At 40.4% G+C, this 144,179-nt stretch overlaps 3 protein-coding genes across 4 annotated transcripts; 2 read left to right on the forward strand and 1 right to left on the reverse strand.

Moving 5' to 3' along the window:
* The first annotated feature begins 20,581 nt into the window (after positions 1 to 20,581).
* GZMA (granzyme A) lies at positions 20,582 to 30,768 on the forward strand. The gene is made up of 5 exons (XM_036769477.1): positions 20,582 to 20,698; positions 23,387 to 23,531; positions 25,747 to 25,885; positions 27,919 to 28,191; positions 30,317 to 30,768. Exons 1-5 carry the CDS (start codon positions 20,629 to 20,631, stop codon positions 30,476 to 30,478), a joined length of 789 nt encoding a protein of 262 aa, XP_036625372.1. The 5' UTR covers positions 20,582 to 20,628; the 3' UTR covers positions 30,479 to 30,768.
* An 11,319-nt stretch (positions 30,769 to 42,087) lies between these two features.
* CDC20B (cell division cycle 20B) lies at positions 42,088 to 77,472 on the reverse strand. Its single transcript, XM_036746733.1, has 10 exons — positions 77,226 to 77,472; positions 65,471 to 65,604; positions 59,661 to 59,748; positions 56,123 to 56,242; positions 53,136 to 53,332; positions 52,502 to 52,596; positions 50,306 to 50,528; positions 46,593 to 46,718; positions 46,005 to 46,122; positions 42,088 to 42,188 (listed from the first exon to the last, which is right to left on the reverse strand). Exons 1-10 carry the CDS (start codon positions 77,470 to 77,472, stop codon positions 42,088 to 42,090), a joined length of 1,449 nt encoding a protein of 482 aa, XP_036602628.1.
* Positions 77,473 to 88,827: 11,355 nt separating this feature from the next.
* On the forward strand, positions 88,828 to 95,048 carry GPX8 (glutathione peroxidase 8 (putative)). Of its 2 annotated transcripts, XM_036735299.1 has the most exons (3): positions 88,828 to 89,246; positions 89,909 to 90,170; positions 94,375 to 95,048. In XM_036735299.1, the coding sequence occupies exons 1-3, from the start codon at positions 89,043 to 89,045 to the stop codon at positions 94,536 to 94,538; spliced, it is 630 nt and encodes a 209-aa protein (XP_036591194.1). In that variant the 5' UTR covers positions 88,828 to 89,042; the 3' UTR covers positions 94,539 to 95,048. The 2 variants fall into 2 exon arrangements, with proteins under 2 accessions (XP_036591194.1, XP_036591203.1); XM_036735308.1 differs by lacking the exon at positions 89,909 to 90,170 and having other exon boundaries at positions 94,375 to 94,443.
* The last annotated feature ends 49,131 nt before the right edge of the window (positions 95,049 to 144,179 follow it).

Here is a 144,179-nt window from a genome sequence, read left to right on the forward strand (position 1 = left end):
GTGATTTTTTTAAGGAAGGAAAATGGAGAGATGCTAACAAGAACAACATGCTAACAATCAAAAGGGTAATGCTGGTCTCCAGAGCTTCCTGCTGTACTACAGTCCCCACTAACAGAAATGCCCAAGGAAAGCTGGGTTATACAATAGCCTCCAAGAGCTTTCCTATGGACCGTGAAATTGAAGCACCACTCTACAAGGTCTCTCTCAGAAGTAAATAAGCCTACTTTTTCCCCAGATAGCAGTGGGGCAGATCCTGGTGATTGATGGGTATGGCCATCTCCCGAGCCATCATCCACACAAAGCAAATACTCCTTGGTAGGAAGGTGGTAGTTGTCTGCTGTAAAGGAACCGACATCTCAAGAAACTTCTGCAGAAACTATCTGCCCTTTCTTTGACAGTACATGAACACAAACCCCTTATGGAGACAGAGTGACAGAGGTCACTTCTTCAGAGCCCTAAGACACATTAGGCAAAATCCAGCCCACTGTCTTTGTATAGTATTCTGGGAGTTAAGAATGGATTTTACATTTTTATATATGATTAAACCAGCCATGAGAATAAAAAAGAGAGATAAAAGGTCTTGTTTAGGAATATAAAAGCACCTTACAATAAGAACGAAGATGATGTAAGTGAAAGAAAACAGGAACCAAGAAAGGTGGAGTCTAGCTTCATTATATTCCAGTGAAGAACAACCTTTTGAAGAATTCTTATAATTTTGTAACCTTTCCTCTTTGCTTTGGTACTTTATTAACCCTTGTAAATTTCCTTGTAACTACCTAGTAGCAAAAGCCTTTTGATTTTTAATAGTATTTTATTTTTTCCAATTACACATAATGACAATTTTTAACATTGATTTTTAAAATTTAAATTTAAATTTTTCTCCCTCCCTCCTTCACCCTCTCCCTCCTTCTCTCCCCCTCTCCTTAAAACAGTAAGCATTTGTTTTGTATGTGCAATCATGTAAAACATATTTCCACATTAGTCATATCGTGAAAGAAGAAATAGACCAAAAAAACACACAAAAAATAAAGTAAAAATAGTATACTTTGGGCTGCAATCAAGAGTCCATCAGTTTTTTCTCTGGATGTGGATAGCATTTTCCATTATGAGTCCTTTGTACTAGTCTTAGATCGCTGTGTTACTGAGAAGAGCGAAGTCATTCATAGTTGATCATTACACAATGTTGCTATTACTGTGTACAATGTTCTCCTGGTTCTGCTCATCTCATTTTGCATCAGTTCATATAAGTCTTTCCAGGCTTTTCTGAACTCTGCCTAGCCTAAAAAGTGTGGTGAGTTTATGTTAGATGCATCAGGGTAGAGAGAGCAGAGCCGTAAGAGAAATTAGAGGTCATCTAATTTTCTTGTTTTACGGATCAGAGAATTAAGGCCTACTGAGATTAAATGACTCATCTAAGGTCACACCATAGTAACGGCAGCAGATCAAAGATTCAAATCCCAGGGCTGTTTCCTCTCTTCCATGTGCCTATTACACAGGAAACCTGGGGGTAGAAGAAACTCTCTAGTAGAAAAAGTAATGGTAATGCCAAGCCCTTCAGTTCTCAAAGAAAGTAATCGAGCAATAAACAACAATATTTTTTAAGTGCTCTCAGGGGTTCCTAAAATGGGCAATACCACCCCCTGTGGGGAGGGGGTGCTGGAATAAGCCAGGGGGCAGTAGTAGCCTCGGATGCAATTGGAGGGCATTGAATAAAAATAAGGGGGTGGTGGAAGAACAAGGAAAGAAGAGAAGAAAATTTTGAAAAACCATTCATACATGTTTCATCTGTTGTGTAAAAGAGTTAAAGTTGTAGCGATTACATTATTTTCCAAAAAAAACCACACAAAATGCAAGTTATAACTGATAATTGGTCAAGTCCGCCAACAGGTCTTAAGAAGCAAGTGTTGGCAGGTAAGTGTGTTGTACATTGTCAGGAAGTCCAGCTGGCTTAGGCAGGAATATGGGCATATAATGACTTGTTTACAGTATGATGCTATACAGTTACATGATGCAATGCTGTGTCATCAAAATTTCAATGCAGGAAAAAAACCCATAAATTTACAATAAATTATTAAATTTAAGATATTTTTTAATGATGTAAATTTCAAAAAAAAAAAACATTTAAAGGGTTAAAGAAAGTAGATTTCCAGTACTCAGTAATTTTTTTTGAAAAGGGAGTGATAGGCCAAATAAGTTTGGAACCTCTGCTCCAAATCATTAGTAAGAAGAAAAAAACAACAAGTTAAAACAAAGCTAAGTTCTATCTCCCACCATCAGATCATCAAAGATAAATGCTTTGAAGACGTTTATTTCTTCATGCATTCTGAAGTTCCCTATATTAATGAAAAAATGGAGTTCATCCCTTATCCTAAATGTGTGTGTACATATATATATATATATATATATACACATATATATGTATATATATATACACTTAAGTATATATACACATATCTCATACATATATATATAACTGCATATAGCAAAAGTTCACAATTTCTTCTATAATCCACTTCCCTATTCTTCATATCTTGAAATGTTTGTGTCCGTCGACAATTAAGTTCATAATAAATAAAACATTTTTTTAAAAGTGAGTGGAGAGGAAGTAAAGGAAATGAAGTAAGTGGAATTTTCCAAATGTTTGCCTGTGAAAGAGACAAAAGATATAAGAGATCTTGAAGGGATGACAGGGTCAAATGAAGGTTGTTTACTTGTTTGGTTTTTGTTTTTTAAGGAAGAAGGGCACATGTTTGTAGGTAAGAGAGGAAGCCTCTGGATAAAGAGAGATTAAATATTATAGGGGGTGGGGGATGTTGTGGAAGAAGACAAGAGATCTGCAATCTGGAGAAGGCCCTTGGAGGATGGGAGGTGGATTCTTTTCCAAAGGGGTCCAGGCCTAAAGACCTTGGGCAGGATTGATGCAAAGGAGGCAGGTTGTCAGAGTTTTGTCCTCAGGAAGGCAAGGAGTGAGAGGGGAGCCAGGTAATAGGCACCAATGGCTTTTCATTCCATCCCACCCATCACCATGAAAGAAATAAATCGAATTTACCTTTAGAGATTCCCTCTGGAGTAGAATAATTGCAGGAGATTCCTAGTCCTGAGAAGATTTCTCCTCAATTACTTTTTCCTGAAATTCATTTAACACTAGACATAAAAGGTTTAAAAAGCAAATGACTTATTGACTAAAAACTCACCAAAGCTGAATCTTAAAAGTATAAAAAGTCAAACAAACTTCAAGATTAAATGTAAGAGGGCAGGGAGGAAGGCAGAGAGTGTGAGAGTTAAATGAGGGGATGGCCACTGGGCATCTGAAGAGAGGGACCATTTGTACCTCTTACTATGGAACAGTCTGCAACTCTACTTAACCAGGCTTTAGATGAGATTTTTTAAAAATCAGACTGACTTTGTTATAAAGTAGTTTTATTCCCAGAGGCTTTGGTAAATGAAATAGGGTTATATGAATTGAGAAACTACTTCCCTAAATATTGCCTTAGGCTCTAGGACAGGGGTGGGGAACCTGCTGTTTCAAGGCCACACGTGGCCCTCTATATCCTCAAGTGGGCCCCTTGGCTGAGTCAAAGGCTGAAGGTTCCCCACCCCTGCTCTAGGACAAATACAAAATAGAATATGACATACTCTCTGCTCTTTTGATCAGAAGAAAATACCTTCACACCTGAAACAAACAGAACAACCTAAGAGCATATAATCAAACACAGTAATATCCAACTAGGTTGTATCCAACTAAATGACACTTATGTAATCCAGCTATGAAATTTCCATGCTCATGAAATTAGAGTTCCTTAAAATGTATCGAAAAGAGAGGAGGGAGCAATGAGTAATTTTCCCAGTAGCTGGAATTAGTAAAGAGACTAATTGTATAACTGTATTATATAACTGGACTAGCTAGCTAGCTGGCTCAGTAGATAGAGTGCTGGGCCTGGAATCAGGAAGGCTCATCTTGCTGAGTTCAAATCTTGCCTCAGACACTTACCATCTGCGTGACCCTGGGCAAGTCACTTACCCCTGTTTGCCTCAGTTTTCTCATCTGTAAAATGAGCTGGAGAAGGAAATGGAAAACCACTCCAGTATCTTCACCAAGAAAACCCCGAATGGGGTCATAAAGAGTCAGACGCGACTGAAAAAGAACTGAACAGCACCAAATTATATACCTAATTGTACAAATGTATAGACTGGAGTTATCAGTGAAGTTTGGATCAATGAGGTGGATCCTGAGTGGGAAGGGTGTCTAGGATAAGAACAGGCAAAGAGGAGAGAGAAGGGCATTTCAGATAGGAATATAACAAGAGCAAAACAACAGGGGCAGAAATGAGTATTTGTTGAAGAAAGGAGATGAAGACCAGCCTCCTCCCTAACTATGCCAGAGTAAAGGGTAGCTTGTGTGCAGACCCACTGGAGCTGTCGTGAGCTCTCAAACATTGAGATATGTACATTTATTCAGAGATACTTTGTACATTGGGTATTAGAAGAGACTAAAAGATGTGACACCTTGGGGAGCGGGGTGGGGAGGAGGTAGGAAAGTGGTTCCCACATTAAGCTCATCTGACCTTTCATTGCTGAGAAACCAAACCACAGAGAGACATCTAACCTGGACTGTGTCTAACTGAACAGATGATGCCCCACTCTCCCATCCCCAACCCCAACAGAAAACATTGATGTGACCCTCACAAGTTCTCATAATTCAAAGTTCCCTCACTCCAGAGTCTAGTGGATAAGCATGAAGCCAATAACTTGGTATAATGAGAAAAGCAGCTAACCTTGAAATCAGAAGCCAAGTTCAAGGTCAAACTCTGTCACTTACTGGCTTACCAGCGATCTTTCCTGTTACCAAGGTTAAACAAGTAAGACCACCGTATTAACCTCTAGCATTTATAAAACACTTTAAGGTTTGCAAAATGCTTTACCTATGTTATTTTACTGGATCCTCACAACTCAGTGAGATAAAGGCTATTGTTTCCCCCACTTTATAGATGAGGGAATTGAAGCTGATAGAGGATAGGTGACTTGCCCAAGGTGACACAACTAGTATCTGAGGCCACATTTGAACCCAGGTCCTCCTGACTCCAGGGCAGGTGCTTTGACCACTGTGCTGCCCCCAGGGAGTGGCTTCTTGCAGAAAGTAAGACTAGCTGAGTGTTGGAGGAAGCCAAGGAAACCAGGAGGCAAAGATGAGGAGGAAGAGTGTTCCAGGCTTGGGACAGCCAGTGAAAATGCCTAGAGTTGAGAGGAGGCAAAAGTCACTGGATAACAGAACACTTCAGCTGTAGAGATAGGCCTACTGTGTAAAATGACTGGAAAGTAGGAAGGGTCTAGGTTACGGAAGAGGGTTTTAAGAGCCAAAAAGAGAATTTTTGAAACAAAAGACAGCCACTGGAGTTAACTGAATGGGAGCAGATTAGACCTGCTCATTAGAAACATCATTTTGGCAGCTGAGAGGAAGATGGCCTGGAGTGAGGAGAGGCATGTGGCAGGCAGACCCACCATCAGGCTATTGCATTGGTTTAGACATAAGGTGAGGAGAGCTTGTATCAGGGTGGTTGCAGGGTCAGAGGACAGAAGTTATATGAGAGATGTTACTAAGACAGAAACAACAAGATTTGCGACTGACCAGACATAGGGGAGTAGGTGGGGAGTGACAGAGGAGAGCGAGTGAGGAGTCAAGAAAGAAACCTAGGTTATGAGCCTGGTGACTGGGAGGATGGTGGTACCCTCCACAGTAATAGGGAAATTAGGAAGAGGAGAAAGTTTTGGGGACACAATAATAAGTCCAGTTTTGAGGATGTTGAGTTTAAGATGACTACAGGACGTTCAGTTCAAAATGTCCAATAGGAAGTTAGAGATGGAAGACAGATGGTCAGGAAACAAGTCAGGGCTGGACAGATCTGAGAATTATGTGCACAGAAATGATAGTTAAGTCTGTAGAAGCTGAAGAGATTGCTAAGTGAAACAGTATAGAGGGAGAAGAAAAGAGGACCTAGGACAAAGCCTTGGGGGACTGTCATGGTTAAGGGGTGTGACTTGGACCAAGATTCAGCAGAGGAGACAGAGAAGGAAAGATAAAACAGGAAAACTAGAGTAGTTATACCACAAAAACCTCAGAGGGAAGAGAGGTCATTAGATTTGAACTTTTAGATAGCCAATTACCACAATTACCAATTAGAGGTCATTGGAAATTATTGAGAGAGCACTTTCAGTTAAAGGATGGGGACAGAAGACAGACTGAAGACAGGAGTGAGAGGAAAGGAAGTGGAGGCATAGCCTTCTTAAGGGGTTTAGCCCCAAAGTGCATAAAGAGGTATGGGATGATAATGAACAAGGATGGATGGATCAAGTAAGGGTCTTTTGAGGATGGGGAGACATGGGCATGTTTGTAAGCAACAGGGAAGTAGCCAGCAGACAGGAAGACATTGAAAATAAGTGAGAGTGGGGACTGTGGAGTGGACAGTCTGTTGGAGGAGACAGAATGGAATGGAATCATCTACAAATGCAAAATGTTTGTCCAAGAAGGGCCACCTCTTCATGTGATACAAGTGAAGGAGAAGAAAGTGGCAGAAGACAGTGATGTGGGGTGAGGAGGAGAAGAGAAGATGGAGTGCTCAGCAAATGACCTCAATTTTTTTTTTCAGTTTAATATGAGGCAAGATTCTTAGCTGAGAAGGAAAAGGAACCATGGGGGGTTTGAAGAGGAATGAAAAGATTTATAAAAAGCCACTATGTTGAGTGGGAATGAGAGTCAGTTGGGAAGGTGTAACAGGATTGCCTTGCTGCAGTGAGAGCCCAATTGAGATTGTTTGACAAGATTTGTAGTAGGCCCAGTCAGCATGGGCTCATGATCTCTTCCAGCTTTTTCTCCAAAAGCCTGGTGGCCCCCAGCTCTAAACAGCTCATCATATTGGTGGTGGATTTAATGTAGACTCTTGATTAACTTACCCTATTATATTCCCAAGCTCCCAAGCTCAAGAGATCCACCAGCCTCGGTCTCCCACTAGCAGGTTTTGTAGGTGTGCACCATCATTCCCAGTTCCCCAACCCTCTATGTTCAATGGCATACATTCTAGCAATAGAGAAATCAGAGTGATAATGGGGTTGGGCCTTTATTGAATGTGCATATAACCTGCTGCAGGGCTAGCCCCCACCCCTGGAAGTCAAGACAGATAAACAGTAGCTTTAATCATTTAATGTGGATTTCACATATCATTCCACAATACAAGCAGATTCTTCTATGTAACAAAATCATCAAAATGAAAAAAAAACAACTACATCTAGATACCAGTGCTGATTCCAATGATACCTTCCCAAACACTAAGCAGGGTCATAGATTCAGATCTATAAAAGGACCTTAGCAGTCATCTAACCTAATGGTGTCAAACTCAAATAAAAATAAAAATGGATCCTCAAAGTAGCATATTGACTTAAAAACCCACAAATTAACATTAGGTGGAACAACAGATAGAGTGCCTGGCCTGGAGTCGGGAAGACTCATCTTCCTGAGTTCAAATCTGGTCTCAGACACTTCCTAGCTGTGTGACCCTTGGCAAGTCACTTAACCTTCTTTGCCTCCATTTCCTCACCTGTAAAATGAGCTGGAGAAGGAAATGGCAAAACCACTCCAGTATCTTTGCCAAGAAAACCCCAAGTGGGGTCACAAAGAGTTGGACATAACTGAAAAAAATGACTGAACAACAATAACAAAAGTTGTATTTTTATTTATTTTGTTAAACATTTCCCCATTACAATTGAATCTGTTTGGGGAAGCATTTGGGAGCTGGGAATTTTGCTAGCCACCTGCTCTCTGATGGCATGTTTGACACCTCAGAGCCATTCCAACTCACTCATCTTACATACAAGGTACTGTCCCTTTTGTGCATGGATATTTTATCTGCTGAAAGAAGCAAGCCAAATGATCTGCTCATGTCTGTTTTCTTGTAGGAATGCCATAAAGGCCTCCCTTTTATTTAATATACATCTTTTTTTCCATCAATGATTGGTCTCAGGTTTACTGGTTATGTCATTTTGGGTTACATCTTGCGATTCTTTGCTTTTTAGATTATATTATTCCATTCCTTTCTTTGGTTTCTGGTGGGTGTAGAATATTATTGGGTTATTTGAATTTAATTTCCTTTATATTTAAATCTCTTTCTCTTGGTCACTTGCAGGATTTCTTGTTTGTCATTGGAATTGTTCGATTTACACACTATATATACTGGAATTTGAAGCTTAGGGCTTTTTCCTGGATTCCTCTGTTGCTGTTTGTTTTCTTTTTCAAATGTACTCCTCTTTAAAAGAAACTTGAAGAAGAAGTCCCTATTTACAGGAACATGCTAGGAAACAGTTCAGCAGAAATTAGGTTTAGATCAACATCTTATACAATATACCACACATACACACATCAATTTACTGAAGAAATACGTAAAACTCAACCAGGAAACAAGTAGGGTGACTAATAGGACTAATAGGAAGGATAACAAGTGAGAGAGAAGTCACACAAGCAAAACAAACTTCCTAATCCTGAGGGGGGGGGGGCGTTAAAATGAGGGAGAAAGAAAAAAGAACTAACTGAAATGTGTAAGGCTTTATCTGATTGTCTCTTAGACAACTAGAGAATGGTTGAAAATGCTGTGAGATGTGAATGTGATGGATTATTATTCATATGCCAAAAGTGACAATTTCAGAGCATCGTGGGTGGAATGAACTGAGGCAGAGTGAAATGAGCAGAACTACAACAATTGATACAAGGACAACATTGTAAAGAAAAACAACTTTGCAAGACTTAATTCTGATCAAAATAATGACCAATATGTCTCCAGAGGACATTTGATGAAACATATTACCCACCTTCTGATAGAGAGGTGGCAGCAAATGGCCTGCAGAGAAAAACATTTTAGGATGTGACCAATATGTGGATTTGTTTGCTTAGCTATACTTATTTGTTCCATTTTTTTTCTTTTTCTTTGGGTTAAAAAGAAAAGAAGGGGAGAGGGAAGGGGAGTCAGCACAAATGATGAAAAAAAGAGAGGTATAGTTCCATTTTTTTAATTCACAGAAGAGAATGGAAAGAAATTCAGAAGGAAACACAGACAAGAATGACAGCTTTGAAAATGAGTAGAATCTATTCTATACTTTTTTAAAAAATCAAATAGTTTGAAATGGAGATCCATGGCTTCATACTGAATCCCCTTTTTTGTGTATTTCAGATATCTTCTGTCATTATAGAAATGCTTTCTTTTTCTTTGGCAACTAAGTTCAGAATGAAAAATGAATTTATGTATTTATTTTAATCATGAATAAATGAATATTTTATCATGATATAATAATTTTATTATGATTTAGTAATATTTATTATTAATAAATGAATCTGAATGTTATTATGAATAAAGGAAAATAAATAAAGGAATTAACTTCTTTTTTAAAATAATTTTTAAAGTAAAATATAAACATATTTATTTTATTTTTTATTCTAAATTTTAATGCCAACAAAAAAGAAAGCATTTCAATAATAAATCATATATATTATTGTATGTGTGTATATATATACACATATATACACATGCATATATATGTAATAAAACATGATATCACTAGACTGTTCTGGAAAGCAATTTAGAGTTAGGCTAAGAAAGTGACTAAACCAAGCAAGTCAAACATAGAATGAAAAAAAAAAAGATCATGAAGTCATTTGACGAGCTTCTATTAGGCATTTGCTATATGCTAACCACTGTGCTACTGTGCTTGAGCTACTAAGAAAGGCCAAAATATTGTCCCTTCCCTTAAAGAGTTCACATTCTGATGGTGAAACAACAGGAAAGTAAATAGGCATGTATAAGATACATAGAAAGTAGTTGGAAAGCAGTCTCAGAGGGTATAGCACTAGTAGCAGCATGGATCTCTGGTCAGTGGCAGAAGGTGAATTTTGACTTAAACCTTTAAGGAAGCCAGGGAACCTAAGAGGTAAAGCGTTCCAGGCCTGGGAGAAAATCGGTACTTCCCTTCATCTTCAGTCTTTTCCCCTCCCACTCCTTCCATCTTCTAGCTCTTACTGTAACCTGGCTTCCCCCAATGGCACAGCCTCCCTGGCCACCCTTGCCAGTACTGGCTGCACCTTCACTGGCTCTCCTCAGTTCACTGGTCGAGGCCAGGGAGTCAGAACACCCCTTGCTTTCCGTTGCCACTTCCAAGTTCTTCCTCTTCCTCATTCACTCGGGAACCTCTCCTCCTTTGAGGTTCATGCTATTCATACCTACAACTCAAAGTCCTGGTGACTGTTCTCTAGAGGTCATTCTCCTTCCTTCCTCAATGAGTTCAATGCCTGGCTTACAATTTTTCTCTCCTCCTCAACTCCTGCCCACGTACTAGGGACATCAGCATATATATTGATTCTCCCTCAGGTACCCTAACCACTGAGCTACTCCTCTTCCACCCCTGCATTCCTCACTGTCTCTCACCCCTCATAACAAAGTGCCAAGGCCTGCTGATTTCACCTTCGCATCATCTCCAATAAGACCCCCTCTCTCCTCTGATACTGCCACCACTCTGGTGCAGGCCCTCATTACCTCCCTCCTGGATTATTGCAACGGGCTGATGTTGGGACTGCCTGCTTCAATTCTCTCCCCACTCCAATCTATCCTCCATTGTGACACCAGAGCGATTTTCCTAAAATGAAGGTCTGATCATGTCCCACCCCTACTCAATAAACTGCAATGGCTTCCTTTTCCTCTAGGAGCAAATACCAAATGTTCTGTTTGGCATTCAAAGCCCTTCATAACCTAGCTTCCTCCTACCTTTGCGGTCTTCTTACACCTTCCTCCGAGACATGTACTCTTCACTCCAGTGGCACTGGCCTCCTGGCTCTTCCATGAACAAGACTGTCTCTTAGCTCCAGGAACGTTTCTCTGACTGTCCCCATACCTGGAACAGCCTTCCTCCTCTATTAGAAACCTGGCTTCCTTTAAATCCCAACTCAAATCCTACCTTCTAAAGGAAACCTTCCCCAACCCCTCTTAATTCCAATGCTTTCCCTCTTTTAATTATTTTCTTTTTATCCTGTATGTGAGAAATAATCATCTTACCAAAAACTCCACCTGGCCATTAATGAATTTAGGAAAAATGATTTTTATTCTAAGTTATTTCAGATGGGTGACCTGGCCAACACCCTCTTGTGGTAAAGGGTAGCCTAACAGGTGCAGGCACATTCTTTAAGACAATTACAAAGCTTTTTATTTCTTATCTGATTCGTATTTCCCTCCCCTGCTTCCCATTGGCTGGGTATTTTAGGGTTCACAGCCTATCCAAAAACACCTAGCCCCCTCCCCCACGTGGGTCTCCACCCCTAATTATATATCACTTTTCAGGCCCCCCCCCATTTTATTTATACTTTATTTAGTAATGGAATGACAAGCCATAAATACTTTTGAGTGTGCATCACTCAGATTTTATAATCTGCATATCATGAGAAAGGAATTTTCTCAATTGCTAAGAGAGTTAACAAAAGTGTGAATTGAAGATTCAACCCAGAATATCCATAAGAAAATTCCTGCCACCTAAGATAGCATCTGGGTTAATGGGCCTCATCCTTAGTGAGCTTCACCTGGCCTGGCAGTTTCTTTGGCACATGAAAAAAGCTTTTTCAGAGAACAAAGAGAATGGATTCTAAGCTATATCCCTCACCACACTTTTTATTTCCTGAAGTAACTAATGAGTAGAAGATCTTCTGACAAGTATGACTCCTTAGGTTTTGCAAATTTTGTATTATATGATTTCTGTGGAAACCAAATTCAATCATCCCTTACACTATATATAGCTTGCATTGTATGTATTTGTTTACATGTAGTTTCCTCATTAGATTGTAAACTCCTTGAGGGCAGGGACTGTCTTTTGCCTCTTTTTTTGTATCCGCTGTAATTAGTACAGTGCCTGGCACATAGTAGGTGCATAATAAATGTTTACTGAATTGAATTAAAAATCATGGAATCAGGAGATCGAATGCCACATGTGAGGAACAGCGAAGTGGACCAGTATAACTAAATTATACAGCATGTGAGAGAGGATAAGTATAAGAAAACCGTAAAGATGGGAAGGAGCCAGGTTGTAAAAGATTTTAAATGTCAAAGAGAAAACTTCATATTTCATCCTGGAGGCAATAGGGAGCCACCGCCGCTGAGTGGATAATGGAGCTGGGTGGAGAGACTGGAGGCAGGCTGTTGCAGCAGCCCACGTGTGAGGAGACGGGGGCCTGTGGTAGGGCAGTTGTTCTGTGGGTGTAAAAAGGGGGCCATATACCAGAGGTGTTGTGGAGCTAGAAGCAATAATATCTTCATAGCAACATTTTTTTCCAGTAGCAAAAAAAATGGAAACAAGATAGATACTCATCACTTGGAAAATGGCTAAGTAAACTGTGGTACATGAATGTGAGGGAATATCATTATAGCCCCATAAGAAACAATGAAGATAAAGAATTCAGAGAAATATGGGAAACTTATTAAACCAGTAGAGAGTGAAGTGAGCAGAACCAGGAAAACAATATACACAAGGTCTACACCAAGGTAAATGGAAAGAACAAAAAAAAATTATAATGTAATGATAACAGTTAAGATTAGCCTCAAAGAAGAGAAAAGGTACTTCCCTCCTTTCTTTGCAGAGGGCAGCACTGAGGAGGAACACAGCATGTATTGTCAGACTGAGTTTGTATCCCGGTTAGTTTTGCTGGACTCTTTTCTGTAGTCTTTTTCTCTTTTACTTTTTATTACAAGGGATAGCTCTCCGGAAAGGCACTGGGAAAGTGATATACTTGGAAATGAAAGAACCGAGAGCAAAAGACATGAAACATTTTAAATTTTAAGAAGTATTGAACATAAAAAGATAGATAATATAAAAGTGTTCTGTAACATTGATTTCAGGTTTTTTTTTCCTTTTCCCATACATTTTTCATATTCTCAGCATCTGCATACATAACATTTGGGCATTAGGAAATGGTAACCTAAAAGGATGTGACAATCACCTGAAAAGAAATTTTAAAAACCACTCTATTCTAGCTAAAATTGGGGGAGATGAGTGTCCAGTAATCAGTCAAAATCTTTACAAGAACAAAGAAAAGACCACATCCTTTGTGGCAGGAGGGAGGAGGAGTACAGTAAATTCAGTACTCAGGTAGCTACTTAAATCTACCATGATAAGTAAATAACCAAAAACAATAGAAATTTCCTCTTTATCCCTCTTCTTATCAGAATTTTTCCACTGCTAGTTTCAGGAGATAAGAAATATTTACTTGTGTATTCATTTCACCTCATGGAAGTAGGACATCCTAAATGTTTTACATTTAAAATTTTTATGTATATAATATATACGTGTGTATACATATACACATACAAATACACCCACACCACACACACACATTCTAATCATATTTTTTCACTTGTGTCCAACTCTTTGTGACCTCATTTGGGGTTTTCTTGGCAAAGATACTGGAGTGGTCTGTTGTTTCCTTCTGCAGCTCATTTGACAGATGAGGAAACTGAGGCAAACAGGATTAAGTGACTTGCCCAGGGTCACACAACTACTAAGTGTCTGAGGTAGGATTTAAATTCCTGACTCCAGCCCCTGTACTCTATATACTGCACCACCTCATTCTCCCACATACATACTCACACATACACATATCCATCGATTACAAGATCCCTTCGTTATTCATAGCTTTCTTGCCATTTAATTCATTGTCACTGTTCAGCTTCTTTATGGCTCTTTGTCTTCTTTCACCACTTAGTATCATAGGATCGTAACTCTCAATATGTGATCTAGAACCAAGCTCGCCCCACCCCCACTCTACCCCCACACACATACTTTCCAGTCTTCTTACACCTCATACCACACGCTCTTCAATCCAGTGACATTGGCCTCCCGCTGTTCCATGAATAAGATGCTCCATCTCTCCACTCTGAGCATTTTCTCTGGTTGTCCCCCACACCTATGACTCTCCCTCCTCTTCTCTACCTACTGCCTTCCCTGGCTTTTTATAAATCCCAACTAAAATACCATCTTCTACAGCAAGTCTTTCCCACCCTTCTTAATTCTGGGGCCTTCCCTCTTCTAATTACTTCCTACTCATCCCGTATATAGCTTGTTTGTACATAGTTGCTTACAGGTTGTCACCCCATTAGATTGTGAGCTCCTTGAGGACAGGGCCTATCTTTTGCCTCTTTTTGTATCAGCACTTGGCACAGTAGTAGTCACTTAGTAAATGTATATTGCCTGATGGGTGGAGCTCGAATAGACCTCAGTGGCTATCTAGTCCAACTGCCTCATTTTACAGGTAAGGAAACTGAGACCCGGAGAGGCTAAGTGACTTATGCCAGGCCACACAAATGGTAAGCATCAGAGGCAGGATACAAACCCAAGTCCTCTGACCCCAGTGCCATACTGTCATGACAGTGATTTAACAAAGGGCAGACTGAGGCAGTTCTCCAAGCAAGATATCTTTTATTAGCAAGGGCATGCAGCCTGGTAACACTGGGGTCTTATAGCATGCCTCCATTTGTGCCAAAGACCCAGAGCGAGTCTTGACACCACCTTTTAACTCTACGTGCAGCTTTCTTCTGATTGACCTGACAGTACATCATTTGGGACTTGCCTGGAAAACGTAAAACAACCCTGATTGGTGGACATTTTAATGAGGAGGTGGGCTAAGAGTAGGAAGAGCCAAGCCATAAGAATCATCCCTGGGGAGAGCCTTACTGGCTGGTAAGTAGATGCCTTGGGGGCTAGGAATAATCACCTTAATTACACCTTTCAGAAACCACTAGATCTTCAGATGTAGGGTCTGTCAAAATGAAGGAAAGGATTGATCACATAGAAATATTGGCTATTAAGTGAGATGATCCAATATTAATTCTCCTCAATACCCTTTCCTCTGTAGCACACAGGCACTGCTACTACTTTTCTCTTCTTTTAAAAGATTTAATAGCCATCTGCTAACCAGCCTAGGCAGGGTCCTTTACTTCTTTTTACCCAATAAGTAGAAGCCAATTTAAACCCCGGGGTGTCATTATACTATTCCCCACCCCCCACTCTCATCCCCTTATTCTCATCCTCCTCAATCCTACCCTCCCTCAATACCCCACTCCGATCTATCCACCCTTCCATTGTGTTCTCTGGAATGCCTGTTTTATAGTTAACAAACTTTTTTCACCTAAAATCTTTTCCTTTCCCATTCCTTCCATCTTCTGGCACTCACTGATACCTGGTTTTCTCCTGTTGGCATCATATGCCTGGCCACTCTCTCCAGGACTGGTTGTTCTTTCACTCAAAGGTGTGAGAGTCAGAATATTCTCTGCTCCCCATTGCCACCTCTCCTCCTTGGTTCATTCAATCCAGATTTATCACCCGTTCGATATTCTGCTAGCTGTTGTCAACTAACTCAGGGCACTCTTCTTCCTTCCTGAATAAGTTCAGTCCTTGGTTCAGAGTCTTTTGCTCCACCCTTGTAGAGGGCCAGCTCTGAGAAAGTCCATTCTGGGATAAGATACAGGCCAGAGGCCTGTTCTTGCCCCTGGGCTGATAACTCGACAATCGGGCTCTCCATCCCTCCCTCGGCATACACATGCTGCTCAAGTTGAAGGCTCTTCAAGCCTCCTGGATACACACCTGCTCTCTCCAAAACCCCCATGCTACACATGTGCTAAATACCACCTTGAGCTATTAAAACAATATTGTTTACGGCAAAAGGGGAACTAAGCAGGAGGAAGTCATGCATCATGCAAATGCTTCCCATGTGGATTTGTTGATTCTGCTTGCCTAAAAAGGTATATAAGTCCTGTTCTTCTGCATAATAAATGGAGCTGTTCTTTACTCTTCCGCCTGGCCCATGTTATGTGTTTTTCTTTTCGCTCTCCATGGCATTTGGCCATCTCCAGCCATTTCAACACCACAGTCACTGGCGGCACACCCTAACCACTGCTTTCACACTAAGGGACTTCAGTATCCATGTTAATATTCCTTCAAACAACCTCTTAGAAGTTCTTCAGGCTACTCAGTTCCCATCTCATTTCAGTAGCCCGTGGAGATCATCATGCCCTTGATCTTCCAGAGGTGTGCTGATGAATGTTTAAGAACTGGCTCTTTCTGGGGGGTGGGGGGGAGTACATTTAACACACATATAAATGTAATCTGCATTTTTAATATTTTTCCATCACTTTCTTAAGTCTAAACAATCAACAGAACAATAAATCATTCCCTGATTTGTAGCATGTGCCAATTTCCAAGGTAAAAATGCTCAGACTGAAAATTTCAGTTCTCAATAGGACCTGGTTCCAGAAAATTCAGTCAGGCAACATTTTTTTTCTATGAGACTTTAAGGAAGTGAGTACAAAACTGCCTCAAAGAATAAGTCCCAGTGAAAGTATTTACAAGCTTTTCAAATTCCCACCATGGTAGAATGGTTTGGTCAAAATAGAGAGGAAGCAAATATTGCCTTGAGAACACAAGAATGCCTTTCATATGTACCAGGGGCCATCCCATGGAGCAGCCCTTCCTGGTTCCAGTCAACCTTGTAGAAACTCTGGGGCCAGGGCAGCTAGGTGGCACAGTGAGTAGAGCACTGGCCCTGGAGTCAGGAGGACCTGAGTTCAAATTTAACCTCAGACACTTGACACACTTACTAGCTGTGTGACCTTGGGCAAGTCACTTAACCCCAACTGCCCTGCCTTCCTCCCTAAAAGAAAACAAAGAGAGAGGAAACTCTGGGGCCTGCTTCCAGCCATGAGGTAGCCCAGTTAGGAGCTGTTGGCATTTTGGTATAATGTGTCAAGCCCTCAGTGATTCCTTGGTCCTTGTCCTGCTCCCTTGATAGCAGCCCTGGAATGGGCCTCTATGTCAGTTATTAGAGAGGGCTTCCAGTTCAGCCTCTTGGGTTCTTCGTGGCTGGTGATGTGCCTCAATCTCTAGACTCTCTGAAAGAGGATAGAGGAAGGGGCAATATTCTTTCTTCCCACCCTGCAACCACTCCTACCTTCTTTCCAATGGAAAATGAACTCAATTAGGTAAGCTTTCACCTGGAACCCTGACCGTCTTTTCTGCCTTGCATTTCCTTGCCCATGTGATCAAATAGTATTTGGGGGATAGATATGTGTAGGCTTGGGGGCAGCTAGGTGGTACAATGCAAAGGCCTGCAATCAGGAAGACTTGAATTCCGGCCTCAGACACTAATTGTGTGACTGGGCAAATCACTTAACCCTGTTTGCCTCAGTTTTCTTATCTGTCAAATGAGCTGCAGAAGGAGATGGCAAACCACTCCAGCTCTTTGCCAAGAAAATCCAAAATGGGGTCATGACACAACTGGAAATGACTAAAACAACAAAATGTGTAGGCTTGAAGGTGACCTTGTGAGTTGAGAGGTCTCCACGTCCTGGGGTACAAGTGAGTCTGAGCTGGCTAGTGGGAGGGGAAGCTTCTACGTTGGAGAGGCCTGCCCCTGACAAGAGTTGCTCTCCAGCCTCCACCTCTTTCTGGAACTAAAAATCACACCCATAAACCCTGGCCTCTAATTGGTGAGCACTGCCCAGTCTCAGGCCACCATGACACTTCCCAGACATCTCTACCCAGTATTGCTGCTTGCATTCCCCACCCCACCCTGCTTACTCTAACTAGAACAGTACTCAAATCAACACTACCATTCCTGGCCAGGATATCTTTATCAATTGCCTTATAACTCCAATGGCCATTCTCTCTGACTTCCCTCTCCAAAATACACCACCAATCCCTCTATGTGTTGTCTCACCCTATTAAATTATAAGATCCTTAAGGGTAGGGACTATCTTGTTTACTTTTATTTGTATGTCCAGTGTTTAACACAATGCCTGGCAAATAATAAATGCTTAAATAAATGGTTTTTATTCATTCACTCAAGCTTGACCATTTTGCCTACAGTCATGTGCCAGGAAGAGTTAACTAACTGGACCACCTTCACTAAGGTGAAATGTAAATGCCTAATGAAAAATCCCCAAATCCACTTCTATATTCTGATGAGGTTTAAGTGCCATCTTTCTATCAGTTGTTATAAGCGAAATTATTGAATTGTTTTAAATTTGTTCCTTTCAAATTCACACTTATGAGTGTCCTATGTAACAGAACCTAGCCCCCCCTCATTAAAGGATGGGCTCTCTAAAACTGAAGCCTGTCCAAACCACATGTCTGGGTACAGAGCACAGTAACTCAGTCCTTGTAGGACCAGCAGCAGTTTCATTTTTTAAAAATTTGTCATAAAATCAGCCATGGCAGCCACAGTAATAGTAAGAGAAGCAAAAGAGTCAACGCTTCCTTTGAGGGTTTTTCAGTCATCATGTGTTAACCAGTCTTGTTTTTTGTTGTTTCAGTCTACATTAAAAATTACCCACTGGGCTCCCCACCAAAACCATTTCTAAAACCTATGACGTATCTCTTAAGTGGTGGGAAAAGCAGAAAGGACGATCTCACACTAGTCACACTTGAAGGTTTCGATCATGATTTATAAGAAATAGATATTAAGTTTGAAGTCGGCAGCCTATTAATGGTGGGCCTTGTGGATTCATCACCAAACAGCTTAAAGAGTCATAAAAGTATCTGTTTAATATTCTAGCACGTACCACCTCCCTATCTGTCAGGTATAAGAAATAAATTTGTTTCTAAGAGACTAGAAGCTAACTGATGTTTCCTCAAAAGCTGAAGCTAGTAATTCTTAGAAAAACATTTTTGTCAATTTGGACAGACATGGCAAAATCTGGCTTCCTCTTCCAGTTCAACATTCCTTCCTTAGCACATGTATTCTTTTAAAAAAAATTCCCTGAGATACTTAAATTTTGCAACAGTCTGAGGACTTTTTGAAACCTCAGAAACATTAAACTCTCTTTAAAGCACAAACTCAAAGATGTTCAAGAATCTATGTTGTCCAGGGGCTCTTAATCTAAGAACTTTCTGAACTTTTTTGATATTTTAATAACTATACATTGATATAATTTGTTTCCTTAATAATCCTATGTATTTTATTTTATGCACTTAAAAACATGATTCTGATGCAGAGTGTACGTGTAAGATGTGTTTATGTATAAGGATTGTCTAAATACAGTTTGCAGGAAGTTTTACACAGAGATATAGACGATATAGATATAGATGTAGGTCTATAGATATGAAATCTTGCCCACTCCTCTCCAAAGGAAGCTTTGATTCCTGCCTGGGTGGAAGCAAGGGAAGGGATCATGAGGCTGGCTGTTCTGTTCACCTCTGAGAGGCGAGATACTGGAAAAAAATAATATCTGTCTCCCCTTCCTCTAAATATTGCTGGTTTAAAGGCATGATTTAAAAAATATCCAAGCCACTTTTCTGGTCATTATCCTTTTAAGAGATTACTTAGCTAATTTTATATCCTTAGACTTAATTCCTTCCCGTAAAATATTAGTTGCATGAAAGATCCTCACTAACAGTGAAAAACTAGTAAACTCATTTATGCAACTTGATAGAAAACAGAACTGAGATGTTGTATAGACTAGAACATATCAGAAAATGTACAGAATGAATGAACTAGATACCTCAGCCAAGAGGTGGGCCCCAATATCACCCAAGGGGAAATTCCCCAAAATCTCTCTGGAGGTAATCTGGAAATCAAGGACATGTTGAGACACAGCCTCTTTTATACATCTGCCACTTCCCAAAGTCTTTTTTTTTCCTCCTGCTCTCCCAAACAGAGTCTGGAGCCATGTATATTTTTTCTTGACTCGGGACGAGACGAACACCTCTCCCTTCCAAAGCTCTCCCCATCAGGCAGCACTGAGTTATCCTTCCTTCCACCAACCAGAATCCTGCATAAGCAGCAACACACAAAATGCCTCAGACTTGAAGCCTAGGTTACACTGAGTAGGGGTCAAAGGCTTCACCAGAATGCCAAAGAGGTCAATAACAACGACCAAAAAAAACCAGGTTAAGAACCTCTGATCTACTTCATCTGTTCTTCCCCAACACCTCCAGACAAGAATACAGATAACTCATTCTCCAAAAAGGGGAAAGCAACAAAGAGACCAGAGGGTGTCAGCCTGGAGATGGGTGGGAGTATTCTTCCACTCAGAGCTGACAAATCCATTCATCTTTACATTTCTTAGAGATGGCCAATAAAAGATCTGGTTGATAATTGACTGTTTATATCGTTTTTTCCAGACTAAATTTACTGGATCTCAAAATATCTTCTTTTCCCAATTAAAATCGCACTCCTTGAAATATCATCTGAGACACTCTGTATCTTTTTACCTTTAAAAAAAATGAGTCACATCAGCAATACTAACAAACAACTTCAGTAGTATTCTGACTCAAAGGGGGTCCTCTCCCTCCCCCCATCCTAAGTCTATGTGTTATCCGTCTTTACTTGTAAAATTTATGCAAGGCTGGAGAAACATTTGATGGCTGCTAAGATCGATCATCTGCTGTTGTCATTTGGTGGTCACCTATGCTTTGTTTCCTAACACCAATCTTCGAGAGGGGAAAAAGTAAGTAGAGGAAGAGGTGTGAAAGAAAACCACATCCTCCTTTTATTTTTTCAGTATATATTAGAGAGCATCAGTGCTCAAAAAGACTCCCAGGAGTAGGTGGGTGCAAGCAAAAATGGACGTGCCTTCGACTTCCCTCGTCTCTTTGCTCTCTGGTGTCACATTCCTACTGCTAATTCCTGGAGGTAAGACTGTTTCTGCCCCTTTCTGTTCCAGTCCTTAAATGTGCAGGAGGAGACCTTGATAGTGTCTCTGCCAGAAACAAAGCTGAAGTTATCATAGCTTGCAGAACTTTTACATTTTTAGCACTCTTTCTTGACAACTAAAATGCATGCTTCTATTTTAGAAAGAAAATTTTTTCATCATTCTACCTGGAAAAAAAAAAGCTACTGAAGCCACTGGCATTATCTACTCAGATAAGCAAGAGAAATATAAAGGGGCATCATTGCCAGCTTTAAGCTTTAAATTTGCCAATAAGAACAATGCTGAAAACTAGTCAAGCCACAATCTCTAAGTGCTCTAGGCAATGTTCTGAGACTATTAAGTTGTAGAGAAGATGGCCGTTTGCAGTGGTAAAGGGAGATCCCTATATCCATCCATTCATTCATCAGCCCAGTCCCTGGCTCTATGTTACATGGGCCATATCGTATGACCAATAAAATGCATTGCACTTTATTTGGGGGATAGGGGAGGTATAATTTATTAACTGTAAAACTCTCATAAAGCTTATCCAGTAGGCATGAAGAGATATGTTGGAGAGCTGGCAATAGGCTTCTGATAGTCTGAAATTGAACAACCAAAGGTACAGGGTTAATTACATGTACCTGTAAAGAGAGCTGTGTATACAGAGGTTGTGCTGGTCAATGTTTGACAATCTCTCCAAAAAAAAAATAAAATGGATCCGCAGCATACTTTTAGGTTTAGTCTGAATTTTTAACATTTTCTCCATTGCTTATTAAGTCTAAACAATCAACCAAAAAAACCTAAATCGAGCCTTGATTGATAGACCTTGCAGATTTCCAGGGTATAAATTCTCACTGGAAATTTAACAAGCTGCCTTATCAATTGGTTCAAGCTGATTCTAATGGACCCTTACCTGTATGTATCACCTTCTCCATACTCATGGGCAAGTATCTTCAAACAATTCCAGATTATCATCCAAAAATGGTATTTTACAAGAGCAAGACTACCTGTGTAGCATTGCATCTCCTCTCCTAAGAGGTGAAAGCCGTGGTCCGGTGCCATGGCTGAATCAAGGCTTTCCCACTCTGGACTAGAATTGAAAAATCCAAACCTAATCCTATGTCCTTCCTAGCATGACTACAACTGGAAGGGCAAATCAGAAAGAGCATTATGATGGAAAGAGGAAGACAGCAGTCATTGCTAATAGCCCTCAGGAGCACAGGAGTCTTTCACTTCCACTCTAAGGCTGCTTAGAAAGGTGATCAAAATAGGAAGAGCCAAACCTCTGGGGTGGTTTTTATTTTAAGTTGGAATATTACAGTGCAATTGCAGAGGTATTTTTCTTGGAAAGATCTAGGCAAGATCTCATCACAGCACAGCAACTGAGCTACAGGGATGTGAAGGTCTTGGGGGGGCTCTCCTGACTTGACTGCTTTCAACTCTGTTTTGCACACCCTTGGGAAAACACTCTTGTGTTTTGGGAGTTTGGGAAGAGGGTTTAAGTAATGATTTCTCTGGGGCAGTTAGGTGGTGCAGTAGATAGAGTGCCAGGCCTAGAGGCAGAAAGACTCATCTTCCTGAGTTCAAATCTGGCCTCAGACACTTAACTAGCTGTGTGACCCTAGGTGAGTCACTTAACCCTGTTTGCCTCAGTTTCCTCAACTATAAAATGAGCTAGAGAAGGAAACGGCAAACCGCTCCAATGTCTTTGCCAAGAAAACCCGAACGGGGTCACAAAAAAAGTTGGACACAACTGAAACAGCTGAACAACAACAGTTTCTCTGTACTATGTAAATTTGTACAGGTATAAAATCAAGATTGTAGGCTCCTTAAGAATAGGCATTGTTTCATTCCATGTATTTATAACCCTGGCACCTAGCACGGTTGTGGCACACAAACTTTTGTTGAGTGCTTAGTACGATGGATAGAATACTGGACTTAGAGTCGGGAAACCCTGGGGTTCATATCCCACATCAGACATACTAGTTGTTTGACCCTGGGCAAGTCACTTAACTTCTGATTGCCTGACAAAATGGATCCACTATGTCCACTGGAGAAGGAAATGGCAAACCACTCCAGTATCTTTGCCAAGAAAACCCCAAGTGGGGTCACAAAGAGTGGGATACAACTGAAACAACTGAACAACAACAATGAAAAATTACAAGATGCAAAACATTATAGCCAAAGGAAATCACACGACAGGCCAAAGACTTGGAGGCAAAGTTGTGGCCAAAGGGCCGCTTGTGTTCATTGCATTAAGGGACCTTGCCAGGGCCTGTGGGCAGTTAGGAGCTCTGTTCCTCAACACTAGCCTGTACTCTAGGATCATACTCAGGGATCCTCTGAGGGCCAAAACGCTCCCTATAAATACCATTCATGCTCCTCAAAGAACTACAGACTTGTTTTGGCCCTGTCTTATCTATTTGCCCTCCAGTTCTCCAGTACTCTCCAGTAGAAGCCTAGTGATTTGTCAGCTTCAACCTGAATCCTATTCTGTTATACCATTCCCTTCCACAAAGACCATCAAAATCAACATGGTCTTTGCGGGTGACATGGAGGTGGGCCCTCCCTTACAGAGAGAAATGCTTACAAGTAGCATTTCCAAGAAGAATGAAAAAACAGTTCTTTTCCATGCAGCCCCTCCAGGAAACATTGGTTACTAATTGAATTACTCCTTTTTTTTCAAACAGACTCCTGTGTAGATATAATTGGAGGCAATGAAGTACATCCTCATTCAAGACCCTACATGGCCTTACTCCTTGAGGGAAAACATTTATGTGGAGGAGTTCTGATCAAAGAAGACTGGGTGATAACTGCAGCTCATTGTGTTACGACGTAAGTCAGCATTTTGCCTCCTTCAAAAAATTTTTTAATTAATTTTGCTGAGCCACCCCAATTCTCCACGCAGATTAATGGGGACATAAAGCAATGGAGTAGAAAGAGCAGAGAGACAGGTTTTGACTCATAGAAGGATAAGCTTACTAACAAGTGAACCCAGTATTGAATAAGTTGCTATCATAGCTCTTGCTAATAGGTTCAGAATGTGAACTGGGACTTTTGAGAAGATAGTATTATGTAAAATAATGTGTGTCTTTAGAATGTTGCAATTTGTAAATTTGAATAATTGAGTGTTTTTTTTCCTTGGGGGGTAGGATTGAAGGGAGAGGGTGAGAGAGCCTAGTTCTCCAAAGAAAATAAAGAATCCCAGGTTTTTTAAAAAAAAACTTTTAATATAAAATCTCTTTTTTTGGTTGTTTTAAGTCCTACAAGCTCATTGCCTAACTTCCATGTACAAGAATACCCAGTCTGGTTTCCTCTAACCCCCGATGTTTTCCACATACCTATCCACTGTATCTACTTGGTTTTTCTGGGGAAGTCCAAACCTGGGGCCTTGAATTTCCCAATTAGATCTGTTTCCTTTGCTGTCAGGAACCCAGAACAACCTGTGAATGGACAAGCCTGCCTTACCCAAGGACAAAAAATAGCAGGCCTCCCTGGTCCATATGGGAATAGAACCCTCTCCTCCAAGCCCATTTGCTGAACACTCCTCTGATGGAGACTGGTAACCTCAATGCCCCACACCTGCATAACAGGTGAAATTAGCAAGAGCTTGAGAGAAGAGAGACCCTGGTCTTCTGCCTTCCAGTTCAACGAAAGAAGAGACATGTTCCAGACTCTATTCAAGTCCTTGAACACAACTGAGGTGCTGGGCTCCTCTGCACCTCAGCTGCTTCTCAGTCTTTCTTTCCCTTTAGGGAACTGAAGAATGTCTGGAATGGGAAATCATCAGGCTCTCTCTTCTCCCAAGCTCTTATCAGCTGTCTTCCCTATCCTCCATGAAGGCATGGAGCACTGAAGTAATTAATCTCCACCAAAGAGGAGTCCTATTCAAATGGGCTTGGAAGCCAGGGTTATAGTCTCTGCAAAATCTGACCTAAATTAGTAAGGAGCAGAGAATGCTACACAGCTCAATAGCAGGGTAACCATTCATTCTTTTCTCTTAGGGCAGCTAGGTGCTGCGGTGATTAGAGATCTGGGGTCAGGAAGACCTGAGTTCAAATCCAGCCTCAGATACTTCCTAGCTGTGTGACCCAGGGCGAGTCACTTAACCCTGTTTGCCTCAGTTTCCTCATCTGTAAAATGAGATGGAGAAGGAAATGACAAACCACTCCTTTAAAATAGAGCACTGAAGGTTTTCAAAGCACACGTATTGCCTCATTTGATTCTCACAAAAATCCTGTGAGGTAGGTGCTATTATTACCCATTTTATAGACGAGGAAACAGACAGAGAAGTGACTTGCCCAGGGTCATACAGATAAGCGTGAGAATGTCTCCTCTTCCTGATTCACAGTGCAGCAGCTATCCACTGTACCACCTAGCTGCCTCTCCTTGTAGAGAGAGTCGTTGTGTTGTGTCTGACTCGTCATGACCCCATTTGGAGTTTCCTTGGCAAAGATAGTGGAATAGTTTGCCATTTCCTTCTCCAGCTCATTTTATAGGTGAGGAAACTGAGGCAAACAGGGTTAAGTGACTTGCCCAGGGTTACACAGCTAGTAAGTGTCTGAGGCTGGATTTCAACTCAGGAAGATGAGTCTTCATGACTCCAGACTGACATTCTATCCACTTTGCCACCTAGCTACCCTTAATATATTGTATTAGTACTAGGTAGATACATACTACTATAACTACTACCAAGAAGATGAACTTGTATACCAATACCTTATTCAATTACCAAAAAAACCCAGTTCTTTTAGTCACTTGTGCAATGTCCAGAGAACGTTAATTAAATATTGCTTATCTTAGGACCATTTCTATCTGAACTCTATCCCCCCAAAAAAAGATGAAAATGAGATGAAAAACCATAATGCCTTAGATATATAGAGCATTTTAGAGTTTTCCCAAGTATTTCCATATCCTTATGATCTACAGCAGATATAATATTTCAGGAATATCCATCTTTACACACAGATGACATAGCTAGGTACATAAAGTGGCATAGGCAGCAACTATTTGGAATTACCTGATACTAACGGCATCTTATCTGGTTCAGAAAAAGAACCAAGGTCATTCTTGGAGCTCACTCAAAAAGCAAGAAAGAGGCAGAACAACAGATTATGACTATTAAGAAAGAGTTTCCCTATCCATGCTATGACCGAATCACACATGAAGGTGATCTGAAACTTCTTCAGGTACGCAATTTCCAATTTCTTCTTCTTTTACATATAGAACTGCTATGAATTAGTCAACATATAAGGTGTTGGCCTTATAACTGTAGGGAGTTGATCAAAGGTGTTTCCTGATCAGCATGATGAATTTATAAGGTGATGCACCTTTGGAAAGGATTTTTGAAATATCTCCTGATTCAAGGAACCCCCAAGGGATCATTGGATAGATTCCACAGCGTCTGTGAACTTGGATAGGGAAAATATAGATCTTTGCTTCTATATAATTGGTTTTCTTTGTAACCCTATTTTATTTTGTGCATTGAAGAACATGAAACAGAAAAGAGTTGCATAAGCTTTATCAGACTTCCAAAGAGATACACAACACAAAAAAAAAGTTAAGAACGCCTGCCATAAAGTACCCATTGATGCTATCTTGAGAGGACAAGATTCTCCTACTTATATCTCAGTGAGTGGGGCTGTCCCCAACATGAATTGGTTGGTTTGGAGCTACCCTTTGGCACATTTTGGTCCACAGATTTCATGGACAGGGGCTGCCCCAAGATGAACCGATTGACTCCCAGAGTTATAGGACAAACTTTTCAGAAGCTCCATAGCATTAGAGGGGAGATAATATATACAGTCTGTTAAAAGGAGCTTTCATCAAGAACTTGGGCCCTTTTCCTTTTTCTACTAGAGACATCCTAGGAATGCAGAAGGTGTAAGGGATGAGGAAAGTGGGGAGGAGGGACAATCCTTCCTCAGGAGCATAAAAATAGTTGCCTTGGGGCAAAAGCACAGGTCATAAGCAGACATGCCCACAGAGGTAGCTAGGTGGCCAGTGGATAGAATGCTGGGTCTGGAGCCAGGAAAACCTGAGTTCAAGTATGGCCTCCGACACTAGCTATATGACCCTGGGCAAGTCGCTTAGCCTCAGTCTGTTTCAGTTTCCTCATGTGTAAAATGGGGATAATAATAGGCCCTACCTCCCAGGGTTGTTTTGAGGATCCAATGAAATAGTATTGGTAAAAGTGTTTAGCACAGTGCCTGGCACGTATTGTGTACTTAATAAATGCTTATTTTTCCTTCCTTCCAGTGGGGGGAATGGTAATTAAAAGATTTCCTTGATGAATTCCCTGGATATCAGAGGGTCACATATTTAAAGCCAGAAGAGACTTTGGAGATTCATAGAGTTACAATAGGGAAGGACCTTGGACATCCGACTCCCTTATTCTACAGATGAGGAGGTGGTCACTCAGAGGTTAATTGGCATGTAGCTTACAAGTGTCAGAAGCGGGTTTGGAACCCAGATCTTCCTGACTTCAAACCCAGAGCCCTATTTACTATGCCATGCCCCCTCACACTGCCTTTCACTGGTTTCATGGATTTTCATTAAAGCCAGCAGATCTACCAACTCCATAAACTGCCTTAGGGTTTTCATGTATCTTTTTTTTTTTGCAAGACAACTTTTGATTTTCAGGGGCCCATTATAATTAAATTGCTCCTCCTACTTTCTACCTTGGACCTATAACAACCCCTAAGGGTTAGGACTTGGTAAATACACCATCAGAACTCTTGACCTTGGGAGGCTACAATAATGTAGTGCAAAAGCCAAATTTTGCTTCCCCCACTTCAGGACTCAGGCCTCTCCCATTCTCCCAGCCCCAGGCCTCAAGTACTTGATCCTTGGTCCTGGAATTTTTGATATTATTCCAGAAGTCTGGTGTTTGAGAACACTTCCCATTCCCCTCACCCACCCCCAACATTGGCCAGGTTGCTCCTCTCTCTTTGGCTAACACCTCTCCGACCACAGGCTTCTGCCGTTGCTTTCCGTGACTGCCGCAGCTGGAGTGGAAGGGGATATGGGGGTGTGGGGGTGTGGGGCACAGTGTTGGGAAGGATGTGAAAAGCGAGGTTTCGTACACATAGAGATGCATTCCTGGCTGTCTGATCTCTGCTGTGCGCTCAGCTCTCTCTGGATCTCTCCACTTTGCATATATTTTATTAGCAACAAAGACGGGCATCATTTCACCATTCTGTTTACATTTGTTATCCAACAGCTGAATGGGAAAGCAAAGATTACAAAGGCTGTAAAGTTACTGAATCTGCCCAAAAGTGGAAAAGACGTCAAACACGGTACCACGTGCCAAGTTGCAGGATGGGGAAAAACAGTCAACAGAGCCGACAAGCTTCCAGACACTCTGAGAGAAGTCAACATCACTGTTATCGACAGAAAAATCTGCAACGATAAAGATCATTACAACCTTAAGCCTTTTATTGGACCGAACATGATTTGTGCTGGAAATATAAACGGTGGGAAAGACTCGTGCGATGTAAGTAAAAGAACAAGTTGGAGTCGGCAGTTCCTGTTAGGTAAACAGAGTCAGGGATAGAATGAATGATTATCTTTCTAAATGAAGGAGATTCTCGTGGGTGAGGCCTGGAAGAGTCTGAGGAGGGGAAATAGAAGCGGGGAGATCAATGTGGGTGTCTGGCCACTAGAGACGGCTGTAGTCCATGAACTGGCCAGCACCGTGCAGCTTCCTTTTCTCAAATCCCACCCATATCCTTTAACATTCTATTCCTCATGCGTCCAAGTCACAAAGTGGCACTTTGAGGGGGCAGGACCTCACCCCCTATTCCCCAACACCTCTTCAACTCTCTCTGCCAACTTGGCAAAACATATGTCCTCTGTCCTAACTCTTAAAGCCGACTCTTCTCAGAAACACATACCAACAAGCACATAGAATCATAGATCCGGGAGGGAGCCCACGAGCCATCCAGCCCAGCCCCATCATTTTACTGATAAGGAAGCTAAAGATCGGGGAGGGTGTGAGATGCCCACGGTCACAGATAGCTCTTCCCACTATTCCATGCTGCCTCCACCCTTAATGGATAAAACCTATTGCGGTGAATTTTTGGTGCCATGACAAGGCTGCCAAGGAGATGTGTGTGATGGGCAGTTTCCCTACTCCTTGCTAGCCCTGCTTAACTATGCCTGAAAGTGGACGGATGGTTTGCATAAATGGTAACTTACTTCTGTTAGAGTGCTCAGCTAGGCCTTCAAGGATCCTGCCCATCGACCACCAGATTCCTCCGCAGGCAGTCATATTTTATCTCTAGTTCAGACCGATAATAATAGCTAGCATTTATATACAGCCTACTATGTGCCAGGTGCTAAAATAATAATAATAAATAGTATACATACATATGTGTGTGTATATATATATATATATAAAAATAATTTCTACTATGTGCCAGGTGCTAAAATAATAATAATAAATAGTATACATACATATGTGTGTGTATATATATATATATATAAATAACTTCTACTATGTGCCAGGTGCTATAATAATAATAATATTATATATACATATATATGTATGTATGTGTATACATATAAATATATATATAAATATAACTTATACTATGTGCCAGGTACTGTGCTAAGTGCTTTACAAATATTATCACATTTGATCCTCACAACCCTAGAAGGTAGGTGTTATCTCCATTTTACAGTTGAGGAAACTGAGGCAAGCGGAGGGTGACTTGGGCAAGGTCACATAGGTAATACCAGAGATGAGATTTGAACTGAGGCCCTCTGACTCCAGAGCACATCTTAGCGTGTCATTAGTTGCTAAGAATTTTCTAATCCAAATGAAAGCTAAGAGGAGATATCTGTTCTGAGATTTTTATTTGACCATTATTGGGTTTTGGGTTGGATTCCTGGTTTGGTTTAGCTTTGGATTTTTGTTTTTGTTTGTTTTGTGGGGGCAGTAATCCATGAAGAGGGGCAGTGAGGTGGCATATTGGATAGAGCTCCGGGCTTGGAGTAAGGAGGATAAGAGTTTAAATCCAGCTTCAGACACTAGGTGTGTGACCTTGGACAAGTCACTTAACCCTGTTTGCCTCAGTTTCTTCATCTGTAAAACAAGCTGGAGAAGGAAATGGCAAACCACTCCAGTATCTTTACCAAGAGAATCTCAAATGGAGTCACTAAGAGTCAGACTCAACTGAAATGGCAATCCAAAAAGAACTTAAACCAAGGTATCTTTTCTTGGACTTTGGTCCCAATGTCTCAAATATATTTGACTAATTTGCCCTTTGATGTAAAAACATTGTTCTTATTAAATTCACCATTTCCAGAAATTTTCTCTTTTCAAAAAGAAAAGATTCTGATTAATTTCAGATGATGAGAAAAAAAAAAACAGAAAAAAAAGATTTAGCTGCTGCTGTTAGCTAGGATTTTAGCTAATGCTTTCACTGATTCTGAAACTAAATAAAATTTGGGATTTTTCAAATATTATCTAACACAATAGTATTTAGTAAGCATTAATTCTCATTTGACCTAAGTATAAACTGAAGACAATCTTTTTTTAGTCTCTTAAACCTTTTTCCTATTTCAACTAACATTTATTGTTGATTTTCCTCCCACCCCACATCTTTTTTCCCCAGGGGGATTCCGGTGGCCCTTTGATATGCAAAGGCAGTTTTACAGGAGTCACTTCCTTTGGTCTTCCTGGAAAATGTGGTGTTCCCCAAGGACCTGGTGTCTACACTCTTCTTTCAGTAAAATATCTCAACTGGATAAAGAATACCATCAAGGGAGTGGCTTAGCCCACTTTGATTTTCCCTGTGATTCTCAATGCTATACTCAACATATATACCCCATATATATCTCAACAACATAATCCCTATGTTATACTCAACAATTGGGACCTAAGAAAAACAGTCATTTCTTTTCTAGAAACATAAGTAAATGTAAGCCAAGTCTCCACTGGCAAAGTAAAGCTAAAAATTGATAGTAATTTAGATAATTCAAATAAAAAAACTCAAAGGTTAAGTGAAAAGTGGGATTTTGCATGATTTATTCAGTTAACTGCCTTAATAACCTGACCGAAGATGATCTGCCCCCCATGTGAGAAATAGGTGAGGCATGGATGGCTCTGAAATCCTGTCTGCACAGCATTAGAACAACTCACATTTCCTTAGGTACAGCTCACAAAGCACTTTTTTCACAACCCTATGAGGAAGGTAGCATTTGCTTACACAGGACAATTTTGGGGTATCATTTAAACTAAAAGATTGGTTGTTCACAGGAAGTCTGATTGTCAGACTATTTATATTTACTTTGGCAAAGCTGTACCCCAACCCCAAATTCATCATCCTGATTCACCATAGCTTTTCTAGACAGAGGTTAGAGAAGGGAATAAGCATTTATATAGCACTGTGACAGGCAACATTTTAAGAATATTATCTCACTTGATCCTCGTGATACCATTGAAAAGGTAGGTGTTGTTATTATCAACATTTTACAGTTGAGGAAACAGAGATTAAGTGACTTGCCCAGGGTCACAAAGGCAGTAAGAGTCAAAGACCAGATTTGAACTAGGGTCCTCCTGATTCCAGGCCCAGTGCTCTATCCACTGCACCATCTAGCTCCCTTACTACCTTGCAACTACAGAACTTAGATTTAGAAGCACCAGTGACAGCATCTTTGTGGCATTAAACTAATATCTATTAAACTGAGAGGCCCATACATCATATTTCTCAGTCTAATTCACCTGATTCTGGTGCTAAACTTTAATATCAACCTTGTTTGTCTCAAAACCAGACTGGAATACACAATATATGGCCTCGGCAAGAGGAAGCATGGTGTAATGGAAACAGTGTTGGGTTTAGCCTCCTGGTCACCTAAAACAACCAGGCTGTTGGCACCCAACCTCCTGAGCCTCCCTCAGGTTTCTGAATACAGACTACCAGTATGACCAGCACCAGCTCAAGAATGTGCTGATATCAACTAGCTCTCCAGGAAGGAAAAATGTATGTCAGACTCTCTTTCAAATTTAATCTACAGTATTAACATATTCACCTCTTTCTCAAGACTAGACAATCAAGCCTCAATGTGCAGTTTGCATATTTCCAAGGTGTAAATAATTGTTCATGGCTCTCCTGAGCTGGCTCCACTGGCTTTGTCCTTAAGGAATGGGCTTTCCCTCCTCTGAATACCCTTTCTTTGCCATGGTTAACTAAGTAAACTCCTTTTGCTAACTATTAAAAGGACTGCAAGTGTCTCATTCCATTCCAGTTTTGACCAGGAGATATTTACTAGCCTGGTCGATTACATTTTATTTTACAAAAATTCATAATTTATGATGGGTACGTAAGCCATTTTATCGCCATTACATGGTATCTTCCTCCTGTTCATGTCATATTTAAAATTTCATAAACATACAACTACAACAATTTTTTTTTTACAAATCATCTAGACTTTGATTTTCAATTCACTAAATGCTTTCTTAAATGCCTATCACATACAAGACACTGGGAAAACAATGACCAAAATGAAACAGTCCTTACCCTCAACAATTTCACATTCTACTGGGAAGATAAAATATGAACACAACTAATACAGAAACAAACAAAACTGAGGAGGAAGAGCTGGGGGATTAGGAACTGCTTCACAGAGGAGATTGCACCTGATCTGAGCCTTGGAAAATGAAAGGGTGGGGATGATGAGGGGCCGGAACGAAGGTAAGGATGTGGGAGATGGAGTCCTAAATTTGGGGAACTTGGCTTAAGCATACTATGTCAAGGGGGATAGGATGAAAAGTGAAAGTTAGGTGGGAGCCAGACTGTGGAGGGCCTTAAAATGCTAAGCTGAGGAGGTTGTATAGTTCATCCCAGAATCAATAAAGAGACACTAAAGCTTTTGAGGAAGGGAGTAACCGGCATCAAATCTTTGCCTAAGAAAGATTTGGATGTTGGGAATGAGTTCTAATTTTTGGAAGCCAGACTGGAATGAGAGAGCTCAGAAGCAAAAGACTTAATTGGAGGGTCAGAGGGTATTGTAGAAGTGTAGGGTAGTGGTCTTCAAAGTGAGGTGCCCTAAACCCAAAGGTGCACAAAATGATCCACTGGGTTATGGAGAAAGAAATTAGAACTTCTAGCTATATTATTATACACAAAAATTTATAGGGGTGGAGCCAAGGTGGCTGCTTGAAAACAGGAACTCATTTAAGCTCTCCCCCAAACCCCTCCTGACACCTGTAAAAATGGCTCTAAACAAATTCTAGAGCTACAGAACCCACAAAATAACAGAGGGAAACAAGTCTCCAGCCCAAGACAGCCTGGATGGTTGTTAGGAAGGGTCCTGAATCACTGAACTGTGGCAGGTATCGGACTCGTTAACCCACAAACACCAAAGACAACAGAGCAGGTCAGTGAGAAAACTGCTGGATCTGGGTGAGAGAAGTGTGCAGTCAGGTCCCAGCCCAGTGGGTGGTATAGGTGGTGTGGCTGCAGAAGCAGGAAGCTTCAGTGACTGTTTCCAGAGCTCCAGCATCAGCTGCTTCCTGATCCCCTGGCTCAGGTGGGAGGAATCAAGCAGCTGATCAGAGCAGGAGTGCAGGGAGTGCTTTGCTGGCAAAAAGGCAGGATTCTCTTGCTTTGCCCTGCTTGGATCTGAGGCATGGTCCTGGTTAGCAGTTCTTGAGGAAGGAGCGCTGGTGTGGCAGAGCTTGCAGTGACTATGGAGAGGGAATCCCCCTGGTAGTTACACAGCAGAAACGAGTGCTTGTACTCACAGACCAGAGCACAGCCCAGGAGAAGGGCATCATACCACCTCATAACACAAGTAGCTCTGAAAACAGCAGCATAAAACCCCTGAAGCTTGGGAGAAAGCACTCTCCACTCCAAAAGCAGAAAGCTCAAAAGTCAAATAATTGGCTGGGAAAATGAGCAAGCAGTGTAAAAGGACTCAGACTCAGACTACAGAATCTTTTTTGGAGACAAAGAAGATCAAAACATACAGCCAGAAGAAGTCAACAAAGTCAAAGATCTTACATCAAAAGCCTCCAAGAAAAATATGAATTGGTCCCAATCCATGGAAGAACTCAAAAAGGATCAAGACAAGTAGATGAAAAATTGGGAAGAGAAATGAGAGTGATGCAAGAAAACCATGAAAAACAAGTCAATGACTTCCTAAAGGAGACCCCAAAAAATGAAGAAAATAACACCTTAAAAAATATACTAACTCAAATGGCAAAAGAGCTCCAAAAAGCCAATGAGGAGGAGAATGCCTTAAAAGGCAGAGTTAGCCAAACAGAAAAGGAGGTCCAAAAGACCACTTAAGAAAATACCACTTTAAAAATTAGATTGGAACAAGTGGAAGCTGGTGACTATATAAGAAATCAAGAAATTATAAAACAGAACCCAAAAAATGAAAAAATGGAAGACAATGTAAAACATGTCACTGGAAAAGACACTGACCTGGAGAATAGATCCAGGAGAGATAATTTAAAAATTGTTGGACTACCTGAAAGCCATGATCAGAAGAAGAGCCTAGACATCGTCTTTCAAGAAATTATCGAGGAAAACTTCCCTGATATTCTAGAACCAGAGGGTAAAACAGAAACTGGAAGAATCCACTGATCACCTCTTGAAAAATATTCCAAAAAGAAAATTCCTAGGAATATTGTAGCCAAATTCCAGAGTTCCCAGATCAAGGGGAAAATATCACAAGCAGTCAGAAAGAAACAATTCGAGTATTGTGGAAACACAATCATGATAACACAAGACCTAGCAGCTTCTACATTAAGAGATCAAAGGGCTTGGAATATGATACTCCAGAGGTCAAAGGAGCTAGGATTAAAACCAAGAATCACCTACCCAGCAAAACTGAGTATAACGCTCCAGGGCAAAATATGGATTTTCAATAAAATAGAGGGCTTTCAAGCATTCTCGAAGAAAAGACTAGAGATGAATAGAAAATCTGACTTTCAAATACAAGAATCAAGAGAAGCATGAAAAGGTAAACAGGAAAGGGAAACCATGAGGAACTTACTCAAGCTGAACCATTTTGTTTACATTCCTACATGGAAAGATGATATTTGTAACTCATGAGACCTTTCTCAGTATTAGGGTAATTGAAGGGAATATACATATATATAGAGAGAGGGCAGAAGATGAGTTGAATATGAAGGGATGATATCTAAAAAAATAAAATAAAATTGGCTCAGATTCAATCTAGCTCAGTAGATAGAATCTGGCCCACTTGTGAAAACAGGCATCACAAAGGGTGGGATTTCTTAAGACAACCCATTATGGCAAACCCTTAATAAACTGTATTTTCCCTTGGCTGAGGCGGCTTGAGTCAAATTCTTTCCGCAGGACCTGGAGTATCAGTACTTTGGGGTGTCGAGCACCCCTCAACCCCAAAACCTCTTCATTTGGTTCCCTGACTGCTAATACTGCTAATCTCAAGTTCTTCTCCAGCCAAGACTGAAGGTATCTAACCCTCCCCCTCTCCCAATCCCCTTCCCGCTCTCCAAGCATTTTGGAGGTGCTTTTTGGGCCTGACCTCAGCAGATCCCAGTAGGTCAGACAGCTACGAGGCTGTCTTGCTGTACTCAGCCTGACACTCTCAGGTGGTTCTCAGTCCAGTGGCTATATTGGAGGCCATGGACCTAGGCACGGCTTCTGAAGCATGGAGGACATGGACAGATGCCCCATCCAGAAGCGTATGCCAGATTCTTTCAATTCTCTTCGCACTAGGGAATTGGGAAACTCCAGCAGGCTTGAGTCGAATTCCTTTGGCGGGACCCAGCATGTTGGTATTTTGGGGTGTCGAGCACCCCTCAACCCCAAAACCTCTTCAATCCAAATTGTTCATTCTCTAGTAGATGCTGCATTTTGGCAAGGGGCAAGGGAGAAGACACTAGCAACCAGCCTTCAGCTCTACCTTTTCCATATCAAGTTCTAAATGGAGGTCTCAAGTTCTTCACTTTCCTTGGAATGCATTGACTTAATCTCATCAGTTGTCAGAGAGAATCATGAAACTTTTGAACTGAAAAGGACCTCTGCCAGAAAGGCATATTTACGAATAACATATCTGAAAAATGGGAAACCAGTCTTTTCCTTGAAGACCTCCAAGAATAGGGAACTCTCAAGACAGCCCATTGAATAATTCTAATTACTCAGAAGATTTTTTCTTCAAAATATCAAGTTTAAATTTACTCCTTTGACATCTGTACCCATTGCTCCTTGCTCTGTCCTCTAAGCACAAAATATATGAGTCCAATCTCTCCTCTATTTAACAGCTCTTCAAAAACTTGAATATAACAATCATATCCATCCTGAGTCTTCTCTGGGCTAAGTATCCCTAAAACATATGGCAAGACTCAAGACCCTTTAGTATCCCACTTACCATCCTCTGGCTTTTTCCAGCATATCAACAGCTTTTTGAAGCTATAGTTCTCAGAACCAAATATAACATGCTAAATACAGTCTTAACAGGAAAGCACAGGGAGAGCTTAACTTTTTTTTCCTGGTGCCCATGTCTTTCTCACTGCAGCCTAATATCTCTTTAAATTTTTGGAAGGCCACTTCATACTGTTGATTCCTAATAAATTTGAATTCAGTAAATCTACCAGATCTTTCCCCTAAATTGTTGACTAACCATACTTCTTTCATCTGATAGACATGTAAAATTGTAACTTGTTTTTAAATTTCAAGTGCAAGACAATATGGATCCCTATTAAATTTCACCTTCTTGGTCTAAGCTCAAAAAAAATAAAATAAAATAAAATTAAGGGATGAGAGAGGAATATATGGGGAGGAGAAAGAGAGATAGAATGGGGTAAATTATCTCACACAAAAGTGGCAAGAAAAAGCAATTATAATGGAAGGGAAGGGGGGGCAGGTGAAAGGAAAGAGTGAATCTTGCTCTCATTGGATTTGACTTAAGGAGGGAATAACATATACACTCAATTGGGTATCTTACCCTACAGGAAAGTAGGGGGGAAGAGGATAAGAGGGGGGGATGATAGAAGGGAGGGCAGATTGGGGGAGGAAATAGTCAAAAGCAAACACTTTTGAAAAGGGACAGAGTCAAGGGAGAAAACAGAATAAAGGGGGACAGGATAGGATGAAGGGAAATACAGGTAGTCTTTCACAACATGACAATTATGGAAGTGTTTCACATAACAATACATGTGTGGCCTATGTTGAATTGCTTGCCTTCTGAAGGAGGGTGGGTGGGGAGGGAAGAAGGGAGAGAATTTGGAACTCAAAGTTCTAAAAACAAATGTTCAAAAAAAAAGCTGTTTTACATGCAACTGGGAAATAAAGCAATGGGGTATAAAAATCTATCTTGCACTATGAGAAAGAGCAAAGGGGATAAGGTTGGGGGGGAGGTGGGGTGACAGAAAGGAGGGCTAACTGGGGAAAGGGGCAATCAGAATATATGCCATCTTGGGGTGGAAAGCAGGGTACAAATGGGGAGAAAATTTGTAACTCAAAATCTTGTGGAAATCAATGAAAATATTAAATAATAAAAAATAAATTTCTAAAATGTATATATAGATAAAACATTACTTATACAGAAATACTACTTACATATAAACTTAGAATTAAGCTGTGTAAATATTTAATAGATACATTAGCACATTCACTTGGTGTGTATGTCAGACAGTCTCATTGTCATACACCACCTGCTTCCTAAGGGAAGAGCAGGAGTTCTAAATAATGGAAAGGTTGACAGTGGTACCCTCCCTTGTTTTTTGCTATTAGCACATTGCAACATATTGCAGTCTACATGTACCAGGTTAAGTGGATTTAGGGACTACATTACCTAGCTTTAACTAATTCTCACAAAGTGAACAAGTGGCTTTGGAAAAATTCCTGCAAACAAACCACAGGGTAAAGATGAAACACTTTCGCAAGCACAATCAAACAATAAAATGACAGACATTTCTACTCCTAGTAGGAATTTTCTATCAGCCATATTTTGTGGATATAAAGACAATGTTTATCTAATCAGATCTGCCAAAAAAATTAACAAAAAAATTCAAAATCATCAAGAATTTTATTTTGAATACAGATTTACATCTACCATCATTAATGATGACCCCTACCTTCACTACATTGTCCCATTTGGTATCAGCCATCAAAATTAGGAAGAATTTTTAAAAACTAAACTTACGTTAGCAAAAAAGATCTGCCACCTATAAAAGCTTTCATAGCTACATACTTAAATTTGGAAACAAAATTTTCTAAACTGTATCAAATTCAAATGAAGACTTTCATTGGGTTTTGAACTCATTTTTTTAAGTATAAAAAAGTAACACCATCTGATTGGTTTGCAAGAACCACCGATTAGCATAAAAAGAGAAATTTGCTATAAAAATTTCAACAAAAACCTCTGCCTAATTAGTGAACTGGAGTTGAAAGATAAACATCAAGAGCTAGGATATACATCTAATGACGTACTTCTTTCACTTGGATCCATGTAATTTTTCCAAGACATCTTTTTTAGCTATGACAACTATAAAAACCAAGAATGGAAACAAACTAAACTTAAAAATAGACATACAAATCATTTGGTTTAACAAAGTGTTAAGCCAAGATTTTCAAAAACATGGACGCACATTCAATCATATCCCATTGAAATATCATTATTAATAATTCATTAAAAATTAGATTAGAGCAAAAAAGTTTTATATTACTAGTAACACTTTTAAATTGTTTTTAATATTATTTCACCTTTATTTCACATTTTTTGCATTCCTGTTTTTGCCCATGTGAATATAGCATGTCCCAAAACTCTTAGAACAGTTTTGCATTCTAATAGCTGACATTATATGTATATAATTAATTAAAAAGTGATTAAAAATAAAAGGACAAACGTTCAAAATGTTTGGGTCTTTCTCTTTGTCTTTGGGATTATTGATTTTTTTGCTTATGGGGTGTGATCGGAAAACTTTATAGGCCACTGTTCTAGGGAGAGGGGGCTAAATGAGGGTGGTGGTCAAGTAACTGGAAGAAAAGGGAAGTGACATTGGGCAACTGATTGGATATATGGATGGCAGATGAATGGCAGAGATGGGAAAGCCATTGAGGACTCAGCAGTCACAATCTGGGCAAGTGGAAGAATGGTAGGTAATCCACTCAACAGAAATAGAGAAGTGTGGAGGAGGGGCAGGTATAGTGAGAGAAGGAAAAGAGCCCCATTTGGGGCAGCACTGAGTTTGAAGTGCTTATAAGACTTGCAGGAGGAAATGTCCAGCAAGGAGTCAACATTGTATGAAGACAGCATCAGGGATGTTATTAGGGCTGGATTTATGGATTTGGGAGTCATTGATGTAGATGGGTTTTTTCCTTTGCCTCAGGCTTCTCTCTCACACACACACACACACACACACACACACACACACACACACCAGCAGAGGAGTATGTATATGATTTTGTAAGTATCAATCCTTGGTTATAAGTTATTGGTTCAAGTTACGTGTGTCATGTGAGAAAAGTATAAAATCATGCTCTCAGTAGAACCACATTATGTCATGTGATTTCTAAGAAGCTTGTAAACCATGTAGTCATGAGAAGGTGGTTTTGGGGTTGATAGATTCATTCTAGCTTCTATAATGTTATCAGTTCAATAATCATTCACAGCTCACTTCATCCATCTGAGATGAAATCAACCAACTACCATTTATTAAGCACCTACTAAGTTCCAGGAACAGTACTAGGAGCTGGGGACTCCAAGACAATGCATGCAACAATCCCTATTCCCAAGGATCTTATACTCTAATATATAGAAAACAACTATAAAAAGGGATAAATACAAATTGTCATTAAATAAAGGTAGTTTAGGAGGAAGGGTACTGGCAACTGGGGAGATCAGGAAAGCCTCCTTGTAGAAGATAGTGCTGAAGCTGCACCCTGAAGGAAGAAGAGGATGCTAGAAAGTAGAAGGAAGTGGAGATGAGGAGGGAGTGTACTCCAGAGAAGAGGGACAGCTGGTGAAGAGGCACAGAGATAGGAGATGGGACACTGAGTACGAGGAATACCAAGGGGGCCATTACAGCTAGATTACAAAATATGTCATTCTGGAGATATAAGAAAGGGACAATTTTTGAAGAGCTTTAAATGCCCAATGAAGGTATTTATAGTATTTCATAAAGATAATAGGGAGTGGATAGTAGGCACAATTCAGGGTGGGGAGGTCAGTAAAGCATGAATCATGACGGACAAGCAAACAAGAGATATGAGTGAAACAGTGTAGAGTTGAACTGGGTCACTAAGGGGTTCAGACTGGGAAGGAAGAACAGGGTCAGAGCAAGGGCAACAACATGGAAAAGTACTGTAGGGCAGATGGACTGGCGATCCATCCACTGTAAGTACAAAGAATAAGGTAAAGATGAAATAATAGGAAGTTGTGATCAGATGAAGAAATTTCAGAATTCTTAATTATGAAAGTGGTATAGGTGGTGCAGTGGATAGAAAGCCACGCCTGAAGTCAGGAAGACTTGAGTTCAAATCTAGCTTCAGACGCTAACTAGCTGTGTGACCCTGGGCAAGTCACTTGACCCTGTTTGCCTCAGCCTCCTCATCTGTAAAACGAGCTGGAGAAGGAAATGGTAAACCGCTCCAGTATGTCACAAAGGGTCAGACACAACTGAAGAGCAACAGGGTGACAGATTCAACGCAGGAAATGACAGAGAGAGAGAAATAAAAAATGACTCCAAGATGTCAAGTTTTGGCAACTAGCCAAATGATGATACCATGGGCAGAAATGAGAAGGCTGGAATCCAGAGAAGATTTCAGGTTGGGAAAGGTCATGCCATCCGTTTCAGACGTGCTACATTTGAGATGGCTGAACAAGAAAGTGTTCAGTTCATAAAAAAGAAAAGCCGGGCAGAGCACGGGGGGAAGTAAGGCTGAGTACCAAACGGAGGGGATCACTGAAGCCATGAGAAGGGAAATCCCTGCACATCTCGCCACTCTGCTCCGAAGCTCACGGAGCTCGTTCTGCCTGCACAAAACCACGCGCTGTACAGAGGAATGGGACAAAAGGAGTGTGACACCCATACAAACACTTACTAATTACAGAAGAAATGTACTCTGCTTCATTAAGACCCTGCAGCACTGGCCTCACCAAACTGTGAGATGAGAGGAGCCAATGTGAATACTGAATGAACACTGGACTTCCTTCCAAGGCCATCCGCGCTGATCTCTATGTTTTACATCTTAGCAGATACTGTTCACGAGTTGTTGTAGCTAAAAAAATCATTTGGTAGCCAGTCTCAATGTGAATATTAAATAAGCCAATATTTTTCACAATATGAATAGATGAATGAGTGAAGGAGAAAAAGGTTTTATTGAGCTCTACGTGCCTATGTCTATGCTAACTGTTAGGAACACAAATCTAAAAGCGAGACAGTCCCTACCCTCGAGGTGTTTACCATACGAGTGGCATATGAGGGGAGTGGGATCCCAAGAAGGAAATCTGGAGAGTCACAGGAATGGTGAGTGGGGCCATCGGTTAGTTGGTTGACATGGTACTGTGTCCGGAGAAGGAAGTGGAAAGTGAAAGCCTGGGTGGACAGCTGGATGTGGTATGAAGAATGATCTGGTCTGAGACCAGTTAAATATGAGGGCTATGGGGAGTTTTTACTCACACACACACCAATAGATACAGCTCACACCCAGGTCAGAAGTTCTAAATCCAAATGGATTAACTGCCAAGGTACTAGAGATGCCATTGCTAGTCCACAGCAGGGCACATGGCGAGATGTCAGCTATCGTTTTTGTCGCTGAAGAAGCGTGAAGAGGAAAAAACAGGGCTGAGGACTGAACTTTAGGGATCATGAGCATCCAGGGGACAAGGAGAAGAAGAAGAGCCGAAGAGAGAAAGATCTGCCTGTAACGGACCAGAGCACTGCTGGGCTATGCAGAGGATAGCACCCAAAGCTAACCGTCTGACTTTCTGAAAATGTGCTCCTGCACACAGAGTTCTCCCACAAGCCTCTCAGCTACTAGCCCACAGCCGGTTCTCAGTCATCGCTGCTTAGCGGGGAGTATACCAGGCAGTTCAGGACGTGCCCTGTGGAGTCAGAGCTACTTGCAGGCCACATGACGGAGGACTCGGGTGCAGAAGGCTGGACTGAAGTGGCTACATCATTTGGAGGGACACGGGTACAGTTTCAAGTGATTTCAAAAAGAAGAGGGAGACGACCTATGGAAATGTTTAGGTATCTAAGGAAGTAGAGGGAGGTTTCCCTTCACATGTCTTCTTTCGGGAGAGGTGAGAGAAAACTGGGGCACCAGTAAAGGCAGCACGTCTGTGACATAAAGCACGCTCCCAGGCTGGGCTGTTGCTGCTCCTCTGAATCCAAAAGAATTGAGGCCTATCTGCCCCAGGCAGCGGCTCCATCAAACCCAGATTAACAGCATTTCCAGACATAGGCTGTTTTATCAGCCGCAACTGAAAAAATCTTGCTTTGATCTGGACTCAAGGCCAGGTGCAATACTCTGCCTCTGTGGCCTGTAGAAGAAAAGACACAAATTCATGTTGTAAATACCAGGAGATAAAAATAAGATCCAAAAGCAAGGTGACACATGGGCTAGTCATCCAGTTATATTAATCTTGACCCAATATAATGCACACTAATGGCCTCATCCCTAACCCAGACCTCAACCTCCAGCTGAGCCTTTGTGCAGACTCTGCTAATACATGGAACTAGGGCTAGTAATAGACAAAATTAAGAGGTAGGTGAAGTTTGTGTCCCTCAGCACCCTTCCCTGGGGCCTATCCCAGATAGTCCATTGTCTTTAGGTCTCATACCCCCCCTGAGACCCTGAGATTATCATTGCCAGGATGTTTTCCATTCCCATAGAAATTCATCTTTTCTATATCACATTTCCTCAAGACCCAATACCATTAAGTAAATAATTAATTAGTAAATGACTCCTAATTACAGAAGAAGAAAGAAAACAGGTGCATTTTAACCGATACCTCTTAAGCCATACCCCTATTCTTTATTGTCTAACCCATTAATGGCTAATAGGTGAGAATTTCAAATCATGTAGAAAGGGAAGATGGCACTATGGAAGGCTGGTGGGAAAAGGGAGGCCAGCTAAGGAGACTGAGACCCTGTGGCAGCAGCAATGTCCACCAGGGTCCCGGCCATGTAGACCAGGTTAGCTTTTCCTAAAATCCCTCTAAACTTAATTGATACAGGAGTCAAAGGCTTGAACCAAGGCTTTGAACCAAGTGCAAAAATCCATCACGTAAGAATTCAGGAGCCATTCCCTTGACACTGATGTGCCACTATGACAAACACAGTAGCAGGAAAGCTGTGCCCAAGTGAATCAAAGCTGTATCCTTGTCGAACAGCCTTTCATTTCCTTTAGATAATTGCTGAGTAATCTGAGTATCTCCTTTCGTCCTCATCATGAACCAGATTTAACACCACGCTGGCCTGATTCAAGACTGTCCAGAGAAGAGGAACGATGTGGATAAAGTCACATGGCTAGTCAGTGGCCTATCTACCACTAGAATCAAGGCCTCCTCATTCCTGGTGCAGCGCCCTCTCCACGCTGACACATTAATCAGAGATGGAGGAATCTAGGTGGCGCCATAATGCACAGAGTGCTAGGCCTGGAGTCAGGAAGACGTGAGTTCAAATGCAGCCTTAGACACTTATTAACTGTGTGACTCTGGGCAAGTCACTTAATCTCTATCTACCTCAATTCCTCAACTGTAAAACGGGAATAATAACAGCATCTACTTCTCCAGCTCATTGTGAAGATCAAATAAAATAAGCTGTGAAGTACTAAGCGCAGTTCTTGGCATACAGTAGGTGTTTAATAAATACTTGTTTCCTCCCCCTCCATACACACCTTACTTTTAAGGGACACTGCCTCCTCGGAGGGTAAAGGAAGGGTTGGATATGACCAAAAGAAGATTCTCTACACTTCCTTTAGAGCTCGGTAATAAAACAACCTTTAAGAAATAGTTTTCGGTTTCTTCTTTGTGGTTCATTTTGGCTGTGAGGTGGATCCCTTTCAACTGAAGCTCCCCAGGCTTGTGGTTACAAATATAAATATTCCACTCCTTTGAAATAAAAAAAGACAGCAACACTAACAGAAGCTGAGAAAAGACCAGCCGCTATTGCAGAAAGCTTAACTGCAGCTGGTGGGTGCGGTAGGGTGTGGGTGCCATCCTTGAACGCGTGCAGAGGCGTCCAGACGTCATTCTTGGAGCCACATTGGAAACCCATGGAAACTACATATGTATGCAACCCTGAGCGACACAACAGTCTCAAAGAATTCAAACTGTGCAATCACCCGTGGGGCAGTGGAGAGGCACATGGTGGGCATGAGCAGACTGCAAAACATTAAAAACAAAAAAGTTCAGAGAGTATAAGATAAATGTATGAATGATAAAGAAAGTAGGCTGGCAAGACGAGAGGGATAACTGATGGACAGCCCGTGGGCACCACTGGTTTCCCCACATCACAAGAACTTAAGCGAGATCCCCTAGAAAATTGGCGAAGGCCTCCAGTGGTGAACTAACTTATTGGAAGATGGAGAGAAGAGTCTCGCAGGATGTGCAGGCATGGATGGGTTGTCGGCTGCTTCACTGTAAGGAATACCTATATCCTGCAGTGTGTAATGTTTAAGAACCGGCTTTGGGGAGGGAGGAGGAAGGTGTAAAGCGCACACTTTTAGCATTCTGCATTATTAACAATTTTTTCTATCACTTTCTTAAATCTAAGTTATTGACAAAATAGTAAATCAAGCCTCTATATGCAGCATGTGCCAATTTCTGAGGTGAAAACGCTCACACAGAAAATTTAACAGCCGTCTCCACTAGTTTGCTTCAAGGCAGTGCACCCCTGCTGATGGGATCACAGATCCATTTGAGTATTCTGAACAGGTCACCCTATGTTTGGAGGATCATAGGGCTAACACTAAGGTTCTGTGTGTCTAACACAACTGCAGTTAGCAAGACTTCTGCAAACACAGCAATTTTTAGGACAAGGAACGTGTTGATATTCTCTGGAGTGCCACTTCATGCTGGGAGAACAAAAGAGATAATCTGCACTAACCTCATATATGGAAGTGAATATAATGACTAAATACTATGAATACTGATTCAGCAGACCATGGGATCATAGCTTTAGAACTCTGCAAATGAGAAAACTGAGGCCCAGAAGTGAACGGACATGCCCAAAGTTACACAGCTGATACATATCTGCAGCAGAATTTGAACCCAGGTCTTCCTGACTTTAAATCCAGCACCTTATCCATTATACCACACTGCCTTGATAGATAACACCAGAGAATTAAAAAGAAAAAAAGACCCCATGGATCTTTTACAAATTTGTTTATTTTTGGTGAGCAATCATAAAGCACCTACTCTGTGCCCACATGCACATTTAACGTTGATGACGTCTAATTCACAGATCATAGATTCTGAGCTGAAAAGGATCTTAAGGATCACCTAGTCCCATTCCTTCATGCCGCAGATAAGGAAAGTGAAGGTCAGAGAGACAAAGGTCACGGTGTAGGAGAGCAGAGCTAGGCTTCTGACTCCAGATGTGCTCCTGCCATTACACCAGGCAGCCTCCTTGTTCCATTCATCTGGCCTCCCCAGCTCCCAGGGGCCTTCTCAGGGCCGGCCTGTGCTTCTTATTCTTCCAATTAAGACAAAGAACCTCCTCTGACATGTTCTGATTGCAACTGTCAGTAAACAAGGAGCTGTCAGAAGACAGGACCTGAGCAAACGGGAAGCATGAGGGTTTTGAGTGACCACATCAACATCTAGCATCGATGAACCACCAAAGTTTCACACGTAGAAATTTCACCCTTTCATGGTGCCTGTCTCCCACCCTTCCAGGAAGCATTTTTTTGCATTTGATGTGAGGTGAGGTGGGTTAAGACACAAGGTACTGAGGGGATTCAGAATTGCAGTTCAGTTTCCTAGTATCGTCCATATATCACCCACAACTAGATGCCAAGAGAAAGAAGCCCAAAGATTTAAAATAACAACCAACCAACCTCAGTCAAACTTCAGTGAAGTTATTCCCTCTCCACTCTAGTTTTCACATCAATTAAAGAACAGTATTTGTTTCACCTTGTCCCCCTTCTCACCCCTCACCACTGCTTTTCAGCTTCCTTTTATCTATTATCTTCCCTCAATAAATTCCAAGTTCTTTGAGGGCGGGAACTATCTTTCTTCTTTGCATTTGTATCTCCAGAGCTTAGCACATAGTAGCGCACATCTGGCACATACTAAGTGCTTAATAAATATTTATCGACTGTATAGGACCACACATTTGATTCACCCACTTACCGAAAAATCCACCAGACTGGGTCAGGAGAGGATAGCTCCATAGAGTAACGTCATGTTTAGGAATACCATGGCCAGTTGCAATCTCTTTTGTGTTAGGTAACCAGATCAGGGAACAAATCTATTGAAGATGTAAAGAAATTATAGAATTGTGGCCATTTTTGTTTCAGTCATAAACGAGTCTGAAACACAGTCTAAATAACAGTCTAGAAATGGTAATTTCTATAGGGAAGAAAGTCTGTTCTGGTTCTACTCATTCAAACCGCTGTAGAACAAGGATGCCACCTATACCCTTGAGTAGGGTGTGAGAGGCACTGAGCTGGAACTGGCCTTTTGTCCAATTTCCCTGGCAAAGCAATGGTGAGACTGAGGAGGAGACGAGTGAAAAGAGACAAGTTAAATGATGAAGATAGCATTACTAGATGAAAGAACTATACAGGAAAGCAATTTGGGCAAATTGACATTTTTGCATAGTCAGTAAGGAAAGGTGTGATTCGGACCCTACACCTCACCACAAAATGTTATTTAAAATACTGGAAGAACCAAAATGAACTGAATTCAGAAGAATTCAAATCTATTTCATGAGTGTACCTGTGATTTGGTACATGGAGTCTGGATGCTGCTCTCGGTGTTTATATCCCAGACGTGTAAATGTCCGTCTTTCATGCCTCCTCTGACAGCAAGGATTTCAGACTGCCAAGGACACCAGTTCATAGCCTTAAAGTGTAGATAAGTTTTCATTTTTTAAGTTCAAAAATTCTGCACAGTTAATAAAGAAATCCTTCCCCTTTCCAAGAACTGAGGACCCTATGAAACGGCATATGTATCAATTAGGCCAGCAGGTCAGTCTTAATTAGGCTAGTGTCTAAAGACAAATCTCCATTCAAGCTAATTACCAATCAACCAACAAATATTTTTGAGCAACTACCATGTTCCAGACATCAAGCTATGCATTGTGGATGTAAAGAAAAGCAAAAACATGGTCCTCACCCTCCAGAAGCTTCTGTAGGCAGCGTAAATGCTGGGGGGAATTTCAGAGAGGAGGAGCTAGAAATGGGGAGAACATTACATACTGACCTCCACACACACACCCCACAACTGCATGACAGTTCTTCTGTCACTCTCTGACTCCAAATTCCCCACAGCTGCCATTCCGGCCCCCAGCTCCGTCCCCATCACCTTTTCTCATCACAATCTTATCTGCTACTTTCCTGAGAAGACCAAAGTCATCCATCATGAGCTTCCTCATCTCTTCCCTTCTTCTACTCCTCCTTTCTTCCTTTCCTTTGGCCTCTGTAACAGCAATCATGCTGGCATACCCAGGATAACTGCTAGCACAGGTTGTTAGATCTGCTTTACTAGGAAAGCAATTTTAAAGGGGTCAATGATCTTTAATTACATAAAATACAAATGGAGAAAATAGAGAGAAGAGAAATAAAGCGCAACATACAGATCTCTACTGCATGAATCAAAACAATACTGCTATATATACTTTACATTCACCACTGGATGGAGAGAGTCGTTACCTCTGAGGAGTCGAGAAGCTCTGAACATATGACCACTCAAGAGTCTGGACCAGGAAATCACAATGCCCTTCTCATAAGCGAGCCCCCAAAGCAAAAATCTCACCTCTCAGAATATACACTCTTTCAGCTAATAGGCTCAGAGCCAGAAGGCATCACAACTGTATTGGTAATTAAGGTGGGGCTTTTTTTTTCCACTGCTTTCTCTTTCAGAATGCTAAACTAATCAAATGCCTTTGATTAAGTCTTACTAAGGTGCTAAGCCCCAGGCTCACACCCTTTTGCTGATTAGGTGTGAATCCTTTCGACTCTGAACAGGGCATAAAAACCCAAAGGTTAGCATTTTGTCTGGGGGCTCTCACTCATTGGAAGAGTGTCTGTGTAGAGACTCTGGGTAGCTGTTAAGGAGCCCCCTGGCTTTGCAGAAACCCAGATGTTTGGTTTGGGAGCACACTCATGGAAGGAGTGTTGAGACTATGGGCAAGCCATAACTGTCCCCCCGGCTCTGTAACCCAGATAGATGTTGGTGATTCTCTGGTAACTATAAACTGTGATTTGAATCAGACAAGGTCTGTATGTTGATGTCTGTAATTTGCTCTGAAGTTCAGGGTGCTGGCTTTTCCTCCCGAACTAAGTGAGTTATATATGTATTTGTGATTAAAATGAGATTGTTAAACTCTTAAAGTTACTTTCCTTAGTAAAGCAGATCAAAGAACCTGTGCTCGCAGCTCTTGTTGCTGGTCTTGTTGGGTCTTACACCGCAATAGCAGCTGCTAGCCACATTGTTGTTACAAAATACACAGCACCCCTATTTGTTCCAGGGATCCATGGCTTTTTAGATTATGTAAAGCCAAGTATCCTGGAACAAGGGGTGGAATATATTGGTAATTAAGGTGTGACTTTTTTTTACTGTTTTAGAATGCTAAATTAAGTGTCTTTGATTGAGTCTTACTAGGTGCAAAATCCCAGGCTGGTTAGCAAACTAGTTTGCTAGTTTGAGAGAGATGGGAAGGCCCCAGGGCCCTAAGGGGAGCTGCTAAGACCAGAGCCAACAGTAGACACCTAAGTTCTGGTCGCTCAGATGACATTTGATGATGTCTAAAGACTGTATAAAAAGAGAGAACAGAGTTGTTTGCTTGAGGCTCTCACTCCTGGAGGAGTGTTGATGTGGAGACTCTGGGCAGCTGCTCTAAGAGCCTCCTGGCTCATCACCCCAGACGTTGATGCTTTTCAGGTAACTATGAATTATAATTTGGTCTGTTTATATTGTGTATGTCTGTAATTTGTCTGTATTTGCTCTGAAGTTCAGGTTGCTGGCTTGTTTTCCTCCTGAACTAAGTGAATGATATTTGTATGTTAGATTGAAATAAGATTGTTAACCCTCTAACGTTACTTTCCTTAGTAAAGCAGATCAAAAGAACCTGTATTAGCAGCCTTCTGTGTGTTGGTTGTTGTTGGTTTTACACACCCCACAACTGCTGCTAGCCGAATTGTTGCTACAACAACCCTCCTGATTCAGTGCCTAATCAGAAATTAACAAAAAGTGTGTAAGCCTTCCTACAAGCAAGCAAGCTTCCCTTAATGGGTTCCACATGAAGCCTATTGATGGGTGGGGGAAATCTAATTCCCCATTAACCTTACAGCCTCAGAGAACAAGGTGGTCTGCCTCCTTATCAAAGCTAATGTCACTAGACTCTGATGACTCTGGAGGAGAGAGTGAGGCTGGTGATTTTGCACAACTCTCCCTCACTTAACTCCAATTCATTTGCAAGTCACAGCATCACTTTCCTAATGTCATGGTCCTCTTAGAGAACAAGAGACCACCACCACCAACAACCCATGGCCAGGTGTGGCCCAATACTCCTCCATGCTACAACACTGCCCAGTGTGAACCAGATTAAAATGAAATGGAAAAGCAGTTAAAATAAACAGTTATCTAATATTTGGGTTTTTAACTCAATATTCACTGGCAGGGATCTGTATACATAGTTTACACCCCCAACATGCCTCTTTGAGTTTGAAACTACTGTCTTTCCCCATCACTTGCTAAAGTACTATACTCTGGGGAAATATGACATAGTATAATGGAAAAACTTCTAGACTTGAAGTCAAGAGAGATGGGGGTTCTAGTCACACTTTTGCCACTTATTGGCTGTGTGACCATAGGCGAGTCATGTAACTGCCCTGAGCTTATACGTCCTCATTTATAACATAGGCCTAATAATGCCTGCAGCACTGACCTCACAGGGCTGTTGGGAGACAAGTGAGTTAAAGTATGTAAAACACCTGGCCAGCCTGGAATAGCTATACAAATGTGCACTATTATTATTTAGAATGGGGGGGTGGGGTAGTGAGAATAAGCTCCTTAAGGGCCAGGGCTGTTTGTTTTCTCTTTTTGTCACCTATTTTTGTACCCTCAGGGACTAATACCTTATAAGTACTTAATAAACATTAATCAAATTGTATTTTTTGAGGTTGTTTAGTCCTTTTTCAGTTGTGTCTGACTCTTCAGGACCTCTTTGGGGGGTTTTCTTGGCAAAGATACTGGACTGGAATGTTTTGCCATTTCCTTCTCCATCTCATTTTACAGAAAAGGAAATTGAGACAAACAGGGTTAAGTGACTTGCCCAGGGTCACTAGTAAGTGCCTGAGGCCAGATTCAAACCCACAAAGATGAGTCTTCCTGACTCCAGGCCTGGCACTCTACCCACTACACAATCTAGCTACCCCAATTTGTTGAAGTGAACACTCTTTAACCAAAAAGAGCTCTGACTTTCTTACCTTCACTGCTGTAGAATGATGCAGGACTTTTAGTGGTTGACAGGATTTGGCACCAGGATCATAGGGCCATATATTCAATAGCCCATCAATACATCCACTGGAAAGCAGCTTACCGCTTGGTGACCACTTTAGGGCACATATAGCTCGCTTATGGCAAAGTGTTCCAATATGGCGCTGAGCCACACGAACATCATAATGATGAATATGGCCCAGTCTTGAACCACTGTATAGAAGAAAAGAAGCATGGTTGACCATCGCCTCCCAGACTACATTCACTGCAAGAATTCTGAAACCATCAGGAAAATACAAAGAAGGGACTTCCAGTAAATCAGTGATAAATTATCCAAAGATTCCCTAGAATGATCTTTAACAATAGATGCTATTATAATGCTTGTGGTAGCAAAAAACAGAGAATGGCTAGGAAACGATGGTATTTGAATATATTCAAGAGTTTTTTATGTATTTATTTAATTGTATTATTTATTATTATATTTATTATTAATTATTAATTTTATAGTATTCTTAGTTGTGGTCCCAACTTTTTGATTTGTTCTTTCTCTTTTTTATTAATAAAAGTTCTCCCTAAGAACTACTTTGGCTGTATACCCCAAATTTTGGAACCTTTTCTCATCATTTTCATTATTTTTAATGAAATTTTCTATTGCTTCTATGATTTTTTCATTGATCCAATAATTCTTTAGGACTGTTATTTAGGATTTGTTTTTTTAGTCTCTTGTTGATTTTTAATACTTTTTAAGGACTCTTTGATATAATTTTGCTGCATTATAATCAGTAAAGGATGTGTGTACTATTCCTGCTTTTCTGCATTTGTGAGATTTTTGTGTCCTAAGACATGATCAAATTTTCTAAAGATGCCATGCACAGCTGAGAAATATGAAGACTCCTATTTCCATCCAATAATTGCTAAAGGTCAGTCATATATAATTTTTCCAAAATTCCATTTATGTCATTAACTTTCTTCTTGTTAATTTTTTTGTTTAGATTTATCTAGGGCTGAAAGGAGTACATTGTGACATCTTATTATGATAGTCTTATTGTTGGGAGCATATGTGTAAAAAATTAAAATAAATTCATAGCGTAATAAAGAATATAATTAAATATTATTGTGCAGCAAAAAATATGACTATAGGAAGATTTGTATGAATTAATGCAGGGCAAAAATAGAAACTAGAAAACAATATATACACAGTGAGTAAAAAAAATATGAATTTTAAAAATCATTAAAAGGAACTCTGAGTTGAACTCTGAGTAAAAGAAAAATAATGAAGATCCCAAAGAAAAATAATGAAGTATACCTTCTCCCTCTTAACAGAGAGGTAAGGGACTATAAGGACAAAATTTTGCAAACACTGTCAAATACAGAATCTGTAACAGATGCCCTTGTGAAAAAGAAGGGTTCAATCTGGAAGAACAGTAGGAAATGAATGTCATCTAAAGATAATAGACATTAACAAAACATTTAAAAAAAAATATTCAGGGGTGGAGAATCTGTGGCCTCGAGGCCACACAGGGCCTTCTAAGTCCTTGAGTGTGGCCTTTTGACTGAGTCCAAGTTTTACAGAACGAAACCTTTTATTAGGGGGATTTGTTCTATGAAGTTTGGATTCAGTCAAAGTGCAGCACTTGAGAACTTAGCAGGTTCCCACTCCTGTTGAATAGATGCTATTGGTCACTTCTGACCCATTTGGAAATCCTTTATATAACTAAGAATGAAACTTCTGCCTGAAATTTCCTCTTCAGAGATAAATTAGTTTATGTGACAGACCTAAAAATTTTAGATTAAGAAATAGAACAACATTCCACAAAACTTATCCAAAAGTAATGAAAATCATAGCAATAATCACATGATCTCCAGGATGACCACCAACTAGTGTGTATGGGAAAAAAGCCCTACTAAAGAAAGCTTTTATTTGGAAGGAGTTTTACCTTTAAACAATATAATCCTGAATACTGAGCCCACAGGTTTCAAGAGGTGCATTTGCAGAACGCACCTGAGATAATCAGTTAGACCATTTCTACGACTGAATACCTGAAGACATAAAAATACGATGATTTTTGACTCCTCGATCATTTAGATTAGTTTTGCTAACCCTGTCCCACTGCTCAATTACAACACACACACACACAATCTGCAAGATGTTTAAGCATCATTGGCTCCATCAGTGTACCTCTCACCTGCTGAGGACAGGGTGATTCCAGCTCAAAGCCCCAACTACTGAAATATGACCAACAATATTTCTCAGCTTCTTGTTAGTCACCACATCCCATAACTGGGGTAGAAAAGAAATAAAGAGGATTATAACCACATCAGTGTTTTATTGGTGCTTCTACAATCCTAATTCAATCTGTACAGGGCTGGCTATTAATAGATCAGTTATTTTGAGGAGGCCTGTGTTCTGTTGGCTGATAGTCAAGACAGCATTGGTAGCCCCAGTCACACTCCCTCTCTGGGGTACTTGTTTCTTGTAAGCTAAGGGTCTCCTAGCCAGCAGTGTTGCCGGTATTCTGATCCATATGATGAATGAAACTTTAAATGTTGTGCAACTCTTCCTCACACCAAATACAGGGCATAAGAAGAAAGCTTGACCCACATCAAAGGAAAGAAAGAAGAAAAAGAAAGGGAGGGAGGATAACTCCCAGGAAAGAATTTTAATGCCACCTCCCCTTAATCCACAGTATCCACAAGCCCTTCTCCTATTCAAGAGCTTACATTTCATATTAACCTACCAATTAAAAGAAGCTTTGAAAGAGCAAGAAATTGTTGGTCCAACATGACCGAAAGAGTATATAAGAACAAAACAACCAGTACTTGTATTTCTCCCTCACTGGTGCCAATGGCCAGACAGGCTTCCTCCTTTATCCAGGAAACTGATGAGACATAGTTGGACCAGGGACTCAGGTCTATGCTCCCCATCCTTTTATGGCTTTCCCCATTCCAGATGTGTACAGCAGACCCAAGGGCAAGAGCAAGGAGACCTTCAGAATTCCAGTCAAGGATGTTTAGATCTGATAGGAAGGAAGGAGGGAAAGAAGGAAGGAATGGAGAGAAAGAGCTATAATAAATCACTTTCTTTAGCAATAAAGAATCCTAAAGTAAATATCTCTCAGACTTACACAAGTGAGATGAAGCCATTATCTAATTTTCTCATGCATTTAATCTTAATGTTGTGAAGTATGAGGGGGCAGGCGTTATTACTGCCATTTTACAAATGCGGATTTGCCAAGCGAGTGACAGGAGAAGAGAATGGAACCCAGATATATACACCAGTGGCAGTCCAGGAAGCAATTCCATTTTTTGGTTAGGTCCAGGCCATCTGATAAGAAGGTACCTTAAGTAGCAGGACACTTTACTATTTTATTAGCATGAGCAACATCCCACACAGCTCCCCGCAATTACAAACATGCTGCTCTTATAACGTATCATATAATGTATTTGGGAGGAGACATCACCTCTACCCCACCTTCACCAGATGAAGATTGATTGTCAATGGAAAAGAACTATTCAATTTTTTGTTTCGGGTATTTTTGGAGACAATGAGAGTTAAGTGACTTGCCCAGGGTCACACAGCTAGCAGGTGTGTGAGGGTGGATTTGAACTCAGGTCTTTCTGACTCCAGGGCCAGTGCGCAAGCCATTGTACCACCTAGCTGCCCATTATTCAATTACGTAAAATAAGGTTTTCAGCATTTCTTACTAGTCTACGCTATTAGAAATCTCTTGCTACTGAAATAAATCATATTTGATTACTTTTTAAAATGCACCAATCTAGATTCTTTATCTAAGGGACAAGCTGCTGTCTTGATTTCTACCTCATGATAATCACAAAAAACAGAGCCAACTCTCAATTACTCATACCTAGGGCAGCTAGGTGGTCCAGTGGCTAGAGCACTAGACCTGAAGTCAGGAAGACCTGAATTCAAATCTGGTCTGAGATACTGGCTGTGAGACCCTGGGAAAGTCACTTAACCGCAGTTTTCTCAATTATAAAAACAAAAGCACCTACTGCATAGGGTTGTTGTACCTATCAAGTGAGATATTTGTAACGTATTTATTCCAGTGCCTGGCACTTAGTAAATGCTATATAAGGGCTTATTGTCTCTTTCCCAACTATGTTTCCCCACCGCATATTTTTCCCTCAATACTTCTGTTAATACTATCTCTGTTTTTGTAGCTTCATTCAGGCATACAAAGATCCTCTCTTTTCCAAACAAGCTATTTAACTTTCTCTCATTAACCCAGCAGAAATTTAGTGTGAACTAAGTAGTGACCTCAATCCTTGAGAGGGCGGGACCTGGGCACTGAGTCTAGACTGCCCAGTCTCAAAATCAGGTCGAGACACGGCAATCTAAAGAGAAAGCCTGCTGACACAGTGGATAGAGCACTGGACCAGCTTAGAAAATTGCTCACTCTGTGACCCTGAACAAGTCACTTACCTCCATCTGCCTAAGATTCCTCATTCTACAATAATTTTTGTCAGATAAATATCACATATATGTATGTAATTTATTTTATTTTTCATTTTTCATTATTATAGCTAGCACTTATATAGGGATTTAAGTACCTTAATATGTTATTTCATTTTCTCTTCACAACAACTCTGGGAGGTAGATACTATTATTATGTCCATTTTACAGATAAGGAAACTGAGGCCATTTAATTGCCTATGGCTATGACAACAAGAAATTTTCTAAAACAACAGCATCTAAAACATCCCTATAAAAGGTAAAAAAAGAAAGCAAAATTGTTTAAAATCCATTGCTACAAATAGTAAAGATGCATCTTCAGTCACAAATATTCAGTCCATATACTGTCTCATTTCTATGATATGCTCAACATCCTACACCATTAGTTTTTTCATTAGATTGCTTGACCTTGACCCAATTTAGAGTCTAGACAACACAGACTCGCTGCTTGGGTCCCAACCCCCAAAGACCCCAAAATCACCATGTCACTGTGTGCTCTGGATCCCCAGTGAACCAGCTGCAACACACTATTTTATCTTTGGTTATTTTGCCAGTTCTGGCCAATTCAAAAGCATCTGTTTTCAAAGGGAATGGGAAGAGAGGAACAGAGACAAAGACAGAGAAAGAAAGAGAGAGAGAGAAGGGAAGAGAGAGAGACAGAGACAGAAAGAGAAAGACAGAGACAGACAGAGAAAAGGGGAGAGGGAGAGAGGGAAGGGGAGAGGGAAAGGGAGACAGAGAGAGACAGAGAGAGAGAGAGAGAGACAAAGAGACAGAGAGAGACAGACAGAAAGACAGACACAGAGAGACAGAACTTGGCTAGAACATGCCTTTTTGGTTTTATTATGCTCTTTAAATCCATAAATACACATTGATATTTGCATATAAATATAACCATCATGCTAAACTCACCCGGGAGAGTGAATCCCTATTTTGTGAATTCTTTTCACAAAGTATTCAATAAATATTGGTTGATTGATTGATTTGAGAAACAGAGACAGAGAGACAGAGAAAGAGACAGAGAGACAAACAGGCAAGGAGAGAGACAGAGAGGAAAAAAAAAATTCTAGTCCCATTCCCCAGTATCAGCATTTAGAAACAGGGTAACTACTATAATAATCATTTTTTTACATTATGTGCCATTTTGGAAATTGGTGCACCAAAGACTAAATTACTTTTCCAGACTCATAGGGTGAGTTAGTGCCAGAGGCCAGGAGAGAAAGCAGAACTCTAAATTCTACAACCAATGACCCAGTGTGTCTACACCCTGAATTTCACTGCTCACTTCTACCTTTCAATTTATCTGCTGGGAGAAGAAAGAGAAAAAACTCACAGTAGTCATCTCGTAGGCCAGTAAGATGAATCTTCGCCTCTGGCTGGAGTACAAGATGTTTCTTGTCACTGAAACTTTGATGATGCACAGACTCCTCTCTATGAATTCTATTCCGGCAGCCTGCAAGGAACAAATCAAAGATGAGTCCATCCTGCACTCCACTGTGGTCCTGGGAACATGTTCAAATATTTCCTCATGTGTACAAAGAGGTACCAGAGATGCAGGGAAAGTGAACATCATGCTACATTCTAAAATGGGAAAAAAGAGAAGGGGAAAGGGTAGATAGCAGTAGTAACTGAAATTAGAGGTATTATTTTTACCAATAAAAAGACATTTTCTAATTTAAAGGATATACATGTACATCAGCACACATTATTAGATGGTGCACTCCTCCAGGGAAGAGACTCCACAGGAAGATCTTAGCACAGGGCCCAGCACATAGTAGACACTTCATAAATACTTAATTAACTGCCTGCCTGCCTGAGACATGCAGATTATAACCCATCTATGATTGAGCAGAAAAGCCTTAGGGAGTTCCCTGAGACACAGAAAGCGAAATTGTCCATGTGTTGTCCACAGAGGTAGTGCCAGAGGCAACATTTGAATCCAGACCTTTTTGATTCTAGGTCCAGTATTTTATTCCCATTGCCTCAAAACAAACATATATAAACAATATACCCAAGCAATACAACTTGGCTAGAACATGCTTTGGCTGTTTACTATTTTATTTGAATCCACAAATCCACATTGACATTTGCACATTAACCTAAGCAGCATGCCAACATTCACCTGGGAAAGTGAAGGCCTACTTGGTGAGCAGTTTTCACAAAGTATTCGGTTAAATATTGGTTGACTGATTGATCCATTTCTGCACTTCATTATCTCTGTATCAAAACATGTAGAGATCCTGCTTCCAGTTCATTTCACCTCGGCAAATAGAATACTAATTCTTTCTACTTTCAAGATACTGTCAGTAAAACGTTGATAGTCTCATCAAAAGATATTTCCCTCCCAAAGGCAAAACCCACAAGACAGTGGTTTCTGCTTCTCTAGCATTGTGCGCACAGTGAGCAACACAACAAACACAGCAGTCCTGTAGTGGAGTGGCTAATGAGACAGCTAATAGGATACCACAGGGAAGCCCCTGCATGCTAGAGCAGGAAACTCCCTTGCCATATGTAAGACACTACCTCTGTCAGCTGAGGAAATCTGCAGTCACGTACAGAACACGGTGGGACAGCCAGAAACACCCATTCTACTCCTGGGCCATTACAATAAAGACCACAGGTAGTTAATTAGCAACATTCCTCAAAGCCTCTGCCCTCAACCATCTCCACTACAAATCATGCAAATCCCTTTTCTTTTGTTAAACTAGAAGACTCAAACCTAGTCCAGGTTTCCAAAGTGTGGGACTGATTGATTAGAACCAGGGCTCTTAGCTTTTTTAGGGGGAAGGGTGAAGCCTAGGAACTCTTCAGAATAATCTTCCTAAATAATCGAAGGCTATGCTAACTTCCAGCTAGAGGTTAATAATTTTTTCTTCCATCCAAGTTCATGGACCCCAAGAAATCTAGGAGTCTAACCCCCAGGTCAAGAACTCCTATATTAAAACCATGGAAGAGAATTCCAGCAAGGTTTTTTCACTTCTTTGCAAGCAAAGAAGCAATCTTTTTTTTTTTCCAAATGTTGGATTTTTGTTCAGTTGAATGCAAACTTTGAAGCCAAGGGACCATGGCAGGGCTAATAAGCTCTTTATGAGGTAATCAAATGTGGGCTGCAGCTGCAGACTTAGACATCCTCAGGCCAGATGAGTCTTTGTGCCAATTATCTCCTAGAATGTCAAAACGCGGACACAGGATAGAGCCCTCCTTGCCTCAACCTGCTACATAATTTTTGGACCAAAATCAAGTGTTTAGAATCTTACTAAAACACAAGCTTATTGCTGGTCACATCAAAAGAGGAAATACAAGAGACATGTTCACCTCTCCTTTTCACCTACACATTTCCCCAAAGCTCCTGATGTCTGTGTTTGATTATAAAGAGCCATCCTGAACGCAGAGATGTAAAAGGTCTGGCCCTAGCTTTCCCCATTTTCCCAACTTTAAACTCCTGAACACCTAAAAGAATATATAAAATGTCTGAAGCTTGTGACTCCAGTCTAATATATAGCTGGCTATACTCTTGTCCCCATCTGGCACCTGGAAAACCTGAGGAAGGAAGAATGAATGATTACATAAAAGTCTAAAGGAGGAGGCTGGGGAGTAGAGTTACAATTTAGGATTCAGGGCTTCTGACTCCCAATCAATCCTGAACATATTTAATGGTGACCCTTCCAAAGCAACCTAGACACTTATTCCAGAAGGAAATGTATCTGGCAGGTTTCCTAGACATTCATGAAAGGAACAACTGGTTCTCCCAATGACGTTTCCACTCAGAGGCTAGGTTGCTCACCAACCATCTCCCACAGACATGACTCCCACCTACGAAACCTCTGGTGGAACCCAATGTAGCCTGAAGGGACAACTGGACATGGCTAAAGCTCCCAGATTTCCTGGCTGCATCTTGAGCTACAGGGGTACCATTCAAGCAAGCTCTTTGGGCTCAAGGGACAAACTAAAAGTCATAAGGAGTCTCAGGGGGTCTCCATGGCTCAGCTGATTCAACAGAGAATAGCATCCACACCCTTCCTCCTCCAAGGAAGCAGCGACAATGCCTTTCTGCGCATAACCTCCAGGTCAGACAGGGAGCAGTTGCGAGGCTCAGCTACTCAGTCATTTGAGAGAGTCATTACTAGAAGCCTCTGGGTCATGTGAAAAAAGTGCAAAAATCAGTCAAGTCAACCCAAAGGGGAAACTCCATGGCAACAGCCTGCTTCTTCCTTTTCTTGTAGGTATAACCATTAATAAGTAGCCCCAGCCCTGAAGAAAGATTTGAGAATTTCTTTCTTTTGCAGCGAAGGAGAGGAACTAACTTCTGCTTAAGGCTCCAAGTTTCTAGTTATGGCCCAGCCCCTTGTCATGCCTATGCCACATCAAGCATGCTTAGGGATAGATGTGGCTCCTGCTCTATGCATGTGCACTCACAAAAACACGTTTTCTTGTATACTTAAGAAAGTGTCTTAGGCCTCCAAAAACCTAAGGGACAGTGATCATTAGAGAATGCAAGTTTCTCTCTATGTTCTTGGCACGTCCACATCACTAGAGAGCCCCCTCCTCTCAAGAGGAAGAAAGCCTAGACCAACTAGTCAGGAGTGAGGATAATATTAAGGAAAGATACAAAAGAAAAAGGAAAATGAAGGGAGAGAAGACTGGGACCATTGAATTAGACCTCACAGGTCATCCAGTCCAGCCCCTTTTTACAGACAAGGCCTGAGATTTCAAGTTTCAGGGTGGGATTTGAACTCTGGAGCCCTTTCCATTTTACCTCAAGAATTTCTACAATTTGACAGAAAGAAGCTGGATTAAAGGAAAAACTTTTCTCTGAGCTTCTTTAGGCACTACCCACATGCTCCATTTTCTCCCATCTTTCCAACACAGACCTTTCCAAAGGCACTTGGGTCTCTCACACATCTGCATTTCCCCAGTGACATTCCAGAGATCCTTCAGGGCTGATGGCAGCTGACATCTCTGAAAGTAAACAAAAGCAAAGGAAGGCTAGACAAGTTTCAAACATAATGAAAAATGTGGGGCCACCATGGATAATTCTCTAAAAGGTTCAGATTCAGATAGGAGAAACTACCTTTGGATTAGAAGCTGACATAGCTCCCAGATATGCACACATCATGTTGAGAGTCAGTCAATAAGCATTTATTAAGCACCTACTATAAGCCAGGCATTGGGCTAAGCCCAAGGATGCAAAGAAAGGCAAAGGACATTCCCCGACCTAAAGGAGCTTGCAATCTAATGGGAAAGCAACATGAAAATAACTGTGCAAACAAGATGTGGACAGGATGAATTAGAGAATACCAATAGAGGGAAGGCACTAGCACTAAAAGGGACCAGAAAAAGCTGCTTTAGGAAGGTGAGACTTTCACAAGATTTTAAGGAAGCCAGGAGGTAGAGATGAGGAGAGAGAATGTTCCAGGCTTGGGAACAGCCAATGAAAATGCACATTCAGGAGGACTGTCATGTATAAGGAACAGCAGGGAGACCTGTGTCATGGGATTGTAGAGTAAGCAGTGAGGAAGGAAGAGGGGGAGTTAGATATAAAAAAGACTGGAAAGGTAGGAAGGGCAGCTTATTAAGGGCTCTAAAAGCCACACAAAGGATTTTTAATTTGATCCTGGAAGTAATAAGGAGCCACTGGAATTTAATAAATTGGCAGAGGGTGGGGAACGGCGTCATGGTCACACTTGTACTCTTGGAAGATCATTCTGACAGCAGAGTGGAGAGTGGGGAGAGACTTGAGGCAAGGAGACCCACCAGCAGCCTATTGCAATTTGCTGTTATTGTTCAGTTGTTTCAGTCACGTCTGACTCTTTGGGACCCCATCTGAGGTTTCCTTGGCAAAGATACTCCAGCTCATTTTACAGATGAGGAACTGAGACAAACAGGATAAAGTGACTTGCCCAGGGTCACACAGCTAGTAAATCTGAGGCCAGATTTGAACTCAAGAACATGAGTCTCCCTGACTCCAGGCCTGGAGCCCTACCTGCTGAACCACCTAGCTGCCTTAATAGTCCAGTTATAAAGTGATGAGGGCCTGCTCCAAAGTGTGTTGGAGGAGAATGTCATAGTTTAACTCCACAAACATTTGGCGAGCTCTTACTCTGCGCAAGGTACAGTACTAGGGATACAAAGGGTAAAGTGAAACATGCCCTGCTCTCAACTGGGGAGACTTAACATGTACGCAAGCAAGTCAATACAAGGTAACGTCAAGAGAGTTTGTGTATGTGCACTAAACCGCACAGGGCATGGCACCTGAACTGTGATTGGAAGGACGCACTCCAGGAGACAGAAGGGAGAAGAGAGAAGGGGGTATATTTCAGACATGAAGGACCACTTTTCAACGTCTGGAGGCAGGAGATAATGCCACGTTCCAAGGAAGGGCTAGCAGGCCAGTGGAACTAGGACAGGTATGGAACAGAGGGAAGTGTAATGTGTATGTGTAAGGGTAAAGAGTAAAGTGTGTAATGAGGGCAATCAGCGAACAGCCACCACCATCAAAGGACCATGTGCCACCTGTGGGGCTCAATGCTGAGGTGCCCAGGCTTTTCACCTTTCCTTCCCCTTCCTCTCCTCCCCCTCCCCCTTCCCTTCTCCCTCTTCTTACCTCCCCTTCCTCTACCTCCCCCTCTTCTCACCTCCCCCTCTTCTCCTTCACCTCCCCCATCTTCTCCTTCAACTCCCCCTCTTCTCCTTCACCTCTCTTCCTTTTCCTTCACCTCTCCCTCTTTTCTTTTTTTCTTTCTTTCTTTTTTTTTGGAGGGGGGAAGGCAAGGCAATTGGGGTTAAGCAACTTGCCCAAAGTCACACAGCTAGTAAGTGTCAAGTGTCTGAGGTCACATTTGAACTCAGGTCCTCCTGACTTCAGGGCCGGTGCTCTATTCACTGCACTACCTAGCTGCCTCAACCTCTCCCTCTTTTCATCCATCTCTCCCTCTTTTCCTTCATCTCTCCAGAATATACATCATGGAACCAGGAATGTGCTGGATCCTGCTCAGACCACCTCTCTTGAGAAGATAGTGAGTATTTACACCTTGGAAATCAACAAATGCTACAATTGAGGGCTTGATTTATTGTTCTGTTGATTGCTTCAATAAAGTGATGAAGAAAATGTTAATAATGCAGTTTAAACTGAAACGTGTATCCTGCATGCTTTTTGGGGGGTGGGGAGGGAAGCTTGTGGTTAAACATTTACCAGCACACCACCGCATGGAACTAGCTTCTGGGACCCCCATTACATATGAAACAAGGCTGGGAGGGTAGATGGAAGCCAGATTGTTTAAGATTTTAGAAATGAGACAGAGAAATCTGTATTTACGACATTTAAAAATAATAACAAATTATTACTTTCCTTGTGGCAATAAGAATACTTTCCCCAAGCACTCTTTTAGCTTTACTTCAAAATCCTGGGAGATAAGTAAAATTACCTCTAATTTAGCTTAACCCCCTATGCACTAGACTAGACTTCTAAAATTCCTCCCATTTCTTTTTTTCTTTGTTTTTTTTTAGCATGGAACCAGTAAACTCTTTAATGGGAACAGAAATGAGTAGTAAAGCAACAGAATATGATCTTAACCAAGGTTCCAAACAGAAAAGCAGCTCTGGGGCAGGTGGCAGCAGGGGCAGTGGTACAGCCACCTCAGCTGGGACGCAACTGAGAAAGAAGACGGGTGCTCTAGGACATCATGAGGTTCTTAAATTGCCCAAGAAATCCTTTTCATTCCTACTTGTCTATGAATGGGGAAGTTGAGGCTTATAAAATTGTTTTCATGGGCAAGAGATCCTAGTCAAGCTTGGTTTTTGTCTAGCTAGATACCTTGAGTGCCTCAGACACTAGCTGACCCTGGACAAATTACTTAACCTCTGTTTGCCTTAATCCTTTGGAGAAAGCACTCCAGTATCTCTGCCAAGAAAACCCCATGGACCGTATGGTCCAAAGGGTCACAAAGAATCGGATGTGACTGAATGGACTGAACAACAAGCTTCTGTTGTTTTTGTCTCCCTAGCAATACTAGGCTATATGGACACTTTTGTACTTCTCACTTCTGGTCTGGATTCGAAGTAGACAGATTAACAAAAAGTGGCAGATCAAACAATTTGCCAATGTTTTTGAGATCCTGAAACAACTTTTTTAGTTGTTTATGTCAGAGAAGACCTAGGTCAGAATGATGCCTCTCAAATGTATGTCCTGCTGAATGATTTACATGATTTACTGGGCTGTATCACAGAAAACAATTAGCCATTCGACAGATGCTTTTTCTTTAAGCACTCAAAGTTATCCCAATGTATCTATAAATCCCTAATGTTCATGAAGATTACTCTTGGTCAGCAGTTCAGGACTGCTCTTACCCATGATCTACTTCACAATCCTGTTTCTTCCGACTCCCATGAGAACCACAAAAGCATCTAAGCTACCTCCAAATAAAAAGTATTTCTGCTTTCCATGTCCCAGGGGCTGCTCTCTCCTAGACATTTTATTCATGGCTTAAGTGAGCCCACTTAAAAGAGTAATTTGGCAGAGAGCTAATCAGATTACTAGAATTTTCCCAGACTCCAAAGTAAGTACAGACACTTAAGTGGAATATCAACTAGGACACAGCAGGAAACCTCTTAGGACCAGAGAAAGACCACACATGTGTTCACAGGAATCTAGAAGAGACGTTTTTTCTGGATCTTTACCATTCTTTCCTGCTACATTTCCTCCACATTTCCAAGTTCAGCACACACCAAAAAAAGCTATACAGGTTAGCATGACAAATTTCATCAGTAATTCACATCCTTTTATACAGTAGAATGGAAGTTTCCCCAGGGCAAAGATTGTTTCTAACTTGTATCTCCAGCATCTAACACCATGCCTTGCGCACAGTAGGCATTTAATGCTTTTTGAATTGAATTAGTATGCAAAGGATCCATTGAGCTCTAGATGCTACGATACCAACAAGCACCTTAACCCCACAAATGTGGCAGCCCGCCCACTGCTCACTCTGCTGTTACTATTATCTCTGTTCTGTTATGGTGGAGTTAATGAGAAAGCCAAGACCAGTGGGGCACTGAATGGTCCATTCATTTGCAGAGAGGAGGACATGAACAGAGAGTTGGTACCAACATGAAGTCAGCAGTGCCCCCTTAGGCAGCATGGTACAGTGCATATAGTGCAAACATTGAACTGAGAGCAAGGAAAGCCAGCAAATAACAAGTATTCATTAAGCCCTACTATGTGCAAGGCACCATACTAGGCACTGAGGAAACAAAGATTATTTTCAATGACACATTCCTACCCCTTAAGGACCTTAAGTTCCACTGGGGGATAGAGGTAGGGATATAACATATACTTAGAAAATTATAATACAGGATAGGTAGAAATCTAAACAAAGTGCTAGGGGAACCAAGGATGGCTTCAGGAAGGAGATGCTACACGAGCTGAGCCTTGAGAAAAGAGAAAGATTTCTTTTTTATTTTTTTTTAATTTTTTGGACAGGGGAAGGCAGGGAAATTGGGGTTAAGTGACTTGCCCAAGGTCACACAGCTAGTGAATGTGTCACGTGTCTTGAGGCCGCATTTGAACTCAGGTCCTCCTGACTTCAGGGCCGGTGCTCTACTCACTGCACCACCTGGCTGCCCCAAGAGAAAGATTTCTGCAAGGTAAAGACAGATATTAAGGAGTATATTTTGGGGGGCAGGGGAGGGGAGAAGGGAATGGACAGTCTGGACAAAAGCACAGAGGTGGGTGACAACATAACCTGCCTGAGTCTAAGCTCCATCACTAATTAGCTGTGTGATCTTGGGCCTCAGTTTCTTCAGCTACAAAATAAGGACATTGCACTAAATTATCTTTTAAGGTTCCTTCTTGTACTAAAATCCTATGTTTCTCTGAGCACCACAAAAAACAAAAACAAAAAAAAACTTGTATGGATGAAGCTTACAACATAGGAATTTATTTAAGATGTTGACGGTTTCTTGAGTGGGTTCAAACTATTAAGATCTATTTTTCAGACGATTTTAATGTTCCTTTCACAAGAAATGCTTATCTCAAAGTAAGAATGGAAGAAGCGCCTTTGACTCTAAGCTTAAATTCATTTCTAAATGCAGGGTTCTGCCTAAATGAAGAACTTTCATTTCCCCAGCTCGGTTCCTGTTTTGAAAATGAAATGCTGAGGATTGTCATTTTCTTCACATTAAGATCAGCCTGAAAGCACACCTAGTTTTGATGTTTCAATGCGATGTATTAACAGCTCCCTGTAAGAGGTCCTCAAGGTGTCAATTCTGGTGGCAAGATACATCCTCACAAGAACCGAATGATAAAGAGCCTACCTGCAGCATGTTGTTTTCATTATTTAATAGCTCACATTTGTAAAGTGCTTCGAAATCAGCAATCACAATCCTTAGAAACTGGAGCCAATCCTTTGTAATGTGTACGTGGCAGCACCTAGGACAGAGGTGGGGAAGCTGCAGCCTCCAGGTCACATGGGGCCTCCCCTTAATAAAAGGATTTGTTCTGTAAAACCTGGACTCAGTCAAAAAGCCATCTAAAAGGCCACATGTGGCCTCGAGGCCGCAGCTTCCCCACCCCAGACCTAGGAAGATCTCCATCACTTTCCCAAGGTCAAATAGCAGCGTCTATTTCTTCTTCACTCCTCTCCTGGTCTTAACCCACTGAACCTCAACATCAACCATGCTTACCTACCTGACTTTTCAGAGCAACATTTCCCTGCCAGTTTCTCCACTCAAAGTTCGATGACTCCCAACACCTTAAAGCAATATCATTTCTTCTGATATTTGTTGCTGCACAGGTCTTCCAAAACTGCTCACTGGGGCATCCTGAAAACAAGACTGATTTTTATTTGTAAACCAACGCAAACCTAGAGAGGGGAGTTGTCCTCATTCAGGGGGCCAGGTCCAAATGCGAGGCTGCCCTGAAGCATCTCTGTACAACAAGGAACACAATCCGGTTGGGAAAACCTGGGAAGTCCCAGTCCAGCACATGCAAGGTCACAGAGTTACCACACTCTAAAGAACAAGGAGGGTTAATTTCTTAAAACATACTGTGACTTATGTTGGCCACTGCAGCCACAGGATTCTGTAATCTGTGACAAAGGACCAGGCCCGAACACAGGAATGGCAGCAACAAAACTGCTTTAGCTCAAGAGTTAGAGTCTAAAATCCAACATCCAATGTTTGGGGAAAAGAACACTGTCAACACACTTTTGACTACAATAATAATGAAAACTGACATTTAAAAACTGCTTTAAAGTTTACAAAGTGACATACATACATACATATATACACACATACACACATATACACATTATCTCTTCTGAGCCTAACAGCCTTGGGAGGTAGTAACTATCAGCCCCATTTTACAGATGAGGAAATTAGGGTTCAAGAAGGGTAAGTGACTTGCCAATGGTTACATAGCAATAAGGGTCAGGTCAAGATTTGAACCCAGGTCTTCTAGATTCCAAGTCTTAAGAATTTACCACTCTGTCATAATGCCTCTCAATAGGTTGGCTACTATCTGGCAGAATGTTACTGCTTTCTCAGGAAACCATCAATTAACCTTTGCTTTATCATGAACAACAGTGACTGTATGACCACAAGTCTCTCTGCCTCGGTTTCCTGAAGTGTCCTTCCCCTCCCTATTTTAGGGGAATGTTCTGAACATAACTCAGGTCAACGGGAAAGATGCATGTTGCATGTGAGAAGATTTATTCACAATGATTTACATAGAAGAAGGGGTATTAATTAATTAAAGAGTATTTACTATATGCAAAGTACTGTGCTAGGTGGTGGGGTTATATATAGAAAAGCAAGACAATCCTTGCTCTCTTTGCTTATATTTATAGGGGGAGACAACATATAAGAGGTTTCAGCCACAAGTTAAAAGAAAAGGCCAAGTGGTCCTTATGGTAACGTGGCAAAGCAGGTATCAAAAAGCAGGGTGATACAGGAGAAAGAGCATTAACTCTAGAATCAGACATCATGGGTTCAGATCACTTAACCTGGTGGGTCCTCATTGGCAAAATGAGAATGTTGGACTAGATGTCTACTGAGGTCCCTTCCAGCTCTAGAGCTATGATCTTATGTCATCAAAGATGGACATTGCCAGAAAAGTAGGAAAGAAAAAAAGAGAAAAGAAAGTATCCTGTAACCAAACGGAGGGGGAGAGCTCTACCCTGGTAGGCACAAAATAATAAAAGAAATAAAGAAAGACCTCTGTGGCAGAGGTTTCCAAACCTGGGGTCCACAAGCCTATTTTTTAAAAATATTTTGGTAACTGTATTTCAGTAAAATTGGTTTCCTTTGCAAACTCTGGTGTTTTATCTCATGCATTTAAAAACCTTATTGTAAGAGGGAGACCATAGGCTTTTGACCTATTTGTCCTTCATTTTCTAAGACAACAATGACATCAGGGAAATGATGACATGACTTGCTGTTGACTTTGATTTGAGTGAGAGGGCTGTGCAAGGTCACCATCCTCGCTTTCTCCAGAGTCATCTGGATCCAGTGGCCTGATATTCACCAGGACTACTGGAGATGGCCCAGGATGCACTGGGAGACCCTGGTCTTTTTAGGCTCAAGCCTTTTCATGTACTCACTTAGAGTGAGGTAACACCCATTCAGTGAATAGGCCTCTTTTTAAGGAGTGAGTCAAGGGATGGTCCCTTTAATTAGAAAAAAGATTTAAGGGACAGAGCCAAGATGGCAGCTGGAAAGCAGGGTCTAGCATGAGCTCCCCGCCGAGTCCCTCCAAAAACCTATAAAAAATGGCTCTGAACCAATTCTAGAACTGCAGAACCCACAAAACAGCAGAGGGAAGCAGGGCTCTAGCCCGGGACAGCCTGGATGGTCTCTGGGTGAGGTCTATCCCGCACGGAGCTGGGAACGGTGCGGAGCGGAGCAGAGCCCAGTGTGAGCAGCACAGACCAACCAGACCAGGGTGCCCTAGCACCCTGAATCAGTGAGCTCCAGCAGTTACCAGACTTCTCAACCCACAAGCACCAAAGACAACAGAGAAGGTTAGTGGGAAAAGCTGCGGGAGTGGAAGGAGTTCCCAGTTTGGCTACCACCCCAGGGGCTGCAGAGGTAGGGCAGCTACAGAACTACAACTGCAGTTGCTTCTGGCCCCAGGCCCACCTGGTGGGAGGAATTAAGTGGCAGATCAGAGCAGGAGTGAAGAGCCTGCTGAAGATCTAAGTCCAGTCTGGGTTGGGGGGTTCTTGGGCAAGGAGGAGTGCTGGTGTGGCAGCGCATCCGCCCAAGCTTGGAACATAGTTCTCTAAACTCTAAAAGCAGTCATACCCTGCTGAAAAACTCAAGGGTCAAGTTAGTTGGCTGGGAATATGGCCAGGCAGCGAAAACACACCCAGATTCAGTCGCAGACTTTGGATTCTTTCTTTGATGACAAAGAAGACCAAAACATACAGACAGAAGAAGGCAACAAAGTCAAAGAGCCTACAACAAAAGCCTCCAAGAAAAACATGAACTGGTTCCAGGCCATGGAAGAGCTCAAAAAGGAGTTGGAAAAGCAAGTTAGAGAAATAGAGGAAAAATTGGGAAGAGAAATGAGAAGGATACAAGAAAACCATGAAAAACAAGTCAATGACTTGCTAAAGGAGACCCAAAAAAATACTGAAAAATACACTGAAGAAAACAACACCTTAAAAAATAGACTAACTCAAATGGCAAAAGAGCTCCAAAAAGCCAATGAGGAGAAGAATGCCTTGAAAGGCAGAATTAGACAAATGGAAAAGGAGCTCCAAAAGACCATTGAAGAAAATACTACCTTAAAAATTAGATTGGAGCAAGTGGAAGCTAGTGACTTGATGAGAAATCAAGACATTATAAAACAGAACCAAAGGAATGAAAAAATGGAAGACAATGTGAAATATCTCATTGGAAAAACCAATGACCTGGAAAATAGATCCAGGAGAGATAATTTGGACTACCTGAAAGCCATGATCAAAAAAAGAGCCTAGATACCATCTTTCAAGAAATTATCAAGGAGAACTGCCCTGATATTCTACAGCCACAGGGCAAAATAGAAATTGAAAGAATCCATCGATTGCCTCCTCAAATAGATCCCAAAAAAAATCTCCTAGGAATATTGTCGCCAAATTCCAGAGGTCCCACATCAAGGAGAAAATACTGCAAGCAGCCAGAAAGAAACAATTTGAGTATTGTGGAAACCCAATCAGAATAACCCAAGATCTGGCAGCTTCTACATTAAGAGATCAAAGGGCTTGGAATATGATATTCTGGAGGTCAATGGAGCTAGGATTAAAACCAAGAATCACCTACTCAGCAAAACTGAGTATCATGGTCCAAGGCAAAATATGGACTTTCAATAAAATAGAGGACTTTCAAGATTTCTCAGTGAAAAGACCAGAGCTGAATAGAAAATTTGACTTTCAAACACAAGAATCAAGAGAAGCATGAAAAGGTAATCAAGAAAAAGAACAAGAAAAAGAAATTGCAAGGGACTTACTAAAGTTGAACTGTTTTGTTTACATTCCTACATGGAAAGATGATGTGTATGATTCATGAGACTTCAGTATTAGGTTAGCTGAAGGGAATATGCATATATATATTTTATATATATATATATGTTCATGTGTACATATATATATAAGTGAATGTATATGTATGTATGTATTTATATATGTATGTGTGTATATATATATAGAGAGAGAGAGAGAGCAGACACAGGGTGAGTTGAACATGAAGGGAAGATATCTAAAAGAAATAAAATAAAATTAAGGGATGAGAAAGGAATATATTGAGAGAGGGAGATAAGGAGAGATAGAATGGGGTAAATTATCTCACATAAAAGTGGCAAGAAAAAGCAGTTCTGTAGGAAGAGAAGAGAAGGCAGGTGAGGGGGGAATGCGTAAATCTTGCTCTCATCAGATTTGACCTAAGGAGGCAATACCATACATACTCAATTGGGTATCTTACCCCACAGAAAAGAAGAAGGAAGAAGATAAAAAAGGGGGGGATGATAGAAGGGAGGGCAGATGGGGGTGGAGGTAATCAACAACAAACACTTTCGAAAGGGGACAGGGTCAAGGGAGAAAACTCAATAAAGGGGGATAGGTTAGGAAGGAGCAAAATATAGTTAGCCTTTCGCAATATGAGTATTGTGGAAGGGTTATACATAATGATACACATGTGGCCTATGCTGAATTGCTTGACTTCATAGGGAGGGTGGGTGGGAAGGGAAGAGGGGAGAGAATTTGGAACTCAAAGTTTTAAAAACAGATGTTCAAAAATGAAAAAAAAAAAGTTTTTGCAAGCAACTAGAAAATAAGATACACAGGCAATGGGGCATAGAAATTTATCTTGCCCTACAAGAAAGGAAGAGAAAAGGGGATGGGAGGGGAGTGGGGTGACAGAAGGGAAGGCTGAGTGGGGAACAGGGTAACCAGAATATACGCCATCTTGGAGTGGGGGGAAGGGTAGAAATGGGGAGAAAATTTGTAATTCAAACTCTTGTGAAAATCAATGCTGAAAACTAAATATATTAAATAAATAAAAAATATATATAAAAAATAAAAAAAATTTTAAAAAAGATTTAAAAAATCAAGGGGCGAGGGGAAGACCCTCAGCATTGCTGTTCCAAAGAGAAACAGTTACCACTGACATTCAGTCTAAGCCAAGAGGGGCCAAAATACAGCCATTAAGTGGAGCTTGGGCAGGGACCTATACCATGTTGCGAAAGGCATCTAGGACATAAAAAAGGTTAAGAATTATTACTCAAGGGCAGCTAGGTGGCACAGTGAATAGAACACTGGCCCTGGAGTCAGGAGGACCTGAGTTCAAATTCGGGCTCAGACACCTGACACGCTGATTAGCTGTGTGACCTTGGGCAAGTCACTTAACCCCAATTGCCCTGCCTTCTTGCCTCAAAGAAAATTATTACTCTAGAGCAGGGATGGGGAACCTGCAACCTCGAAGCTACATGTGGCCCTCTAGGTGCTTAAGTGCGGTCCTTTGACTCTCCAACCTTCACAGAACAAATCTCCCTTAATAAAAGGACTTGTTCTGTAAAACTTAGACTCAAGCAAAAGGCTGCACCTGAGGACCTAGAAGGCCACAAGTGGCAGGTTCCCCGCTCCTGAGTCTAGTGCATTGACTAGCTTTCCTAGGGGGGATTTATGGAAAGATACAGATAAAAATGGCTCAGAATACGGATGCACAGGTCACCGATCCCTCAAACTTGGAATGACAGATGGCCAGTAATGCTTTCTAAGTTAGAGCGATGTATAAGTCAAGTATCTTAAAATTGCTGCTGTTCGTTTCCATTTTTCTTTCAAAGTTGGTAAAGCGCTATGTCTGTTTCCCCTCCCAAATATTTCATTGCACCCAATGAATGATACAATTCTAAATGCATAATTCTTGCTGCCTGACTTACTATCAATCTAATAAAAATGTTCCTTAAATCCCTATAAACACAAGAAGAATGAAAAAGTGTATCATTGGGCCTTAACCTCCATTATTATATGGAATTTGTTTATATTATATCACTGGGCCCCTAGAGTCTCTGGACAACTTGATACTTTTTTCAAGTTCATAGCAGTTGTTTGGAGGTAATCAGTTATGCAAGCTCCCATTCGTATAACACCCACCACTACCAGACCATCTGGTAGTCAATAATCCAATAGCAAAAGTATTTAATAAAGACATAAAAACAATGTAGGTCCCCACCAGCAGGCTTCTGTGGTTGGGGCCAGAGTCCAGGGGCTGGCTGACACTACTATGGAGAAATAAGCGCTTGCAGAAAATAGTATTTCCAATTTTGGCAGCCAGAAAGTTTGGCAACTAAGACCTACTGTTCCTAGCTGAGTAATGTTCAGAGGAAGGCTCGTTCCCTTCTCATCGCCATCATCACAGCTTCCAGTATTATAGGGCTTGGAGGCTGCAAAGAATTTCTTGTGCCTGATGAAATGTACAGCAACTTTGTGAGGATTTATAGGTAAAGAAAGGGCCAAAGGTGGGATATATATGGATTTCATCAAAACATTTGAAGAGTCTTTTATGATATCCTTGAAAACAAGATGGAGAGACATGAGATAGACAATAACATAGTTAGGATGGCTTGAGGTACAGCTGTACCCCTCCCCAAAAAGTAATTAATAGAAAGTTGTCAGCCTGCAGGGACTCTAGTTGCTAACCAACATATTTTTTTTGCAGGGCAACTGGGGTTAAGTGACTTGCCCAAGGTCACACAGCTAGTACATGTGTCAAGTGTCTGAGGCCACATTTGAACTCAGGTCCTCCTGACTCCAGGGCCCATGCTCTACTCACTGCACCACCTAGCTGCCCCTCTATCCAACATTTTTATCAATGACTTGCATGAGAGATAGATGACATACAGTACTTATAAAACTGAAAATCCCACAAAACTGAGAAGGATAGCTAATAAGCTAAGTGACAGGACTGGGATCCCACAAGGTCTTGAGAGGCTAGAGCAACAAGCAGAATCTAGGAAAAGAAAATAATCTTCTGACATCGATAGGGACTGGACGTGCAATTTCACTGGCACTCCCAGTTAGGAGCCTCCTCACCAGTGCATACGGGCACCGTCCCTGCTATGTGCACTTGTATGGAGTAGCCAAGAGCAATGAGAGGTTAAATGACTTGCCCTGAGTCACACTGCCAGTATGTGTCAGAGACAAGACTTGAACCCAGCTCTTCATGGTTCTGAGGCCACCCTTTCTTATCCACTATACTATACCGCCTCACCATGTGAATCTAATAGGATAAAATATAATGTGAATAAATGCAAAGTCCTTCTCTCAGATGAGGAAACTGAGGCAGACAGAGTTAAGTGACTTGCCTAAGGTCACACAACTAGTTTAAGTGTCTGAGGCTGGATTTGAACTCAGCAAAATGAGTCTTCCTGACTCCAGGACAAACACTGTATCCATTGCACCACCTAGATGCCCCAAATTGATTAAGAACTTGTGACAAATCATCTGCCTTTGACTGATTAATTTGATAGATGTGTTCTCAACTGATAAAGCAATTAAGTCGAGTCCATCTTCTTACTTTGCCTTTCAGAAATCCTTATTTTCCCTCAGCTCAGATACTACCTCCTCCCTGGAGCCACCCTTGTTCCCCCCAGCTGAAGGCATTCTTCCTTTCCATATTTTCCTAGTATACTTTGTTTAGATTTCTACTGCTCCCTAAGACATGCTGCACAGAACCAGTTGCAGTCTTACAGATGTGGCCCCACGGGCATGTTATAGTTGAATTCAGACCCTATGATTCTATTGTGCAATAGATCATATCTGCTTCTTTAGCTACTGTGTCATAGCTTACAGTGAGCACATGAAAAGCCCCAGGCTTAGTCATGTTTTTCCCAGACTTTAAGGGAAGACGGATTTCTGAATCTGAGAGAAGGACTTTGCATTTATTCACATTATATTTTATCCTATTAGATTAGAGTCTAGCCTCTCCTCCCCATGAAAACCCTTCAAAGTTTCTAAGATAGCTATCTAGTCCTCACACCTCTGCAGCCCCACCTCATTGTCCTCTATCCTGTGCTAAATATATCCAATTCCTTTAGCTCATCTTCATTTTTCATGGTGCCAAGGCCCTTCCCATTTTGGTTATCTTCCTCTGAACACTTTTCAATTTATCAATATCTTTCTCAAATCATGGTACCCAGAACTGAATATAGTACTTCAGATGAGCTTTGATGAGGGCAGAGTACTGTGGTATTTTCCCCTCCCTATTCCTGGCAGCTATAATACAGTGGCTGGGAACATAGCAAAACTGTTAATAAATGCTTTATGCATCTGTGCTCCTCTTAATGTAGCCTTCTGGGAATTTTAGTCCTAAGATGTTGTAATGGAGGATATGGGAGTGCTAATTACCATTTAAGCATGAAGCTAAAGGGAAATACCCTACTTAAGGTTCAAAAAAGTGTTGCCAGTACTGATTTTACTCCCATTTCTTTATAAAATGTTAGCAACTCCTACCTCCCACTCGATGAACTTTTCAAAATTTATAATCTTGTTTTCTCAAAATTGCCAAACAATTTTAGAGATTTACACCAATGTGCATGAAGGAGCTAGGATAATATATGTAAAAGCTACGGTCTTATATTTGGAAAAAAACTGTAAATGTCCAGAGAACAAATAAACACTTGTTGCTTAAAATTTTTAAAGCTTGCCCAGGGTTACACGACCTTTATCAGAAGAAGAACTTGAATCCAGCTCTTAAGCTTCAGCTCCAGCTCTCTATCCATTATAACACTCTGCCTCTAAGTAGATAAAAGAGGCAATGTGGTTTTATGGATATGTTTGCATTAAAAGAATTATTTATCTAGAAAAATTAAAAAGAAAAAAAAAGCAATACAAATAATGGCAGGGAGTCAAATAATAGGACCATTCCCAGCTACGTGAACAAAAAAATAGATAAAACTCCTATGTCTCTCAAGGAGGTAAGTCAAGTAAAACCCTCTGAGGGAAAACTTGCAAGGGGAGGTGGGGGTACTGTCAACTGTTCCCCCAATTCCTCTCAGCATGTTCTCACAGAAATCTGCCAACATCCCCAGGGCAGGTTGTAATCTGTTAAAACCTCTCAGCTTGTATCTGGGATCATCAATATTCTGCTTGACACAGAAGTACATGGCTCCACACGAGCCTCCCCTTCTATCTCCCTGCTGTGACCACAGCCCACACCTTGTATCTCTCCCAGGACCTCACAAACACTCCAAAACTACGTATTTTTAAATCTCTATCTCTTTGCCCTCAAAATAAGGAAATGATGCTTTCTCTTTTCTTCCTTTTCTAACTCCACAGTATCTGACAAGGTTCCCAGTCTAGGCTCAAAGTCCCACAGGAGTCTGACGTCCTCGAGCTTTCTCCGCTGAATATGAGCTACCTTGTTTCAGGGGGAGCCGTCCCCGCTACATAAACAAAGAACTATTTAGGGACATCACAAATATTTCAAAAGCACCCTGGAGTCTATCTCTTTGATCACTCCTGCTGTCCTACCTGTAGCTACACAGACTGTCTCTTTCACTATTTAACTATTCAGAGTTATCTTTATTTTTAATATTATAGAAAAGTGCATTCATTCCCTTGTAGAATGTCTTCTCTCTGCTCTCCATGCGCTCCGCAATAGTGGGTGCTTTGACTCATTGCATTACATTAGTTAGTTAATTTGAAACCTTGGATAGGGACCCCAATTCAGGTTAGTAAAATCTAAAAGGAGGCCAATAAGGGTTCTGGGAAATAAACAACACTGACAAAAAAACCCAAGTTTCCCAAACCACTACATAGGAACAGACTTAGGGAAAGGAGGAAGGTTTTCTTATTGGAAAAGAGTAGACCCTCCTCCCACCACAACGGCAGTGACGATATCTCCTTCTGTTAGCATTAATATACCAAAGGTGTGCCAATGAAGTTACCGGCTCTCAAGAATTCTATGATCGTCATAGTCTTAGATTCCCGCCCGAGTGAGAGGGTGAGAGTTGAAAGGCACTAAGCAATCCACTGGGCACCATCCATGAAGCATAGAGGTTAATGAATTATTTTATAAAAATTATTATTACATGGAATTTTATTAGTTTAAAATTTTAATTGCCTTTTAAGGCAAGAGCCATAACAAGCTCAGGGCAACCTGGGCTTTGACCCAGGCTGCTTACTTTCATTGGGGGCGTACTTCCTGAAACCGTTTGTCCTCCATCACCTGCAGCCCCATCCCTCTCTCCCCTGTCCTCGACTAACATACCAAAGAATCCCATTATGGTCATACCCCGCTCCTGGTGCCCGTCTTCCTCTACCGCCATGCCACCATTACTAGAATTGATCAGAACAAAATGTCCATATCATACTGCCAGGCCACTGCCATGTAGGATGCCAGGGACCAGCATCAAGATCAGAAGGGTTAGCAGCATACTCTATCTTTCCAACAGCAGAGTTGGCTTTCTGATTCTCCTCCCCACTCAACTCAATTTCCCTCAGATGCCCAAATTCCTAGTTATGTTTGTTTAGATCTTAAAGGTCACTGAGCCTTGTTAACAATGGTTGGAGCCTATGTACTGTGTGAACACAGAAACACCTCCTTCAGAAGGGAAAAACAAAAACAATGATCAAAATGAATTAAAATCCAAGAATCACATTTATTTAGACACCTGGATAGAAAAAATGAAAAGGGGTTTAGAGAGTCTTCAGAGCATTGTTCTAGAGAAAGTTCATGCTTCTAAGATCCAATAGGTTAATACTAGAATTCATGCCTGTCAAAATCAGGGCCAGTTTCTTAAGGAAGTGCCTATTTCCAAGCCCTGCCTAATGTAAGGTCATAAGCATCTTTTTTCTTCCCCTTTTCAGCCATCCCTCAGCTCTGCTTTCTTTCTTTCTTCTGCTCTTCCCAATCTCTATTTTTTTTTCTTTTCTGTTTTCTTCTCCCTCCCTTTTTTCTCTAGCCTCATTTTCTCCTTTTCTTTCCTCTTCTTTCTCGGAATCATCTCTACCTACCTTTCTCTCTCTCTCTTCCTCATCCTCCTCCCTTCTTCTCTTTCTTTCTCTCCTTCTCCCTCCCTTTATTCTCTTCCCTAGATTGCAGGGTACCCCTCCAAAAAAATTTGTTCATTCCCACTCTCCTGACTGGTTCCAATTTTTTGAGGAGGTATGGTGGGGCCAGGGTCCCTGGCTAAGTACTCTGGGCTCCTGGACTGTCTGGACTCTCTCCATGTGTGGGGCCCATGATGGGAGCTTTGCTTAGGGACAGGGACAACTTGAACTCTAATTCAGCCAAGGTGTATAGAACTTTCCAGTTACCTTCTTCCCTTACCTTACCCCAAGATATTATAGGTAAACTAGAAATTAGACACTTATTATCCCAGCATCAGTGATTTTCCTTGGCCATCAAGGACCAGCAAATGAACCTCCTACCAGAATAAAAAAAATTTTCAAAACAAATTGAAAGCATCTTTTTAAAAGGTCATAGTGATTTATAAGAAATCATATATCAAAGTAAGTCTAAGAGAAATTTTCAAATCAAATTACATTCTACTTGCACACTAAGTTGATGTTTCTGTTCTTCGGAAATTTCTAATCATTTGGAAGGTAAAGAGAAACTTAGATGGGTAAATACAAAAGAAACAACTCATATTTCTATAGTTTGAATGGAGCAGAAAAAGCATTAAATGGGGAAGGAGGGAGACACTTTGGAACTTAAAATGTAACAAAAAAATTAATTTAATTTTAAAAAAAGAAATGTCACTAAATTCAGAATCACAAGACATGGCTTAATAGGATCACGGATCTAGAACTAGAAAGGACCTTGCAAGACCTCTAGTCCAATATCTCCCATTTTACAGACCAGGAACTTTGGACTCATCTAAGTAAAGTCACACGAGGTCGTAAGTAACAAAATGTCCCTTCTTTTAAGCCATGCAGAAGTGGCCCATAGTATTATGTTCTTACCAAGAATCATGGTCACTTTCTCCTGTGATCTCTCCAGCTCTGATCCAGAAGCATCCGTCCGATCATTAAGAGAATGATCCTCCCCGAAAGAGTGAGCTGCGCAATTTCCAGTGGAGACCTGCTGCCCCCTCGTGGTTATTGGGCTACTAGCCACAGGCATCTCAGCTGTCTGTCTCTTCATAATATTGCTCTTAAAGTTAGAATACGTAGTATCAACTGCATTCGATGCCTGTTTATTGAACGACATAACAACAAAGAGCTAGTCACCAAAAATAAGCAAAAATAAAGCGTTTCCAAAAGATGGCTCAGTTCGTCTGACACAACATAGATTAATTGGTCCTAAATTACCAGAGTTCAAACAAGCCTCATACCACTAAATTACTTCCAGGGACCTAAGTTTAAATTGTAGGAATCTCAGTTACATTTTTCAAGGCATCCCCCTTTAGCCAACCATTCTCCCAAACGCTTTCACCATACATCCTTAAGGAATTCCTCCCCTATTCCTTTGCAAGGGACACAAAGTATTCAAGGAGCAGCTTTTGGTTGTAATTCAACCCAACTGTGTTATTATTTTATATTTATTGAGAATTGCCTGTTGTGCCGAAAACACAGGTTCTTCGTATAACAGTAATGATAAAAGATATGTACCAGCTCTTTTTCAAAAACTACTTACTGCATTATCATGAAGTTCTGGAAATAATAATTTGGGTCCCATAAATTATACTGAAATTATGGCAAAGAGTAAAAACTAAAGTGGTTTCCAAAAAGCCCACGAGTGTTACACATTGCTCATGTTTTGCGACTTTTTGAATGTTAATAGTTGTGCTGACTTTTTTTTTCCTTTCTAAAGAAATACTATCTGTCATATAGGGGGATGAATGTGTGGGATGACTACAGTAATATAAAGAACCGAAAGTATCAGTTAAGTGGCACAGTGGATAGAGCGTCTGGCCCTGGAGTCAGGAAGACTGGTCTTCTGAGTTCAAATCTGGTCTCAGATACTTACTAGCTGTGTGACCCTGGACAAGTCACTTAACCCTGTTTGCCTTAGTTCCTCATCTGTAAAATGAGCCGGAGAGAGAAATGGCAAATCACTCCACTATCTTTAAGAAAACCCCAAATAGGGTCACGAAGAATCAGACATGACTGAAAAGACTGAACAACAACAAAAAAAAAAGAAGGGGAAGACTGGGGTAGTTTTTCTTTTTTTAAATGTTGTCAACGAATTTCACCGTAAATACCATAGATCCACTGAAACAAAATTCAGATTCCATATCCTAATGCTGCTGTCACTGACTTCATCTGTTGCCCTAAAGGTGATTGATGGAGCTAAAAGATCAATTGAAAAGACTCGAGGACTTTGAGGAGAATGGAGGAAATTGACTCCTCTTTTGTCTCCAACTTGCCCACTAAGGAGAATGATCTTCAAAGTGGAAAGGATTTTTAAAAATCAGGAAATAAATAGAGCTCAAAATAATATAGGAAACAACTGAAAACGACTAACCCCTTCAAACAAATTTAAGTGCCAGAGTTCCAGAGAGATAGCTGAGTACTCATGTCTAAATATAGATCTCCTTCATTACCTCAAAACAATAACAACAACAATACCAGACAAAATTTAAAAGCACCAAAGATGAAAGAAAAAAGAAAACCTCACAAACAAAAATCCACAGTAAAAACATCAGAGACTGAAGAAATACGTAATTAAACAAACAAAAAATCCTGATGATATCGAAAGAAATATTAAGGAATAAAAGATTGTGAAAAGAAATCTTAGAAGGGAATAATACTGTCCTAATTACAACCAGTCCCATAAGTTAGATTCAAAATGCAAGACCTAGAGTGGTTGAGACATTTAATAAAAGAATTAAAGGAAAATGTAAGGAGCAAAATCTTGAATAAAAATTCAAAAAGACCAACAGGGTAATCGGTAATTCAGAAGACAGTAGAAAACCAGTAGATAAGCCAGTGGATCCTGACAATGAAAATGGCAGACAGAATGCAAAAATACAGAAATGCAACAAGAAATATTAAAGTGACTTCATTAGACAGCAAAATCTGAAGAGTGATTAACCTAATTGATTTTAAAGACAGAAATTAACAAGAAAAAAATGATAAAACAAAGAACCTGAATGTCATAGTTCAGGAATCATACAAGAAAATGTCCTGATAGTATAGAATTAGAGGACAAAGTAGAAAGCAACAGAATCCCCAGGATGCTGGAAGAGAAGAGTCAAATTAACTCACCCAGAAATGTAATCACAAAGGTTTAGAGTAAAGGAAGGGGTTTTTGGAAGGTTCCAGGAGGAAAGTGTTCCATTATCAGGGAACACTAGTTCAAATAATTAAGACTCCTCTTTGATGAAGGGCAGCTAGGTGGCCCAGCGGATAAAGCACCCAGGCAATAATTAGGAAGACTCATCTTTCTGAGTCCACGTCTGGCCTCAGACACTTACTAGCTCTGTGACCTTAAGTCACAAGTCACTTAACACTGTTTGCCTCAGCTTCTCAATTTATAAATTGAGATACATAAATGAACTGGAAAAGAAAGTAGCAAATCACTACAGTATCTTTGTCAATAAAATCCCAAATAGGGTTACAAAGACTCAGACATGATTGAACAGTGACTAAACAGCGACACTCTTTGATGAAAAGAAATGAAAGACTAGAATGTTATTAATATTCCAAAAAGAAAACAGCTTATGCCCTAGGATAGCTTATCTTTTGGACCTGAGGATATGTGAGAGAAAACGGACCTTTGGCAAGATGGCTTACTTTCACCTTCCTCTTGAGAAAGCCGGTAGAGCTTCGGACAACAGACAAAGGAAGCTTAAGATAAACGCTCACATGTAGAATGAAAAGGCCAGGTGGCCAAGGCCTCATTGTTTACGTGGTACAGAAAGGAGATAGCGTATTGGGAGTACTTAGAAGGCCTGCTTCATCTTGAGGGAACAAAGAGACAATAAGTTCTGACGGAAGTACCCTAGAGAAAGGAAAGAGGGGAGAGGGAAACGAAGGGATTAACGTTTCTTGAAAGCAAGGTGTCATCCAAGCAAGGAGAGGAGGGGCTTAGGGAAAAGGAGTATCAAGAACCATGCTCTGACCGGGACTAATCAAGAAAAGTGTAAAAGATAAAGATCTGTTTTTTAAAACCCATCAGGTGGGGCGTGGTGGCAGCAGGGCTGAAGGTGACTGGGTGTCCTGGATAAGTCTGGCACCACCGCAAGTGAGGCCCTAGGAATGGAGCACCATCAGGCTCTGACTTAGGAGGGTACACATGGGCTCAGGTTAGATACATAGCAAGTCAAAGCTTCCATGCCAATCAGCAGATGGATAGGGCCTGTGAGTGTTCCTGCACTTCCAGCCTGGGAAAGATATTAGGGAGGCCCAGTCCTTATGAAAAAAACATAAAACAAGATTTCAGTAAAAGCTGAATTAAGGGATCAGAAACTGGGTGGAACAAAAGAGATGTGTGTCTATGTCTAAGAGTGAAGATTAAGTTACAATTGCTTCAACTGAAACAAGCAACAGGGGATGAGGGATGAACAGGATTTGAGGAGGTTAGGGAACTACAGTAGCTAAACAGGGGTAGATAGCATGATCCAAATAAAAAAAAAGTTAACTTGGTTTTTAATTAAGGTATGTTAATGTGAGAAAGGTTCTAGAACCACTCTACATTGTACACAACTGGGGTCAGATCATATCTGGAGGACTGTGTCTATTCTGGTGCACCACTTTAAGAAGGACATTGGCAAGTGTGTCTAGAGGAGGGCGACTAGAAAATGAGGACTTCTGAGACCATGGGATGAGGATCAAACGAAGAAACTGGAGATGTTTAGCCTGAGAAAGTTTGTGGAGAAGAAGTGGTCATGATAGCTGTTTTCAGGTATTTTGTTAGCCGTAATGTAGACGACAGAATGGTTTTGTTTAGTTGGCATCAAAGGACGGAGCCGGGATCTTTGGAGGAAAGTAGCAGAGTCCCAGCCTGAGATAAAGGACATCCTATCAAAAAGTTCAACGGGCTGCTTCAGGATAGTCTGGGTTTCCCTTCACTGGAGGAGTTGAAGCTGAATGACCACTTGTTGGGGATATCGTAGAAAGGATTCCTGCTTAGGTTCAGGTTGGATTAGATAGCCAATTTGCCCAAGGCCATGTAAGTAGTAAGTGGCGGAGTCCAATTCTGTGGCTCTGTGATGGGGTACCTTGCAAAGCAATGCATTCTATCACTGGAGGTGTGTGAGCAGAGGCTACATTACTCACAACATAATTTTGCAACCTGTAATATTTAGTCTTGGTTGCATTTGACATCTGCCTTATTTGACTCTGTAAAGAGAGCCTCGGTGAGGGTCAGAATTATTTAAATTAACAGCTCAAATTGATCCAAAAAGACTGCTCAGCTTCCCACTTCACTGTGTACATTGTGAGAGGGCCCTGAGGGACATGCCTTCCCACTAGATTATACCGTTTCATTCTGCAGTGTTTTTACATTTTGGATCCAGGATCTCCCTTGGAGGAAATGCCTATCGCATAGTTTGGAATGACTCAAGTATTTATTAATAGAGAGGAAGAGGAAGATGAGAAAAACAAGACAAAGAAGGGAAAAAGGATGGATGGCTTGATACCCTAAGCAAATCTGCTTGGCTTGTTTACCTTCAAAGTTCACATTACATTGACACTAAATCGGGAGGAATTTGGAGCCCACTGGCCAAAAAATAAATAGAAAGGAACCCAGAGAGAAGGTAAAAATAAGGTCAGGAAATAACAAAATGAAACAACTGGGAAAACAGAAACAAATATATCTGGTGATAAATAATCTGGCATACATATTCAGTGGGTGGGGAAAAAACCTGGAAATGCCAGGAAAGGCAAAGGAGTGATGCTAAAGTCTTTCTAGAACCACCAGAGTATACTGTGGAGATAAAATTAACAGATGATCCAATACACTCTCAACCATCGCCTCCCAGTTGGCCCACCATCCAAAAACTGGTAAACGTACCTGGAAGGGAATGTTTATGATTCATTATAATGGAATTCACCTAGTATATTGTTCATAAAAATGTTTAATAACCATCATTACAGCTAATACATCTCTGTTTCTGTGTCTCTCTGTCTGTCTCTCTCTGTCTGTCTGTCTCTCTCTGTCTCTCTCTGTCTCTCTCTCTCACACACACACAGTTAGGTAAATGTTTGAATAAAAGTCTCCACAGGTGGTAAGGAGACTAAGTGGACCACTGGAAAGAGTATAATTGGGCCTCTGAGCTTTCTCTTGGCCCCACTCACTACAAGAAATTTTAAACTTAATATTTCAGTATCATTTTAAACTCAAATGAGAAGACTAAAGTGGCTCAATAACATTTTAAACTAAAATACGAAGACTGAAATGGGCAATACCACTGCATAGTTTTCCTTCCTCAGCAAGAAACTTCAGGTTCATTTACAAGTTGTTGCCTTCGCTATATACATCCTCCAGTGCCAAACTGTAGCATTTTTGCCTTTACAGCAGTGCCAAAAATCTATCCTTTCCCTCTGTATTGGTATCCATCTGGAATTGACGCCAGCATTGTTTCTCTTCCTCCATCCTTTTGACTGTTCACCTTCGGGGTCTTAACAGTGATTTCCTAGAGTTCGGAATCATACCTTCTGCTTCAACAGACTACTCCATGCTACCCTCGCCTGCCATGTTTCCTCCTACTGCCTTTTCTACTCTTCTCAGGAAAATCTGTCTACAGTAAAATTTACCAATTCATTATAAACCAATATATATTGATTGCTCTCTCCTGATCCTCTTCTTCCGTCTCCTTTGCCAACTTATTGGTCCATTCCCGTTCTTTCTTTAGCCCAATTGTGGTCAATCTATTCAAAGACTACATCCACATCTGTCTTCTCTTTTCTCTCTGAACTTTCTTCCTTGGCAATCGCATCTACTCCCAAGGCTTTAATTATCACAACTATATGGATGATTCCCAAATATTTATCTCTGCCCAGACCTCACCTCTCAGCTTCAGTCCAGAAATTCCAATTATCAATTGGATGGGGACATCTCCATTTATGTGTCTTGCTGATACCTCAAGCTCAACATCATTTTAAAAAAATCAACTCCTTTGTTTCATCATTTCATCATAGACCTAGAACTGGAAGAAACTTCAGAGACCATCTGGTCTAGTTCTCTCTTTTTGCAGATAAGGATACCGAGACCCATCATTCTCCCAGTCCATCAGGCTCAAAACATGAATTATTTCAGACTCTTACCTCTCCTCTACCATTCACATCCTATCAATTGATAAGTCATGTTTATTCTACTTCTGTAATACCTCTATCATTCCGATTATTAGTTTTTAGTTGTCATATCATGCTATTGCCTCACTGAGTTTGCAATTCATTAAAGTCCCAAGACATTTTTATGCAAACTGTTGTCCATCTATGACATCTCAGACATAGACTTCTACCGTGTTATTTTTTAACCCCTATGTGAGACTTCACACTTATTACATTAAATTTCATGTTATTGGATTTGGCCCATCTGTCGAAATTCTTATTTTATTATCCAGTATTCAAATTCTCCCTCCTAGCCTCACGCCATCAATAAATTTGATAAGCACGACAACTATGCTCTCCTCCAAATCACTGAATTTAAGTCATGAATGATGAAAGCCAATGATAAAAATATACCATTCAAGATCACCCTCTAAGCTAACATTAATTTGCTAATTATTACTGAGTACAGCCATTCAAACAGTTCCAAATCCAACTAATTTTACTATCATCTAGCCTACAAGAATATCTATATTTATATCACTATATCTTGTCTATTTGGAAAGAAAAGGATATTGTCAAATGCTTTGCTCAAACCAAAGTATGTTATGTCTATGGAAATCCATGGTCTACCAATCTAGCAATCCTGACAAAAAGTTGAAATGATATTTGACATATTCCTGATAAAGGCCTGGTGATTCTTAGTTATCATTGATTGCCTTCCTAGGCACTCAAAAACCATCTCTTTAACATTTCATTCTAGAATTTTGCTCAGAATCAAAACCAAGTTGCCAAGTCTATAGTATGAATAATCCATCTCTCTTGTTATTAATAGTTTAAAACATGCAGTATTTTTCAGCACCCTGGCATGTAGTATATTCAAGCCTAATGACTTGAATTCACTGAGGGCATCTAGGCACTCTCCTAATTATCTTCTTACTTTTCTGAGATTTCAACTCCCTGTTAGCCACCTTTATTCTACCCTTCCCAGGCAAAAACACTGCTCTCTTTGGTAGAAAAAAACAGAAGCAAAATAAGATTTTGGTAGTTGAGTCTCATTGGAATCATTTTTTATGTCACCCCAGTTTGACCCTTGAGAGTATTTCATTATTACTCTTAGGCCTTGTAGAATTTTTGACCACAAGATCCTACCTATGTAGTATCTGAATTCTTTAAAATATACTTGCCCTAAATCTAGGGTAGGCAGTTAGGTACCATAGTGAATTAAGTGCCATTCTGAGAGTCAGACAAACTCATCTTCCTGAGTTCAAATCTGGCCTCAAACACGAACTAGCTGTGTGACCCTGGGCAAGTCACTTTACCATGTTTGCCTCAGTTTCCTCATCTACAAAATGAGCTAGAGAAGGAAATGGCAAACCGCTCCAGTATCTTTGCCAAGAAAACCCCAAATAGGTTCATGAAGAGTTGGACATGACTAAAGCAAATGAACGAGGATGACGAAGTCTAGGGTGGGCATCATACTGTGCCCAGCTTTCCCCTCCCTGTCTTATCACAAACTTTAAGACACATAGTCACTTCCAGTCAAGATTCCTGGCGGGGCAGGGGAGGAGATTAAGCTTGATTCAGTTCGGTCTGCTGGTTTAGGCTTGAGACCAAAACAGAATGAGACAATCATAGACCATCTGACACTTAACAGTAGCATGGACAGGATGCTCAGCCAGGATACAGCACCACTTCAGACAGATACAGCCCTCCTCATCTCCATCCAGAATTAAGTTGTTATTGAAGTATGCCAAGAATATATCTTTGCTTTTAGCAAAGATAAGATTCTAGCAGCTGTCCAGATAGTTGAAGTCAAGCAGTACCCCTGTGTTGTGATGCCATATGCCAGGTTTATTATTTACTTCCCAAACTTATCAACCATTTCCAGGCCCAGTATATTACTTTTGTCACTATCCTATTTTTCTCTATATTTACCCTCATCTAATTGCTTTTCACAGTGCTTCCCCTCTCTAGTTCTCAGATTTCTTTATATAAACACAACTTACTGATATATTTATCCAACCTGTTACTTTTTGAAAAGTCAATTTCCAGTCATAAGTCACATTTTAGTGCCACTTGTTATTAAGGATACCTATGAGGTCAGATTTACCTCCTTACATCAACTTACACTTTAACTTAACACCAATATTCTGTATTTATGTATAGACAGCTAATGAGTTCTCACTAGGGAATGGCTAAAGAAATTGTAGTACATGAATACGAAACATATGAAACAATGGATATCAAGAATTCAAAGTGTGAGAAGATTTATATTAATTAGATTCAGTGGGAAGAAGAACCTGGAAAACAATATATATGGTGACCAGAATACTCTAAGTAGAAAGAACAAAGAAGGCGGGGGGGGGGGGGGGGGGGGGGGGGCGGGATTATAATGACAAAGCTTGGCTCCAAAGAAGAGATAAGAAAATTAACCCCTCCTATTTTTGCAAATATAGGGGACAATGGATATGGAACAGGGAATATACTGTCAGTCAGTTTATATGTTATTTGTTTTGCTGGACTACTTTTTTCTTTTTTACTCTTTATTACATGGGATAGCTCACTGGGTATAATAGCTGGGAAGAAAATATAAAGAAATTAAAGGAAAAATAGAATTTGTCCCCACTTGAATCATAAGAAGGGAGTAATCATCATCAGGTTCTCCATCATATCTCGGACATGTTTCCTAGGAAGACAGTATTCTACCTTGTTCATATCTGGCCATTATTTGGCTTCCTTGGTACCCCTCAGTGAGAGTCACTCACCACAACTTATCTCTTTTTCCTCTGATCAGTATTGGATGGCCTTCCTCCTAATGGTATTTTTGCACTCTCAACATACTCATACAGAGCTCTTTGCCCACTGAGCTTTAACGTGTACTATCCTTCATGCCTACATCAGACTCTCACTGTCATTTCTGCCTACTGAAATTCTTCTCCATCTCCAAGACCCAATCCAGGTGTTACTTCTTCTGTGATGCCTTCTTCAATTCCCACATCTAAAAGTCATTCTTTCTTCTTTGACTTTAACTTGCATTAAACTTATCCATATACTTTTCATACACTCTTACAAGATTGTAAGTAGAGGGCAAAGACCATGATTTTTCATTTTTGAACCAAAGCCTAGCACAGCACCTTGAACACAAGCTGGTGCTAAATAAATTTTCATTGAGTTAAATGTAAAAATGGGATTTGTGTATGTAACTAAATGATGTAGATGTGGATTATAAACACTAATACTTTCAGAAATTGAGATAAAGGGCTAAAGCAACTTACCTACAGTCCAGTATGTTACACACATTTTGTACTTCAGTATTTTTCTTTTTGTTCTTTCCTCTAGTTTGTGTTATTTAGTCTATCTCCATGTTTGAAAAAAGTGAATTAACTAAGATTTGTTGTGAAACTTTGGCCTCAGCAGATCTGTGATCTCATCAGTTTGAGGGATTCTGCCAAAGTACGATTGGAACACACCCACGACTTTCATCTTGTTTGGCTCCTGTCCACCTTCTCCCATGACTCCTCCATAGAGGACTGAACCCACGTTCCAGAGGTTTTCCTTTAGGTCCCTTAGCATTCTATGGGTACCAGGTCTTGAGCTCTCCATCTATAAACCCTCAATTCCAGCTACATGACTAGCCTTCCCCCATTTCCAAAAAACACTTTTCTTGGATTTTTAATGTCATTTCTAATATACAAGACTTCACTGGTAATATGATGCAACTTATTTATTCCCACCATATTTCCCTCCATTGCCTTTTGGATGACCAGCAATTTCAGTTCCTGAGAATAAGTATTACCTGATTCTTAGCTATATAGAATTTCCAGAAGAAATAATGGCATTAAAAAGATGGGATTTTTGTTTCAGAGAGCAACCTGAGATAACTGGCAGCATTGCACACTTTCTTGTTTTCTTTTGTTTTTAAACCTAATCAACTCTTCACCCATTCAGTTCTGATTCCCCAGTCACTGTCCATCTTCCAGACAAAGGGCAAAATTACTGGCTTCTCTTCTTTCTCTCTCCTCCTCCTTTTCTTCAAAAAGCTGGGAAAATTTACTTTTTGCCCTGTACAGTTTTCATTTTTGATTTCCTGAAATGTAGCCAGTAATCTTGCCCTTTGTCTGGACTCTGGAGGAGAGAGTAAAGCTGAAAACTTTGTGCAGGTCTGCCTCACTGTAGTCTAATTCATGGGCAAGTCAAGACATCACCCTCGTGATGTCATTGGTCCTCTTTAAGGACAAAGGACAGACAACAAACAACAAAGACGTTAATGTGTGGTTTTCTAAGTGAAGTGGCCCTGGGAACAAGAGAACAGCAATGAGGATACTGCTGTCTGCATCAGCATTATGAGATGGGGGGAGTGAGGGGAGTGCGGCAGGCAGGGAGATTCCAATGAAATAGGGAAAAATACAGGATGGAATGATACAACCCAAAGATATATATTTGCCTTTCAAAATTCTACCTAATCTCGAGGATTATTTGGACCATTTAGTAGCTATCCCTCATTTACATGGATAGGGGTGGTCCTCCCCTGCTCACCTCTAATTGCCCCCTGAACCACGTTAAAATATCCATTCATTGCATGAAGCCTGTTATCTTACCTAGGCAGGTCAGGGGTAAATCACGGATTTGGGAATGTCATAAAGTCTTTGGTTGCCCTGAACTCTCATTATCTCATTATCAGTGGCAACCTGTTTCCTATAAACCTTAGTAAGGAGAAGCATAGAACTGAAGCAGGTACAAAGCTTCCCGCTTATCCGTTCAATTTATGATGAACTGATGATCACATCAGTCTCTTTTATGATAAGCATGGACTGTCATTTTTTCTCTTTTTTAATTAAATGTTTATATTTTCCCAATTACATGTAAAAACAATTTGAAAATGTTTTTAAAATTTTGAGTTCCAAATTCTCTCCCTCCCCCTTCCTTAATATGGCAAGCAATTTTGTTATATATAAGTCTTATTTATCCATTTATTTCTTCACACAGTTTAGAAAACGTTTGGGATTAGGGGGTTGCTTGCTTTGGGGTTTTTGGTTCAGTTTTTGTATCAGCATCCTGGCTTCCGCATTTTAAATTGTAATCCAATCTACCCCACACCACTGTGCCCAACAAATCCCTTCACTTGTTGGGAAGTCATTTGCCTCACTCCTAAATATATGAGGGGGGTAGGGGAGTGGAATTGGACACCTCAAAGGTCCCTTCAGCTCCTCCACACCAAAGGTAACGCCGGGGCCCTTTTTGAGCAGGGTCTTTCGAGCTGCTGCAACGCCACCTACTGGCGAGATGCTTTCCGACTTCTTTTAAAAGCAAAAGGACAATTAAAAGTTAGGGGATTGTCCCTTCCAGGTTTTTAATCTTGTCACCACTGAAGCCTGCAGCCCTTGGAGCCCCCAGCCCCTTCAGCAGCCTCCCTCCGTGACCCCCGCACTGAGAGAGGCTCCAACAAGTTTCGGCCCTTTCATGATGAGCTAAGGCGCTGGCCCTTCAGGCCGAGGCTGGTTTAGGGTTTCGGCTCCTCCTCCCACTCCAGGCCTGCTGAGACTGCCCCGGGAGCCCTCCAAAATGGAGCCTCTTGCAGCGAATCCATTAAAATGCTCCATCCCCAAGGCCAGGGTGATTGCTGTGTTGTTGTCTATGGTCCTGTGCTCGGTAACCCTGTTCCTGCTGCAGCTGAGATACCTGAAGCCTAAAATCAAAGACTTTTATTCTTTTGAAGTGAAGGACTCAAGGGGAAGGACTGTTTCTTTGGAAAAGTACAGAGGCAAAGTAAGTTGCATCTTCTGATTTTCATTTATACGCGTTTCCAAAGACTTTATTTATACCCTCTTTGCGGAATGAACGTGTTAACTTTATATCCTGTAATAATAGCACTTGGTTAGGAGGGATTGATGGATTTAGTTACTACTGTCCCCCGAACATAGATCTTAAGGCGTTACCCCAGGGGGGTACCCTTAGTACACGTCACTTTAACTCCTAAGGAAAGCAAGATTTGAAATAATATCACAAGCCAAACTTTTCTCTTTTTCCATTTTCTAAATACTAAAAGAAGCCTTTTGTTTGTTTTAATACTTTGGATCATTTAGAGATCAACCAGAGTGGGAGTGGGGGTAGGGATGGGGATGGAGATAGGAATGTATGACTTAAAAGTTATTACATGAAAATGCAGATACGACCAAAAAAATTTTTACTTCTATCAGTAAAACTTTAAAGTTTCTCCTTTTTTGCACGCCCAGTGTTTCTTAATGTCAGTGATATAATGCCATTAAGTCAGAGCCCTGTTATATTGTTTTATATTTACTTTAGAAATGTAATATAACCAAAGAGGAACTGTTTTCTTTGTCCGATGCAGTAGTCCCCTTAATTGTTTTTATTCTTGGAACTTGCAGTTTTTATAAAAATGTTTCACCGACTTTCTCTTTTTCCGGGAGGTATCACTGATTGTAAACGTGGCCAGTAACTGCCAGCACACAGACAGAAATTACTTAGCCCTGCAGGAGCTGCACCGAGAGTTTGGATCATTCCACTTCAACGTCTTGGCTTTCCCGTGCAATCAGTTTGGAGAATCCGAGCCCCGCCCCAGTCACGAAATAGAAGCTTTTGTAAAATCGAACTATGGAGTGACCTTCCCCGTTTTCCACAAGATTAAGATTCTAGGATCTCAAGGAGAACCTGCATTTAGATTCCTTATTGGTAAATATCATCCTCACTTGTGTTGTTTTTTAATTCTTTCATTTTTTAGATTAAACCCCTCCGCTCCCAGACCTTGATTTTCTGTTTTTCATTTCAGAAATGTTTCGTTAACAAAGTCTTACAAAACAATCATCTCATCTTATGTGCTTTGCAAACCGTAAAAGCACTTTGTAAACAGTAAAGTGCTATGTAAATGTGAGTTCATATTATTATACCTAAATATTTTAAGGAACCTTGATTTCATTTATATAATTACTGTTGACAAATGTAGATGCTTCCACCTAGATAGTATTTATGAATTGCCATGGTCTCTTAAATTCACCACCTGATGGCCAACAAAGTAACCTCCAAACTTAGCTGTGCTGGTCCTTACACAAATATAAACACAGCTCATCCTCAACTCGGTAGTTCTTTACAATTTGTATAGCTCCTGGCAAAGCTTTTTATATGGAATATATTTATTTCATGAAAGCTCTCACCTTGCAAATTCTTATTAGCATAATTTCATAAAGCATTTATTCAGCCCAGGGTCACCTCCACAACATAGTGAGGCACTGAAGAAAGACTTCAGTGGGAGATTGTAATTAACAATTCTTAGCAAGTTTTGTTTCCCCAAAATTAGTACTTCATTTTCTTTGGGAGTACAAGATCTGATCCGATGTAAATTACAATTTAATTCAGAAGTGTTGCTATGACTATGCAAGATATTTCATGAAAAATTTTTATCTTGCAAATTATTGTTAGTATAACTTCATAAAGCATAATACAGAAATACCTCATTGTTCTCTTCGCATACTTCTAAATAATGTTGATAAGAAAGGAAACTCGTTGATAATTTTCCTGCAAGCTATGAAAGCTTGTTTCAAGGCTACCTTCAGGTTTGGCTATCTTTAAAAGCTTGCTGGATTGAAAGCAAAATAGCCTTCATGCTTGAATTACCCAGTTTTATACCATAACATTTTCACTACGGATCCTTGTGACTTCAAGCACCACTGATCCACATTATGAAGGAAGCAAAAGTTCTATACACTCTTCCATGGCGGTGTAAGACCTATCCCTTTTAATGACATTATATGAAGCCACTGGAAAAACTTATGTAAGACCTGCCATCCTAAAAAGCAAACATAATGACTATCTAGCAGTGTAGACAAAAGAGCCACTGTGAGCCCTATTATTATTCAGTTATTGGTTGTAGCCCTCAAAATATATGTGCACAATGTCTACTCAAATAAATGGGAATTGCCCCAACTCAATAAGCATTTTTTTTTCCTGCTGGCACTTTCTGGGTGTGAGGCACTGTGCTGACTGTTGAGGATGCACTGACAAAAATGAGCCTCTGCCCTCCAGGTGCTTACATTCTTCTAGGGAGACCAATTAGGAGGCTAATGCAATAGTCCAGGCAAGGAGTGATGATGTGTATGCCTCAACAAATTTAGCATTTACTGAGTCTTTATTCCATGCAAAGCACGGTTAGGCCCCTTAGGAGATATAAAGATGAACCACAACATGGGTACCACCTTGCTTTCAAGAAGCTGACAAGCTATTGACTGCCATCTCTTCTGTCAACACTCTGCTCCCATGTTTCTTCTAGTCCTCTAATCATTTCTTCCATGTCCCTTGCTGGTTCCTCATCATCCTTCTATCCCCCAAACTTGGACCTCCACTGATGATCTCATGCCCTCCCTAGGCTTGTTATCAACTCCACATGGATGACACCCAAGTCTATAATTCTCCACTTACTCCTAGCATCCGGACATGCTCCCAACACCTCAGACTTAACAAATATAAAACTAAGTACTCATCCCTTTGCTCCCCAAACCTACAGCTCCTTCTAACTTCCTTATTTTACAGCGATGACACTACTACTCTCCTAGTTATAGTGCCTCTCAACTGAAGAAGTGTAATCGACATCCTAACTGGTCTAATTCTAGCCTCTCCTCATTCAATTGTCCCATCACTATACCTCCCCACACCCTGTTTCTGTCATTCTCATGACTCTTTGGCCAGGCATTCAGAGCTCTATACAGCCCGACTCCAGCTCCCTTGCTGTCCTTAGCTCATAGTCCTTGTCTTCACAAATGAATGCCCTGCCCATTTCCCTTCTTCTTGCCCTGCTCTCTTCTCTATCACCTGGAATGGACTCTTTTCCCTAATCTTTGCCTATGAAAATCCTTCAGGCCCTCTAAGGCACTACTTCTTGCAGGAAGTCTTCCCAAATTCTCCCTGCTGGAAGTAATTTCTCCCTCTACACATCTCTCATTGCATCTTCTTGGACCTTTCCTTGTACTCACTATATTCTAATTTGTATTATACTTATTTATGTATGACTTCTATCCTCTGCAAGATTCTAAACTCTTGAAGCCCAGTGACTGTGTGATGACCAATTTTATCTTGGTATCACCAGTACCAGCATAGGGCCTAGCACGTAGCAGGTGCATAATACATGTTGGTTAAATTGAAACTGAATTAAATATAATAGAAAGCCAACGGTGCTAAGCACTAAAGTTTATACAAAGAATTATGGAAGCATATAAAAAGGAAAAGATTACATCTGGCTTGGGGCATCAGGACAGGCTTCAAAAAGGAGGCAGGATTTGAACTAGACCTTTAAGGGTAGATGAAATTCCAATAATTATTCTAGGTCAAAGGAAGGGGGTAAACAAAGACCCAGAGTTAAATAAATATAGGATATCTTTGAGAAACCATGAAATAGTTCAGTTTTGCTGAAAATTAGGTGCATGAAGGGGAATGTTAAGCGTTGGAACAGTAGATTGGGGCTACATCACAATGTGCTAGAAGGGATTTTATTCCATAGGTAATGGGGGACCATTGAAATCAGAGAAATGTGTCTCAGAAAAATTAACCTGGCCTCAGTTTGTATGCTATATTCAAAGGAGGAGAGACAGGTCGTAAGTGGGAATGGCAATGAAAATGAGGAAACAGATGCAAGAGATCTTTATTTAATGACCTGTCACTGCTGACTTTATTAATAATTTCCAATTTGTTTTACTGTATCCATGTAACAAAGCATAATATTCATTTTTATATTTGCAGATCAACAACCTCTATTTACAACCCAGATCTTAGAATCAGTCCTCTTATTTTCGTGTCAATTACAGTAGTATCCTTTTCCCTGTTAATATTCAAGTTAATTTCTGAAATTCCATTGTTCCTAAAGTCTTTCCCTCAAAGAACTTAAAAACTTGTGTTGGTTCAAGGTTTGCTTTGAAATCAAGCAAAGTTCTGGGAGCAAATAAGTAATAAAAACTTCAAATGCAAATGAGAACTTGGTCCTTTGAAAGTTTTAAGCAGGATAGACATAGATAAAGCAGCATCTTAACTCTGAGCTCTTTGCATAGTGAAAAGATTTTCACCACAAACTATTGTAGTATGCTTTGAAACCTTTTTCATCATGGAAATTTTTCCATTCCTCAAGCTAATTTTAAGCCAGGTTAACTGAAATAATGGGTTCTTCTAGTTAGAAATGTTTCTTTATATGTTGCATCTTCCCTAAGTTAGTTACTTAGGTAGGCCCAAATGATATTCATTTCTAAATTTAAACTGAACACCAAATAACTTGAAAAAATGGCATTAAGAGGGAAGAATTCTTTTCCTATCTTAATAAAGAACTAGCCTTTAAAAAAATTCATTGCATACATGTAATTCTTCAGTTTTTGTGGCTATTGTATTCTTTAAGATTCCAAGCAGCTATATATTAAATACACAAATTAAGCCAAAAATTAATTACCTAGTTAACAGCATCATTTTCTCCATTAAAATGAAATAACTGAACACGATTAAAAATGTTTCTATTTAAATGTATTTTTCCAAAATGAACCGCTGTAGAAAGTCAATAGTACAACAAGATCTGGACATTTCAACTTTTTCCTAAAAGAGTTTGACTAACATCATTACAGACTCAGGCCTGATTTCTAAGACCTCATTTAGGTATTATTTAGTTGTTAGGGCTCTTTGCCCCTTCTAATTATCCTGTATTTATTTGTCTTACATCCCTCAGTAGAATATAAACTCCTTGAGAGGGAGCTATTTTTCTTTTGTCTTCATATTCACAGTGTCCAGCACAGTGTCTTATGTATAGGTTTGTTTAGCTGAAATGAATTCAGTGGAAATTATGCCCGAAATTAAGTTGAAGATTTTGGTATACACTGAAAGTATGTTAATTTATCTGCTGATTTTGTTTTAGATTCATCAAAAAAGGAGCCAAGGTGGAATTTTTGGAAATATCTTGTCAATCCTGAGGGTAAAGTTGTGAAATTCTGGAGGCCTGATGAATCCTTGGAAGCCATCAGACCAGATGTAGCAGCTTTGGTTAGACAAATCATCATTAAAAGGAAAGAAGACCTTTGAAAATGTCATTAAGCATGTGAATCTAATGCAGCAATGAGAGCATCGAAATGTTTACATGTCGTTTTGGTCACATTTTAATCATTCCAACAATTCTGGAATCCACGTAAATATGATCCAGAAGGATGATGTCTCTTAAATAAGTGCCTAGGATGTTCCTCTCTCTCTCCCTGCCCCTCCTCCCAAAAAGAGATTATTTAGGTTGGGGATAAAGTCAAAATTAAATATACCAAGAACTCATCAAAAACTGAAAATTCAGAATACTTCATCACCAAAGCTCACTACTGTCTGTTTAACAAACACGGAACTTTTTGATGCTTGTAATTGACAGATTAAATTCTAACTACCCCAGAACACTATATATAAGGACAATTACATTTGAATGACATGTAATTAGAAATTTTGTAGGGTCAATAGTAGCAGAAAGGCGGTACTGGAGGTATTGTAGGGCATAAGACAAATGGGCAATCTTATGCATATTCAGATTTGTAAATAAAATTTTTATAAGTAGAACTCCTCTGACATCTTTTGATCAGTCACTTCTGACTCTTTGTGACCCCACTTGAGGTTTTTTTTCTTGGCAAAGATACTGGAATGGTTTATCATTTCTTTCTCCAGCTCATTTTATGGATGAGGAAACTGAGGCAAACAGGGTTAAGTGACATGCCCAGGGTCACACAGCTAGTAAGTATCTGAGGCTAAATTTGAACTCAGGAAGTGGAGTCTTCCTGACTTCAGGCCCAGCACTCCATCGACTGAGCCACCTGGCTGCCCTTCTGACATCCCCATGCATTTTATTATTTTGACAAAGCTGTCTCTTACAATTTTTATATCATGCTATTTAGGAACTTCCTAAATTTTAGTAAATTATTAGTCATTTCCTCATATTTCCCCTAAATTTCATCTAATTCCACAAATGGAGCTTTATCCAGTCCACACCTTGGATTTGAAGAAAGTAACTGAAAACTATGTCCAAATGTATACATAATTATTCAAAGCAACTAACTGTAGATTGATTATTTCTGTCAGGGGTGAACTGGTCACTTGGCAAGTAATTCGTTGCTTAATGCTTGGCCTTTTTGATGGGAGGGAGGGAGAGAGTGGATGGGGGAGCAGCTCAATCCAAATGATTAAAGTGGTGGCAGAATAATGTGGGGAACTATAATTATTACAGAAGCTGTAAGATGACAGCTCAAAAGGCTGAACGATTTTTGTTCCCAAATCGTAATTTGTAAGTTTTGTCAATCACATAATAGTCATGTTCTAACCAAGTACTCTACTCCTAAACATTAAGCAGCCTTTCTAATTATGTATTCCTATGAAGTCAAGGGAGCAATAAAGTGGGATTAATAGTCAAAGAGTCATTTAAAATTTGGCTAAGATAGCGAGACAGCATCCATTTTTTTTCTGGTTTGGCTTCATTTTGCTTTCTCTATTATAAGGCACGTCCTCTCACTTATGAAGGTGAAGATTCTTGGTAAGATGAGGTAGTCTTGCCACCCTGTCATTAAAAGCTACTGCTCTAGATTCAGGTGATGAGGCAGAAGAGATTCCAGGATTAGGTTCTAAACTATTTTGAAACCAAAGTTCTTAAAGGGACATACCTCAAAATATTTGCAGAAGCACACCAGCATGTATTTAACTACCTAGGCTTGCATAATAAGATTTTTTTAAAGAAGTTTCCATTAAAGATCAAGACTTTAGGAGCCTTTAAAAAAAAGACTCACAGACAGGCAGCATGTTGTAATAGAAGCAGCACTCTAAATTATAGGTTTCTTAAGGACAGAGACTTTCTTTATATCTGACCTTGTCTGTCTGGAAAGGGTTCAGGAGACCTGGATCCCATGCTCAGCTCTGCCACTGTTTTGTTATGTGATTAACCTTTCTGGATCTCAAGTTTCCTCATCTCTAATTGAGGAGTTTGGACCAAACTCTCTCTAAAGCCCCTCCCCAGACCGTTTGGATGAATTTGACAATAATGATGTCTGAAGCATGAAAATAAGATCCAATGCTAATATGGAACTCTTTTTTTCTTTAATATTTTATTTTTCTGATTTTATGTAAAAACAATTCTTAACCTTCGTTTTTTACAATTTTGAGTTCCAAATTATCTCCCATCTTCCTTCCCCTCCCCCCTCATTGAGAAGGCAAGAAATTCGATAAAGGCGATGTGCAGTCATTTAAAACATATTTCATATTAGTCATGTTGTGAAAGGACACACACACACACACACACACACACACACACACACACAAAACCAAGAAAAATATAGTGAAAAAAATATGCTTCCATCTGCCCTCAGATTTATGGAACTCTTTCAAAAGAGTATAGAGATTTATAGAGCTACCCAATGTATTACAGTTTGTCCCCACATTAAGACTGTCTGCAGTGGGATAGAGGATAGGGATAAGGACTGGACCAGTGCTTTCAATAGCAAAGGGAACCCCCCAGGTGAGGAAATTCCCTCTATCAATGCAGAATGGCACCTTCTCTGAAACCTACAGACTTGGAGAAGTGCCTAGGGGCCTAAGAGGTTGTGATTTGCCCCAGATCATGCAGCCAGTATATTTCATTGATCAACTTTGAACCTAGGTCATTCCTGGCTTCAAGGATAGCATGCTATCTGACTTCATAATGGTGCTACTCACTTTCATCTGCAGTGAAATACATTTAAATTCCAGGCTTTTAAAAAATATTATGAGTTCTCCTCCAGGTACTACGCCCAAAACAATCCTACCTTGTACTTGATTCCAATTTCTCTTCTATTGTACAGGTGCACACGCGCACATGCACACACACACACACACACACACACACACACACAGTCCTTCTAGACCATTACCCTTGCTCTCATTAATTTCTTTCCATTCCAATCTCAACCCAATGGTTAGCCCATTCAATACCACACTATTTTCTACTTCTGAATCTCCCTGCTTCCTTCTCCTGCATATCCCTTGCCAAATCTCAGCCCTTCATTAGGCCCACCATCTTGCCTCCACCACTCCTACTCACTTCCTGCTGAACAGAGCTGGAGGAAGTCACACAACAGTACTGAGCACATTATGAATTCATGTTTCAAATAGGCCCTCAGTGCTGCAAAGCTAACCTTCTATTCCTCCCTGATTCCCTGCCTCTCTCACCACAGGACTATTCCAAACCTTCTCTTCTCTCCTCACGTCTCTTACACTCCCTCTTCTCCTCCTTCTAGCTGAGGATCTTGCCTCTTAGTTTGCTGGAAAACTGAGACCATTAGACATGAGCTCTATCTTTTCCCCTTCTTATCTCTAAACACTTTAATATCACCCCCCCACTCTCCCCTTTACCCTACACTCCCCAACAGTGAGGTGGTCCTTTCCCTTGCCAATACTAAGCCCTCCTTATTTGCCCTTGATCCAATTCCTTCCCATCACCTCCGGCAGATAGGTTATAACCTCAATCATCCCTTCCTCTCTACCCTTCAACCTCTTCCTGTCTACTGGGTTCTCCCCTACAGTTTTCAAATATGCCCTATGTCTTAAGCCCCATTCCCAGAAAAACAATCACTAAATCCTACCATTCGCTCAAGCTGTCATCTTCTCTCTCTCCTCCCTTTCTCAGCCAAACTCCTAGAAAAAGCTACCTGTAATTGTTGCTTCCGCTTCCTCTCTCTCCCTCAGTCCTCCGTAATCCCTTAGCCTCATTCAGCTAAACTGCTCTACAAAGAGACCTATGCTTCCTTAATTGCCCAGTCTGATGGTCCCTTCTGTCTTCATCCTTCTCGGCCTATCCCCTGCATTTGATGCTGCTGGCCACCCTCTTCTGCTAGCATCTCTCTTCTCTAGGTGTTTATGACACTGCTCTCCCACTACCCCTCCCACCTATCAGACCACTCCTTCAAGGCACATTATTCCTTTTCACTGCCCCTAATTCTGGATGCTCCAAGTATTCTGTGCTGTGGTCTTCTCTCTCTGTACACTTTTTCTTGGGTGACCTCATTAGCTCCCATGGGTTCGATCATCTCTACACAGAAGGCTAAGAGATCTATGCATCCAGTCCCAGTCACTCCCTGAGCTTCGGTCCCACATCACCTAATGCATCTTGGACCCTTAAAAATGTATGCCCTACACAGAGGTCAAACTCAACACATTTCAAATAGAACTCATTATCTCACTGACCAAAAACTTACCCCTCTTCCAAACTTCCCTATTTCTGTCAAAAGCACCACCATTTCTCCAATTTCCTAGGTTCATAACCTGAATACTATCCAAGATTCTCACCTCATCTATCTAATCGGTTTCCAAACTCACCATTTCAGCCTCCATAGTGTTTCTCATATCCAAACCCTTCTCTCTACTCACCCACCACCTTAGTTCAGACCCTACTCACCTCTTGACTAGACTATTAGAGACCTCAAGTCTGTCCCACTCCATCCATCCTACACAATGCTACACTTTCCTTAAGCACAGAGCTGACCACATCATTCCCCAAATCAATAAACTCCTGCAGCTCCATGATACTACTAGGATGAAAAATTAGGTTCAGCCTTTAAATACCTAATCCTAACCTGTCTTTGTAGCTTCATTGTACATTATTCCCCAACCTTCACACTGTGACCCAGACAAACTGGCCTCCTCTATTCCTCACCTCCTCTCTTACCCCCTTGCCTTTGCACTGGCCATCCCCATGACTGGAATACACTAATTCCTCACTTGCATCTCAAAAAATGTTCTACCTCTCTTCCTTCAAGTCACAAATCAACATCACCTTCTACATGAGCCTTGTTTAATGCCCGCAACTGCTAGTATCCTTTCTCCCAAACTCGCTTTTAATTACCTTGTATTTATTTGTATTTATTCACTACTTTGTATCTACCATGGCACATATTAGGTGGTTAATAAATGCTTAGTGGTTGATTCTGTACGCAGGGAAAGTATTCCTATATTGTATGGACAATTAAGAATTCTTTTTGCATTTTTATAAGGGGAAGGAGGAAACCTCATCTCAAAGCAGGGGCTTTCTACCTTGTATGTACTGTATGTATATACAGAGAGTATATAATAAACTGAAATTGTTAGGAGCCTCCGAGTTATGCTGGTCATAGCAACTTGGCCCTCTCACAACTCTGTTGTAAGGTAGAAAAGGTTACATGCCTCTTAAATTAAGCATAACAAGCATTTCTCCCACGTCAGCACTCAGGAAACAAGAAAATTGGCTATCTGAATGTTCTCCCTTGCTGCCTAAATGGAGGGAGAACACCAGGATACTCTCAGAAGAAATCATGTAAAGGGTTTTGTCTCCTTTCTTTGTGCAAAGAATGCTACCCAAAGCTACAATTCCCCTTCGAAGAAACATGAACAAAGTAAAAGCCAAAGTACCTTTAATCAGGGTTAAGAAAAAGTATTTCTTCATGAACCCTAATACAAATATCTTAAAGGAATCTCAAAAGAAATACAAAGAAATGTCATATCATGAGTGCTCTAAACCATTTGGTTAAACCTGCCCTGATGAAGGAACATGTGGAAATTTGGAAGTGTATGCAGTTGCTGTAATTATGAAAAACAGCTAACTAACAATACACTGCCCAATCACCACACACATATACTAAAACCAGACTTTGTCAACTAGGTTTTCTGCCAGATCAAACAAAAGAACGACGTTTTCAAGTCAAAAAAAAAAAAAAAGAAAAAGAAAATGACCATGTAGAAGAAGTACAGGTACATGCTGTTCTAAAAGAAACCCAAACTCATTTTACTATATTCAAATTAACTCATTCATTGTAATACAAATGGTTCACATTCACGGGACTGTGATTTTTTTTTTAAGTGAGATTTGATTGGGGGGGGGGAAAATGAAGCCATTAGACTGGAATACACAGGGAAAGCCTTGAACAGGGGGCCAGATTCAACCCCTGTGCTTGATTTCACCTTGCTTTTGGAGTGTTGTCATTGGAATCAGAGCAGCCATAACCCAGAAAATGGTCTTTCACCCTTTCCCCCCTACTTCCCCACGTACTGAAGCTCATTCTGGTGAAAGGCCTCTGAGATTTACAAAAAAAGCGTAGTTAAAGAGCTATGAACAACAGTAATTATCTGCTGAACCTTCCTCCCTCTCCATATATATGTCTCTCCCTCTACTTTTTCCTTTGTAGAGCTGACTTTTTCTCACTCCCTACTCCTCTTCTACTTATCTGACTCTCTTCTTCTCCATCCCCCTTTTCTCTCTTTCTCCATCTTTTTTTCCTTTATCTCCTTCCCTTCTTGAGACTGCCAAAATTAAAAGACACTTTAAAGTATCTGCTGAATAAAAGCATTTCCTGTGATTAATTCTAAATGTGTAAGATCCATATGTATATGCTTCCTTCACCTGACACACGAAGACAATCTTGGTTGGAAATTTCTAGAAATGTTTTAGCCCCTTTATTCAAATATCATTACTTCCTACATTTTTAAAAAGTACTAGTAAATAATTTATTTCACCCTTGTCTAGACAAGTTCAAAAATACCAAACTAAATACACAAAAAATAATTCAAATAGTTCCTTAGCAACTATCAAGTCATTCATTAAGTTACTATTGTTGGAATTAATTGTTCAATTGTAATAATAAATAAATTATAATAAAGGCGGTGAAGCAGATAAAACACTGACCCTGGCATCAGGAAGACCTGAGTTCAAATCCAGCCTCAAATACGAACTAGCTGTGTGGCCCCAGACAAGTCACTTAGCCCCAACTGCCTCCAAACAAAAAAAATTCAATGCTAATAAAGACTGAAACAGTAAATCATAGCACCATCATTTTCCTGTATCACCTGGTAACTAAAAAATTAAAAGCATGGACATTTGTCTATGTCATAGCAGATGCAATAGGACAGCAGTTGCATGTTAGCTGGTGCATTCCGATATTCAACCAGCTAACAATACACTGCCATCCCATCACAACCATATAACCAATGCTTTTCAAAGTCTTCTTGCTGATTTCACTGAAAAAGATGAACAAGTCCAGGAGCAGGTGGCAGGGTGGTCGTGACTGCTACATTGAACCCAAGCAGCCAGCTTACAGCACACTGCCTGCCTGACCCAGGGAATGGGGGCAGTGCACTAGGGCAGAAAGCACACTGGCCTTAGAGCCCAAGGACCTCGGCTCTAGTCTCAACTCTGCTATTTCCCATCTGTGTGCCTGTGGGCAAGGCTGCTGCCCATTCTGGACCTCTACTTCTCATCCATTAAGTGGGGGTGATAATAGTCGCACTATATATTTACAGGGGGAAACTTTTGCTAAATAAATAGGAACAGTCATCACTATAAATGGCCATTAGACCACCATAAAGTTGTCTATGGTGTTTTTCCAGTATGAAACAATGGTGGAAATTTACTAATAACTCAACAGCATCGTTAGAAAATGGAGAGAGGAAACTTGCCCCTCCCCCAAAAAAATACTAAATGTATTTGAATGTTGTGAGACTGCTCACAAATAACTTCATCTGGACAGTCAAATTATCCAAAAGAAGCCACCAAAATACCCACCATTAGCTTCTCAGAACCAAAAATGCTGATAATGGGAATTGGATGATATATGTAACTGATGTTTTAAAATCACCTAAACATATTTTAGTTTCATAAATTACTTCTACTGACTGTCCAATATAAGTGTTTCCGTTTTATCTGTGAGGAAAAAGTCCATGGATCATGAGGAAACAATGTGGTGAGGGGTTTTGGCATAAAATGAGTATTTAATTTCCTTTAACATTAAACATTATTATATTACATGTAACCAGTAGCCCAGCACTCCAATACAGGACCTAGTGATTCTAAGTTCAGAGCTTGGGATGATGGGCCAAGCCTTTACATATAATTAAAGAGCTATTTTCAGCCTCATTTTCATTTGGAAAGGTAGTACGGGCATAGTAGAAAGAATGCTGGGCTACAAAGAAACTAGGCAGCTTCTCAAGGTTATCAGCCCTGTGCCAAATACATTTCAGCTTCCATTTGGGAGTCCATAAGATAGAATCGTCTCCACGCTGTTCATTCATTAAATGTGAACAGAAGTTTCTTGTGTACAATTTTATTCTCACATTATATTTGATATTTGTCAAACATTTCATAAAGTATGGTGGCCATTTCACAACTAGACATAGTAATATTGAGAAGGGTACACAGAAATATAAGGAATGTAATTAAAGGGTCAGAAACCTAGGAGGAAGGGTTAGAGATCAGACTTGAGCTGATCATAGACTTAGGACTGGAAGGCTCCCAAGAGATCACGTTCTCCAACCCCTTTCACTTTAAAGGTGAGGAAACTAACACAAAAGAAAAAACTTTCTGACTGAATGGCTTGCTCACACTGATAATCAAGGAAGCCTAGACACCCTCATGACTGGTTAAGGAGATAAGAAAGGCAAATTGGTTAACAAAACCCTTGATAATCATCTACAGCTTCTCCTAGAAGTCCACAAGATGGCAGTATATCCACTCTTTTTTTAAAAAATCTGATGATGGTCAATGAAACATTGAGCTAAGCATTAAAGGGGGAAAAGAGGCAAAAACACGGTCCCTGCACTTAAGAACACATTTTAATGAGGGAGACAACATGTAAACATGAATATGTATATATAAACATACATGTAAATATATGTTTCTGTGTGTATGTATATAACAAGATACATACAGTATAAATGGGAGGTAATCTCTTGGAGGGGACCAGGAACGACCTCCTGCAGAAGGAAGGATTTGAGCCGAGTCTTGATGGAAAGCAGGAGGTAGAGATGAGGAGGGAGAACATTCAAGCCATGGGGGACAGCCAGTGAAAAGGCAGGGAGATAGGCAAGGAGACAAAAGTCAGTGTCATATTGAAAGAGCCGAGAGGAGGCCAGCGTTGGGGTATCAGTGGAGTAAGTGGGAGGAGTAAAATGTAATAGTACTAGAAAAGCAGAAAAAGACCAAGTTGTGAAGGGCTATACAGAGGATTTTACATCTGATCCTTAAAGCGATAGTGAAATGTTGGAATTTACTGAGGTGGGGGGAGGGGTAACATGGTCAGACCTGCACTTTAGGAAGGTCACTTTAGCAGCTGAGTGGAGGATGGACTGGATGAGGAGAGAATTGAAGCAAAGAGTGAGACCAGAAGGTTATTACAGTCCAGGCCAGAGTCTTCGGGGACACCCACTAACTGGGTGTAACCTGGGGAAAGATCTAGCAAAGGAGACTGAAAAATCAGTCAGACAGAAGGAGGAGAACACAGTGTCACAAAAACTTAACCTAGGAGCTAAGATCAAGGATGGGAAGGCAACCAAAAGCATCAAAGGTGTCAGAGAGGTCAAGAAGAATGTGCATATAGGAATAGAAAAGGATAAGTGAAGATGTTAAATGTTGCAGGGCTTCGAGTAGGAAAGAAGAGAGAGCCCATGATGGAAAGTCCCTGTTTCTCAATAAAGTAGGAAGTAAGGCTACCTGCTAAAACAGTGGTTGCTAGGGTGGGTGGGGGTTGGGGGGGGGGTGCTGAGAAAATAGGCTTGTAAAAGCCACACAAGTACACGACACAGAGTCAGCTAGCAAGGCAATGAGCTACTGACACACTCTTGCTTTTTCCTTTCATACCTGATACATGATGCCCAACAGCGGTAGTTTTACCTCTCCAAAAGGTACAATTCAACACAAACCACCTGCCTCAGCAGGGAAAACAATTTATTCCACTTATCAGTGCATTAGTTTTAAAAATTTGTGTGGATGTTTAATATTTGCCAAAATATATTTTCCTTTTATTAATTTCTCTAAGTTTACAAATATACTTAAGAAAAAAATATGAGTTTTCATTTTTCTTCTTCACTATCATATTCTCCAGGTGGTTATTGCAAACCCCTCTTCCCTCAGAACAAATCCTACCAACTCTCTTTCAGCAGGTAACCTCACTTCCTACTTTCCTACCAAAAAAAGGCTATCCTTCCTCTCTCCTACTTCATACCTCAAAGCCTAGCAATATTTAACATCTTCACTCATCCTCTTTCAATTTGTTCTAGTCTCGGATTTGAAAGTCCTTCTCCTGTCTAGGGCTAATCTATCTACTTTTATCCTTGATCCCATCCTTCCCCATGTCCTTGGGGAGTTCACCCCATCAATTATTCGTGAATTAGTCTCCTGGTTTCTCCTCTGTTGTTCACAAACAAGCTCGGATTTCCCCTATGCTTAAAAAAAAACACTTTCCTTTGACCTAGCCATATCCCCAGTTTTCACAGCTAAAAACTCCTAGCAGTATACACTCACTGCCTCCATTCACTCCTCAATCCTTTCCAGTTTGCTTTCACCCCAGTACTCTACTGAAATTACTCTCAAAGGTTGCCAATTATCTCTTAATTGCTAAATCCAATGGCTTTTCAGTCCTCAGCCTCCTTGATCTTTCAAGTCTTTTTACCAACCCCCTTCTTGGAGACAGGCTCTCCTCCCTTGATTTTCCTGACGCTGCTCTCCCCTAGTTCTCTCCCTGCCTGTTTTTCTGTCTTATTTGCTGAATCACATCCTATCCCTTACATGTGGGGATCCCCAAGGCTCTGACCAGGGCCCACATCTCTCTTTTTATACTTTGTCCTTTGGTTATTTCATCTACTTTCATGGGTTAAATTATTAGTCCTACGTAGACCATTCACAGATCTACATATCCATTCCTCGTCCCTCTGCAGACCTCTAGTTCTACATCTCCAACTGCCTGTTGTACATCTGTACCCTGATGTCCTGACTGCATCTCCAACTCAGGTTGTCCAAAACTGAACTTAAGATCTTCCCTACTAAACCCACCACTCCAAACTTCCCTATTTGTATTGATGACATCACCACCCACATAATCACCCCAGTTCAAAGTCAGTCACATTTGACTTTTTACTTTCCCTGAACCTCCCTCCATAGCCAGCCAGTTGCTAAGTCCTATCAGTTCTACCACTACAGCATCTTTTAAACCCATTTCTATCTACTCCTCTAGCCGATATCCTAGTTCAAAATCTCACTACCACTTGTCTGAATTCTATTAGCCTCCTAATTGTTCTTCCCCTCTCCCCACCTCGCCCCTCTCTCCCCCACCCCACACACCTCTCAGCCTCTCAGATTTTCACTCTCCCAACTTTCAAACAGCCACAGCTCCCAAAATAATATTCCTAGAACACAGATCTGACCACATCACTCAACTGCTCAGAAACACCCATGGTTCCTGACTCCCCCTCGGACGAATTATAAACCCTTCGTCCAGCTTTTAAAGCCCTCCATTATATGGTTCCAACCTCCCCTCCTTGTCTCATTTCACACTACTCCACTTTACACACTATATTCTAGCCAAGCTACACTAATGTTCCCCAAACCCAAGGCATCATCTGTCTTTACGTGTTCAGTTGTGTTTGAAACAAACTACTTCCTAATCTGTGATTGGTAAAATCTTTTATCTTCGCTCACAATCATCACCAACCCTTTTGTGCATGATCAGCACACCTCTCCTCCACTCCAAAAGTACTTTCTCCCCAAATTTTCCTGGGACACACTATATTTAATAGGATAATAGGTCTAAAGTTGGGAGGGACCTCGGAAGCCACCTAATCCAATCCCCTCATTTTACAGATAAAGAAGCTGAGATTTAGGAAGGTTAAGTAGCTTGCCCAAAGTCATATGACTAAAAAGTTTCAAAGGGTGGGATCTGAATCCAGGTCCACTGGATTCAGAACCAGTACCTTGTGTCATATCCCCCAACTAATAAATCTGTGTTTGACTGATTGATCCCAGTAGACTGTTAACTCCTTTAGGACAGAAACCTTGTAATTCTTATCTTGTATCCCTAGCCTCTACCACACTCTATGCAATACCCATTTTAAAAAATGTTTTTCAAATCAAATTTCTTTCTTACCCATTTAGAGAGGGAGGGATGCAAAGGATGAAGAGCAGTAGAGCAGCCAGGAATAAGACCTAGCTTCGAGTCCCAGATCTGCCACTAACTCATCTTTTACTCAGACAAATCTCTTAGTTTCCTTTGACAATCAAATGAAACAATTTATGGAACAGTACTTAGGAAATGGCAAAGACCATGGGAACTATTGTCCAAAATTCTCCCAAAGGTTGACAGACTATATAACCATGAATGATGAAAAAAAGTTTGCATTTACCCCGCCCCCCCAAGTGCTTTTACTCCTAAGCGCCCATGAAGTGGGCAATTCAAGTATTATTCCCTTCATCAAATGGTGATACACGTTCTCATTTTACAGATAAGAAAACAGGCTCTGGGAGGTTAAATGACTTGTTCATGATGGTAAATATTAATAGACAAGGATTCAAACCTCAAACTTCAAACCAAGACCAGCGTTCACTCCAGTACATTTTACAGCCTAAGATGAACTCCAAGGATTTTTCTTAATACAATACACAATTTCTATAACACATTTTAATCTTAAAATATGATCTCGTATAAAGCAAGTGGTAAAAATAGAAAATTCAGTACATTGTATTGTGCTTTCAGCTTGGCCTAGATTTCCTGCATTCCTAGATTGCCGTCCCTCCCCATATACACCAGGCATGAACTCTACTTCCCAAACCACACAAATAACACCGAAAACAAGAACTGGAAACTTACCTGGCTACCCTGCTGTACGCTTTTGTTTCTATTCCGTTTAATACCTTTTGCAAACGTCTTCATAAGATTCTCCTTTGAAAATATGAACATAATAAGAAGCAAATTATTTAGGATTATAATCCCGTCCTATTTTGGTTATCTCAAAATCTCCGGCTGTGTCGAAAAACACTCATTTAAAAATACCCTTCCGCCAAACAATAAAGCACGAGAAACCATGTAGAAATCCCAAACCAAATTTAGAGCCAAGCTTTTCGCATTTAGCCCCAGCCCCTGAGCGATCCTCTGGCTATAAGCCCCTCTGGTAAGGCAAGGCACAAGGACGGAGGTAACGTTACTCACCCACGACATCTCTTCCTCAGTCTGGATCCTCCGGGAGGCGAATCGCTCCAGTTTCCACTCCATCCCCGCACAGAGCCTTTCCAGCCCTTTCTGACCCTGGCCCGCCTCCCTCCGAAGCTCGCCCACGGCAAGCCCCTTCTCCCGTTCCTGCCGCTGCTCCCCACGCGCCTCCCTACCAGCTCTGCCTGAGGCTGCGAAGCTCGGGTTTAAAGAGCCGGCGCGAGCGGCAGCCGGAGCGGGAATTCCCCTCGGCGAGCCCTCATTGGCTGGCGGCGCAGTGACGCGCCGACACGGGAGGGGATTCCGCGTTCGCTAGGAACGCGGTGGACGCGGGACCGCGGTTGCGGGAAGCCCGGACCGGGCTTGCTTTGCCCGCCGCAGCCGCCGCCTTCTCCTTGTCTGGGGGCGGAGGCGCGGCCAGGGGCGCCAAGGGCCGCCCGGCCGGGTGGCGGGCTTGGGGCCCGGCTGGGGGCAAAGAAGTTCTCGCGGCTGCAAGACGCAAGGAGTTTGGCGGGAGAAGAAGCGGGACCTGAGGTTTCACGTCACTTCGGTTTAAAGAAACACAAACACCGACCCCCTACCCCCGCGACTCGGGGACTCTGGTGGCCCCCACAGTTCCGAGGGATCTGACCGCTTCAGCTAGCTCTCCTTTCGTCCATTTTATATTAAAAATCGTATTTCTCTATTTTTTAAAGCGACGCTTTACTCAGCTTTTGCACTTTTTAAATCATTTAATGTAAAGTCGCTTTAAGACGAGTCTTCCTTTTTTTTTCCTTCTCATTTCATGACTGCTTACCAAACCCTTTCTCTACTCCCCACCCCCAAACAAAACCCAGAATCACCCGAGGTGCGGTGGGATTCCCACACCGTTGGAGAATAGTATAATGGACGCACCTTCCCTTCGCTTGACCCACTGAAGAAACGATCGTATTCGCTCCAAAACCCTGATTTATCTAGCTGTAGTCACCCAGCTACTATTGAGAGAGAAAAAGTGCGGGAGGGCCGAGTACAGGGGAGCTGATGACAAACGGGAAAGTTTAAGTGAAGGAATGGAGAAAGGACCAGAAAAACTAGAGGACGTCATTATAACCGGAAATGAATTAATATTGGGAGTTTAAGGGAAGGGATATCAGGAAAATAGATGAAAATGGCAAACAAACAAAAAAAGCTGCATAAAGGAATAGAATCTTAATTGAGGAAGAAAAGAGATGTAGAGCGTGGTTGCAGGGTGTTTATAAAAGCCTAAAAATGATCCCTATTTGTTCCCATTCAGCCCCATTTTAATGAACCCTGATTTAAGGTCCACCGTATCCAACTTGTGAAAGCAGAGGAAATGTGCCCATTAATTCTCTGCTGTAAAGATTTAACCATCATGGAGATGGTAGGGCTGTCCTAAACGTCAAAGGAGCTATATTTCACTAAATCGATGATCCAATATTTTACTGATAAAAAGTTCAATTAGTGCTTCGCCTGCAAGAATCCTATAGAAATTAGTTCGCTTCAACTGAACATTAATTCCAACTGAAATAAAACCTCTTGCCAGAAACACTGACAAAATCTCACATCACATCACCAGTAAAATAGCGAATGTAAATTAGCAATTCTGCAGTTACATAACTATTTTCTGGAGATAATATCTATCGCGATCAACTATTCAAAGACGAAACAGCACAATAAACTCAAATATAACATTATGACTTTCAATTCCAATTGCTAAGTTTTAGATTGTATATAAGCAATGTATCATTTTATGTATATTTACAAATATATTTGACTTCTATTTGATTGTTTTTATCTGACATCACATGGGACTAAGACCATAAAGTTTAATTATGAAAACTCAAATTTGATACTCTAAAAATACAGTCTGTGGGGATCTTGGGAATTAAGTCTAGGCTTACGAATGCTAAAAATTATTCATTTGCTGTCTAGTGTTAATGGACATGTGTACATACGTAAACAACTACAACTCAATTTTTAGCCATTGACAACGCATTCTCATCCTGTGCCTTGTTTTCTTGAGTTACAAAATGGGAGATTATTAACCAAGTCCCTCTCCTTGGGCTGCCCGGACTTGTATGTGGAAATTTATCATTGGTAACCACAGCGAGTATTAGTGGGTGCACGACTTTTTTGGAAAATAAACTTTCTTATTTTCTTAACTAGACGTGATTGAGACGTAATTTCTTCTCCTCGCGCTCTCGTTCCCCGAGAAGAGATTTAAATAGATATTAACACCTAAAGTTCTGCCCTGGGTTAACCCTGAGGGGTCCGCCTGTGGGCTTACGGGCAAAGGGGCTGGGATTAGCGAGCGGGGAAAGTTAAGGCGTCTAGACACTGAGTCGGGGGAAGGGAGGGAAGACTTGCATGGATTGTGAAGGTCACAGTAGGAGCTGTAAAAGAAGGGCCCAGATGGCGCTGAGGAGGTTGGTTTGTCCTCAGTTTCCTATCCACGCTCTTCTCGGGCGCTCAGAGAAACCACAGGCATCCCTTTTCGCGGGGTTGATCCGGGACTAGGGCAGCTGCCCTCGGATTGGACCAGACTCGTTGCCCCGGGTTACTTAGAGGCTGACTAAGGATTCCAACCGCTATGCTGGGAGGGTGGGTGGGGGGAGGAGGGGGAAACCGATCCCGGTTCCAGCCGGCTTCCAACTGTCCGCTCGCGCGCGCGCCAGCCTGTTCTACCTTTCGCACCGCAGGGGGATGGGGAGAGGAACGAGGAGCGGGAGGGAACTTCCCCCACCCCGCGCCCCTGTGCTCGCGCGCGCGCGCAGGCGCGCCAGTCCTCCCGCCTCCCACTCCCGCCTAGCGGCAATCGGACAAAAGAGACGGTTGGATATTTCGCTTCAACGCTCCCCTGGGCACGTGCGCTTGCAGCGGGGTGTAGGAGGGCGAGACCCCGAAAAAGACGCCAGGGAGGGGGGAGGCCCGAAGCGGCTGAAGTGGTTTATTAGTTCCGCCCTTTCGTGAGGTCCGCTGTGGCCTCCTACGGTCACAAAAGCTCTGTGAGGTGGCAGCCAAGGCATTCTCATTCCCGGTTTATAGACGGGGCAAACCGAGGCTCAGAAAGGTCGGCGAGGTTGGCCTTGAGTCACACAAGATAGGAGCAGCGTGGAGCGAGACCCCCTCCTCCACCCCCACCCCCGGGCTCCTGGACCCCATGATCTTTATACCACACCTGATGCAGTGTTACCCCGCCTCCGCACACCCACCCCTGCCGGGGGGGGCGGGGAATCCAGCTTTAACTGCTGTAACGCAAAGGAAAAGTAACAGAAGGGGCGACCTAGAGGGGCGTCGTGATCGTCATTTATTATTAGTGAGGCAGTGAGGATGGGGGGGGGAGAGTATGAAAGAGATTGCTTTATGCAGGCGACCCCAAAACCGATGTAGCAACGTGGGTCACGGGGGGTGATTTTGCAGACACTGCAACAACGCCACCAGCCAAGCAACAGGGCAGTGCACCGCCTTACACTTAATGCACCCTTTTCATTTATATTGCAACAAACACATCCGTGACATTGGGTGGCTCTTCTCTGCGCCTCAGCTTCCTCATCCGTAAAATGAGGAGGCTAGATTAGATGATCTCTAAGGTCCCTTCTAACTCCAGATAGATCTGTGATCTTATGTAATTAGATGGCTATAATTCCTATATATACTAACATACATAAATTATAATTATATTATACCTATAATCATATAAAGGTATATATGTCATCTTTTTCTTCCACTGTAACTGACACCAAAACCATGCTTCACGATTTACTATTGTCACTAAAACTAAAAAATTACGCATTCATTACACGTTTATCCTTCAAAACTGGATTTTTTTCCACATGTCTACACCATTTATGGAGCTAGAACATAGTGTCACCTTGCATTTTGATACGGATTTACAACATCTTTTCTTACTCATCTCACAAAGCCCAGGACAGATAGTGATTCAAACCCTAATCTTCTAACTCCAAGTGTAGTAATACTCCATCATACCAACTGGTATATTTCATCAGTTTTAATACATTTTTGTGGATTTAATATCTAATCATACATAGGCCTGAGGGGAAAAAAATGTCATTTGTCTTTTTTCCCCCAATCCAATGCATTGCTGTGAAGAACTTGGTGAAAGTAATATATTGCATTGAAGCAAGCCACCTCTAGGTGGCAATTTGGAGCTTTGGATGCACTAAATTAAAGAAAAAGGAAAAAGGAAGGAAAGAGCAGAGAGAAAGAAAGGAAGAGAAAGGGAGGGAAGGAAGGAAGAGAGGGAAGAAAGGAAGGAAGGAGGGAAGGAAAGAAAGAGGGAAGTTGGGAGGGAAGCAGGGAAGGAAAGGAAGAGGGAGGGAGGGAAGGAAGGAAAGGAGGGAGGGAAGGAAGGGAGGGAGGGAAGGAAGAAAGGGAGGGAAGAAAGGAAGGAAGGGAAGGAAAGGAAGAGGAAAGTGAGGAAAGCAGGGAAGGAAAGGAAGAGGAAAGGAGGGAGGGAAGGAAGGAAGGGAGGGAAGGAAGGAAAGAAGGAAAGGAAGGAAGGAGAGAGGGAGGGAGGGAGGGAGGAGGTGGGGAGGAAGGGAGGGACGGAGGAAGAGAGGAAAGAAGAGCCAGAATTTGAAGTGTACAAGACACTTGAATAAATAAGCACTGTACAATAATCATTCATTCGTAAGTTGTCACACTCCCTTGTTACCTTACATATTCTTTGTACAAAACTTTCTGGGGATTACAAATACTTTGTGTAAGGATGCCAGGTTCTTTTGTACTCAACCAACTCATTTTTTGATGAGCTCCATCCAGCCATTAGAGCTCAGGAGACAATAAATAATATATTCTCTTGGAAACAGAAAAGGGAAAATAGATTCTTTCTGCCTAGAGAAGATCTTTACTGTTTTCCTATCCATGCTTCTAGGTAAACTGCAGTCAAAAATAATCTGTATTTTCATCTGTTCTGCGTAGAAATACAGGATTTCTAAGGATACAAGAAAGGAGACGATCTAGAGAGGTACTGAAACAGAATTGCTATGTCTATATAGTCAGTGAGCATTTATTAAGTATTTAGTGTGTGCCAGGCACTGTGTTAAGAGTTGGGAATACAAAGAAAGGCAAAAGATACCTTTGAGCTCACAACATAATGGGGGAAACCATACGCAAACAACTATGCACAAGCAAGCTACATGCAGGATAAATAAGAAGTCAACAGAGGGAAGATACTAGAATTAAGAGGGATTGGGAAAGGGTGGGATTTTGGCTGGGGCTTGAAGGAAGCCAGGGAAATCTGGAGGTAGAAATGAGGAAGAGCATTCCAAGCATGGGGGACAGCTAGTGAAAATGCCCAGAGCTGAGAAATAAAGGATCTTGTTCATAAAACAGTAAGAGTATATGGCAGGAGCAGAGGAGTATATAAAATGTAAGACTGGAAAAGTGAGTGAGAGAAGGTGGCTACATTCTGAGGGGCTTTGAAGACAAGCAGAAGATTTTATATTTGACCGTGGAGGTGATAGATTGAAGTGTAGACAGGTAACAAAATGTAGTATATCGAGGTGGGGTTCATGTGGTTAGAACTACATTTTAGGAAAAGCACATTCGTTACTGAGTGGAAGATGGACTGGAGTTGGGAGAGACCAGCAGGCTATTGCAATAGTCCAAGGGTTAGGAGATGAGGGTCCATTCCAGGGTGGTGGCAGTATTAGAGGAGAGAAAGGGGCATATTTGAGAGGTGTTGCAAATGTGAACTTGACAGAGTCTTGGCAACAGATTGGATATCAAAGGTGAGAGGAGTGAGGATGACACACACAGACTTATAGGTGTTCCCCCAAGTTTTGAGCCTGAGAGACTAGAAGAGTGGTGCTGACCTCAACAGAAATAGAAAGATTCAGATGAGAGGAGAGTTGGGGGGGAGGGCGGATAATGAGTTCAGTTTTGGATACATTAAATTTAAGATGTCTACAGAACATCCAGTTTGAGATGTCTAATAGGCTGTTGGAGATGTGAGACTGTAGGTCAGCTGAGAGGTTATGACTGGATAAGTAGATTTGAGAATGAGCAGCAGAGGTGATTAATTGAATCTGTGGGATCTCATGAGATCACCAAGTGAAATAGTACAGAGGGAGAAGAGAAGAAGAGGGCCTAGCACAGGGTCCTGTGGGATGCCCCATTAGCAGACATGACCTGGATGAAGATCTAACAAAAGAAAGAGGAGTGGTCAGATAGGTAGAAAGAAAACCAAGAGAGTGATGTACTGAACTCTGAAGAGAGAATCAAGGAGAAGAGGGTGATTGATAGTATCAAAGTCTGCAAAGAGGTCAAGAATGAGGATTCAGAAAGGGCTGTTAGATTTGGCAATTAAGAGATCATTACTAACTTTGGAAAAAGCAATTTCAGTTAAATGATGAAGTCAGAAGCCAGGTTTGTAAGGGAGTTAAGAAGGAGAGGAAAGGAAGTGGAGGCACCCACTGTAGACAACTTTCTCAACGAATTTTGCTACAAAAGGCAAGAGTCATGGGAGAGTAGTTAGGTTAGAGAGAGGTGTCTTACTTGTGGGCATACTCTGAAATTCATTTCCACAATCTGAAGAATTTGCGAGCAGATAGATTATATAAAGGACCAGTCCTCAGAACTGTAGAGGAGCCAACTTATCCATTCTCTTGTTTCTACTTCTACCATCACTCCACCAATTGTAGGGGGGAAAATAGGTTCAGAATATCACAATGCAATCAATTCTCAAATATATAACTAATAGATGACTGTGGTGGCATGGTCAAATTATGTCAAAAATAATCCTAAATCCTAATTTTAGCTAATAATTTTGACTCTGACACCTTAACAAATCCTATTAGTTTAGCAAGTTCAGTGTGATCAGTTTCTCCTTTTTCTTCCTTCCTCTCACCTTAACTTTTTATTGAAGATTCTTAGAAGCCTATAAAAATGAACAGAAGACAAAGGAGCAAAAGAAAGAATAGCAAAGACTACAATTGGATAATTAGGTCACAAATATAATTCATTATAATAAGAACACAGATAACACAATTACATCCTAGGTAAATAATTTTATCTTTTTCATGTTTTTGCTACCTCTACATAAATAAGGGATTGGGACTGGGCCTGTGATATCATTGATATAGGGGACTCTCGTCCCAAGTGAGAAAGCACCCTCTACCACTTGCAGATGGTCATCTTACCTGCAATTTATAGTCTTTGACAGTTGACCAGAGCACTGAGACATTAAGGGACTAGTTCAGGGTTACACAGCCAGTATGTGTCAGAAGACCTGAACCTAGGTCTCTCTGGCTTAGAATGGTGGCTCACCACAATTCCTATCTTATATAATTTAACCAAATCAATTTGTGTTCTCATATCGTCATAGTTATCTTCAAATAGAGAGCCTTGTAAAAAAAGAGAGGAGTAAAATATACTCCATTATTCCTCAAAGATTTTATGTCTTCATCTTTTACACATTTTCTCTTCACATAATCTCAAAATTCCATTTAATATTAATTGATTTACATAATGTACTAGATTATCTGTTTATTAGAATTTCCTCTGCTATAACTTCTGCCACATTAACTAAACTCACTAAAAGTAAACTTAAGGAAATGGATTCTCAAAGTCATCTTTGGAGCCTGAATTATCAAGAGACCCTATAAACACAGACTTAAGAAATAACTTTTCAAAATAAAAATAATGCAAGAAAAACAAGAAGGTTATGAAAGGAAAGTCAACCAATTAGAAAAGGACATCCAGAATCTCAAGGAGGAAAATGACACCTTGAAAATTAGAATTGGGCAAAGTGAAGCCAGTGAAATTATAAGAGATCAAGAAATAATTAAACAAAACATGAATAATGAAAAAATAGAAGAGAAGGTGAAACATCTTATAAGAAAAACCACAGACTTGGAGAATAGATCAAGGAGAGAAAATATAAAAATAATCAGAGTAACTGAAAGTTATAAGAAAAATCTTGATACAATAATACAAGAAATAATGAAAGAAAATTGTCCTGAAGCATTAAACAAGGGAGGGAAGTAGAAATAGAGAAAATCCATTGAACACCATTTAAGAGATCCTATGAGGAAAACTCATAGGATGACAAATTCCAAAACCCCCAGCTCAAGGATAAAATATTAAAAGCATCAAGAATAAAACAATTTAAATAGTATGGTGCCACAATTAGAATTATACAAGACCTAGCAGCAGAGACATTAAAGGACCACAGGTCTTGGTACACAATATATCTAAGAGCAGAAGACCTAGGGCTCCAGCCAAAAACAGCATACCCTTCACATTTAACTATTATCTTGAATGAAAAAAAATGGACATTTGACAAACCCTCAGACTTTGTTAAAAAAAATCCTCAACTTAACAGAAGATTCGACATACAAGAACCAAGAGAAGCATAAGGTACATACCAAAGACTGACTATAAAGGATTCATAAGGACAGATTGTTTACCGTTTATGTAACATAAAATGTAAAATGTATGTCTGAGATTCTGTCTAGCTCATAAGAAGGAGGGAGGTAAACCTGACTATGATGTGAATTTTAAAAGTAAAACCATTTAGAAACAGCTAAAAAGAGTAACTATTTTATACAAAAGAGGTGTAAAAGGAAGAAAGGACACAGAGGATTTAGACGGGAGGAGGGCTGGTAGCTCTGGTAACCTTCTTTCATAGGGAATGGGTTTAAGAGGGAACAATACATATATATTTAGAAGAGTATTAAAGTCCTCTAAATTTAAAAGAAATAAAATGGTAGGGGTATAGTGAGGGGGGAAAAGACAAGGGAGGGATTAGGATAAGGAGGGAATTTTAGAGGGGAGAGTGAGGGAATAGGTAAAGGGAGTTTAGATTAATGGGAATGGGAGGTTGGGGGATGGGGGTACCTGAGCGGGGTAAGGCAAGTAATAGGAGGGTAGGGTGATTGGTGGAGGAGGGGAGTAGGCAAGTAATAGGAAGGTGATGTAGCAGGTAGAAGTAGGGGATGCAGGAGGGATAGGAAACAAAAGATATGTACAACTATAAAAAAACAAAGAGCAGGAGTAGAGTATGTTTGGGAAGGTATATATCTACATATGCATGTATACATGTGTAAGTGTATGTATATATCTGTATGTGTATGTATATTTCAAGAAACCTATCTAAATTATATTGTAGCCTTCTGGGGGGGCTGGGGGGAGGGGAAAAAGAACAAAGTTAAAAAGTGCACAGCAGAGGACAAAAGCAAACACAAGGAAGCAACGAAAAGATGGACAATTCTCAACACAAGGTGTATTATTTATCATACAGCCTTTCTTGAAATGAAAATTTATTGTTACATATTTTGAATCCTCTCCTATGTTCTGCAATGCACATGACATGCTTTGGTTTTTTTCTTACTTTATATTTAAGGTTCAATATTTAAGTTTATGATATGTTTTTGTTTCTTTTCTCCATTTTGGATTTGTTTTCTGGTAAAATAAAAAACTTTTAAAAAAAAAGAAATAACTTTTCAAAAAAGAACTGACCTTAAGAATCAACTGAAGAAAGATTCCCTAGGCTCTGCTTTTTGAGGGTTCCCCCAAATCTCACAGCTGAAGTCTTTATCTTCAACTATTCGAAATTCATTAGCATTAAGCACTCTCTCTCCTGGTGGTCATTGCTACACAATGCAACATCAAAAGTCTGCCAGTTGCAAGGCACTGCACCAGAATCTGGGCTTACAAAGACAAAAATAGTCTCTGTCCTCAAGAAACATATATTCTTCTAGGGAGAGGAGGAGGAAAATACAAGATAATTTTAAGGAATAAAATATTTCATTAAATGTTAAGAACGTAACACCACAGTGTAAATTAGTTTATCAGCTCAGCTATCAACATAATGGAAAACACACAGATAATCAGAAGCCCTTGGTTGTGTAACATTGCTGTGTGATACTGGGCAAGTTGCATTTGTGAGCACTGGGTTCCTCATCTATAAAAATGGGACTAATAAGACTACTTACCTCAAGGTTTTTGTAAGGCAAGGGTAAACTTGCATTTGTAAGTTATATCACTGTGGAGTAGCATAATAATAGAACTGAGTGCTAATGCAGTTGAGGGGGAAAGGGGAAGGAACTGGAGAGGGACAATTTTGCCTAGGCCTGGCCCTATATAGAGAACTTGTAGAAATGGTTTAGTTTAGTATTCAGTGTATTAGGGAATGATAAAAGGAATATTGACTCATTATGGAGAAATTTGTACTATTGAGTAACTATCATAATTTTTTCAGGCCATTTTATGATAACATTCAGCATATGTTTTCCCAAGGAAAGCTATAAGTGTAGTTTAATTCTGCAGAGATTTTTTTCCCACTTAATAGTATGTTATTTTTTCCAATTACATGTAAAGATAGTTTTCAACATTCACTTTTATAAGATTCTGAATTACAAATTTTTTTCTCCCCCCTCGCCAAGACAGCAAGCAATCTGAAATAGATTATACATGTACAATCATATTAAACATATTTCCGCAGTAGTCATGCTGTGAAAGAATCAAGACGAAAGGGGAAAACCATGAGAAAGAAAAAAAGAGAAAATAGTATGCTTCAATCTGCATTCAGACTCTATGGTTCTTTCTCTGGATGTGGATAGCTTTTTCCATCATAGGTCTTTTGGAACTGTCCTAGATCATTGTATTGCCAGGAAGAACTAAGTCTATCATAGCTGATCATCACATAATGTTGCTGTTACTGTGAACAGTATTCTGTGGGTTCTGCTAAAGATTTTCAGATAACAAGGTAGATTACAATATTTCTGATATGGTTGCAAGGATATGGACTGAATAACCTCACAAGATTTAAAAATTTCTGATTATATTATTCAAAAAGGGGGAGCATAGAAAAAAATGAAGACAGAAGATACTGAGAATGTTTCTTTTCTTTATAGGCCTAACCACGTAATTATCAGCCATCTCTCAATTTTTGAACTTTAAAGATATATTTTATACAATCAGAGACTAGGGATTTTATTACTAAAGATATTGCTTTAAAATTAAGAAAAATATCTTTAAATGACAAAAACTAATAATTGGCTAAGAAATAAAATATTTAATGAAGAAAGATTATTATTTATGTATCTATAAATAACAATTTTAAATCTTCATTTACTTTTGCATCTATAAGTAATCTTAGACAAAGATGACATTAAGGCTATAGAAATTCACAGATAGCAAAGTAGTTTGCTACAGGTTGACACTATTAACACCTACACTTCCCTCAAGTTTCCTTCTGTGGTGTATATTACAAAGTTAAACTTGGGCATATAAGAGATTTAAAATAATATATAATTATTTTATGACACTTAAATTCAGTTAACAACTAGACTTTATTGGTTTATTTGAATTGTTTCCTGGATGAACAATAAAATCTGAAATAATAGAAACATTGTATTTTTAGCATCATTCCACTTGGATCCTATGTGGATATGGATGACTTAATCCAATAAGACCTCAGAAATACTGAAAAGCAACTCTGATGATCTTATGCTTACATAGTTTATCAATTTTTGTATTCAGATTTTTAAGGTATGGATAATGAACACTATGTTGAAGCCACTTCTAGCAATAATCCATGAAGTGAAGTTACAGAATAAAAAAGGGGGAGATGTGGAGAACGATGTGGAGAGCCAGCTATATCCTGTTTAGGCCTCTTAGGCCTCTGCAAGGCAAGGCCAGTTGAGGATAGGTCTATGCAAGGCAAGACCATCAAAGGATAAGAGGATGTGGCAAGGAACTGCCCTCACAGCTGCTAGCCACGAGGGAAAGAACAGAAATGTTTCAATATGGTTAGCATTGAGGGAACAAGTGTTTCATACCCAGGAACAAGAAGCTTAAAAAAATTATATTGATGCATTACAGCATTGTAGTTTTATGAGAAGTCAGAATGACTCAGCAATTAACCTGTATAAAAGGCTGTCAGCGTCCCCATTAAAGGCAATCTATAGTCTATAACCAGACTCTATGACTCGCCTAGCCCCGTGTGTGTGTGTGTGTGTGTGTATGTGTGTGTGTGTGTGTGTATGTGTGTGCGTGTGTGTTAATTCATCCTACACTGCACACTGCTGCTGGCATTAAGGATTAATAATTGTCTCAAATAATTCAGTTTGCCAATCCTTAGAAATGGAAATGACAGAGACTTTCTTCTTGGATCTGCAGGTGAGCTCACTTAACTCTGTCTCTTGCTATTCTCACCACTGTGTTTTAAGGAAGGAATCTATAATAGGGAAAGCACCAGGTTTTCTGATTTAGCAAGTTTCCAATGACATTAGTCCAGGCTAGTGCCTCAGGTGTCAGAACCACCTTCATCAAAATTAATCTCACTTCCCCTTTCTGCATAGAAAGAGCATCCTTGCTGTGGGAAGGGAGATAAAAATCATGCCATTCTTTAAGCATGTGTCATTAAAACCCATGAAAGACACATGCAGTGATTTTGTTGCACAGAGACAGTATATGCAGCACTCCATATTCACAGTCCCTTAGTTCTTCAAAGAAGGAAGGGAGATATATTCTTATATCTATTCTTTTGGGGCCAAGTTTGGTCCTTAAATTTCTTAGCATTCAATTTAGATTTTTTTTTTTGTTCTTTCATGGTTGTAATCATTGTGTACCTTGTTTTCCTAGTTCTCCTTTACTTTTCAAATCCTTTTTGAGCTCTTCCATGGCCTGAGACCAGTTCATGTTTTTCCTGGAGGTTTTTGATAGGCAAAGTCAAACTCTTTGACTTTGTTGACTTCTTCTGGCTGCATGTTTTGGTCTTCTTTGTCACCAAAGAAAGATTCCAAAGTCTGAGTCTGAATCTGAGTCTGTTTTCACTACCTGGCCATGTTCCCAGCCAGCTACTTGACCCTTGAGTTTTTTGTCAGGGTATGACTGCTTGTAGAGTAGAGAGTACTTTGTTCCAAGCTTGAGGGGATGCACTGTTGTTTTCAGAGCTATTTCTACACAGCAAGCTCTGCCACACCAGCGCTCCTCCTCCCCCAAGAACTGCCAACCTGGACAGCAACTCAGATCTTAACCAGGCTCTGCACTCCAGCTCTGATCCCCGCCACTTAATTCCTCCCACCAGGTGGGCCTAGGGCTGGAAGCAACTGCTGCAGCCGTAGTTCCTCGGAGCTGCACCCCCTCTGCTGTCCCCGGGGTGGTGGCTAAACTGAGAACTCCTTTCACTCTGTCCCCCAAAGCTTTTCCCACTAACCTTCTCTGTTGTTTGTGGTGTTTGTGGGTTGAGAAGTCTGGTAACTGCCACAGCTCACTGATTCAGAGCACCAGGGCCTGTTCCTCCCGGCTCCTGGTCTGGTTGGTCTGGATGAGGCCCACGCTGGGCTCTGCTCCCCTCTGCTCCCAGGCCCATGTGATAGACCTTACCCAGCGACCATCTAGGCTGTCCTGGGCTGGAGCCCTGCTTCCCTCTGCTATTTCATGGCTTCTGCAGTTCTAGAATTTGTTCAGAGCCATTTTTTATCAGTGTTTGGAGGGTCCTGGGGGAGAGCCCTAGGTTAGTGCCTGCTTTCCAGCCACCATCTTGGCTCTACCCCCCCTTTTTTTCAGTTTTCAACCATCCGTATAAGTCTTCCATACTTCTCTACATTGTTCATATTGAAAATAGAATCATCGAGGCAGCTAGGTGGCACAATGGATAGAGCACCAGTCCTGGAGTTGGGAGGACCTGAATTCAAATGTGACCTCAGACACTTGAAACTTATTAGCCATGTGACCCTGGTCAAGTCATTTAACCCTGACTGCCTTGACAAAAACAAAACCAACACTAGAATCAGAGATGTAGAGCTAGAGGGACCTTGAGAGGCCATTTAGTCCCACCTCTTCATTTTGCAGGTGAGGAACCTGAATCCCAGAAAGGTTAAATGACATCTCTAAGGTCACACAGGTAGTAAGCATCAGAGGTTGAGATTTTGAAACCAGACCCTCTTCTACCGAAGTCAATGTTCTTTTCACTGTACATTTTCCTTTATCTTAACATAACACAATATTATAGCTATTCTCTAGTTTGGTGGGAAGATACTTTTTGTTTCCAGATATTTTTGTCTACAAAAAGGGCTGCTATAAATATTTGGCATATATGGGATATTTCTTTCTCTTTATGATCCCCTTTGGGGTATATGACTAGCCATAGATTGATAGGTATGGATGTTTCAGAGACTTTTAGCATAATTCCAAATTACTTTGCAGATGCGTTGGATTACTTCACTTCACAGCTCCACAGTGCATTGCTGTACCTTTCTTTCTATAACCCTTCCAACACCGATTATTCCATCCTCTCACTTTTGGCAATTTGCTAAGATGAGTAAATGAGTATTTTAAAATTAAATTGGAATACTGTTAGGGCACGTGGTGTAGTAATCAGGGTTCTTCAGGCACTCCTATTTACCTCTCACTCTATGATTTACTTTTTGCCCAAATGAGTCTTCTTGGTACAAATGCTTCTTCACTCTGGGAAGCAGTTTCAAGCTTCCAGCCAGAGATTTTACTTCCTGTAAAATACTTCAGTGTTAGAAATTTATCTCCTCCTGGTATGCTTATTATTATTTTTAATAATATTAATAGCTAGTATTTACATAGTACTTACTATGTGTCAGGCACTGTTCTAAGAGCTTTACAAATATTATGTCATGAAGATGGCAGCTGGCAAGCACGGACTAGAGTGAGCTCCGTACCTGAGTCCCTCCAAAAACCTATAAAAATGGCTCTGAACCAATTCTAGAATGGCAGAACCCACAGAACAGCAGAGGGAAGCAGGGCTCCAGACCAGGACAGCCTGGATGGTCTCTGGGTGAGGTCTATTCCACACGGAGCTGGGAGCTGGGAACGGAGTGGAGCAGAGCCCAGCCTGAGCGGCGTGGACGATCCAGACCAGAAGCCGGGCGGAGGGGGCCCTAGCGCCCTGAATATGTGAGCTGCGGCAGTTACCAGACCCCTCAACCCACAAACACCAAAGACTGCGGAGAAGGTTAGTGGGAAAAGCTGCGGGAGTGGACGGAGTTCGAGGTTCGGCTTCCAGCCCCGGGGGCAGTGGAGGTGGGGCAGCTACAGCTGTTGTTACTTCCGGCTCCAGGCCCACCTGGTGGGAGGAATTAAGTGGCGGATCAGAGCAGGAGTGCAACAGCCTGCTGAAGATCTAAGCCCAGTCTGGACTGGGGGTCCTTGGGGAAGGAGGAGTGCGGCTCTGACAGAGCTGGCACCTCCCCCCCAAACGTAGAACATAGAACTCGTTAGTCTACAAGCAGTCATACCCCACTGAAAAACTCAAGGGTCAAGTTAGTTGGTTGGGAATATGGCCAGGCAGCGAAAACGCACCCAGATTCAGTCTCAGACTTTGGATTCTCTCTTTGGTGACAAAGAAGACCAAAACATACAGCCTAAAGAAGACAACAAAGTCGTAGAGCCAACAACAAAAGCCTGCAAGAAAAACATGAACTGGCCCCAGGCCATAGAAGAACTCAAAAAGGATTTGGAAAAGCAAGTTAGAGAAGTAGAGGAAAAATTGGGAAGAGAAATGAGAAGGATACGAGAAAACCATGAAAAACAAGTCAATGACTTGCTAAAGGAGACCCAAAAAAATACTGAAAAATACACTGAAGAAAACAACACCTTAAAAAACAGACTAACTCAAATGGCAAAAGAGCTCCAAAAAGCCAATGAGGAGAAGAATGCCTTGAAAGGCAGAATTACCCAAATGGAAAAGGAGGTCCAAAAGACCACTGAAGAAAATACTACTTTAAAAATTAGATTGGAGGAAGTGGAAGCTAGTGACTTTATGAGAAATCAGGATATTATAAAACAGAACCAGAGGAATGAAAAAATGGAAGACAATGTGAAATATCTCCTTGGAAAAACCACTGACCTGGAAAATAGATCCAGGAGAGATAATTTAAAAATTATTGGACTACCTGAAAGCCACGATCAAAAAAAGAGCCTAGATACCATCTTTCAGGAAATTATCAAGGAGAACTGCCCTGATATTCTAGAGCCACAGGGAAAAATAGAAATTGAAAGAATCCATCGATCACCTCCTCAAATAGATCCCAAAAAGAAATCTCCTAGGAATATTGTTGCCAAATTCCAGAGCTCCCAGATCAAGGAGAAAATACTGCAAGCAGCCAGAAAGAAACAATTTGAGTATTGTGGAAACCCAATCAGAATAACCCAAGATCTGGCAGCTTCTACATTAAGAGATCGAAGGGCTTGGAATGCGATATTCCGGAGGTCAATGGAGCTAGGATTAAAACCTAGAATCACCTACCCAGCAAAACTGAGTATCATGTTCCAAGGCAAAATATGGAGTTTCAATAAAATAGAGGACTTTCAAGCTTTCTCAGTGAAAAGACCAGAACTGAATAGAAAATTTGACTTTCAAACACAAGAATCAAGAGAAGCATGAAAAGGTAATCAAGAAACGGAAATTGCAAGGGACTTACTAAAGTTGAACTGTTTTGTTTACATTCCTACATGGAAAGATGATGAGTATGATTCATGAGACCTCAGTATTAGGGTAGTTGAAGGGAATATGCATATATATATATATATATATATATATATATATATATATATATATATATGTTTATGTGTATATATATAAGTGAATGTGTATGTAGGTATATATCTATGTGTATATGTATGTATGTGTATGTATGTGTGTATATATATATGTGTTTATATATATATATATATATATATATATATATGTAAAAGAGAGAGAGCAGACACAGGGTGAGTTGAAGATGAAGGGAAGATATCTAAAAGAAATAAAATGAAATTAAGGGATGAGAGAGTAACATACTGAGAGAGGGAGATAGGGAGAGATAGAATGGGGTGGATTATCTCGCATAAAGGTGGCAAGAGGAAGCAGTTCTATGGGAGGAGGGGAGAGGGCAGGTGAGGGGGGAATGAGTGAACCTTGCTCTCATCAGATTTGGCCTGAGGGGGAATACCATACATACTCAGTTGGGTATCTTACCCCACAGGAAAGAAGAGGGAGGAAGATAAAAAAAAAAATAAAAGGCGGGGGATGATGGAGGGGAGGGCAGATGGGGGTGGAGGTAATCAAAACAAACACTTTGGAAAGGGGACAGGGTCAAGGGAGAAAATTCAATAAAGCAGGATGGGTTGGGAAGGAGCAAAATGTAGTTAGCCTTTCACAACATGAGTATTGTGGAAGGGTTATACATAATAATACATGTGTGGCCTAGGTTGAATTGCTCAACTTCTTAGGGAGGGTGGGTGGGAAGGGAAGAGGGAAGAGAATTTGGAACTCAAAGTTTTAAAATCAGATGTTCAAAAACAAAAAAAGTTTTTGTATGCAACTAAAAAATAAGATACACAGGCAATGGGGCGTAGAAATTTATCTTGCCCTACAAGAAAGGAAGGGAAAAGGGGATGAGAGGGGTGGGGGGTGATAGAAGGGAGGGCTGACTGGGGAACAGGGCAACCAGAATATAACCCATCTTGGAGTGGGGGGGGAGGGTAGAAATGGGGAGAAAATTTGTAATTCAAAATGTTGTGAAAATCAATGCTGAAAATCAAATATGTTAAATAAATAAATTGCATTTAAAAAACAAATATTATGTCATTTGCTCCTCACAATAGCCCTGGGAAGTAGGTGTTATTATCCCCATTTTACCATTGAGGAAACTGATTATCTTTCCCCCAACATCCTCCCCATCCTAACTTCCCAGTTACTGTCAAAAACCACACCATCCTCCCAGCCCCCAGACTGGAAACCATTCTCAATTCCTTACTCTCTCTCTCAGTTCCCCCATTCCCATATCCAATCAGTTGGCAAGGACTGTTAATCACCTTTCCAGCATCTCTCAAACATGCCCCCTTCACTCCTCTGACACTGCTACCACTCTGGTACAGGCCCTCATCACTTCGTGCCAGGATTATGCAATAACCTGCTGGTGCATCGGCCTGCCTCAAGTCTCCCCCCATAAAACCCACCCTCCATTCAGCCATTAAAGTGCTTTTTGTAAAGTGCTGGTCCAACCATGTCATGCTCATATTTAATAAATTCCAGTGGTTTCCTAACAGCTCCAGGATCAAATACCTAGCCCCTGCCCCACCTTTCTAGTCATCTTTCTTTCCAATATGTACTCTTTAATCAATGACATTGGCCTCCTTGCTGTTCCACAAACTAAACACTCTATATCTCTGGCTCCAGGCATTTTCTCTGTCTCTCCAGATGAAGAGGGTATGGTCTTCCTCTTCATCTCTGCCTACTGGCTTCCCTGGTTTTCTATCTTCTACAGGAAGCTTTCCCCAACCTGTCTCGATTCTAGTACCTTACCTCTGCTAATTATTTCCTACTTATCCTATATAAACCTTATTTGTACCTGTTTGCTTGTTATCTCCCTCATTAGACTGGGAGCTCTTTGAGGGCAGAGACTTGTATTTTGCCTATCTTTGTATCCCTAGCACTTAGTACAAAGCCTGGAACACAGAAGGCACTTAATGTGACTGACTGATTTAGGCAAACACAGGTTAAGTGACTTGCCCAAGGTCATATTGCTAGTAAGTATCTGAGGCTGGATTTGAATTCAGGCCTTCCAGACTCTAGGCTCACTGCACCACCTAACTACCTCTGAATTTGCTTCTTTCTATTAATTTTGTTTTATTCTGAATTTAATCAAACAAGCATTTCCATAACAATAGAATAGGAAAAAGATGATTGTACATAAAATTGAAGATCTCTTATGCACAATTTGCGTTTCCTTTTAAATATGTAATAAAGTTATTATATAACTCTTTTCCCCTCCCTTCTCCCCAGACAGACACAAATACACAAATGTGTGTGTGTGTGTGTGTGTGTGTGTGTGTGTGTGTGTGTGTGTGTGTAAAACCATACTATACAAGCTTCTATTTATCAGTTCTTTCTCTGGATGCAAATAGCATCTTCCTTCATAGGTCCTTTGTAGTTAATTTGGGTATTTATAATAGTCAAAATGACTGGTTGCTCAAAGTTGTTCTTAAAACAATGTTGCTATTACTGAACACAACATTCTCTTGATTCTACTCATTTAACTCTTCATTATTTTGTGCAAGCGCATGTTTTTCTAAAATCACCGAGCTCATCATTTCTTATAGCATAGTAGTTTTCCATTACATATACCACAACTTGTTTAACTGTTCCTCAATTAACGGGCATCCCCACAATTTCTGTTTCTTTGCCAATGCAAAGAGAGCTGCTATAAATATTTTAAAACATATAGGTTGTTTTCCTTTTTCCCTAATCATCTTGGGAAATAGGCCTAGTAGTGGGCAAAAGGGTGTAGGCATTTTAATAACTCTTTGGGCATCATTCTGGATTGTTCTCCAGAACTGTTGGATTAGTTCACAGTTCCACCAGCAGTGAATTAATGTATCAATTTTTCCACATTCTTTCTAGCATTTGTCACTTTCCCCTTCTATGATTTTAGCTAATCAGATAGGTGTAAAATGATGTATCAAGGTTGTTTTAATTTGCATTTCTCTAACCAATAATGATTTAGACTATTTTTTTCATGTGACTGTAAATTGTTGTGATATCTCACTGAAAAACTGCCTGTTCATATCCTTTGACCATTTTTCAATTGGGGGAATGGCTTATATTCTTATAGATTTGACAAAGTTCCTTATATATTTGAGATACGAGATCTTTATCTAAAACTGTCTATAAAAATTTTTCCTCAAATTTCTGCTTTCCTTCTGATTTTGGCTACATTGGTTTTATTTGTACAAACCTTTTTTAATTGAATGTAATTGAAATTATCCATTTTACACCTCACACTGCTCTCTCTCTCTCTTTTGCTAATTCATAAATTGTTCACCTGTCCATAAGTCCAATAGGCAGTATGTTCCATATTCTTCAAATTTTCATGTAATGTCTCTTTTTATTATAGGTCATGTATCCATTTTTACCTTATCTGGGTAAATGGTATAACATTTTGGTCTATGCCCAACTCCTGCCAGACTGCTTTCCAGTTTCATCAACGATTTTTACCAAATAATGAATTCTTATCCCAAAAACTTAAGTTTTTACACTCATCACACACAAGGTTATTACAGTAATTTGCCAGTGTAAATTATATGTCTACTGGTGTTTCAGTGATATGCCTTTCTATTTCTCAGCCAGTACAAAATAATTTTGATAATTACTGCCATATAATATATTTTAAGATATGTTACTGCTAAACCTCCTTTCATTACATTTTTTTCTCACTAGTTCATTTGATATTCTTAACTTTTTGTTCTTCCAAATGAATTTTGTTATTTTTTCTACCTCAGTAAAATAATTTTTTGGTAATTTAATTGGAATGGCATTGAATATATAGATTAATTTGGGTAAAATTTTCATTTTTATCATATTGGCTCTGGCTACCCATGAACAATTAATATTTCTCTATTTAAATCTGATTTTATTTGTATAAAAAGTTGGGGTTTTTTAAAATGATTTTGTTCATATAGTTACTGGGTTTGTTTTGGCAGGTGTACTCACAGGTATTTTATATTGTCTAGTTATTTTAAATGAGGTATCTCTTACTATCTCTTCTTACAGAGTTTTGTTGGTGATATATAGGAAAGCCAATGATTTATATGAATTTCTTTTATATCCTGCTACTTTGCTAAAATTATTGTTTCAACTAACTTTTTAGTAGAGTTTTTAGGATTTTCCAAGTATATCATCATAGCATCTACAAAAAGAGATAGCTTTATTATCTCATTCCCCATTCTGATTCCTTCTATGTCTTTTTCTTCTCTTATTGCTATTAGGATTTCCAATACAATGTTGTATAATATTGGTGACAGTGGGCATCCTTGTTTCACACCTGATCGTACTGGGAAGGCTTCTAGCTTATCCACATTACATATAATGCTTGCTGATGGTTTTAGATAAACACTCATTTTCAATTTAAGGAAAAATCCATTCATACCTATACTTTCAAATGTTTTTAATAAAAATGATTATTGTACTTTATCAAAAGCTTTTTCTGCATCTATTGATATATAATATATGATTTTTGTTACTTTTATTATTTATATAATCAATTACATTAGTAGTTTTCCTTATGTTAAACCATCCCTGCATTCCTGGTATCAATCCACTTGGTCACAATGTACTATCTTTGTAATCTGTTGTTGTAATCTCCTAGCTATCTTATTTAGGATTTTTGCATCCATATACATTAATGAAGTTGGTTTATAATTTTCCTTCTCTGTTTTTTACTCTTCCTGGTTTACCTAAGTATCAGTATCATATTTGTTTCATAAAAGGAGTTTGGTAGGACACCTTCTTTGCCTATTATTCCAAATAATTTATTGAATATTTGAATTAATTGATCTCTAAATTTTTAACAGAATTAACTTGTAAATCCATCTGGTCCTGATGCTTTTTTTCTTAGGGAGCTCATTTATATACCTTGTTCAATTTCTTTTTCTAAAATAGGTCTATTTAGATATTCCATTTCCTCTTCTGCTAATCTAGGCAGTTTATATTTTTGTAAATGTTCTTCTATTTCAGTTAAATTCTTAAACATATGGCACACAATTGGGCATATATTATATAATTATAATTGCTTTGATTTCATCTTCATTAGTGGCATATTCACTCTTTTCAATTTTAATCCAATTTAACCAATTTAATGATTTTGTTTTCTTCTATCTTTTTTAATCATATTAATCAATGGTTTATCTATTTTATTGATTTTTTCACAAAACCAACTCCAGTTTCATTTATTAATTCAATGATTTTTATACTCATTTAATTTCACCTTTACTTTGGGGATTTCCAGTTTAGTGTTTAATTGGGGATTTTTAGTACTTTTTCTGCTTTTTTTTCCATTGCTAACCCATTTCAGTGGTCTGTTCTTTTTCTATTTTATTGATGTAAACATTTAGAGATATAAATTTTCCTCTAATTACTGCTTTTGCTGTGTCCTGTAGAGTTTTATATGTTGTCTCATTGTTGTCATTCTCTTGAATGAAATTGATTATTTCTATGATTTATTCTTTAAGCCACTGTATCCAGGGCCATCTGTAGCCATCCTGATCTATATTTCACCACTGGACCCAGATGGCTCTGGAAGAGAGGCTGGTGACTTTGCATAGCCCTCCCTCACTTAAATCCAATTCCCTAGCATTTCATGGCATCACCTTCCTGATGTCATGATCCTCTTCCAGAACAAAAGACAAACAACAACAACCTTTAACCCACTCACACTTTAAAATTAGGTTGTTTAATCTGCAATTTTCATTCTGTTTCCTTGGTCCCTTATTAAATGTAATTTTTATTGCATTGTGATCTGAAAAGGATGCATTTAATATTTCTACTTTTCCTGCTTTTAACTATAAAATTTTTGTGCCCTAATATATGGTCAGTCTTTGTAAAGATACCATGTACCACAGAGATAAAAGTATTCTTTTCTATTCCCATTCAATTCTCACCTAATGTCTATCCTATCTAGCTTATCTAAAATTCTATTCATTTCCTTGATATCCTTCTTATTTTATTAGATTTATCTAGTTCAGAGAGGGGAAGATTAAAATCCCCCACTATTATAGTACTACTATTTCCACCTGTAACTCATTTAACTTTTAAAAATTTAGATACAATAGTATTTGGTGCATGTAGGTTTAGTACTGATATTGCTTCATTACCCATGGTACCTTTTATCATAATGTAGTTTCCCTGTTTATCTCTTTTAATTAAATCTATTTTAGCTTTAACTTTGTCTGAGATCATGATCGCTACCCTTGCCTTTTTTTTGGCATCAGCTGAAGCATAATAAATTCTACTCCAACCCTTTTTTAATTCTCTGTGTATCTCTCACTTTTAAATGTTTCTTGTAAACAACATAACTGTTTGTGTGGGTGAGTTCAGCCCATTCACAGTCAAAGTTATAGTTATTATTTGTATTTCCTTTGTCAAACATGACATGCTGTGAATAACTCAAGTCCAGTCAAGAGTGATGCACAATACCATGGAACTGTCTGCTGGGAGCTCTCCATGATACAGGGATATGAAATTGTCCCATTAAGCCCAGTCACCACTTACCCTTGTGCAGAGTCATGTGGGATTCCCATCCTGCTAATGAGTATATCTCCTTGAGTATACCTCAAGGATGACCATGAACATGCCTGTATGGTTCAGAATTGCAAAGTATGAAAAACTCTCTAGGTAGAAGGCAGAGGAAGTATAACATTTATTTAGAGACCAAAGGATCAAATCCTAAGACCAATACCTCCAATTTGATATAGCAGTAATTATATTTCAAAACCAGTAACTCCACCTCAATGTAGCAACAAGGAAATTATAATACCATATTATAGCAAGGAACAAAGTCATCCTGTAACCTTAAGCCCTGCTGGGGCCTCCCCATAAATACTCAGAAATCCTAACTGTCTGCTTGCCTGCCTTCTCTCCTCCCTCAGTTCTCTGATCTTCATGGCTCCCTGGTTTCTACTCTCTTCAATCTTTCTGCAGCTCTGTTATCTCAGAGTTCTTAGTTCTCCTCCTTGGGCTAGATTCTGAATTCTCGCTTCTGACTTCTAAATTCTGAATTCTGAGTTCTCAGTGGCTACCTTCTGGGTGTATATACTCTTTTAAGGGCCCAAGGGCTTCATGCCCAATCAGCAAAAGGATGTGGGCCTGAGGCTTAGCATCTACTTAGCAAAAGGGTGTGAGAAAGATCTTTAATCAGTGATTGACATCACTAAGGTGTAGGCCTGCCACTAATCAGGCCTCCTTTAATTGGCCCCACCTGAGGCCTATTGAATGGGCAGGGAAAGATCTTTAATCACATTATCACCACAATGAGTCAGTCCCATTGAACAAGCTGGCTCATCTGCTCTGCAAAGCTAAGACTAGCTAACCAGTGTACAAAAGGGTATTTTCTTTTCTTTTTTAATTTTTATTTTTAGTTTACAACACTCAGTTCCACAGGATTTTGAGTTCCAAATTTTCTTCCCCTCCTTCTCCTCCCTCCTCCCCGCCCAAGACAGCATGTAATCTGATATAGGTTCTACATATACCTTTACATTAAACTTATTTTTACAATAGTCAAGTTGTAGAGAAGAATTGTAACAAATGGAGTGAATCATAAGAAAGAAGAAAAAAAAAGAAAAACAAAAAAGAGAGCAAATAATTTGCTTCAGTCAAGCAAGGATTTTTTGTTTGTTTTTTGGAGGGGGGATGGCAGGGCAATTGGGGTTAAGTGACTTGCCCAAGGTCACATGGCTAGTAAGTGTGTCAAGTGTCTGAGGCCAGATTTGAACTCAGGTCCTCCTGACTTGAGGGTGGGTGCTCTACTCACTGTGCCACCTAGCTGTCCCACAAAGCATAAATTTTTAATGGAATTTTTAGAATGATGTAGCTAATGGTGCAGAATGGTGTAAGGGGAGCAGTTGGAGATTTATCTGGGGTGCACACCCAGAGTGAGCTCAGGCATTGCCTTGGGGCCACCTAAATTTATCTTTTGAAAATTATGCCTACAAGAGTATAGGCTTAGCAGATGCCTGGGAGTCATCTAAATTTATCTACATAAAGCTTATGCCTAGAGGGTATAAACAGAGAGTGTGACTATGAGTATGCTAAACTTATATGATTCTTTACATTAAGAAAGGAGTTATTTTGCTAAGCACAGAGGGGAAAAAGGCACATGCCTTGTGGTTACATTCATGTGTAATATAGGGGCCTTAGAAATGTAATCAAGTTGTGGGAATGATGGAGTGCTTGGACCTCAGCCCTAGTACCATATCTCTTACCCAACTCAAAGACCCTATCTGTGACAATAACTCATGAGTGGGCCCCAGTGAGGCAAACTATCTCTCCCCATTACAAGAACAAATGGGCTTCTATAGAATTTCCCCTGTATAAATTATCTTGTGCTAGCAGAAATATCATGTACTGATTCCCACAGTTACTGTATACAATCCAGAGGTCAAGCTATAGACATCAACTCCCAAGGCTATCTCATACAAACAAGACATTGACTTGTAACAAACAGGATAGCCATGATAGTTAACTTACAGATGTAGCAGACCTAAAACTATACCCATCAGAAGTCCTGTGTCCTCCCCCCCCCAATTCCAGTAGTGAATGACACCTACACCCAAGGTACAAAAACTATATGTTCCTTTAAGAGCCGACCACTCCTAGATTCTGCCCCACCACTACCTAATTAGCATACTTGGCAACTATTCATTGAAATTTTTCTATATAAGTTTTAGCATCAATTCCCATTAAGTTTCAAGTTCACTAAAAAGCACTGTCTCATTTTATTAGCATTACAGTAAACTTTTGCCACTTGACTAGAAGATTACTTGAGTCTGAGAATTCTTTCTAGATGACCCCACCTGTACTTTGATATTTTGGGGTCCCTCCACCCCTAAACCACATCAGAAACAACAAGCAGGGTAATGTCTTCTGCTGTACCCATTGCTCTCTGCTCTGTTTCCATAGTCCAGGCTTTGCAGATGTTTTCTTCTTCATGCTTGATTGTCAACATTTTTAGTGAAAGGAAGTCATAGGTTTTACATCTTCCACTATTTTTCTTCACTGTTGTCCTCAGCCTCTCTTTTTACCCAATACCTCCTCACAAAGTACAGTTTATTTCTAACAACTACCTCCCTAATTCACACTTTTAAAGAATCCCTTGGGGGATGGAGCCAAGATGGCAGCTGGAAAGCAGGGACTTGCGTGAACTCCCCCCCAGGTCCCTCCAAACACCTATAAAAATGGCTCTGAACAAATTCTAGAACTGCAGAACCTACAAAACAACAGGACAGCCTGGATGGTCCCAGAGTTAGGTATATGGCACTGAACTGGGAGTGGAGGGGAGCAGAGCCCAGTGTGAGCCACGCCCAGACCAATCAGACCAGGGCAGAATAGGCCCTAGAGCCCTGAATCAGTGAGCTGTTGCAGTTATCAGACTTCTCAACCCACAAACACCAAAGACAACAGAGAAGGTTAGTGGGAAAAACTGCAGGGGACAGAGAGAAAGGAGTTCTCAGTTTGGCCACCACCCCAGGGACAGCAGAGGGGGTGCAGCTCTGAGGAACTACAGTTGTAGCAGTTGCTTCCAGCCCCAGGCCCACCTGGTGGGAGGAATTAAGTGGATCAGAGCTGGAGTGCAGAGCCTGCTTAAGATCTGAGTTGCTGTCCAGGTTGGCAGTTCTTGGGGGAGGAGGAGCGCTGGTGTGGCAGAGCTTGCTGTGCAGAAATAGCTCTGAAAACAACAGTGCATCCCCTCAAGCTTGGAACAAAGTACTCTCTACTCTACAAGCAGTTATACCCCAAAAAAAAACACAAGGGTCAAGTAAGTTGGCTGGGAACATGGCCAGGCAGCAAAAACAGACTCAGATTCAGACTCAGACTTTGGAATCTTTCTTTGGTGACAAAGAAGACCGAAACATACAGCCAGAAGAAGTCAACAAAGTCAAAGAGCCTGCATTAAAAGCCTCCAAGAAAAGCATGAACTGGCCTCAGGCCATGGAAGAGCTCAAAAAGGATTTGGAAAAGCAAGTTAGAGAAGTAGAGGAAAAATTGGGAAGAGAAATGAGAAGGATATGAGAAAACTATGAAAAACAAGTCAATGACTTGCTAAAGGAGACCCAAAAAATCACTGAAGAAAATAACACCTTAAAAAATAGACTAACTCAAGTGGCAAAAGAGCTCCAAAAAGCCAATGAGGAAAAGAATGCCTTGAAAGGCAGAATTAGCCAAATGGAAAAGGAGGTCCAAAAGACCACTGAACAAAATACTACCTTAAAAATTATATTGGAGCAAGTGAAAGCTAGTGACTTTATGAGAAATCAAGACATTATAAAACAGAACCAAAGGAATGAAAAAATGGAAGGCAATGTGAAATATCTCATTGTAAAAACCACTGACCTGGAGAATAGATCCAGGAGAGATAATTTAAAAGTTATGGGACTACCTGAAAGCCATGATAAAAAAAAAGATCCTAGATATCATCTTTCAAGAAATTATCAAGAACTGCCCTGATATCCTAGAGTCAGAGGGTAAAGTAGAAATTGAAAGAATCCACTAATCACCTCCTGAAAAAGATCCCAAAAAGAAAACTCCTAGGAATATTATTGTCAAATTCCAGAGCTCCCAGATCAAGGAGAAAATACTGCAAACAGCCAGAAAGAAACAATTTGAGTATTGTGGAAACACAATCAGGATAACACAAGATCTAGCAGCTTCTACATTAAGGGATTGAAGAGCTTGGAATATGACATTCCAGAGGTCAATGGAGCTAGGATTAAAACCAAGAATCACCCGCCCATCAAAACTGAGTATAATGCTCCAAGGTAAAATATGGATTTTCAATAAAATAGAGGACTTTCAAGCTTTCTCAGTGAAAAGACCAGAGCTGAATAGAAAATCTGACTTCCAAACACAAGAATCAAGAGTAGCATGAAAAGGTAAACAAGACAGAGAAATCATAAGGGACTTAATAAGGTGGAACTGTTTTGATTACATTCCTACATGGAAAGATGATATATATAATTCATGAGACCTCAGTATTAGGGTAGCTGGAGGGAATATACATATATACCTATATAGATAGAGGGCACAGAGTGAATTGAATATGAAGGGATGATATCTAAAAAAATAAAATCAAATTAAGGGATGAAAGATGAATATACTGAGAAAGGAAGAAAGAGGGAGATAGAGTGGGGTAAATTGTCCCTCATAAAAGTGGCAAGAAAAAGCAGTTCTGTAGGAAGGGAAAAGGGGGCAGATGAGGGGGAGTGAGTGAATCTTGCTCTCATTGGATTTCACCTGAGGAGGGAATAACATACACACTCAATTGGGTATCTTACCCCACAGGAAAGAAGGAGGAAGGAGATAAAAAAGGGGGGATGATAGAACGGAGGTCAGATTGGGGAGAGGGGAGAGATAATCAAAAGAAACACTTTTGAAAAGGGACAGGGTCAAGGGAGAAAACTGAACAAAAGGGGATGGGATAGGAAGGAGCAAAATATAGTCTTTCACAACATGAGTATTGTGGGAGGGTTTTACATAATGATACACATGTGGCCTATTCTGAATTGCTTGCCTTCTTAGGGAGGGTGGGTGGGGAGGGAAGAGGGGAGAGAATTTGGAACTCAAAATTTTAAAAAACAGATGTTCAAAAAAATGTGCATGCAACTAGGAAATAAGATATAGAGGCAATGGGGCATAGAAATCTATCTTGCCCTACAAGAAAGTAAGGGAAAAGGGGATGGGGGCGAGTGGGGTGACAGAAGGGTGACCTGACTGGGGAATGGGGCAACCAGAATATATGCCATCTTGGAGTGGGGGGGAGGGTAGAAGTGGGGAGAAAATTTGTAATTCAAACTCTTGTGAAAATCAATGCTGAAAACTAAAATATTAAATAAATAAATAAATCCCTAAAAAAAAAAAAAGACTCCCTTATCCTCTCCACTTACCCTCCTATTCTTTATTCTACCTACCATTGTAAGAGTCTCTCTCTTATCCTCTGCCACCCATTCTCCTAAACCTTAACTTACACAGCCTTCTAAAAGTCCCTCCCCACCTCTTCTGCTCTTCAAAATGTAATGTTCCAAGATCTATGGTCTTTTAGTATAGAAGCTACTAGGTCTTATGTAATTCTGATTATACCTCTGCAGTACTTAATTTTTTTCCTGTTGCTTTTAACATTTTCTCCTTAACCTAGAAGCTTTGAAACTTGGCTACGATATTTCTATAAATTTTCATCCTGGGATCTCTTTCAGGTGGTGATTGGTAGATTTTTTTCCATTTCTACATTACCCTCTTGTTTTAGAACTTTAGGGCAATTTTCCTTAATAATTTCTTATAATATTGTATCAGCAATTTTTTTTATCATAACTTTCAGGAGGTCTAGCAATTCTTATATTTTTCTCTCCTCAATTTGTTCTCCAGAACAATTGTTTTTCTAATAGGATGTTTCATATTCTCTTCTGTTTTTTATTCCTTTGATTTTTTTTTTTTGGTGCCTTATAACATCATTACCTTCCCCTTGCGTAATTCTAGTTTTCAGAGAGTTATCTTCTTAAGTTTTTGGATCTCTTTTTCTAATTGGTTGACTTTCTTTTCATATTTTTCTTGATTTTTGTAATGGCAAGCAAAGTAGGACTTTTTGCTGTTTTTTCTTTTGGCATGCTTCTCAGTACTAAAGCAATCCAGTGCCTTTGATTGAGCCTTGCCTTTGTTTGAATCGAGTCTTTGATTGAATCAAGAGTCTTTGATGACCTGCTTAAGTCACAAGAAAGCCTAAGTCACTTGAGTTTGAGTCACATGGTAGCAACACCCTCTGACCCTGAAGAAGTGTATATTTACTCTGAGGTTAGAATTTTGCTTGGGGCACACTCACTGGAAGAGTGGTTTGACCAGAAAAGACTTTGGGTAGCTGTTAAGGACCCTCCCCAGCTTTGAAAAACCCAGATATTGATGCTTCTCTCTCTAGTAACTATGTATGTAATGTCTTAAGTAAGACAGGTAGAAGCCTGTCTGTTGATTTGTGTTATTTTGCTCTGTCTATATAACTTTTGCTTGTAATTTCTGTTTGTTTTCTCTGAAGTTCAGGATGCTGACTTTTTCCCTTGAACTAAGTGAATGATATATAGATACAGATATAGATATAGATGTTTAATTAAAGTGAGATTTTAAACCCCTTAAAGTTGCTTTTCTTAGAAAAGCAGATCAAAGAACCTGTGCTAGCAGCCCACCGATGTGCTGGTATTATTGATCTTACACAGCCACAGTAGCTACAAGTAACATTGTTGTTACAATTTTCTTAAAATGCTCTCATTTTTCCCTAATTTTTCCTGAATCTCTCTCATTTGATTTTTGAAGACTTTTTTTAAGTTCTTCTAAGAACTCTTCTTGAGCCTGTGACTATTTGACATTGCTCTTTGGGGTAGGAGTGGCTTTTTAAAAAAAATTTCACTATCTTCCCCTGCATATGGACCTTGAACTTCTCTATTCCTCTAGTTTTCTGAACCACTCTACCATCTTTCCAAAATCCTCTCTCCTAACTTTATTTCTAATAATTACAAACTCAACTAAAAATTCCTTGGTTATTACTTTTTATAAAGACAAAGTAAACATTTAAAGCTAAGAAAGTTAAACAAACATTTCAACCCAAGTCATCTGAACCATCCACACTAGAGGAAAAGTCTTCAGGCTCCCATGAAGAAGCTAAAGGGAAAAAGAAGATATGATTATATATGATTACCACCATGTAATTTGTAGTTCCAGATCTCAGCTTTTATCCCAACAGCTCATGCTAGATCAGCTCAAGCAGCCTGCCTTCCAGAATCCTGGTCTCATTCTTCATGGTGGTTACCTCTTTCTTCACTTTCTTCGCTCTCTCAGCTCCACAAGACTTCTGACAGCTTCCTTTTATTCATTTTCATGCTTCTTTTGTTTGTTCCATCAGGAGCTGGATTCCTCTTCTAACCACCCTCCTGGACTCAAAGAGCTAACTTTTAATTCCTTTGGGAATTCTTCATCTTATTGCTTCTCTCTTTTTAACTCACTCTAGGGATTTATTCCCACCTAGGGTGGCTGCATTTTTATATTTCATTAATACCTCATTTGTACAGTGCCTGACATATAGTTAGCCCTTAATAAATGCATGTTGTTGACTTGATTATCCTGCTCCTTTCTATGACTAGGTCACTAAAGATCAACTAATTCCCTTCACTCTCCCTCAACTCCGTGCTTCTTTTCCCCTCATCAGAAGGTGGTTCCTCCTTGAAACTCCCTCCTGGTTTCAGTCAACTTGAAAGTAGTCCTAAGGGGGAGTCTGTCATCCTTCATCCTATTGTACTCCAAAAAAATTTTTGCATCTATGTAAGACCTGCCATGTAGAGCCAGAGCCGGTAGGAGGTAGAAGATGATGCGTTCCACAAGGAGAATTAGGTTGTGCTAAACCTACTACTGCTAACTATTATCCTCTCCTCCTCAGGCCACAGTAACAGAGAAAGTCATGGTAGCAGAAGTTTTAATAGTGTGACCCCACTGATGTGTCAGCATAGGACTAACTTAGAAATAGCCTAGGACACAAGGAAATGAAGAGTGGTTTTAGAGTCTCCCATTATCCTCTTCTAGGTTTTCAAAGGTTTTCAGTGTCTGAGGCTATGCCAGAATTTCTTCTTCCTTCTTGCCCACTTGGAAACTTGATTCCCCACTCCCACCCTGCCCCACTCCTGCCCCAGCCAAAAAAAAAAGCAACAAAAAACTCCTACCTCCTGGTAGCTAGGTGACACAATAGATAAAGTGCTGGGCCTGGAGTCAGGAAGATCTGAGTCAAGCTTCACATACTTAACTAGCTGTGCAACCCTTGACAAGTCACTTGACCTGTCTACCTCAGTTTCGTCATCTGTAGTATAGGAATAATAGCATAGAACTCCCAGACTTCTAGTGAAGACAAATAAGGTTTATAGAGCATTTAGCATAATGGCTGGCAGGATAGCAGGTATTTAGTACAGGTTTGTTTCCCCCTCGCCCTACCCCAATATACAGAAGACCCTGGAGACACCCTGGAATCTCTGGTGATCCTTGACCACCTTCTCCAATACCGAGTGTACCTTTTCCCATGCTCCCTAACACACTAGAAAGGAGTTAGCATATTCTTTCCTTCTCACTGCCACTTCCACACCCTCCCTATGTTGTCAACCTCTCCTCCTATTAGGTTTATTCCACTCATCTACATCAGCCTATCCAGATCTCTATTGCAGTCATCTACCAGCCCCAGGCCATTCTCCTTCCTTTCTCAAAGATTTCAGACTTCATCTCTACTCCCGATGCATGTCCTAATATTTGAGAAGTTTAATATATACGTCATCCTCTCAAACACTGTTTCACCTCTTGATTCATGAACCCCCTAAACTCTGATTGCTTGTACCTTCATTACACCTCAGTCATACACAAGGACTGCCATACCCTTGATTACATCATAACTGACATGATCCAGAATTCTGAAATCATTCTCTCTGACTAGAACCTTGGTATTTATCTTTCCAACTCTCCCTTTGCCTATTTTCCAACTCTCCCTAAGCCTATTTTTGTCCTTCATTGAAACCTCCAGTCTCTTCACCTCTATTTCTACTCTGGCTTCATTTTTCCTCCCTTTGTAGTCTTGAAGCTATAGTTAACCAATTCAACTATGTAGTATTGAATTATATACCTGAATTTCACGTACTTATCATCACTCCTCATACCTTACCAAATTTCCACTGATTTAGCCTTGTCATTCACATCCATTCCATTTACACTGTATCACATACTTCTACAGGAAATAATATAAACTTGGTGATTTGGATCCACTAGGAACTTATGCTATTCTCAAATAAGATGATCATAGATGCACAATTCTTTTATTCTTCCCTTGGTTTTTACAACCCACAAGCTTTTCCTCCCAAGCCTCCTACACAACTCCCTTCCTTCTAAATTATCTTTTTCCCTCAACCTTCCTCCCTTCCAAACTTTCTTGTTACTGCTGAGAACACCACAATCCTCCCAATCTTCCCAGTCTCATAACCTAAGCATCTTTCTTGACTCCTCACTATCTCTCACCTGGCTGTTCTCCTAGACTTCTGGATCTTCAGAAACTTATCATTCTGCAAGATGACATCAGCTCTTAAATACACACCTCCTCAGTACCCCCTGCCTCTGGTTTCCCTCCCTCCCTCTGATTCAAAGAACTCCCAGATCCTGCACCACTTAAGGAGGGCACCCAAGGCATTCCTTTCATCATTTCCCATCCCAGCCTCAGAACTTTGTCTTGCTCCTGGACCCAGGTACCCTTCCCCCAGCCCACCTTTTCAACTTCTTTTTATGCATTGTCTTCTCCCATTAGACTGTGAACTCTTTGAAGGCAGGAACTGTCTTATCCATTGTTTCTTTATCCCTAGGGCATAGCACAATGCCTAGCACATAGTTGGAGTTTAATATTTATTGGTTCTGACTCTGACCCTCCAGATCTAAGTTGTTGGCAAGGTCTGTTGATTTCACCTTTGTAACATCTCTCTAATTCTCCCCCTTCTCTCCTCTGACACTGCCATCACTCTGGTGCAGACTTTCATCACCTCATGCTTGGATTATTGCTATAGCCTGCTGGTGGATCTGCCTGCCTCGAGTCTCTCCCAACTCCATTCAGCCACTAAAATGATTGTCTTACAGCATGGTTCTAACCATCTCACTACTCAAAAAACTACAGAGGCTCCTCACCTCCAGGATCAAATACAAAATCCTCTATTTGGCATTCAAAACCTGTCATAAGCTAGTCCTTCCCTCCAGTCTTTTGCCTCTTTTTGTGTCCCCACCATTTGCACAGTGCCTGTCATATAGTAGACACCTAATTACTAACTCATTGATGCCCTCTCTGCAAAGAAGCTCAATTCCTATTTTACTGAAAAAAAGAAGCCATCCACCATGAACTTCATCTTCTCCCTTAATATAAACACCTCAAAACTACTACACATTTCTCACAGAGTTGGGGAGGCAATATAGTACAATGGAAAGAACTGAATTTAATTGAATCAATTATGAAGAGTTAGTCTAGGTAGTATTTATATATATATATATATATATATACACACACATATGTATACTTACATATATGTGTATATGTATTCACAGACATATAGACATATACATTTATTCACAGGCTGTCCCAGACTTTTGGAACAGCTTATGTATGTTTGGGATTGCACAAAGAATTTTGGGTTACCTTGTGTATGTTTGTGTGTGTATATACATATATATACATATATATATATATATATATAAAAATATACACACACATTTATATAATGTGTAACACACTTTAAATTTTCATTTGTTGTGTAGTGATAGCTAAAATTTTATGTTTATTATTTATGCAATGTGAACTTAAATTCTAAATTAAAGGACAGTCTTATTTTAGCATTTGGTGCAGGACTAATTTCTATGTCTTCAGGATAGTTCATCTTTGGACCCAATCTTTAAGCTGAATCTTTAAACTTTGATAATTATTTTATGGCAGAAAAAACTGGAAACAAAGTGTGTGCCCATCAACTGGAGAATGGCTGAATAAATTGTGATTTTTAAGAATATGAATAGAATTGAATATTATTTTGCCATAAGAAACAATGGCTACACAAAATTCGGAGAAACATAGGAGACTTGTATGACCTGATATATAGTGAAGCAGAATCTCAAGAAAAATGAACACAGTGACTACAATAACGTAATTTTTACAAAATACACACACTGAAAGGCAGCTGAGTGCTCATCAATTGTGGTGGCCAATCTCAGTCCCAAAGAACAGATAATAAAATATTCCTCTACTCAAATGAAAAGATATGGAAAGACATCTCCAACCTACCCCTTTGTGGAGGTGGGAGGTGGACAAGTGTTACACAACACATATGTTTTCAGGCTTTTTCAATATATCAATTGTACTGACTTTTTTTTCTCTCTGAAAAATGCTATTTGTCATATGAGATGACTCTGGGTGTGAGAGATACATAGGATACTACAGTGATGTAAGAAACAGGAAATATCAATAAAAACTTATTTAAAATAAAGAAATACACCTTTCTCTAGTAGGGAAGTGGAAGACTACAGATGCGAACTTCAGAAGCAGCTGGTGGTACACTGATAGGGCAGTGGGTTCTATCTTCACAGAAAGATATGAGTTCATGTACCCAAAGGTCTATAAAACTGTATGTACCCTTTGACCAGCAATGCCATTACTAGGTCTATATCCTGAAGAGATCAAAGAAAAGGGAAAAGGATCTCTATGTACAAAAATATAGCAGCTCTTTTGTGGTGGCAAAGAATTGGAAATTGAGGGGATTCCCATCATTTGCAGAATGGCCAAAAAAGTTGTGGTACATGATTGTGATAAAATACTATTGTGCTATAAGAAATGATGAGGCATAGGGTTTCAGAAAAATCTGGGAAGACTTATTTGAACTGACAGCAAAGTGAAGTAAGCAGAACCAGAAGAACGTTGTACACAGTAATAGCAATATTGCATAATGATCAGCTGTGAATCAGTTAGCTCTTCTCAGCAATACAATGGTCCAAGAATTCCAAAGGACTCGATGAAAAATGTCATCTACCTGTAGAGAAAAAACTGATGGAGCCTAAATGCAAATCAAAACATAGGTTTTGGTTTGTTTTTTTTTCTTCATTTTTCTTGGGTTTTTGTCTGTTTTCTTTTGCAATATGGTCAATATGGAAATATATTTACATGACTACACATTTATAATCTGTATCAAATTGCTTGCCTTCTCGAGGAGGAAGGAGGGGAAGGAGAGAGAATTTGGAACTCAAATTTTTTTAAAAGAATGTTGAAAATTGTTTTTATATGTAATTGAGAAAAAATAAACAATAAAAAGACATGAGTTCAAAACCAGCTTTAAACACTAGTGTATAATCTTGGGCAAGTCACTTAACTTCTGTTTACTTTACTATCCTATTTGACAGACTTGTGAGACTCAAATGAGATAATATTTGTAAAAAAAAAATATTTAGCACAGTGCCTGGCACCTAATAGGCACTATTGCTTGATAGTTTACTTTGCTTGCCATTCATTTGGGAGGCGGGGAGGGGTAGTATATTGGGAAATGATTCCTAGATGCCTATTTATGTATGTATCGTTTCCTCCATTAGAATGCAAGCTCCTTAAAAGTATCTCCTAGCTTTTGTCTTTATATCCTTAGGGCTTAGCACAGAGGCTGGCTGGCACATAGTAGGAATTTAATAAATGCTTATTTGATTGAAGAAAACATTTTAAAACAATGATAAAGGGGTAGCTAAGTGGCACAGTGGAGAAAGCACCAGCCCTAGAGTCAGGAGGACCTGAGTTCAAATCCGGTCTTAAAACAAGACACTTACTAGCTGTGTGACCCTGGGCAAATCACTTAAAAATAAAAATAAAATGACGATAGATATAATGTGAGTGTGATAAAATAACAGTTTCCTTTTAACTCTGAAATTCTTTGATACCTCTATATGTACCTAATTTGTTGCAATGTGACTCTGATCAGCACATATGAGACCAGTAAAATATACCCAAAATATAGCCTTGTAGAGAAGTAAAACTGTTTCATGGTTTAGATGCTATCATCCTAGTGCCACATAACTCATTATATATACCTTTACCACTCCATTACAATAAAATGGCCAAAGGCCAGAATAACATATGTAATTACATAATGTATATATCCAACTTTTCTTGTGGGAACATATCATTTGTTCCTGATTGAATTTTATCTAGCGACTCATCATACTTCAATTCTTCAAGGATCTGTGATTTCATCTGCATAGGTAACTCCTTCTATGAATGTGTATTCTAACTTTTCCATTACCATGTGGCTTAAGGAGTTGCTGTGGCAAAAGAAATCTATCATTCAAAGGCCAGTCCTTTGCTGATGAGTCTCTCTTTAGCTAGACTGGTCTTGGAACAATATAATCAGTCCACAAGCAGTGGTCACACCCATGCTTGAAGCCTTTTCATCTTGGTAAAAACAAGAGTTTTCACTGTGTTGGGAGAGACTTCTAAGAACCCAGGAGAACCTCTGCACCACACTGAAGTATCCCAGTAGGATTTGGGGTTGGGTTTTTTTTTTGGAAGGATATAGTCATTTTCAGCATCCATATAAGGTAGTAACTTTAAAATCATGCTTCCATTCAGTTTTAATTTTAAATAGTATGACATTTGAATCCTTCCTGCCAAAAAAAAACATTTTCAAAGAGCAA

This window comes from Trichosurus vulpecula, chromosome 1, assembly GCF_011100635.1.
Source record: "Trichosurus vulpecula isolate mTriVul1 chromosome 1, mTriVul1.pri, whole genome shotgun sequence".
In the NCBI taxonomy this organism is placed as follows: domain Eukaryota; kingdom Metazoa; phylum Chordata; class Mammalia; order Diprotodontia; family Phalangeridae; genus Trichosurus; species Trichosurus vulpecula.

Bases quoted from the DNA above. Each gene is read 5' to 3' on its own strand.
- GPX8 (XM_036735299.1), top strand. From the start codon at position 89,043: ATGGAGCCTCTTGCAGCGAATCCATTAAAATGCTCCATCCCCAAGGCC. The intron at 89,247-89,908 runs GTAAGTTGCATC...TTTTTCCGGGAG, and splicing joins TGGAAAAGTACAGAGGCAAA to GTATCACTGATTGTAAACGT. The intron at 90,171-94,374 runs GTAAATATCATC...ATTTTGTTTTAG, and splicing joins TGCATTTAGATTCCTTATTG to ATTCATCAAAAAAGGAGCCA.
- CDC20B (XM_036746733.1), bottom strand. From the start codon at position 77,472: ATGTCGTTCAATAAACAGGCATCGAATGCAGTTGATACTACGTATTCT. The intron at 56,243-59,660 runs GTCTGTGTTGGA...TGTTCCTTGCAG, and splicing joins ACCCAAGTGCCTTTGGAAAG to GCTGCCGGAATAGAATTCAT. The intron at 46,123-46,592 runs GTACACTCATGA...CATCTTCAATAG, and splicing joins CTCCATGTACCAAATCACAG to ATTTGTTCCCTGATCTGGTT.
- GZMA (XM_036769477.1), top strand. From the start codon at position 20,629: ATGGACGTGCCTTCGACTTCCCTCGTCTCTTTGCTCTCTGGTGTCACA. The intron at 20,699-23,386 runs GTAAGACTGTTT...TTTTTCAAACAG, and splicing joins CCTACTGCTAATTCCTGGAG to ACTCCTGTGTAGATATAATT. The intron at 23,532-25,746 runs GTAAGTCAGCAT...TATCTGGTTCAG, and splicing joins GCAGCTCATTGTGTTACGAC to AAAAAGAACCAAGGTCATTC.